Below are 144,179 nucleotides of genomic sequence, written 5' to 3'. Positions count from 1 at the left end.
TTCGCCAAATTAAGAAATCAACAAATAAGAAAACAGCTCTAATCACCGTCTAAGCATATGTTTACTCATGGTTGAGCTCTGGTGTTATCTAGGGGGTAACAGTGTAGATGCCACTGTCGTATTTAAAAAAAACTAAAAAAAACAATGGCGCTACAACGTCTGGGCCTCAGATGTCTGTATCTGTTTCATGATCATTTGTAAATTGAATAGGCAAGTAGGTGATCAGCCTTCTGTGCCTGGCACACACCGTTGATCTTTAGTGTCTGAGGCAAGTCCGTTTCCTCGCGATGTTTTCCTTCACCGTTCGTTAAATGCGCACATAGAAAGAAAATCCATTAGTGAACAGCCGGGGATCGAACCTACGACCTCAGGGATGAGCGTCCCACGCTGAAGCCACTAGGCCAACACTGCTCTACTGTCGTATTTACAAGCCAAAAAAACCCTTTAGTCAGACCTCTCGTAAAAACCAACTGATTCTACCTACATCCCAGACAAAAAATACATCAATCACGGCCATTGACCTCCTCAATAAAAATACATATATTATAAATTACCGGAAAATTTCTAGAATGACACAAATAACTTGAGGTTTACCAAACTGTTAAAGGAATTATTACTTTGACTTTGAACAACTTCCTTATACCAGAAGTTACCTGAGAATTACACGCTTACCGTGATGGCTTCCCGCAATCTTAACAAGCATTTAACACGTTCGTTATAAATGCAAATGAAGTAGCAATAGCTAATGTAGAACTTCTAATTAGGTTCATTTATCGAGATACGTTCCGCGCCAGTTAATTCAATCAGAATCGTTTGCATGCCCAAAATAGTCACAGTTCTGAATAAACAGCTACAGTGATGCGTGGGGACACTATACATTTCTTCTTTAGTGTTGTGTGTTGATGAGCACAGATTGAAGAGTAACGTATCTTTTATACTTGAGGAACATGGACTAAAAGAATACTACATGCCTTGAATATTAAAATGTTTTAATATATATAATATGTAGTCATATTTCTTATATATTGCATGTGTGAAATATATATGACAGGCAGCGGCGACATTGGTTCTGACGATAATAATATTTTTAGTTGAAATTTGGCCATACATAAGCTGTAAATAAATAAATGGAGGTTGCCCAGCCCTGCCTGAACCGTTTTGTATGAATAATAGTAATATAGTGATTGCAATTACGTTAACATAACATAGATAGAAACTAAAAATCTCTCAGCTGTTAAATATTTATGTAAAAAAATATTTTAAATATTAAAATAGTTCAAATTCTTCCTTTTCTCAAGCCTAATATAATGTACGCGATATCCTCTATATTGCTATATTGGCCTTTAATTCAATACAATTGTATCGGACGTATAAATCTAAGATGTCCCCCAAGCAATTATTCCTCCTAGTACATCTGATCCGACACGAATAGGGCAATTCAACAGAAAATCGTCCATAACGATCACAAGAGTGCTCTTAAATTTTGTCACGATGTTAAAAGCCGAAATTTTGTTGCGAATAAAACATTTTATTGGTAGGATTTATAGGTGGCGAGCGGCGCGACGCTGTGCGACCGTAAATTCACCATTTGCATATGAGCTAGAATATGTGACTCAAAATTAAGCTTGAAACTTGTATTCCGAGTTAATACCGATTCGCTTACGGTGAATGGATTTTACTTCGGATGAATGCTTTATGCATTCGGCGCAGATTGCTTGAAATAGCTTATGAATTTTTCGGATTGCCTGAAGTATGAAATATCGAGCAGACTAAAAACAAACATGTTATTATTTGATTTGATTTAAGGAATAAATAATCCGTTCAGATCTTTCGGCGGAATTATTAAAAATTACATCGGAATCATAACTTTTCTGTTTGTTAATTGAAAATCCACAATATTGGTCTTGAAATTTATCGAGTTCCTAAAAATTCCGTGAGCACCTGCAACGCACAACATGCTCACAAACGTATTGTCAATATTCGAGAATATGATAAATACTTCACGTCACCTAAGTCGTAACATCTCGTTATTTGCTATCATAAAGCGAGTACTAAAAAACTAATTAACAATTAATGAAATACTACAATTTTTGAATTTGATTGTACCAAGTAATTGATTTTGATAGTAATAGATTCACTAAACGTCAGATTAAGGACCTCTTTTGAAATAATTTTATTTGACAAATACCTGCTTCTTAACTCTCACGTACAGGCCCTGGGTAACTCCCGGCCGTATATTATCCGCAGCTTACTACGTGTGATATTAGAGCGATATTATATAAAGGCCGTGTGAAACGTCACGTTTCAAACGTGCCAGCGTATATGTTACACAATGTACCATAGATACCATACCATACCACAAGAGAATACTACAATATACCATTCGCTTCGTCGTATATTTGGTACATTTTCGCTATATTTAAATGTACCCAAAATTTAAATACAAAAATATAGTTCAAAAAAATCTGTGGATTATTAATAAAAAGTTTAATAAATACTATAAATTTAATAATTTTAAAACCCGTAACAGTTATACACATTTTATAGAAGTAGACCTAGAAGCTAGGCCATCTATTTATGAAATCCAAATCAATCTTACTGCACTTTTTTTAACTAAAGCACTATTTCATCTCTTTCTGTTAAATTGTGTTCACGCAGTTATAGAGAGTGAATAGAACCGTGCAAATATACTATTTTAGTTTTTAAGAAAATGATGGTAACCTCTATATAAATGTGCATTTTATGCCGTAGAGAGTAGTCGTTAAATGGAGAGAAGAAAAACGTATAGATAATTCATGACTCCTACTTATAAGTCATGGTCAACGAGAGTGTACCTACATGTGCTGCTTGCTCATCCTAATTTGTAAGTAAAAGATTGAATTTCTTAGAAAGTTCGTATGCATGATGCCGACGGTCGAGTTTATTGCGGGCTAGGATAATAAAGCGACAAAAGAACGTACGAAGCTGCGCAGTTTTTACTAATTGTAGCAACTTTAAAAGTACTTTATCACTCAATTGTTTTCGTTATAGAGAGTGGGTGTAATGCTATGTAGAGTGTACAATTGTATGGAAGACAAGCTAAACCAACCACAGCCAATGGATTTCGACGCTTTAGGGAGATCGGCATTCAATCGACGGACGTTACATGGAGTTTATACTGTATTTATATATTTATATTTAATTATATGTACTAAAACAAATTGTTTCAAATATAATACAATTAATATATATATATCGAATACACAAAGAACGTCTAAGTGATGTAGGAGTTCGCACAAGGTTTTTTACCAACGTATACAATTAAATAATCATATTTTGATACATTTGTTGTTTTTGTATTTATTTTAGTTTATATTATTAGTTACCTATAAGTTTATGTCATTAGTTACCTTTATTAATACCTTAATAAAGAATATATTATAAAGACTTCATTAATTACACTTACATATTTATATGCTCTTTGTTATTCCTTTATTACTGTTTTCTTTAATAAGCGTTGCCTGGAAGAGCTCACTTCGATATAGCCATTCTTTGCACAATGTTACTTAGGTTTATTGTTAGATACATTATTATTTAATTTTTGTGCGAAGTGGTGTAAATAAATATATATTCAGAATACGTGGTATGACACGACTTGTATGAAAAGGCTTAACGTAGAAAAATGATGCGCTAAGCGAGATACATGGTGTCCATGAATAATTTAGAACTCGTCTTTGCGATCCAGCCGTTTGCAGGAACTGAGCGTCTTTACCTTGCATTTATTTGAGCCTATAGAATTTTCCTCGCTGTTCTGAAAGGTTTTATACGATAAATCGACCTATCAACGTACTATAAGGAAGAACCTTACATAAACATTGCATTCCTAACGTTACTTTCCCAAATATTTATTAGCTAATTAAGTAAAGGTCAGCAGCCAAAAAAAACAAAATATATTTGAATTACTTTAATTAAACTGTTACAATATTTGAACTAAATTGAATATGACAATCAAATCAGCCCGATGTGAGATGCACGATAAATAATCTTATTACTATTACAGACTTATTACTAATTGAGGATTTGACCGGCCCCATATGAGGTATCCCATTAAAAACCTATCAATGTTGATGTTGCCCACTTCCTTTTATAATGGTGTTGCGTCAGTGGACATTGCTTATGTTGCGCATAGGGAGTGCAATGGATATGTAACAAGGTATATGGTAAATAAAGCTGAATGTTTAGTTGAGAGAAAACAAAAATTTTGAATTGTAACGTTTTTACGTTTGCACTATAAAAAATTTAACAATAACTTTATTTTTTAGTCAATTAGTAAGTTTTTAGAAATACAAACTATTTACGAGAGTATTTGCGAATCGTAAGAGACAGTGAATAAATTAAAAACTATTATATATATATATACATGTATTTATTATTATGTTTTCATTATTATTAACTACAAAATACTTCAAACATTTAAAGGCTAGCGGTAAAACCATTTGAAAACTATATTTTTATAAAAAATACGTAAAGTTTAGTTTATTACGATAGATTGTTGAATTTTCAACCGTCTGTACCTTAATAAAAAAGCGTGCGAGTCGTAGCTTCGATTCCCGTCTATACACCAATGCGTGTTCCGTGTACTCGGTCGTACGGTAAAGAAAAATTTTGTGAGGACTAGCATGTCAAAAATCGGCATATGTCAGATCTCATAGACAAATAGGATATTAAAAATTATTAAATAAACAGATGTAAATGGAGCCGTTGGATTATTTACTATTGTAACTTAATAAAGAATATATTAAGTGGCACAGACATCGCTACAGACTACACACTATTTATTCCGAACGTTGCGGTAGAAAACTTAAAATAAAACTTGAAAACATAAATAAGTTAAAACTGTGTACAAATTCTTATCGCGAGTGCAGATATTACAACACGTACGGAATTCATGGCGCTGGATAATCCTACAGTATGTAAGGCACTTGATCAATTGAAATGCTATACTTTTTACTTCATTTGAAATACGCAAAATAAAATTAATGGGTTGTTCACTTAAACTTTGAAATTTATAAGTAATATACGTTTATGTATTCTACCACTATGCCTCAAGCGTTAAAAATGTTATAAGTATTAATTTCGAGTTTAGTTTTTGCTTCAATACTATTAAATTTGTATGGAAAATCAAAACGATATCGAATTTACTTAATCATTAATACTGTTTAAGTAAAATATAAATTATTGCACACTTTCGATAACGCTTTTAATACTTCAAATTAGAACGATGATAAACAATTATACTTAAGCCGCTGAAAGCATGAAAAATGGTTTATGTCGTCCCAAATAATACTTATAATCCAGGAGTTTAATTCCAGGCGAATTAACAATTATTACGGATTAAAATCGACATCATAATAGCTATGACATGAACGCAGTTGTGTATCTGCTCTATGCTTATGACATAGACATATTACTTCATAATTTATTTAGTCCATAAATTATGGAGTAAAATCATCATCTTAGAATGTGTAAGCATGTCAATATTTTAATTAATTTCAAATGAAGGAAAAAACATGTTTATCTACCAACTCTCTGGACGGAACTCATGTCTGAATATCGTGGTCAGATATGGCACGAATAATTTACCTCCACTAATTTCAGTCATGCCTTTCTTGTACAAACGTGTATAATTTTGAGGACGACGATGAGTATTGGATCAATCTCGTTGGCAAACGTCTACATGATCTTTTGCCTTCGATGTTGCCAACGATGAGCCTAGTTTTCGTCCACGCGTTGTGTGACCAGAGTACAAAATAAAATTATCTACCAACTAAGTAATTCTTAATTAGGATAGATTGTAGAGATAAGAGAACAAAATTGTATTGCATTGCTACCTATAGGCCCTGAGAATACACATATTTTCGCTTATAGTAGTGAATCCACCTTAGCATATTTTTACTTTTATATAAGTTAAAGTAAACTCGTCTTTTGTTAAGTTAGTGGAATTATAACGCACGGAGGACGCCACGAATTTGTGAAGTAATAAGTTTTACTGTAATATGTGGAAGTTAGGACGTGTTTGGAATATTCTCAGTTACTTTGTTAGATAATTATTCTCTTAGGACCATTCTCAGGCTAATGATCAAAGGGGATTGAATATATTAAGGGTTAAAATTTTAGACAGCGCTTTTATTTTCTACTACCACAAAGCGTCACCTTGAGCTAAGTTAGCTTACCTATATATATTAAACTATAAAACACTTAAATAACAAGCTCTTACAAGCTATTTAATCACTCCACAGACTTCTTATTAGAAATAACGGTTACTTTAGCCATTAAGTAAAGATATATTTAAATATATTTCCCATGGTTACATTCGGACACACAAAGTCACAAGTGCATTATATTTTATATTACCTTAATATTAACATTCCTTTTCAGATTCCACGTCAATATTTAACAACTGCTGACACAGCTCACGTTCATCGTTCCAAATTTCAATCGCTGAAGATGCGATACACCAACATCTTTCAAGAGTGATATAAATACGTATTATTTGAAAATTGATCAACGGTTGACAAGTATGTATGTGTGAATAGGTGTAATATATTATTTTATAAAAATGAATCATATTGCTCTGCTTAGTAATTTCTCTTCTCCCCTCAAAGTGGCGACACCTTCAAGTCCTTTATTTTCATGGTAAACCTGCCCAGGGCTTTGAGATAACTCCACCACCTAGAATCTTTGATCCTATCCGTAGGGCTTCGCCTGATACCTGGGTACATCTGTAGAGGTTTGGGATCCGTAGGGTTAGGTTAGATTAGATCTCATCCTCTCTTGTATTTAGTCATCTAGTACAGGTAATACATATACTACAGATACTATACAGTTACTCCTGCCATTTATTACAAACAGATTTGAACACAAAATTTCACAGTTCACTGGCTGGCAAGCTGTGCAATGCAATATTTTTTATTTTTTATTTTAGTCTCGCGTTTGCCTGCATGTTATTTTTTTATTTTATTGTTAACCATTATAAATAAACTTATGCTACATGCACCAAAAACAGCAGACCTTAACTACCAACTGCTTGAAGAACTAAAGAAAGAGGAAAATATACAATACAAAAATTATAATATATTGTTTCGAGCTAGGGGATCGGATAGAAAATGCCGTAGATCTCTTCCAGGGTTTATTTTTAATAAATCAGTGAGGAAATTATAAACTCTAATTACTCACAAAAATGCACTAATTACAGTCACAAATTACTTTAATTACGCACACTTCACACAGTACTATATGAGTTGTCTTCACTTTATCTCTTCGGTATTTATCTCTTAGAATCGCATTCCAAACTAAACTAACTGGTCGCGTCGGCTCGCTTATATGTATATCCCTGGGAATAATCTTGAACAATATTCGAGAACACTCTAGGCGGAATGCTACACAATTCCAGAACATCCGTACTTTTTGTCTCTAACGCACATTGCTCCGTCCTTGTCGTCCGGCGTTCTAGAGGGCTCAGTCTAGCTTCGAGAAGGTTTCGATCTGCCCTCTTACTCGCGTATCATTCCGTCCTAGAATATTCCTTTATCAAAGGGGTAACACTAGGCCTGAAAATGGGTCTGTTAAAAACTGCAAAAATCGACTACACATGTTCTGAAACTGCCTGAAAAATGTTTCAGTCTCCTGAAAACCAGGGTAACATTATGCAATTGAAAATTTTCTAATATGTGATTGGCCCAATCCTAAAACGGTCAGAAATCATATATCAGCCTGCTGAAAAGTTCTCTAGTAGTAGAAAAAAAGAAACATTGCCGTCGACCCGTCTTCATAACAATATTATACGGGCCACAATAGAAAGCATGTCTTGAACATACCCATTTGCTGTCGTCCTAAAATCGACTCAGAGAAGCAGTTTCATTCCTTAGCAGTGTAGACAAGAACGAAACGGGATTTGAAAGGTGACAGAAGGTCTACCAACTAAGGAACCCCGCCGTGTGTTGGAGTGTCTGGTGGTTTCTTTAATGGTGGAATTAGGTGGTGGAGCTGACGCTATAGTATATCGTCAGTCTCACGGCTACCACGACTGTTGTAGCATATTTTAAACTGTGCAACATAAAGTTACGTATAATAATTCGTATTATCATGCTGGAATCTTTAAAAACGACTATGCCTTCAGACCTTATGAAAGAAAATATATAATGACTATTTTAGTGAGACATTGTAATTTATATAAAATTTATGTATTATAATGACGTTTTTATTTTTATTTATTATTAGCCTTATGTTAGAAATACAAAATATTTTTTTCTTAATCTACTATTACCGATGCTGTGTGCTTACAGGAAAAGGCCTTCCCCATTGTCCCAATTTTTCGTTGTGGTAAACCAATCTCGACCAGGTCTTAGTTTCTCCAGCCATTTCCATGATATCATCAGCCCATCTTTTAAATTGCCTACCTCTGTTGCTTATACGGCCTCTTGGTTGCCATAGTGTTACAATTTTGTTTTTGCTCCTCTTATCTAAAGGGCAGCCCATTTGTTTTATATGTAATAATTAATTATCTGATGATGTAATACATAATTCATAGACAAATTGGCACGTCATTATGTGTTTTAGAATATACGGTGAAATTCAAATTATTCCATGTGTACTCCTACACTTTAAATATTCTTGCAAATCAATTACTATTATAATCTCCAAAGTGACAAAAGCGCATCTATGAAAAAGAAATACTGGCGTAAACATCAAGCAGTTAAGGAGTTGATTTTTCCTAATAACCTGGTACATGTGTTAGTTTCCTCTACAAATGTAGCGGAAACGTAGGCGGACAGAGGAAATACAAAGCCGTGGCCGGCAGCTAGTCTTTTGTTAAGCATTTATTTTCACAGTTATAAAATGGCAGTTTCGACGAGTAATAAAAGCGATTACACGCGTGTTTAACATTTATTGTTGTTTGAGTGCCAAGTGTACTAATGATGGCTATTCAACTTTCTCATCACTATACGTATAAATTTATAGAGTTTGGCTTCAGTGTCAGATTTTTTAACAAATATAAAACTTTAATATACTTACTATACATTATAAAATATATTAATTCACATGCACATATGTACAGGAAACTAATACACACTCACTCATGCACTCATACGTGTTAAGTTAAAGAGTTGGAAAAATAAAATAATTAAAATAGATGTAATTAAATTATATAAAAATATATTTTAAGGAATTTATGGTTAAGGTTGTTATGGAAGAGCTGGGAACCCTGACACAGGTATTTTTTTACTTAAAAAGGTTTCCAAATCTTACACATTATTATGAATTGTTGTCTAATAAATAATCACATTTTTATTTTTATTAATTATCATTTATAAAGCCACCGCCGATAAGCATCTTCCTTTATCTATACAATTATCAACACGCAACGTGGTTACTGTCTTGTTGCAGTGCCGATGCCAATGGAAAGATATAGAATATAGTCCGATGTATTACGAGATAAACAAAATATTTTATGTTGTTTATTTAACAGGTTGTGTAACCTAGTCTATCAATTTGCAAGTGATGTTATGAACATATAAAAAAATATTTCAAAAGCTTTGTGAGTTTAATTAGTCTGCGGTTTTTGTAACTAATAGATTTAATAATATAGAAAATTACACAGAAACGACAAAATATTATCGATTTAATTAAGAAAGGAAACAAAACATATTTATTTTATTTGTTGTTGACGTTGGTAATAAATTTGGTTCTTTAGTTGTACTTGCTAATTAAAATAGATTTTTCTCGTGGTAACCTTATAAAATTAAACACGACAGTACCAGGAGAGCTTAAATGCAGACAGGTAATCACATATTCAGAATTGCATGCATTAATCTACACCGGAATCCATTAAAGATAAGAGTTATGAACCTACGGGATATTGCTGCTCAGGGATGACACCAACTATACCGATTTAGCCTCGTTAATAGCAATGTTAAACTCAAATCTCCCTATATTTAATTCCTTCCTCCTTCTTCCTTTTATAAGATTTTTGTTTAAAAATTCAGTCTTGCTTTATTTCTAAGCGAAAATGTAACTTTCAATTCTATAACTATTAAATTCTTTATTAGTATAAGTTATCTGCTTTGCAGGCGCAATAAATAAAAACAATTTTTATTAAATTAATTATGTCAAATCGAGTCGAGGTCAAAATGAGCGTTTTACAGAGCCACAGAAGCTGTAATAAAATTCCAAGTTTTTACCATAGATAATTAGAATTAATGAAATGCATCATAGAGTACATTCATAGAATATTGTGTACATTTGTATATTGATGTAGTAATGCTTCAATAAGCAAAGTGACTTAGTGCAAATGACGTCACAACCAAGATTGGATATAACCATTACGCTGTGACTAATTGTACGCTAGATATTACTAATTAGCCAGACTTCAGGTGCACTCACGCCTATGTATGAGTTAGTAATAGCTCTTGTTATGTAATTAATATATATTGAGAAGCTCTTCTTCTTAATCTACTTCAAATTTTCCCGAGTTTCCCAAGTAATATATTTTCTTTATTTGTTTGAAGGTAGTTTTTGAATACAATGCTATGACTAACGCTTGGCGTTTTAATAGCTACTAATAAAAAAAATTTAAATCACGCTTTTTAAAGCAACATTTTATTTGTAATACTTAACATAGTAATAATTAAAAAGGTTGAATTTATTTGAATGTTTTATGTGTGGCAAGTAACATCAATAAGATCAAAGTCTTAGTTATAGTGATAAAATAATGTGTACATTTTCTATGTTATGTTGAAAATATATATTGCTTGTTTTTATTTAATTAATATTTTACCTATAAATATTCAGTAGCTTTATATAACGAATTGTGTATTGTTTACCCTACGTGAGAATATTTTAGAAACCCATCATTTTCCATAGGACGTCAACATTAAGTAGTAAAGATTACCTCTTATAGTGATTCAAATAAACGTGGTATAAAATGTTATACCAAGAATAAGCCTAGTATAACGTCGGTGTAACTATTCATACTAGCGTTATTCCAGCCACCACCCTAGTTGAAGTCTGACATAACCTAAACTATGACGGATTTTTAATGAAAGCCATTTAAACAATGTTTTGTGAGGTAACAAGTTCATGGTAGATTACATGGAGACTGGCTATGCTTACACTCCTTTTTTATTTACACCAGTACTACATCAGACCACTCATAAAGACGAAGCATACAATTATGCCCACATTAGAACATTATGCCCGCAATAGTAGAGAGATGTTTTGGCGTATGGAACAACTGATCAGGGGATTCAGAACATCAACAGAACCAAGATGTATATAGTATCATTGGCTGTCTTGAACAATATAACCATTGAATTGAAAAAGGAACCTATTTCTGATGTTGATGATAAGACCCTGCCTCCACCAACAACAGCACCCTAATCTCAAAACACAGCTTGTTCTCTTGCTGCGTGGAGCAGCAGTGAGGGCCATATCTATTGAACAAAACTTTTAAGTTTGATAGGTTTTTAACAATTGAGTTATTTTAAGAAGTAAAACATTTCTTAATATGTTGTTCTTTTTATTTTTAAAACATTTTTATTACATTATTCTATTAATTTTTAAGTGATTACTAAAGCCTTCACTAGTCTTTAATTTTAAATATTATATTATAATAGTGTTCTTTTTGAAGGTGCTCATTTTCCAGAGTTTGAAAACTATGCATGTCTGCATATAAGGCATCCCGGAAACTAAAACTATCTTTGCTTGCTTTCTGTAACAAATAAGAGAACATTAATTTAGGCTCTTTCCATGCACAACTAAAAAACAATTATATGTTTTGATTAAGCAATGTAGTTTTTGAAATACAGGTACTTGTACACTTCTCTGTTATTTCGCTCCAAGCCTTCATTTTATCCTTTTTTGTGTTCGTACTTAAAACTTTTCAATTATGGACCGATAGGGTCGTAATATATTTCTAAAAAGCTGCTGTAATCGAACACAAGAAACAAATTAAAATTCAACAAAAGCAACTTTCATGTTTCAGTTTTACTCGACTTTCAAAATTCCTCATACCTTCTATCTTAAAATCGTTTAAAACTGGTTATTATAATCAAAATAAACAACCTCAGATCAAAATCATAGCGACTGGATTTCTGTTTTTTCTTAAGTTTACCAAGGACGTTGCCGTCTTGTGCCTATGACATAACGTGGGAATAGTTACACCAACATTGTAACGAGTTTCTAAGTAAGAAATTATGATCTCCTTATTCTTATTTACCTTGTTCTTAGTATTTCTGACTCTCTATTCTCCATCTGCAAGCGATCACTGTCACCTAAAGAATTCAAATCAAACATTAATAATTATAATGAGTAAATAAACAAATGAGGCTATTACAGTGAATACAATTTTTGTATTAAATTTTGTTGTTAGAACCTTGTTCATTAGAACTATTTGGCAATTCCTTCTCAAACTTTGTGGCACGATACAAAACTGTTACCGTAAAGTAAAGTTTATCATAATTCCCGACCTAATTAGTATTAATTTTAAGTTCATCAACTTCATTAAAACTCAAGCGGGTGAATTAATTAAAAAGTACCTAATTTCAAACTTTAAACGAGGAATCTCAAATGTCTATAATTGACACATAATTAGAATAGAACCTTCGCCCAAGTGCATAATTAACACTACGCAATAGAATATATTATTTTTATTTTACTTACTCTATACTTTGTAAGGTAGTGGGCATGGCCCAGGTACGGCTCGTTGTTTTATGTTTTGCATAAGTTTTGTTCGAATTCTAAGCCGATGAAGAACATGTTACAAATTTTCTGGATTCAGCCTATACGATGATTGCAACGATAACACCACATCTCAATTGCTTCTAAGCGCCGGCGAATATCCTCTTTTATTGTCCAAGCTTCACTGCCGTACAGAACAGTTGGCCATATGTAAACCTTGATTAATACTTGCTAATCAAGCTAATCTATTCGCTTTACCTATAGTTTTTAAGTACATATTTGCACATGGTGAAGTCGGGATATAGTGTTTAACAAGATGATAAAAGTCACATTTAGCACGGAGAGTGTTCAAAGGAGTTGTTAGGATTAATACGTGCAGCTGAATTCGAAATTTCAACCGTCGAGTTTTTGCCGCGCGCGATGCGCAGCTGCCCACTGAAGTATTTTGTTAAATTATATAGAAGGAAGCATTTACTAAATATAATAGAAACAAATAGTACAAAACTTCATTGATCTTTTAAATTGTCAAAGGCATAACGGGAACGGCAAAGTTTGTCGGAATCTGGTTCCGGTAGGAATCTGTGCTCAATTAAGATAACTCCGCTTTTGAATAGAATGATTATCCAATAAACTTGTCGATCGGCTTTCTAGTTTTTGTTAAGAAAACTCAATAGCGTAGCTGAAATTGTACAAGTCAAGGATTTAATTCCTTTTTATTTAATGTTATAGGCGGACATTCATATTTTATAAAAAGTAAGCTTTGTTTGCATTTAGAAAGCAGGTCAAAAACTCAATTTAAAAAGCGTCTTTTTTATCATGAATAAAGCAAATGTATCTAAATAAGTTCAATTTTCATTGGATTTCTAATTCATTAATTTTAGTTTAATTTTAAGCTAAGCAAATCAAATGTATGTTTTGTTATGTTATATAGTCAAAAACCGTTTACGACGACATCGTTTAGAACAACATACCGGTTATATTGACCAAAACCAAAGATCCCGGCTGAATTCTATGTATTAGGTACTTAACAGCAACGTCATCAACATCTGTTACAACTAACGGTTTTTACGATATGATTTTAGTCCCTTCTAACAACATTTATAACAGTTTTGACAGTATATCTATACTAATACAATATTTATATTTTCTGAAAGCTGCATCTTCACTGTCTGACATATTACATTTAAAATAAGGATCTTAATAAAAATGCAATAATATATCTACCCAAGGTGTAAAAAATTATCCATAAAAAGTCTGTAATCGCGTGTGCTGTGGAAACTATTGATGATAGAACAAAAAAAATTGTACAGTGTTGTACAGAGATATTAATATCCACAAAAAGAATGTTTTACCCATGGCCTATCCCGGGTCGGACCTCCAGAACGTCAATTTATTCGTCAACATCTATAACGTTCTATAAATAAATCTTTTCTGTAATATGTATTATAGAAGAAAGTTCTGCATTTTAAATTTTTGTTTTTATTTTTATCAAATTTCTGGACTGATTAAAAAAATATTTAATTTCCTACTAAATCATGAATTTTTCAATACCTGTGCAACTGTAATGATGTTACGAATTTAAAAATGTATTAAATATATATTCGTTGTAAAGTAACATATGTATATTGACAAGATTATGAGTGTAAGTGTGTATCTAATAATTTGAAAAGATGTTATTAAAAACTAAGAAAACTATGTCAAATAAAAATATGTATATCTGTAATCCGGCTGAGTGGACTTTCCACAAACACAAGATTGGTATCTACGCGAGTGGAACGCCAGAGCATTGTTGGTTGTTAATATTTTCAATGTAGTCATAATCATAACTATATTTAAATATGATTAGATTTATAATTTCAACGCGATGAAGCTGACATTTACGCTTTCTAAATGTTGTAAAATTAACATAGACATCTAGAAATGTAAGAGAATGCAAAATATACTTCCGTTTCCTGCCAAATTCGGGGTTCTATAGATATTCAAAAATAAAAAGTAAAATAATTATGGTATGGTAGTTTGGCACAAGAACAGCGTGTGTATGACATGTTTACGTTTATAAATTGCCTTATTACTGCGACGCCGCCATCCCGCGGTGCGATGATTTATATCTAATGATAATAGCTTTATTTACGCGTCTAATTTTAGTAAATATTAACTCAGTTACATTAAACATTGTACTACACACATGAAGTAAATATTACGATTTAATAAAATATTAAAACCTTAAAAATTATTGGTTTCTTTAAAAAGCTTTAGAAAGCAGTTTGAATCATCGAGATTTTTGTAATGGCCGACTGCAAAGTAACGCGTTTTTCTGCTAACCCAATAAATATTGTAAACAATTTTTTTATTCGACCATTGTTGTATAACATCCCATTAGCAACCAATAAACACCTAATATTTCACACAAAGGCTACAAAAAACAAAAACCCGCACAATTGAGGCCTCGGGGGTAAAAAATAAAGAACGAATTAAGTACACACAAGAACTTTCAATGGAAGAAAACATCGATGTCATTATTTGAAAAGGTACAATAATGATTCGAGTAAATTTATACTCTTATCGATCATATAGAATGTTTCCTTTAATGATTTCTATCAAATTCCAAAGAATGGCTGCTTGAATGGAGCAAGTACAATTTTGCGTTTATGTAGTTGTGGTATATACAGTGTAAACTTCACCGTAACCACGCACGCCGAAAAGCACGCGAAACGTCATGAAAAAAATTAAATTCAAAATTATGTAAATAATTATAAGTTTATAATAATAATACATAGCTTCAATCCATTTAAAAAGTGTTTTCTTAATGTGTAAAAGCTATGTTAACAAAAGACAATACTACAGTGTAAACTTTGTATAACGACACTTAAGGGACTGTGCATTTTATCGTCCCTTCGCATCAGGACCGGAGTCCATCAAGGTCCGGTCCTCACACCCCTTATTTTCACGCTGTTTACCTGCGACATCGCTAGGCCTTTCAATGTGGAGCCAGCTCTCTATGCCGTTGACACAGCTCTCTATATCACACACAAATACGGGAGGTGTCGTGGACAGACTCCAGACCGTCAAAGCGCCGCAAGAAAGACTTTTTTGTCCTGTCTCTTCTCCATTTCCTCCTAAATAAAAGGAGTCACATTTCCCTTAGACACATGGTGAAATTGTACAAGGCCTGCATACGACTGTGCATGACATACGCTAGCGTAATCTTTGCGCATTTTGTCCTTGCCCATATCCACCGGCTATAGGTGCTCCAGTCGCGATTCATGACTGGTGTGCCCTTCTGTATACTACGGTATCGTTGTACCTATGCATAGCCCGGTACACAAACATTTTACTAATACCAAGCGTAAACAAAGAGTTTTAAAATTGTATTTGGCTTCATACCTACTTTGTGTAATGCAATCACAGCGATTCGGTTCTCTTTATCACCACACTCCATTATAATATCGTAAAATATTGTACAATGTATTGGCGCCAAAATGAGATACCCCAATGAGCAATGATATAAAAATGACAGATTCTAAATTCAAGTTAACTTAAACATAAGTACGTAAAATTCTATTGATGCAAAGCCATTGTACATCCACGTCTTGTGGTAAGAACTAGGTCTTATAAAATTCGGATAATAAAGAAATTATTTTAAATGTTATTTAAAAATAACGGTGTAACACCCCAAAGGAGCGTCCTTGTTTCACAATAAATAATATTTATGTTTCACTTTCTATGCCGTAATTATTTAGTAAAGAAACAAATCTGTAAATTAAAGTATTAGTATCCATTATATTAAAAAAATACGTAACAAAATAATAATAACGCTTGACTTAATTATTGACAATACTTCAACTTCAATGCTTTAAAGTTTAATCAACATGTCCACTTATTTTAAATCTGAAATACTATTCAGAAAAGATCGTAGAAACTACAACTGACCAAGATACAATCAGAAGGATAACCGAAGCCAAATGGCTATATATTTGCCTTATAAAAGTCAGAATACATAGCAATTCTATATTTAAAACTATAAAATCGATTTAAATTAATAAAACCGATGATGATAAAGATGATCAAGAGTCAATAAACCACATTTTGCATGTGGCTTCCCACTAAACCAGGGCACTGTGTCATCGAGGATAAACTTTGAACAATTTACTACCGTAAAATAATCGCATTAGCTCCCTCTGGATTAAAAGCTTTGCGGAACGATGCAGATTGATTGGATACTTTGAATGTAATCGCTCCACTCAATTTACGATCGCATTCGTGCGTTACTCTAGCCCGGAATTACCTAAATATTTGAATGTTCGATTATTTTGATTGTAAGCCAGACAAATCCCATGTTGCAAACTTAATATCTTACACATGTATAATCAGGCATTAAATCGGTAACATAACGCCCTGTTTCTGAAAATGGGCGTTGTGTGGAGTTGAACAAGAATAATCTTTGTATGCATGAAAATATTTTTAATTGCTCCAGATCTTTGAAGTGTATGTTCACGTACTTTTCAAAGACGTACGTATATGTACGTTTATTATGTGATTATTTTATGTTTAAAATTAGTCAAATACTTATTTTATTCATTTACTTAACAGATATTCATACATTTACGAGATCGTTAACAAATTATAGATTCTGAGTACGGTCGTTTATTGCATATTTAATTTGAAGAAGACACATCAAACTTGATCATCAATAATGCTATTATACCACAGTGCTGTGAACTAAATGTAGCTGGAAATACTAATATTGAACAATTGCTTCGACGCACTTACAAAATACTGACAATATTCGAGAAAAAGCTAGTGACCATCAAAACATGATATAAATAGATTTAATTTTAAATACATAAATAAATAACCTATTTTATAGATAACATTCAATAAAAACAAGCCAAATAAAAAAACGTGTGTGTACTAATGTACACAGATAAAATCTTTTCAAAATTTTTATTCTACGTTACTATAAAAAAAACTAACAATAGCAAAAACTAAATGTTGACTATAGCTAACTTCAGGGTGTTTTGTAACGCGCGCATTGTAAAAACGTGACATATACGTAAGCAAATGAACGTACTCATTCGTCTTTTCCTGTCATATTGGGTCGCTATTTTGCAAAGAGATGGATGAATACTACTGACAAGTTAAATGGATACCCATGAGATCGATGAGACCGAATAGTTTTTATGAAAGTATCTCTAATCGTAGAACGCGGCTACGAAATTTTGCCTAAAAGGCAGCTCGTATATACTTAATGGTTAAAGTACCACTAAATGAAACACTCTGTGTATAATTTTAAGACTGCCGATCTGATATGAATCATACTATCCAAATTGTATGTTGCATAAAAATGGCCAGATATCAATTTGAACTGCACAACTGTTCTACAAACTGTGTTTTGTTTGGTTTATTTGTAATTAGTGGTGTCTACGAAACGTACGTACCTGACATTTGGTGACGGCGAACAGTGGAAACTATTCGAATTGTATAAATGATAAATAAGAGCTATCTCGAGTGCTACTAAAAGTTTAGTTTACTTTATTACAATAAAGAAAAGATTTGAGACAAGTTTCTTCAATATTTCACTTTGTCTGTAATTCGAGAGTCCATCAATGTAGGCTTCGTTGATGGCCACGTAAACAAACAATTCAGATCATAACTGAGACTCTTTTATACCATGACGTGACAATAACATCAAAAATCTTATAGAGATTATCAAGTAGATATCTTTCAAACGGCTACATACATTTATTGGACAATTGGCTAATTAAAGGCAAACTGTACATAACTTTTTAATACATGTTTATTTAGTTATTCTCTAATAATAACAATAATGTTGTTAATTCTTACTTTAAAGAATTCATAGAATCCTGTAAGTCTCAAAGTATTCAAGAATGTCAAATTGCAACTAAGAGCAAAACCAAATACTAATACGCGACAAAAGCCCCGCTCGATCGAGATTGTTGACATTTGGAACTTAAATTCGACACTCAAAACACTTTTGCCCAAAAATAGTTGTAGGAATTTGGTATTCCAAAAATGCCAATTGACATCTCATGTCAATTAAAATCAGCAGTGAAGTCGAATTTTTACGAGAAATCCAAAGTTGCTCTTTCCTAAATTAAAACCAGAGACAAGACGAGAAAATAGCTAGAAAAGTTTCCTTAAAATTATCAAAAATGTCCATGCTTAAGTTTCATAGTTTATGTAAAATATTCGTTTTTTTATAAGAAGGGAAACTTAAATTATATATGTAAACATTTAAAAATTCCTGGTTGTTTTACTTTTGAAGAAGAATATCACATTTGTATCAATGACAAGACCCCCCAGAGGCCTTTATCCAGATAAAGAAAGACATGAGTGCAGTCAATTTCTACTATTCTTCAATTTATAATAAATAATGTATGTAAATATTATCTTTCATAACTAAATAAATGCATTTGTTACAAATTAAAAGTAGATGTTATTGATCTCTATGTGAGATGGATGGGGTTTGAATTAGTTTTTTAGATACTTTATTTGTGCTACTCTTATAGGTACTATAATAGTGTGTAGAAAGTTTATTTGTATCATAAAGTTAAATGTGAAAGTTATTATATTGTTCTTTTATTAACCTATAAATAACAAGACTAATATTTTTATAATTTCTCCTCAGCTGTATGTTACGCGGTTACTTCATAAATTGATATTATGACAGGTAAGTTATTTTAACATAAATCAGTATATTATCATCCTTTAAAATCGTATTCATCGGTGTCGCAGTAATAAGCACTTCGTTACTTATTAAGTTAGAAAGTCTTTAAATAAATAATTGATTAAAGTTAGTCATTAGGTACATAAACATAGTACATCATTTCATATAAAAATTCTTATTAGTCCAACTGCATTCAAAATAGATTCGCTATCTTCTTGACAATGATTGGTCATTCTCTTCCTCGTTCTTGACGACTACCGCTAATGGCTGTAATGGTTATCTGTTTAAATTGTAAATAGTAAGATGTGGTAGATCGCATCTGTATTAGAACAATAATATTGCGTAACACTTTAATTATTATAAGTTAAGGAAAATAATATACAACATAGAAACTTAAACGACGTAAATTATGACCTATTTAATTAGTTTGATATACTTAACTTAAGTGTAGTGCAGTATCATAATGTAACTTTAAAAAACAACAATATGTGATACTTTTGTATTTCTAATTAATATATCTTAAAAACAAACATGTTTTGTAATATAACTAGCGGATCCGTCAGACTTCTTGTACACATGTCTTACATAGAAAAAAAAGTGACAACGTAAATTATTCTCCACTTAAACACACAAAAAATTCAAATCGACCCAGCCGCGTAAGAGGAGTTCAGTGACATACACACGAACAGTAAAATTATATCTATAAAGATAAATAAGCCGAATATTATTTTCAGTTTTATGGTAACATGGCTTAAATTCGTATACAATATTCGATTCAGTACCAGGGATAATAAAAAAATCTTGAGGAAACTATTATTTAGACCTGAAAATCGCATCCAGATCTTTACAAACAATGACTAATTAATAAAACAAATCTATGGCTAAGACCATAAACGGTATGTTTAGTGATAAACTGGAGTCAATAGCAATAACCTTTTAAATATTGTTTACTGATACATTTAGAAAATAACTTATGACAATGCCATTTTCAACATTTTAAATCAATGTTGTTCACTTGAAATGGTATGAATTTGAGCAATTGTAAGCTAATATCTAGTATAGATGGTAGGTATTCCTTGTTTCGCGCTGAAACATAATTAATATTTTTAAGTTGTCTGTTCCCCCACACACATTTCTCAAACACTACACTCAAACTTTTAACAGGAAGGTATAAACGAAGCATGAAACCTAAGATGTACTATGTATATAAAGAAACTTATTACTTACCTTCTAGTAGCCCCTTTGCCACATAGGTTGTACGGTTAATTACATCTTCACAAAATTCATTATAGGTTCTATAATTATAGGCCAATAGGCAAGGTTTGCTTTTCTTTAGGTGTATTTAAACTACATTAAACAAGTGGTTTTATCTATTTTGAATGTACACTAGGTCCCCCATATCACGTTTGATGTACTTTCCCCATCAATCTAATTTTTATTAAATAAAATAGTATATTTTTTTAGTAATAATACTTTTTATAAATAAATGGGTTAGTGATGAGATTAGTTAATGGTGACACCATATGATATTAATAGTCAGCAAATAAACTTCAATCAGCTACAAACGAAACTTACCAAGGCGGAAAATGAAATTGTTTAGCCATGGGATTCCAAAAATGAGGTGAGTGACGAAGGGAGCGAGTGAAGTAAGAATCTGAACTGTTGAGCGATACCGATCGGACGTTTTTGAATACAATTTCGTTGGAAGTCTCTCTATGTTTAATGTCGCAACCGTAGAATGGCGCTTAACAAAACCAAAAATTATATATTCAATAGCAATTACTATTACAGAGTACCAGTTAAAGTAATTAATGTAAACAATAAACCAAAGTAAGCCAACAATCAAGAAACTTTGATGGGTCCTCTTTATTTCGATGTTTACAAACTTTAGTTCAAATATTACTGAACTGTATATTAAGGAACAGATACTCGTAGGAAGTTGTTATTAAGTTGGCCGCTCCCATGGCAATTGTTCCAACGGGCAAGGACTAGTTTATTGTTTCGAATTATAGTTTCACGTTTAGAAGAGGATGACCTTAATAAAGGAATGAGATTAAAGCAAGCAGATACTTTCAGCCTCCTTATTGGGAAGTCATAGGTAATAAAGAGCTTTGCCTGGGAGGCTCAAAGTGCGACTTAAACCGAGATCGTACTTTCAAACCACGTCTGAGCCACGTATTGAACGTTAAGGTAATACAGAAAGGAATTAACGGTGTGTGTCAGGCACAGAAGGCAGATTACCTAATTAGCAAAAAAACAAATGCAAGGTGCGGCCATGACGTCGTTAACATAATATGATTGAACAACATAATAAGATTGGACAGCATAATAAATAGTATAGTTATATATTATAGTATATTAAAGAAAATATATTCTTTATGTTAAATGCACGTTATTGTTTGGCACAGCGATGCGTCTTGTAAGTACCTATACTAGAACACTTATCAACACAAACCTGAATAAACTTATTAAATATAAACTTTGCCCAACATTCAAGTTACCTGCTTATATTTTGTATAGAATGTAGACTTTGGCGATTGACTTGCTTTAATAACAGTATCGAATACTAGCAAATTCCGTATCTCAATTAGTTCACAAAAGCTGGTTTTAGTTTGCTCTTACTCCTTTAATTAGCGTTTCGCAAGCTTTCCATTTAATTGCAGGGAACAAATATGAACGCGACTTGTGTCGGAATTGCGTTTGTGAATGTTTTTTGAGGTTTTATTTGCGTGTCCTGAAATGAATTTCCGGGTCGTGATTAAGAATGATACTGAGAATTATTTATTTTATATTTCTTAGAGTATCTTGTGGCTAAAAATAGTAATGAGTTATATATTGGTTTAGTTATATTGGTTTTCGCTTGACGGACCTCTTTGATTGTTCTCAGAAGTAACTGCGTCTGTACCCAAGTTTGCGGTAATATTTAATAGTAAGTACTTATCAAAATATTTAATGAAAGTACCTTGTAATATTGTATTTGGAAAAGGATTTGTAGAAGTTCAACTTATAGAATTCCTAGATGGGAAGAAAACTATTTGTTGATCACAAAAAAATTCGTACGCGGTAAAAAATGCATCGTTTCATGTTAGTGTCATCATAGACCTTATATTTACTATTTTATATATAAATATAAAATATAGCATCATCATAAAATTTAGCATCTATTTTTGTTAAACAGCCGGAGATTCACGGTTCATAAAAACTAAAATAGATGAACAAAAGTTTGTTCATAACGAATAATAATTTATTCAAATAGAAATTGTAGTTTCCATTCTGATCCAAGTATGAAATATGAATGCTTTAACAATTCTGCATTTCTCTGGCACCCAGGGGAGTTGGAAACTGGAAAATGAACCCATTATTATTGCGTTTAATTAAATATCATCTTATTATGATTTTAAGGAATTTTCATATCGCTGTTTGTAGGGAATTTCCTTTGAAGATTTTCGTCAAATAATTGGATATATATAAGATATAATACTATTCTTATTTTTTTACATCAATAGAGAGACATATCGATAATAATTTTTGACGTTTGACCTACTAACTATTAATAAGTTTTTTCGTCCCTTTTGAGCAGTGTTGACCTAGTGGCTTAAGCATGCGACTCTTGTCACTGAGGTGATGATGGTCTGATCCCTGGCTGTGCACCAATGGGCTTTCTTTCTATGTGCGCATTTAATATTTGCTCAAACGGTGAAGGAAAAACATCTTAAGGAAACTTGCCTATTAGATTAACAAATGATCATGAAACGGATACCTAAATCTGAGGCAAAGACTTAAAAACATTGTTCACAAGCGCCATTGATTTATTTATGTTTTTCTTTCTCTTAAACTTTTTCCATAACTAAGCTCTACTATAGATGAAACCATGCTTCTTATCTGCGCTGAGATATTTGGAAGTATACTATCTAAATACTGATTTTAACTGAGTTTTAAAAGATTGATACAGAAAGAAATAGGTTCTGTGCTGTTAATTGTAAAACACATTTCCAAGCATTCGCGCAAGTAAGTATGAGTATAGTTGATAAGGTAAACAGTGAATTTTTTTATTTAATTAAAGAAATTTATATTGTTTGTTATTACATAACATAACAGTTTAACTTAAATAAAATGTCGAATTATTTCATTAGAAGCCTTCGCCTATATATATAAATTGTAAGTTGAAAACTTCTTAGTCTAAAATATACCAATGTAGAATACTAGAATCAATCACTTTGATGCCCTCATAAATTTATTTCATTTTGTGATCGAATACGACATATATCTTTACGTAAGTTTAGAAGAGAGAGAGAAAAAGAGAGTTTAGAAGTTTAGTAAAATATTAAACCGCGATTTGAGTAGAATAATATTCAGCAGTTACTCAATTATAAAGATTAAAATTATATTTAGTTTTGAGGTAAATTAGAAAGATTGCTAAGTATTACAAATACCAAATGTATGCACTTGTTCGGTGAGCTATTAAACATATCGTAATGATTCCGTGGATCCCCATTGACGTGGCACATTCTTGGTCGATAAGAACGTTGCTGTCATGCATATTAGTATTAGCCAGTAATTCAAAATTAACCAATAAAAGGGGAATAATTTGAAGTTATGCAGGTTAACTTAATATTTTATGGACAAGACATTTCTCTCAATACAAATATATACTAGTATCTAGAAAATACAGATATAGGCCTAAATAAATGTGACACAAACTTAGGAACAAGTGATATGATAGGTTTTGTTACCTTTTGTATAATATCTTTTAGTATACCTAGCAATCAGAACCGTTCGATGATTAAAACTTTGCCATTGTAATTACTAGTGCAAGGAATAAAAATAAATACATTTTAGTTCGATTATTATTAAATGTTGGTAGATTTCGTGAGGAGTAACTTCATCCTCGTCCGCTCTTTCTAGGCTAGATAATTTTCAGATCAAGCAGGTTTATAGTCTACTATGTAATATTTTGCGTAATTATTTCAGCCAGAATTGTATATGTTATTTTACCTAGTATGTAGATGGATGAATAGTCTATGAATCACATAAATCAAGTAACGGTGCCACGAAATATAATGCTGGATTAGTTATCGACTGACTTTTAGTTGATTAGCGGGTATCATATAACGAAAAACCTTAAGGTAGTTTAGTTTAACCTATAATTAAAAACGTTAAGTCGTAAAACGAGATTACCTTAAGTGATTGAAACAGAAGCTTCTACACGCTGCCATGGAGTGATCACGCTCGATGCGCAGATGCATGTTCATACACGTTTCAGAACTCTTCGGCTGCGCGCAGATTGCGGTGGTCAATTGCCTGAAGGGCAGAAGGAAAGCTCCCTGGAGTGAAATTACGTAGTAAAGAAATACGACCTTCTCCGGTGAAGGCGGTTTTTATCCTAGTCTGAATTGTTTTGCCGCGAGGGCGGATTTTAGTTTGTAATCCGGATACGTTAAAACAGGTCGGGGCCTCCTACGGTCCTCTTTAAGTTTAGTAGATGACGTTTTCGATGGTTTAGCGAATTAGCCTTGTCGAAGTAGCCTATGGACAAAAACTTCATTTTGAGTTCCAGGCCATGGTAGAGATCACGTGCCACGTAAACAGCTCACTGTATAGTAACCGAAGATTACGCTAGCGTAGGTCATGCATCTCACCTTGTGTACAAATATCTTAAGTAAGAAGAGTCTTCTTTGATCTATAGTAAACTTGCAATTTATTAAAACTAATGAAGTTTTTCTAACTAATTCTTTTTGAACTAATGACGAACAAGAAGAAGTTACTAACTTCTAAAAGGTCCTTAAAAAATTCACGTTGAATTAAGCAATGTGTGTATGAAGTTCTGCTATCGAACTTAATTTTATAAAGCTATTTTTTCTGTTAGCTTTGTACTTACCACATTTAACCAGATTTGCGCTTGTCTGCGTAAATTATCAAGCGTGGACATTTACGGTATTATTTTTTAACATTAATTAGTTACAAAATAAACGTAAAGACTTACGATTTAGTGAGGATTTTCTTTCCAAGGATTTAAGCTATTATACTCCCAAGAAACTTTGCATAAAATATTTGTTTAATTAAGTTTATTCATCACAATACAAAAACATTTCTATTTATAATAATACTGTTGATAAAAGATTTGTAGAAACGCTAGAATGTCTCAAAATGTACAATATTCACCAAATTACCGCTCTTGTACAATTTCAAGTTAATTAAAACGTCTGTTAAAATTATATACGATACCTTGGTCTGGAGATTAGGCTGCGGGCACACGCGCAAATTGTGATAAAGCTTGAATTCCTTTTTGAACACACGTTACTGTGTCCTTGCCTTCATAATAATCCATTTCTTCTACATATAGAATTTAGTTGGTAGTCAAGTGTCCTTTTTAGCGGACTTAAAAAAATACCAACTTATTATTTTTTTTATATAAAACTGTACAGACGTTCATAGCCACAATCCTATGTCTAATCCGGATGTTAAGTGAGATGTGGCCTATTGGAAACGACGAACCAATCGCACTGCACGATTTGGTGGGAGATTCGACACCTGGGGATCTCGACAACGAAGGGGTCAAACTCCAGATTGCTTTTAGATATATTTTCAATTTATAAATTGAGACATAAACTTTAACCAGTTACAAACTGTTAGTTAATTGGCTCACGTTTAACTCTATAAAATGTTTTATTCATTGTTTATATGTTGATTTACTAGTTAGGAGTGAGGCATTTATCAGTAACGATTTTGAAAGTGTTGATTAACCGCTGATTTCATACAATGCGTGATACTTATATTAACCGTATTCTAATGTATTAAGGAAAATATCAGCTACCGAGATACACTTTAATTGAGTAAAATAACATAATACATTATGCACACTGCCTAACGATTTTGTTAATACCCTCGTTATTGTGCCAAACTCATACACATAGAACGTCGGTTTTAATATCACACTATGATATTTATAACCGTTAGTTTTACCACTAAGTGCCAAAAAACATAATGAATATTCGAGGCAGTGCCAACAATGAAACTATAGTATAATTAAGTGAAGAATTTTTCTCCTCCTCGTAATACTATTAATTCATTCAGAGCTATTAAAACCGTAATCACTCTTATATTTCTTTCAAATAAATAAACGATACGAAAGATTTTATACTAATTCAGGCATGAATAAGACCGTTAATACATACTAATTGACGGCGACTCTTAAGCATTTCTTTGAATTTCATGTGTCATTAAACACAAAGTCAAATTCTTTCGCAGGTCACGTGCACATGTTAATAAATACTAATAAGTATTTCAATCGGTAAAATAATTGCATGTCACAGATTAGCGTACTATAGTATAAATCACTAAAGTGAATAATATGTTATGCTTCATTAGAAGGCAACGGCCTACGACACACCGTACTGACCTCGTTACCCGATGGTAATAGAACACTTCGGAACCGAGCGTAGGTTCGATTGAGTTACTTGGAATCTGGAAGTCTTAGTCTTAAATTGGAAAATCGGAAGAAATGTCGCGATAGTGAAAAACACTAGAAGAGAACGTACTGCAGCTAAAATAGTAATAAAAAAAATTGATTTGTCCGATGAGTGCGTCCGATGTCCGATGAGTGCGTCCTAATTTACATATTTCTGAATTATGAGTGATGCAACAGATAACGACTAATTCACAGACAAAATCATTTTTAAAGAATAATCTATGGTAAAAGTTGTTATCAAAAGTAATAAGGAAAGTAATATCTTATAAACTCGCAGCAAAATGTAACACACCACGGTAATAATCTGCTTGGCAAGTAATATAACAGATATTACCAACTGTTAATCCAGTTGATACCGGTTATTACGTGACCTGCGCCGGTTCCCGTCGGTTCAAACTGGTATTAACTGTACACTACGGTAAATCTTGTTGACAGGGGATTTTTACAGCTTTTCCTTAGTCAATTGTTACTAACGGGTCTCATTTTCACCTTTATAACACCTTTCCTAATTTGCTAATAGTATAATATAAATAAAAAAGGCACCGTTTCCATTACATCTTAAAAAATATCTCTTCTATTCAAAATTTTAAATTGTTCATTTTATACCATAAATTAACTAAAATCATATAAATATATTGTATATCCTTTTAAGTAAATACATTACTTGTACCAGGGAACTAATTCCTCCGTAACCGTATATTTGTTACCGATTATAGTCTGTCTTTTAATTTAGTATAATAACGCTAATAATTTTGCAATTTACCATTATTAGCACAAATAAAATGCACTGATACACTCTGCTTCAAAAACTATAAAAAAAACATTAAAAATGAGTGCAAAATCGTATTAAAAACAATCTGATTACTTAAAATATAATTAATTTCCGTCCGCATATCGTAACTAGAAATAAAACATGTTCATCAAATAATAATATTTCATTTATTGATTTTATTTGATCAAAATTTATCCTGGGAGCAGCATGTTAAAGAAGTTAGCCGAAATTTGTACGGTGCCTCCAGTATCCTTCGACGTCTTACTAATTTTCTTCCCTTTAGTACCTCCTTAGTCCTAGTCTCCTGCCTTTACTGGACTACGCCGATTCTTACTCCTCCGATCTTAACGAGGAATTGCTAAATAGACTGGTCGTCTCCAAAATTTCTGTATCAGATTTATATTCGGTCTAAGAAAGTATGATCATATCTCTGCGTTCCGTAAGCGGCTAGGCTGGTTGCCAATTCGTCAGCGACGTGATGCTCATGTTCTTCATCTCCTATATTCCATCCTGTTCAACCCTGAATCTCCTTCCTATCTCAAAAATGATTTAAATTTTTGGGAGCCCATAACTATAGCTTACGCTCTCCCGAAAACTATACCCTTGAAATCCCATCTCATAACTCCTCCTTTCTTGGCGATTCCTTTAAGGTCTCCGCAGTTAGGCTATGGAATTCACTTCCCGTCCCTATTCGCTTAGCTCCTTCTTTATCTTCCTTTAAATTTCTTATGTACAAAAATTACCTGTCTACATCGTATCACTAACTTTCTTACTAACTACTAACTGACGTGAGACTTATCTTGAATTATCGTGATTTATGTGTCTTTTTGCTTTCTATCTTTAATGTATCTTTAATATTTTATTCCTGTATAGTTTTTTGTTTTAATAACTGTGTATTACATGTATTTTTGCACTACTTGCCTATCTTATTTAATACATTTCTTTTTTCTTTACTCACAGTGGTTGCCTGGAAGAGATCGCTTGTAAGCGATAAGGCCGCCACTTGCCCTCCTTTTGATTTAATTATGTTAATTTTTATTTTTATTTTGTAGTGTAACGAAGTGTAAATAAATAAAAAATAAAAAAAATCATATCATCATGACAGAGACTTCTCTGTACATAGAACTCTATTTTCATATTGGACACGCTCTCAAAGGTAGGTATCAAATTATCAAATGACACTCTCGTAAAGGCTGAAGAGACTCTTGCTTTGTTGTCCATGCTCCCTATAGGTATCAACATAATATTAAAAAACAAGGTAAGAAATTAATTATAACATTTGAACTAATTTCAAGAAAAGCTACGCGTACAATATTCAATCGAAACTGCGTTATTCGATTAATACCGATAAACCAAATTAAATAATTTCGCACAGAAAGTTTTTCCAATGGAAGTGTCCTTGGGCGGCGATACCACTTAACATCAGGTGAGCCTCCAGCGCGTCTGCCTCCTGTTTTATAAAAAAAATTGCGGTTGGCTGTATGGTTTGTTATCTGAGATACCTTTTACGACCGGCCGGGTACGACTACACTCGAGTAACAAAAGGTATAAGCCTCGCACTTCTATGGCATTTTCGTACTCTTTCACCGCATCTTCAAGGAGTATCTTTAGTTCATGCGAATAAATGAAAGTCGCAGGGCGCCAGATCAGGACTGTATGGCAGATGACTCATTATCTCAAGACCTGCCATAGTCAAATATTGAACAGTCCGTTTTGCGGAGTGCGCTGAATCATTGTCGTGGTGAAGGAGGATCCTGCTTCGAGGACGCTGCTGTCAATTTTTTTCCAAGACAACAGGCAAACTGCAATTGACATACCAGTCTGCAGTAACTGTCCTTCCATCATTTAGCACAACTGTCACGAAATGACCTATCCGACTTTTTCCTTTCTTTACCTTAGTTGGCCTATCCTCGTAAGGAAATACCCACTGAGTTGATTGTTTTTTGGTTTCGGGTTCTTAGCAATATATCCAGCTTTCATCGCCTGTGACGATGTCAAATACAGCATCTGAGTCACCACCGTTGAACTTATCTAACATTTGGCGACACCAGTCCATGTGAAGGTGTTTCTGGTCGTCGGTTAAAGTATGGGGAATTCATCTGTTGCAAAGCTTCCTGACGCCTAAATGTTCGTGTAATATTGTTTGAACTTGACTCATAGCAATGCCTAGGCTTACCCGTATCTGTTGATAGGTCACTCTCTTATCTTCCTCTATGATGCGTCGCAGAGCACTGTTGTTATCTTCAGTAATCCCTGTTAAAGGATGTCCCTCATATGGATCATCATTGAGATTGCTTCGTCCACCCTTAAACTCGTTAAAAGTTTTCATTAGCAATGTTTCTAACTGGCCAGTTCTAAACATTTTCAGTGGGAATTTAACATTTTATTGGGAATTATATTGATTGCACATGCACATTTAATCAAGCGGTACTGTAATCACATTAGGCGCATACTCTGGAAGGCTTTTTTAATCCTTATTTCAGATGAAGCTTTAGTATCGCTTCGTTTAATCCTAACTAATAATCCCACAAACAGGCAACTTTGTGTAGATAAAAATTCAAAACATGTAAGCACTACGTTCATAACGCGTGATGGATCGAGGCACACGAATGGAAAAGTTTTAAAACTGCTTTTACAAAACTAGTTCACGAACAATCTATCACTGCTTCGAACTCGAATACGTGTTATTCAAAATGTTATTCTGACACTTTACATACATTCAATGAAATTTTGGTTCGTTGTTGAAATCGCTAGAAAAAATACCAAAGAAGTTTTATGTTTATTATCTTTTTATTATACATATATATAAATATAAAGCAAAATAAATTTCACTGTTTCACTTGAAATTAATGATTAAGTGCAGTTAATTACGAAAAACTTATTTATCCTTTTACCCAAAGTCATACATTAATCTAAAATTCTTACGAAACACACGTTTATATAATAAAAGCTTTGGTTTCCATTTATATATGACGTAATAATTATGATACAGCTTAGTATTATATTTAGTGATTAGGGCGGAACTCCATATATTTAGTTAATTGCGTTCCAAAAGTTACAAAACATGGATGTGACAATATTATTAAGTGCGCAAAAAATAGCTAAGAGTATAGTTTATCTAAAATTATTAAGCCTGATAGAAAATAATTAAAAGCCAGTGGGTCTACAACCTGTAGATCTGGGCCTCATATTTCTGTACCTGTTTTGTGAGCATTTTTTTCTAATAGGCAAGTAAGTAAGACACACGCCGTCGACTTATTGGGTCATGACGGTTTCCTCACGACGATTTCCTTCATTATCCGAGCGAGTCTTGAATGCGCACATAGACCAAAAGTCCAGCCGGGGTTCGAACTCAGGGATGAGAGTCGCTGAAGCCACTAAGCCAACACTACTCTCAATATCAAAGAAAACGCAGTCAGCTTGTGCAAGAAACTACAGGACATCTTTTAGAAACCGTAAATAATACAGAACACGCGCTTCTTTCAAGAGGACAACAACAATTAGACTTCAATTTAAAAAGTTGGTTGGAGAATGTTTTATAATGTATCATATCCATAGCTTTCGCAATGAATGTGTTCTGTAAGAATAATTAGCAGGTGTCTGAAGTTGGGGCGGATGGATAAATAGCGGAGATCAAGAGTGCAAGACGCTCGCGAGCAATGTATGAAACAAACGACTATATAAGGTGCAAAATTTTAGAATGTTATTTCACGTTTGTCTGAAACTATGCTGATCGTTAGCAAAGCAGTATTCGAAGAGTTAGTTTATTATTAGTCATTAAATGTCAATAATCATCTAATGATTATTTCTTTCCAAAGAAATACGGGCTATGAAGTATGTAATTTCGTGTAATAAATATAATATACAATGTTTTGACTAGGATGGAAAATTATACCTAATTTATTGAGTAAATAACGTAAGACTTCAAAAAATTTAAATCGTTAAATAAGGATAGAGTTACAAAACCAAACTATTTCTTATAAATAGTTAAAAAAAACTAAATAATTGGAGCCTTTATTTATGTAAGCAGATAGATTAAAGAATTGAATTACTGTAATTGGGTAATAATTATGAGTATACGGTATGGTATAGTATATAAGTTTTAAATCACCACTAAATTTATGTTTCTACCACACTGGTGTAAACTTATTTTGTTTTTTCTAATTATGTATTCAATAAATAAATAAAGAGTAAACCTATCAACATAGTTTCAACTAATCCCGTTCTAAGTTAAATAGATATCTTCAATAAATTAATTCATTTAACTTACAAAAGAATTACGAAACCTTAAACAGTGTCTAAGTCTTCAATAAACGAAAATTTATTACTATTATTTATATGTCTATATGAACGTCAAAGTAGTTAATAAACTCGTAAATAAAGTTCGAATAAAAGCGGCTAATAAAAAATATATTAGGTAAAGATGCCTCAGCCATGCCCCCGCTACGAAATTGAAATTCATCAGTCAATGTCACCCGCCTCGACATCAGATAGATACCTCCCTCTGATAAGGTTTACAGCTCAAACTATCTGCTACTAGGGCTGACAACATTACAAAGGTTCAATCTATGAATAGTTATTTTATTTGCAAAGAAATTGTCGAACGTTTGTATGAGTTTTTACTTGTTTGTATACACATGTGTGTATTTAGCGCAGTATTTAAATGAAGTATATTTTTACTTCATGTATAGTTAATTATTAAAAAAGCTTATGCAAATATGAAAACTGTATATATGGTTGTATAACTAACGCCTATTTCTAAAAGATGTAGAAATTAAAAAAACTACTAAATCTGTTTAAAGAGCGTTCTGTACCTTTATCGTTTTCTTAACTATCATAATATTTATTCCATTCACTCTCGTCGATTATGGGTGCTTTCTCAATATAAAATATGACTCAGATGTTTAGAAGGAAATCTACCAAACCGTTCTCATAATCCAGACTCACCTTGTTACGTACCACTACATCCTCCTGTATTCCACATATTCTGATAGTAACATCTCCTTTTGAAGTTTAGCGATCATCATGGCAATTTCATTTTAGAGGCCATGCCTATCCACAATCACTTGGTGCATTGACCAAACCATAGAAGAAGTTTAATTAACGTGCGTCTGCTGTCAGGTCTCTTTCCTGCCTGTCACTTTGACCTTAAATGTTTAGTTGAAGAAGCCTGTATTCCACATACGAGTAGTTAGCATTACGTTAAGATAAAATCTGAAATTATGATTATGTTCTATTGATTGATTGTGGAATACCAATCTCGTTATTATATGACACTAATATATAGTATTTACTATATTCTTAACCAAATTAGTAATTAATGATAATATAAATTATAAATTTAAAACTAAAACAAATTAAAACTCTTTGTTCCATATGGCAGTGTTCCTTTAATGCTGGCAGCATTTTCTCGGTGTATTGCGATATTAATTTGGGGAGCGAGGAAAGCACCAGCTCTGGGGTAACTGGTACTATCTACCAGGCACCATCTTAAATCTTTAATTACCTCCTGTGTACTTCAACCCCACGGCTCAAGGGTCTCTACTCCAAAGGGATCAAAATTGGAGGAAAGATTCTTATAATTTAGCCGTTTATTATTCCGCCTGCTTTGCGGCCGCGCCAGCTTTGGTACTTGTCCGACACTGGACTAACACATCTACAAGTAGCATTTCATACCATGTCCCTTCTTCCGAGAGATGAAAGACATCCCATGCGGCCGTTTGCCATCGTCATGTCTTGTAATTGAAGTGTGAGGTGGAATCATTCATAAAAAAAATATCTATTTAACAAATATTATATAATGAATAAAGAAAACAACTTGTGTTAGGCAGCCCTGTCCAGAACCTGACATTTATTGCGACGACATTTTAATTGCAAATACAACTCTGTTTATCTAAATGGACTGCGCTGAAATATGAATATGGAAAATAAATTTATAGTGGCAATATTTGCAGACGTGTTAGATAACGCCGAGTTGACACTAAAAATATGTTCGCAAATTAATTCAGGGAAAATTTAACTCACATTGTTTTTTTGCTATTTTACGAAATTTTGCACTGTTCAAACAATTTGTCCATTGTATTTTTTGGAAAATTTATAATTTCCCTTGTTGGAAATGTTCAAGACCTGTATACTTATTAAGTGCAAGTAAATCAACGTTTTTAAGCTATAAAAAATTGATTTAAATACATTTTTAATAACTGGTTTAGTTTGGGTTCGGATTGGATAATTTAATGAAGTTGCACTACCTTTGCGCGAACGAGATATGCGAAACCAACACGTCTACATTGCGCTTTAAAGGAACCTGTATTCCTGTTTTATCTTTGAAGGTAATTAACAATAAGCAGCTCATTAGTTCAACAAAATTAAACCCAAGTGTCACTCCGAAGTTAATTATTTAAACTCAACCTCTCAAAATTTATTCTTAATAATAAACAAGAAAATATTCTTCGTAATTTATTAAATACTGTTTTATCTCACAGATAATTGTTTATTACAACCAGAAAGTGTCAGACTTTTACGTGAAAAGGGTAAAAAACCCGGACACCTAAGGCTGTTTATTTAAGGCAGTAGATTGTTATTTGTTTTTAGGAATATCTTATTTTTGTTTATTCTTTTCATATATTGCTTAAGGAATATAAATTAGCTTAAAGTATAGAAATTATCAAATCTGAAAATCTTATGTTTTGATTTAATGTAATTTTATTAAAATACAATATAAATTACCCTTAATAGTTTATAAATTAATAATAGTAAAAATGCACTAATCATTTCCAAGCCATATGTTTAATTTATAGTCTATTGTACGGAAATTTTGCTCTTTTAATATTATAGAAGTTTTGTTTTAAAGATATAAAAACTTTATATTTTAATTGTTGCCTAACGTTTATCCCTGTAGGCCCGTAATGGAGTACAGAGTAGACACATTTTTGTAAGTGTTACATTTATGTCTTAATAGTATCTGTAATCTGTGTCTCACTCACATTTTTGTTTGTTTCGCCTACGTTATGCCGGTCATGACGGTGTAGGTCTCACCATCGCGATCACATAGAAATTAATATCTATGAATGTTGTCTTGCTTGGCACAGATTTAGCTGCTCAAATATATTCATTTAAACAATTATCATCGTTGTAAATAATGTATATATGTTTATAAATTCTTTCACGGTGTTTGTAATTATCAGATTGTCAGATTTTTTGGTCTGAGGTCCACTAACTATTTTTCGGTATACTAACTATTTTCGTACCTCTTAGTACAAGAAATAATGTTCAAAAAATAAAAACAAAATAATCACTACAAGATCGGCATTAAAAACACACTTTTAATTTTCACCCTTCCAACAACACTCATTTTTAATAGCGATGTTAGTAATGTTATAATCTTTATTCGCCGGGTCAACCAGTAAAATATTTTATAGGTTTTTATCGTAAACTAAATCGTCCGTTAAATTAAATCATTCACCCTGTAAAATACGAAATGACATTTGACTACTTTTTCTACTTAAATTTTTACTTTTAACTTCGCCATTCGCTGTAATTATATTTAAACCTGCTCTCAGAAGAATAATAACGTTTCATCTAACTTTCACCTAAACTTGTTATATTTTGTCGGACAAAATGAGATTTAAACTTTAAATATTAAAAAGTTGCTGGTTTATAAATGAAATTCATCACTAGTCTTAACGTTGAAAATTATGATTTATTTATAATGTAGTGAATATAGTATTTGGGTAAAAAGTAATCACATTTAATTATAAGCAGTGACCGTAAAATTTTTACAAATCACAGTTAGGAAAATGCCACGCCTAAAGTATTTTGAATAATACAGACGTCGACCCTTAGTTAAAGTGTAATAATTATTCTCTTTGAGTCCTTGTTGTGAATTCAGTCGTGAACTCACACTTTAAATGAGAATCAGTTATGAATGGGTTAAGTTTTAAAGTCATTTAAGGTTTGCTAATGTACTACTGTTAACCATTGCCCAAGAGTTCGTTCGGAATTGAATTATTATGATGACGCAACAAGTTTTGAGAAATTATTTTTGGGAATAACGATTGTATTTGTGAGCTGTACACACTATACTGTCTTTTTATATAGTAAATGGGCAGGAGGCTCACCTGATGATACCGCCCATGGACACTCTTAATGTCAGAGGACTCGCAACGCCTTTGAATTGATACGCTCTTTTCTGGAAGGCCATCGAATTCGTTCGGAAATACTTCAGCGGACAACTAGTGTACATAGTGGTGGTGCGCGACAGAAACTGCTTTAAAAAACGCTCCATTGTGGAACAACGGACGTCATATTATGGAAAAACATTTATTTAGTAACTATTTTGAAATCAATAATTAATTAAACTTTAAAAGTTATGAATACTAGGTATTCATAACTTTTAAAGTTCTCGAGCTGTGTCTTCTAATATAACTATCTAATTGATCTGACTGCGGAAATAAATACCTTAAATTATGTGATTGACATACTTTTGAGGATAAACAAGCCTCTTTTTTACCTTTTTTTATAAACACAAGGAGAGAGATAATTCACTGTAACAAAATCATTCAGAAAACTTAGTTGAAATAATAATGAGAATTATAAGTACTCAGCTAATCAAGCCAAGTATTAAACATATAATTATTACGAGTATAATACTTTTATCCCAGGGAATGAATACGATAACCTTAATACTGTACCTTCAAATGTAATTTTTGTGCATTGGAATATACTAGAATATTTTTAGAACGCAATAAATCCCAACATTCTGCCGTCATAATTAACAAAAGTTAGTAGGTTAAGTACATGGTATTAATTTAGCTGAGTTAACAGTAAAAGGCTTTTACCGAATTTATTGTAGCTCATCTAGTGGCTGAAACATGAGAAACCTCTTATGATAATAAGTAGGGATTATTCTTAACGTGCTCATGCCCAGATCTTATAGTGGTCCGTAATTATTTTAAGGCTTTTGTCAAACAATTCTGAATGGTTTGGGATTCGTTGTCATAATCTAATTTATAATACTAAAAACAGTGCACCTTTTAAGGTCTCGTCCTCAGTTTTCGGTATGTTTGTGTCATTTGTTTTTTGTAAATAGGCAAGTATGTCTTTAGACGGGTTTCTCAAAACGTTTCGACGTACGAGCGAGTGCTAAATACGCACAATAACTTCTCACAGCCGGTTTGAATCTACGACCTCAGGGCTGACAGTCACACGCTGAACACTAAGCCACCACAACTCTGTCAAATATTTGTTAGAAAACAGAGGTATAGTAAAATAATGCTGCCTATAGTGGTCACATAACCAGGAAGAAAATGATCATCATACAAATATTCATTAACGATAAAATCGCGATATATTTATAAACTACTAGAATAAAAGCTGTATCCTGCTTTTTCACACGGGTGAATTTGGTGGATGGGTGAGTTTGGCATAATCTATACTAAAATGATAAAGAGATAGACTAAAATTATAGAGGGTATAATTCGAGAGATCACTTACTGATAAGGGCTACTTACTTCTCTTGATCCATTATTTGTGACTGTCATTTTACCCGAAAAAATAAAGTTATTTATAAAGAAAAAACGAAAACGTTTCTTAAGAACGCTACCTAGATGAAAGATATATGATTGAGTTCTTGAAAAACTAATTTTATCGCTGTATTCATCAATATATATCCTTATATAAAATATAGAATCCTTATTCTAGAGGAAGTTTTATGTATAAAAGTTTTCAAGGTCAGTGGCTGCCCGTGCAAACCCGGGTTGGGTTTATATAAATAGACTATCGAGAACAAATAGAATTATTAAATTCAAAACCATCGTTCCTATAACATTTAGAGAAACATTTTTATCAATTCTGCGTTGCATTGGTCGTGTAATGTTATATCAAAGGGTTAGCCAGAGACCACAAATCTCCACTTGCTACACAGACCTGTATCTCTTTCGCTTCATGCAATTTCATGATATTCACCATGCATGCGTCTCTAGTACGTCCTGGTTTTGGTCCAGATATGTCAAGACCTACCCCAACTAACTTCACCAGCCGCGGTTTACTTGTTAGGCGCTTCTCATTCATCTGTTCTAAACCCAAACCACCTAAACGTTCCCTTTCGTATCCTTGTCACTAAGTCTACTTGTAACCTACGCTGTACATTTACATCCAAAAAAATTACTTACTATCTAAAACAAAAGAAAGGTGCGGACTTAACTACTTGGTTGAAATAAGCATTAGTATTTTTTCATCACAAAAACGTTTAAATTATTACGGTTAAGAGAATGGTTTAATATGAAAAATTCTTTCGTTGCTCAGGTTATTTAGATAGTCTGACAATCAAATTATAAACAGCAAAAAGCTCTTTTCCCCAGACTTGAGCTTTTTGTGACAAATTTTGCTTTGCCCTTTTGATAAATTAACTAAGCCTTCGTTAAACGTAGAACGTTGGACGCTAAACAAATAAAATATTTTTGTAATAAAGCGAGCGAGTTCAAAAATATTGTTTAGGTTTTTGTAGTTAACTGTACTAATTAAGTTATTTACTTAATACTAATTAAGTTGTTTGAGTTACTAATAGCTCGGAAAATATGGTAAACTGAAGCTAGCAAGAAATCAATAATCGTCAATTTGTCTCAGTATGCATAATGTTCATATTTTTTTAAGCCAGCCGTTAGGTAGTAAATAATAACTCTGAATATTGCGAGTTTACCTAGCCGTTCAAGGGAATGATGTTATGTTAAAACCAAAAAAACGTTTTATTATACATATAACTTCATTAAATTAAAAATATTTTTCCTTTTTTTGTAGATATATCTGAATATCTCTAAATAATTAAAAAAAACTTTTCAAATATTACGAGATATATACTGGCTATTTTGTTTTCATAAACCTAATTTGTTATAAAATGTTTTGAAAAAACAACTTATCAAGAATCGTTAGTCTTAGGTGATATTTCTCAATCTCGAAGCAATAATTCCACCAAACTTAGGTTATTAATTTAATGGGCATTCTCCTGTTTACACGCCTAAGTAAACCCAAAGAATCATGAAGTTAAAAACTCAATAAACCGCTCCTTGAGGAAATCAAATCATTTGCTTTGAGGATTTTTTTATTATGGGTTGGTAAACAGTAATTCTCAACCACCGTTGCTTTGACACTTTTATTACATATTTTTATTTCAATGAATGTTAATTGTATATATTCATTTCACAATAAAAAACACTTGCAAAAAAATATTAAGGGGTTAAAATGGAAACGAAAAACATGCTATTGTTATTGGGTCTGTGTTTGAACAAGAGACGCTGCTGACTAATAACGATCATGTATATCTTTCTAAGTTTCCATATGTATACAATTACAAAAATTCACAGACGGAGAACGTGCACTTAGAACCTAGAACAATATATTTAAGAAATAAAATTTACCATTGCAAAAACCCTAACAAATTATTTGTTACAATTACATTTATAAAAAAAAAACATTTGAATATTAATTACCTGATTTCTCTCAAAGGACGTTATCTAAATTTTAACAGCTGTGCACACAAGATGGCGGCTATTATTTCTCACGGGATAAACGAACATGATAATCTGAAACAGCCACATTTTACAACCCGATTCGCACGACACATCGCAAAATTAATTTAATAATACCCGCTTAGTATTAATGCTGGTTTAACATGGCTTAAATCAAAAGCTGCAGCGGTAAGATTACACTTTCATTTACGAATAAGCTGCATACTTTTAAGAATGGTTCTAATTTAAATGTAAAATAAATAAATAAAAATGTGTTTATTCTGTTTAAGTACATATGCATTACAATGTGTAAGAATTGGGAATGAATAAAGTGTGTTACTATATACTAGGTCTCAAAAGAAGCTCTAACTTCCTGCGTAGGGTGTGTCCATAAGCCAGTCCTTTAGTCGTATTTTTAGATTGTAGACGGTGAGCGGGTAGATGTTAAGCAGCCTATTTAATTTGTTATAGATATAGACTGCTTGCATATTGCGTCTGGCGATGTCAGTCATTACGATCTGACCGACGACGAATGTAAACTATTATTTCAAATGTACATCACTACATAAACTTCAAATTGAAGAGTATACTTCTACTTTTTAATAATATTTTACAAAAAAACATCTCGAAATAACTTCTAAATTTAAATTTATTTATCTTGATTTGACTCATGTTTAGACATTTACAAATCACGATGCATTGCAAGTTTGCACAAGCTCTCTGCACCAGCTGTCATACACCTCATTGCAAAGCGCAAATTGCTAATATTCGAATATTGAAAATATTATTTTAAAGCTTATAACACAAACCGCGTCTCTACAACGCGGCTTTTGCCAGCTAGATTACCCATTGTGTAGCAAAGCGCAGTTTTTCGGGCAGATTTTAATAAGTGCGGTCTCTACCGGGATTTAATTTTTGCTGTCACTGACACCAACTTGCTGAAAAGGCATAATCTTTGCCAGTTAAATAACATATATATAGTAAATGGTATGGTTTATATTTGTATTGATGTTAACATTTAATAAATATTTTATTAATTACGAAATTTATTTATCTAGATTGCAATAAAAGAAACTTTGAGTATATTTATATGATTCGTTGTTCAAAGTATAATTACATTCGCACTTACTTAGGAAAATAGAAACAAAACACTTCAGAACATTCTAATACAGAGATGGGGGAAATACTAACATGAAAATAATATTATTTTCAGTATTTAGTTTATATGCATCATGATAAATCATCATTAAGTTACACATATGATTACTATTATAAATATATTAATATAATATATTCATGTCTATTATAATTTATATCCTTCTCACTTAATATAAATGCGTCAATACCATTTGATACTCAGGTGTCTCCTTAGAGACTAGTAAGTAGGTTCAATAACACATTACTACACCTTATAGCTACATACGGTTGACGTAATAAAAATATTCTCATTTCTAGAAGTTCGGTATTCCACACGGTATTGGATGATATTTTACGACTTCTCATCTGGCCACGTATTGAAGAAATTACTGGTGAAAAATAGCTATCTTATTCGCTTCTTAAAATATTATTTACGTGCGTCTATATTGAAGGCACCTTATATTAAATGCAAATTTTTATGGGTCATATGTCTATTTATGTGTTTTATTATTTATTTTATACGATGTTTAAAGCCAGGCAGTCGAATAGAAAATCTATTATCACACTATTCTGCTATTCATAAAGTAACAATCACTACAAATCCTCGTTCAGTCATACCTAGAGACAGCGTAACTAATAAGAAGACGACTAATTGCTCGTCAGCTAATTCACACAGCATAAAAAACTGACAATATTCAATTTCAAGACTTACGCTATTAATGCATAAACTATTCTAAGAGTGAAGTATGTGAGGGTAAGTTATTATTGGAAGGGCAGATAAAAAAAACACATAATATTTAAACCCCACTAAAATATTTGGAGGAATATTGGAGCTTGATAATGCGACACAGCTTGCACACTTACGTAGCATTAACAAGCTACGTGATATTTCTACTATGACCGTGCCACGAGAAGTTTGCTACGTTGTTTAAGCTAGTTAAAAACATCACACATACGAATATCGTTTTTTTTAGGTTTATAGAAAAATTATTAGGATTTTTTGATTTAAGGAGAGGATTTTTTTTATAGTTTCATGGAATGCGATCAATGGAAGTTGGCTCACGTGAGCATTGCGGGCTTTATTCAATAATTCTACTTTTAATTAGTAGAGAAATAGTTCTTACTACAAACTTATTGTTATTATTGTAAACCCCTAATAGTACGATAATACAGTCATTATTCTTAATCCTTATATAATAAAACCATACATTCTTTAAATATTAGGTCCTTACATATGAAATTGGCGTTTTGTATGGGAGGAACAAAACGTCGAATATATTTAAATATAATATATTTAATTAATCAAAGTATGAACCAATGTTTTCTATGCACTTTTGCCATCTCATAGGTAGTTCATTGATCCCTTTACTAAAAAAACCAGTCGGACGGGAATCAATAAAATCTGTGAAGGCGATTTCGACTGCCCCATCGGAGTTAAATTTTTGCAAGAAATTGTCCAAATTTCGAAGAAAATGGTAATCTGTTGGAGCAAGGTCCGGGGAGTACGGAGGATGTCTTAGACATTCCAATTGAAGCTCTTCTAATTTGGTAGCCGTCTGTTGTGCAGTGTGTGGTCTAGCGTTGTCGTGAAGTAGCAGTGGCGTGGAACGATTGACCAGCCTAGGTTGCTTAGCCGCTAGCTTTTCCATCATGGTTTGCAATTGCTGACAATAGATATCAGCCGTAATAGTCTGGCCAGATTTGAGAAAACTGCAATGAACAATACAGGCACTAGTCCACCAAACTCTTGCAAGTAACTTTTTTGGGGTTAATTTTCACTTGGAGCAGGATTTGGCTGACAGGTAATGATTCGATTTAAAATACCTTCATTATTGTGCCAGTTTAGTAATGTAACGCAGCAGTAGCCGAGCGTTTGCCGGGTTGCTTCAGTCAATTCGTGAGGTACCACCTTTCAAGCTTTTTAATCTTCCCAATTTGCTTCAAGTGAATTAAAACAGTTTTATCACTAACACCGCAGCCTGCAGCTAACTCGGACTTGGTTTGCGATGGATCCGCTTCCACAATAATAGCCTTCAATTACTTCATTATCAACTTGGGTCTCAGGCCGTCCACGGGGCTTGTTCTGCAGGTCGAAATTTCCAGAACGAAAACGTTGGAACCAAACTGAACCGAACTGTGTTTTCATGACCGCTATACACATCATTCACCCTTCGAGTCGTTTCCGCAGCACTAGTGCCATGGCCGAACTCGTACTCGTAAATAATGCGATACTTTAAGTTTTCCATTTTGTAAAATGAGTGACGCAAACAGAAAAAAACAAATGAATGACGGTCATCGAAGCACAAATACATGAGTAAATAGCTGTTTTTCCTATTTTCCTAACCAAAGAGGAGGTATTTGAGGTCAAAGTGGCCAGTACGACAAAACGCCAATTTCATATGTAAGGACCTAATATTAAACAGCATGTTCCAAGGCATAACAAAACGAACTTGAGATAACGAAACCGTAAGTTTTCTTTATAACAAATATTTAATATTAAGGACGAACTTTCTTAATATTCCAGAACTTCTAATTCTATCAGGCACGTATCCGGATTCCGGTACGCGGGATCAGACGGGATATATCGAATCCCGTTCTGATTGAGTCTTTGGATACGTGATCGACATAATCTTAACAAATACTTTTGCTATTCTAGTATGCTTTTGTATGCAACAGCTACTCCTTTGACGCCTTTTCAATTATGGGTTAATGAATACAAGGCTTAGTTGTTCGAGCTCTATAAAGCATGTGTTTATTTTATATTACATGTACCCTGCGTCTGCACTTGCTTTGATTCGCACGCAGCGGCATGTTACGTAGACTTTCTTGATTCCTTGCTTAATGAAGATTATCGTAATCTTCATTAAGCAAGGAGGAGGATTAAAGTAATTAAATGTATGCAATAACGATATAATATCCATACTCATATTTTGGTGAGATTTGAATTGAAAACGCTGTACGATACGAAACGATACGAAACATGAGCCATTACCTGGTGAAATGCTAGAATAAATCTAGGAATAAAATACGAACAAAATGACACAAATTGTAAAATTTATTGCTTCCGTTAAGAAGTCTTCTAGCGGTTGAAATATTTTCTAGGCATCTGGTGTCTAACATATATATATCTTAGATACTTCTATTTCCTTTTTCTTTTGCTTCATGTTGTTAAACTATAGTTTAGTGTTTGAGTGGTTTGGGATGGTACTTTTGTGGATAGCAGCGCAGGCGGAAAATAATAAACGGCCCAATTATAAGAGTCTTTCTTCCAACTTCGATTGTGTTTGTTTGTTTATGGGGTTCAAAGTAGTAAAGTAAGTTGGCACCTGGTAGATAGTTCCGGTGACCGGTGGCTTTCCTCGCTCAACGAATGAGTATGCTGACAGCGTTAAAGGTACACTACCACGGCGACGAGAATTTTTATCTCATTCATTTGTTTCAATTTTCTTTTTATTATTTACAAATTATTAGTATTATTGCCATTGTACATAAAGAAAATTGTATTATTTTTATAGAACTGGGGGGGAAACGAGCAGGAGGCTCATCTGATGTTGCTTGATACCGTGGTATAAATGGACATGGACACACTCAATGCCACAGGGAAGGAAAGTAAAATGAAATACTGTATATTACATTGTTATGATTCCTCTTTTAGATTTTTAGATTAAGAAAAAATATGTATATATATATATATATATATATAATTTATAATAATCGGTTTCTTTACAACTTTCATTTTACCAAGATATTTAAGAGGAATTGAGGAAAAAATGAAGGAATTTCCCTGTTTAGTCTACAATTACATCATCATAAAGGTCAAGTTTCTAATCATCCATTTATAAGCTACTTTATATATCGGAGACGTCCTAAATAACAATTGGTATGTATATTCAAATTCGCCATTTAATTCTCATTATTCAATTATTCAAAGAATGAAACAAAAACACCTCAAACATTAACTGCACTTATTGGATCCAACCTTTGACATGGCTTTTAGTGATTTTACCGTTAATTAATGTAATGTACTCGGAACACTCGTTTATCAAATTAATTAACTTGACACAAAATACCGCTTGCAAATGTCAATTACGAAATCTACGTGTCAGCTGTTTGTTAACTAAGGTTTTAATTATGTAATGTAACCATCTGGCACGTAGTGAATAGTTTTCTGTTTCAGTACATGCATGTACTCACGATTTCGTCTGCATTGTGAAGCAAAATGTTCTAAACCAATGTTTACTACAACTTCCTAACTTTTTATTTTTGATATTTGATCTATTGAATGTTTTAATAATTTTATTGAATCAAAAACCTTACAAAAATTGCAAGTTTTCCTTCCATAAACTGGGCGTTAATGTTTAAGAATTACGTTAACAACAGCAAGACCTTTTATGAAAAAAGATCTAGTTTAAAAAAAATATTAAATCGTAAAATTTTATACCTTCCTTGTCAACATATGTTATACATACTGCCGAAAATTTAATGTAGTTTTCGTGTTGTCGCTCCATGTTACCTAAAAGCTTTAGACAATATATTTTCCTTTTTATTTAGTACGAGCAAAATGTTCGTGAAACACGACGGCAACGAAATACAAGTTCATAACTTTTTGCTACCTTTTTAATATTTTATACGGAGGGCAATTATTCCCTTTAATTAAACATAACGTTTGGAAGGAAAGTTTCATGAGTTTTACCAAGAAATTCCACCTACCTGTTTAATGTAACAGTGAAACCCTAATAAGTCGATCTTTTTTATTAAAAGATGATTATTATATTTTGTTTTTTTCAATGAAAATCAGGTTATTCCACCTTTTTCTCTGTTGACGTCCATTATAGTACTTAGGCTAAATTCGTCCTGTGTTCCGAGATAAAGCACTATCAGATGATATGATGACTCAATTGAATCTGATTCTGGTATATTTAAGTTAAATAATTGGGGAAAAAATAGTCATACAAAAAAAAAAATATGTTGGCACAAGTCAGAGAATTTCCTTGTGCTAAAAATATGTCTATTTTCTATGGCGTCAGCAGCATCCGAAGTATAGAGGAAGCAAATGAAAGACGTCTTGAATAAACAATTTTTATTTTAAACCTTAAACTCATTTACAAGGGTGTCGTCGAGCCCTACATTAAAAGGCCCCGTTGAACTACAAAGTATGAGGTATTTAATTTAAATTGATAATAGCAAGTCCTTGGATTACTATCTATTTGGTGTTAATTTTAAAACGCCTTTGAGGAGCCCAAATACACTCGAGACTCAAACTCGCGATCACATAATGCTAATTTCAAAAAAGCCATTTTAAAATTCAACTTGTAATATAGCTTTAAAGAATTATAATACTTTGATTTTAATGACAGTATATATTTTTTTATAATTCAAAACTAATAAGCGCGATGGTTTTGATCTCGAGTGAAGTCTCACTCAAATCTACTACCTACTTCCTGTAACGACTACCTTCTCTTCTAGTTCCTCTTGGTATCGCATATACAAGATTTTATTACTAACAAATTCTCGAATATCTTATTTCACGCTTTAACAGCTGTAAATGCTGTAGCATCTGCTTCAAGGAGATTCACGTAACTCCATCATATTACCATGCGGGTAACATATAAAGCTGGTCATTCATTATTAATTTTCTGGTTTTATACTACTCCTACTCGGGTAAATAATCATTTTCTAAACAAAATAAAACTTTTATTAATGGGTTAAACAGCGCTGCTGTTCGCGTGTTGCGCTTCTGTCAACTCAGTATCTCAAAGCACACGTACTTCCCTTATTGAATGAACTGTTCACCTTTGAGTTACTGCGCCGGTTAGTGAGCGCAAAAAAAACATTGAGTTACTCACCTCTATTATTGCTTTTGAATAACTCAACGTAATAATGGAATTCTCAGTTCATTTTCAATAATAACTGTCAAATTGCACTTCTCTTTATATTAGGTCCTTACATATCAATTTGGTCGTACTGGCCACTTTGACCTCAAATACCTCCTCTTTGGTTAGGAATTTGAAACTCAAATTTGTACAGCTATTTACTCATGTATTTGTGCTTCGATGACCGTCAGACCGTTGTTTTTTCTTCTGTTTTTTCTGTTTGAAAGGTGGGTACCTCACGAATTGACTGAAGCAAACCGGCAAACGCGCGTCGACTGCTGCGTTACATTACTGAACCGGCACAATAATGAAGGCATTTTAAACCGAATCATTACCTGTGATGAAAAATGGATTCTTTACGATAATCGGAAACGGTCAAATCTGGCCAGACTATTACGGCTGATGTCTATTGTCAGCAATTGCAAACCATGATGGAAAAGCTAGCGGCTAAACAACCTATGCTGGTCAATCGCTTCACGACAACGCTAGACCACACACTGTACAACAGACGGCTACCAAATTAGAAGAGCTTCAATTGGAATGTCTAAGACATCCTCCGTGCTCCCCGGACCTTGCTCCAACAGATTACCAGTTTTTTCGAAATTTGGACAACTTTGCATGGGAAAAAATTTAACTCTGATGGGGCAGTCCAAATTGCCTTCACAGATTTTATTGATTCCCGTCCGACTGGTTTTTTCAGTAAAGGGATCAATGAACTATCTATGAGATGGCAAAAGTGCATAGAAAACAATGGTTCATACTTTGATTAATTAAATATATTATATTTAAAAATATTCGACTTTTTGTTCCTTCCACACAAAACGCCAATTTCATATGTAAGGACCTAATATATTAATTTTCTTTTAATAAACAGGGTACTGCTTATAATTGACCATGTGATGAGTAGTAGTTGTCATACGCAGACCAAAAAATCAAATAAAAAAAACAAACAAAATAAACTGAATAATAATTTTACTAAGGACACTCACAATATAATACATAAATTATACCCGTTTCGTTTCACCACAACTTATAAACATATTCAATACCATTTTCTATATTCAAGAAATAAAGCCTATTTCCAAATCGTAACGTAACTTATAAAACCACCGCGAAAACTCTCCCGTTTGTAAAAATGTTGTTTTACTTAACAGATTAAACGTTTACATTTCCACTTACGCTTGTCTCCGATTCTTACAATTTCGGTACATATTCGCCTTCGCGTCATATTTAGGCCAAAGGTTGCCCTGCCTTAAATCCGACAAAATAGTGTTAAAATTCACAAATGTGCACGAAATAGATAAAGGATGAAAGGTATCTCATGAGACCAAAATTTATTATATTTATTTATATTCTTGAATAAATATACATAATAAATTCGACATCTTTCCCAATCATCGTACAAACTAATACACAAATAATACTCACTAAATCTATGACTATAGTATCCTATGTGAGACTCGGGTCTTGCAAATAAAATAACTTAAGATTACAAATTCTCTAAAATAATCACTTTTGTTTTTGCATTTTGAATGCTTACATTTTATAGTCAGTTTCATTGATTGTATGTATGATGTAACGTTATATTAGTGTAAATAATTTAGTTTCATGAATCCACCCCCAAACCTTAAAAAAACGTAAAATAAAAAGGAAAATTATACCTAAACATAAATTTCTTAATATATTGATACCAAGCAAATGCTCTAAGAATACATACATATCAAGCATGCAAAATAACATATACTTGCAACAACTCGCAATTTAACCCTTAACATAAGTTGACATTTTCAAACACTTGTGAACTTTTTCATTCTACTAAAAACTCCTACAAAATGCACCTTACACCGATAATTAACTTCAAACTGCTACAAACTACCTCTATGGGCTTTTAATAGGAAACAGTCTTTGGTGTTTATCTGTGGTATTACTTAATTAGTAAAGTGTCAATCTTGAGCACAAAAAAATCTTATCTAGCGACCCCTTACTTCGACTACCTTATGGGCAGATTTAGAAACCACCTACCTAAAGGAAGGATCCTTGACCAGGCTAACCACTGATTTGTCCAAAGGCCCCAATAGCTAAGGCAGAGATGTTGTATTTATGTTTTCTAGATCACTAGTATTGACGGATTCTTTTTTTAATTATTATTTTTTGTTTGCCACAATCATGTCATGTCATGTCTGCCTTTATCAGTTTGTATATAATATCGGACAATCTAAAAACCCCAAAGTAAAATCATTCAATGTATCGTGAAACTTCCTAAATCGAATTTTCCTTGGCTTGTCTAGACAATATTCCTTTTCATGTCTACAACGCCATAAAATCGCAACCTCTTCAGTATCTATTAGATAATATTGACGATCATTAAAAAAATACGCTTAAAAATGCTTTTTCTACATAGCTTCAAAGAACGTACAAGGGGTTTCCATTTTGGCTTTAGTAAATGATGGTAAAACATTTTAGTGGTTTCGTGAACTGTTAACTTCATAATCAAATGGCCCTTTTGAGTCTAAAATTTCTTAGTGCTCAAGTCTCACCGCCTATATATTTATTGCTCTCAAAATACATACTTATGTACGAATACATAGAACCTCTATAAATTGCAACAATATAACATGATTTAGAATAAAATATATTTTACACTTATTCTATTATGAACAGGCGATCAATGCAAATCACTGATATATTTAGTCAGGAAAAATCTCACTTATTTTATGATTAGAAAATTGTAAATTTGTAATCACTACAATCTAACAAGTAAAATGGGTACTGAAGTTCAAAATTAATATTTTTTTATACATTACAGCACACTGTTTACAGTTTAAAAAATCGTGTCTATAGTTTACTTTCATAAACATAATATGCATGTCAATTCCCTTAGGAAACTCATACAAGGATAAAACAGTTTGTTTTGTTAGTATTATAGTATGTCGATGAGAACGCAGTTAATATGTTTTCCGTACTTGTCTGTACCATATTTTATACGTAATACGTACACTTCCAACTATGCAACATGAAACTATATAATTAAAAATCCAGTTTTAAACGCACTGTTTTTTACAATATTAATCGAGTCAGAGATTGCAAGATCATATTCACACAAAGCAAGAACTTGGCAGATACTTTAAATTGCTGCGGCTTTATACGTTGACTACGATAGTGCTTGTTACCATGGCAACTATTTCTTATATGGGACAAACATCACGCGCTAACACAGTACTCACAGTATCTTTAGCCAACGTTAATTATTTATAAGGAATCAGCTGTGTGTCAAATTTGTGGGTCATTTAAGCAGCTATTTCATTATATTAACTTCTTACGAGTCGTAGCTTTTACTTCGAAAAATACAACCTGCCATATGCTTTACATACAGAAACAACGACGACTCAACAATTGGAACTCATATTTAGATATAGAAAAATGAATTTGTATTTGAGTGTAGTTGCATCCACGAACTGTTCACAATTTCTCCTCCAATGTCAATCAACCAATACAGATAAACATTAGGTCAATCTAAAAATATTATCTACACCTAGCTCTAGCATTGTCTATGTCTACGGGAATCTAAGGCCATTTGAATTATATTTAGAATATGTTTATGGAGTATATGGGAAGACTGAATTAATCAAGTCTAATTTCTTATTCTATATTTGAAATGTCACTCTTTTATTTAGTTTGTGGTATTATATCAGTTTAATATTGTAAAAATTTGATACAGAATTAGATATTATGATTGAAGATATAATAAATTTAGAAAATATTATACAAGTTATGATATTTAAAACAAATATTAAGATATACTTCGATAATATATTTTTAGAGGAAGTTTTTTTTTGTCAAATCGTTCGAATCCTCTAAAAGTATATTTAAAATATGTGACGCGTAATAAGTAAAGAGATTTGATTAGTAAATTTTAAAACTATTGATATATTAAATATTTGAACCATAATAATCTTATAATAACAAACTTCTTACATCTATTTTAATTAGATTTCACATTTCGTTATAGCGTCAAAATGGCGACAATTATAATCATGTTTTCTTTGTAAAAATACTTTCTTTGTTGATGTAAAATGTTGATACACTTTGATGTAAAAAACCACTGAAAAAATATTTGGCTAAGTGAAATATTGAAACAGCAAATGCAGTTCCTAGATGACTTTTGAATCACGAGTCATGTACAAATGTTTTTTCAATTGTTTTCTACTCTCGTTATATTGCGTGCATACATAATTTCTTGACATAGAAAAACCCTAGATATAGGTCTTTGACAGTGCAAGATAAAATAAATTTGGTTCCAGAACGTCTTCTAAATCTAGTTTCAAGAACTATGATTTTTTCTTTCCGCTCAGAGTTTGACGAACCTCAAATGGAGATTATGTCTTGAACTATCTCTTGGAATAAAGCAAGAAATTTATATAGCGTATAACTCATGCTGAATATCATCTTGAATCATTCGATATCTTTGTTTTTCCAGATCAAACAAATTAGTTCAACCATTCGTATTAATGCTGTAAGCTAAGTACGCTTATAAATTCCTGACTCAAATAATTTTGGTAACATTTTTATTTTAAATTTAAGACTTCGAATTCTCAAACTTATGCCATAAGTTTTCCATTGGCTTTAACATCGCCATTGATATTTGCTTGCGTGTGTCGCTTACGTCGTTTTCTCGCATGTCGGTACACTGGTAAGACGAGAAGAACCAATCCCGAGAGGCCGATGAAAACACCTGCTAAATAAAAAGAGAGATCGTACGACCCTCTCATATCGAACACCCAGCCTGGAAATTGAAAAATATTTTTATACTTTTTTGCTTATGTTGAATAACTATGAAGAAATAAATAGTATGCTGACCGCAAAAGGATTTAGATTTGAAGTGTCAATGGCACGGAAGCTTTCAGACACTAGTTAGTTGTATTTAAAAGTGTATTTTGTTTACGGATTTAGGTCTATGTGCGCATTTTAATCGCTCGCTCGTACGGTGAAAGGATCGTGAATTAACCACGCCTTGGACGTACAAAGAAAAAGCCGACGGCGTATGTCAAGCACAAAAAGCGGATCAACTACTGATTGGAAATGTGAGGTCCAAAACCTAAAACGTTTTGGCACCACTAGTTTTTTTAACAGTACATCGCCGCAAATGCTTAAACTTAAACGCCCTTCAGATGTATGGAAATGGTCACGTGACGCTATGTCTGTTAAAAATACTCATGTTTCTGCTAGGTTGTTTAATATTAGCCAACAATGCACCTTACAGACGTCACACCCACAGTAAACATTTAATTAACTGTCTAGAGAATCAATTAACTCTCTGATTTAACTACTTTACTGTGACATAGACACCGCAGGCATATATAAATTCAGGGTGATTAAACAATAATATTTACGCGAGACAGGTTCTAATAAGAAAGTCTACGAAAACCGTTTCATTTTCATTTGCTGTGACGCGTCTACGAGATGGACATAGCGTACTTTCTGGTATACTTAACTAGATTGCAGTAATTTGAACGCTTCTTTAAGTCTATTAGTGACCAATTTAGGCATTACAAAATCTGTATTCTTGTATTTTAATTTCGTATTTTAAAATATTACACTACCAAATATTAAATACGTTGACTAATTTGAGTTTAAATAATAACTACACAATCAAATAAATATTTTTTGAAAACAAAATATATAAAATTATTATAAAAGGTTATTTTATTAATGTTGTAAAATGACTAGACACATATATACCAATGCGATATGTACAAAATTAACAATAAAACAATATTTACCGGCTAACGATGGGCCTACAAGATTTGCGACACCCTGTATTAACAGCAACAATCCATACGCATTAGTGAATTTCTCAAGAGTAATTTGCTCCACCAGTATAATACTGGTTAACGAATAGTTTGCTGCTATAAACGCTCCGAACGCTCCTGACGCCGCTGCCATTGATAAGTATGAGGTCAGTAGCGGCATTATGAGGGTCACAGCTCCACATAGGACCATACATGTAGCGTATACTATGCTTGGATTCACGCACTTCCAGTCGCCAACCCAGCCAAGCAAGATCTGAAATTGCATAAAATGTATGTTAATTCACTGCCTAATAGTTTGGAGCTATTTAATTATGTACTAGCGGACCCGACAGACTTCGTTCTGTCAAAAAGATTTGAAATGTGGCAGTTTTTTGTTCCTACAAATTTTATAGTCGGCGCAAAAATTTCGCATGAAGTTGATGGTTCTGCCGTCACCCTGATGATAGGGCGATGTGTGAGGTTCAGCTCGGGTTCACCAAAGTATCTTCGCTTCCACGAACTTTGGCCACTCTTCTGTGACCCACTAAAAAACCCCGACTGTGATGTCTGCTAGAGGGCTTCAAACTAAGAGGCGAACTTAGGGTTCAAACCTGATTGGAAAATAATCTAAAGGTATAGTGGGAACCTAAACGTGACAAATATTTAAAAATTGTGTGCCTTATTGATATATTTTTTATTATGTATTTAAATAATTTTGCACAGATAGGAATATTAAATTAATAATTCAAAAATTTAATCCTTTTTTAACGCGATTTGTTTGACAGATGTAATGACGTGAAAACGTGGCATGCCGAAACTAAAATAAAAGAAATAATATCGCGAAGCCAACCAAAATAAAAATTAGTACTAATGATCGCGACAAGATCCTCCTACGCGAACACGCACTGTTTTGATAGATATAATTGAATTTGATCTTTGTGCAGCAATGATAAAGTGCAAATAGACACTTTAACGTTAGGAACACACCTACATTTCTTAGACAACAGTGTGTGCATGTAATTTAATAAGAACTATATTAAATAGCAATAAAGCTCAAATTGACTTTACATTTTAGTTTTAGTTAGTTTGTATGGGAAAAAGAAAAGGGCTATTTTTAGGGTGTTCCTGGAAATTATTCGATTTTTTCTCGCTGTAAAAACCATCTTTAGACTTCAACGAACATTTATAAAAAGTATTGGTAAAATTGGTCCAGGCGTTGTTGAGTTATGCGGCTACCAACACATTTTGCGATTAATTTTTATATTATAGAACATTTCCGTGCTAGCGCCGTTGCATTAAGCCTTTCAAGTTACCGCAATGTATATCCTACCAAGTCCCATTGATGTGTTACAGGACAGAGAGGAAACTACTATTTGAGAAAACTTCATACGAATGTGCTATGTCCAGCTTCCATATATTCTAAAAATTACTATAAGGCAAACTGGTGGTGCTATTTGACAAGCTCTCAAAAAAACATTTCAGATTATTTGTTATTTTTAATTATAATTTCATGAACCGCCAAGTTCTACTCTTGGCAAAATGTCGTCGTCTACGACGTACCATGCTTGTATGCTAAACTAACGGCAACTTCTTCAAGTGTTAATGTTTTTAAATCACACAAATACACATATATTACACATTTATCTTAACAACGTCTTAAAAACTCATGTTATACTCATGTAAATCTTTACTTATCTTACTTTATCATTTGTATACACATTTTAATTATATAAAATAAACGTACTTGTTTCAAAAGCACTTTTCTTTGTTCGCTAAAGTAACTGTTTATTTAAAAACGCTGAAAAGGACTTTAAACATCGCATACAAAGCGGTGGAGTAATTTTTGCTGAAAATTAAAAGGTAAAAACCGTCTATTCGTACTCCGCTAATGAGTGTATTAATATTTATACAGACCGAGAGCGCTCTAACGAATGTCTATTTACATTTTTTTTTTCAGTTAAAATAAAATGTTAAATCGAGCAAGAAGATTGTGTATCCATAGTTATAAAATCTAAGTTAAACATTTTTTGTAGATGTCTTCAAAATTTTAGTTTTAACCACATTTGAATAGAAGATTTACCATTCCAATTTTCTAATAAACTAATTCTTACCTATTAAATAAAGGTTGATTTTTTAATAGATATTGAAGTGAATTTTCAATTTGAAATTAAACTTATTAAGTTAATCAAGCCGGAAATAATTTGTATTAATAATTTAATTTTCTAAACAAAAGATGGTGCTTTCATCTACATTCACACGAAGATTGAAATGGTCATACTGTCATATTAACATCATTCAACATATCATGAATCATTTAAACGTAGCATGGTGTTATGTAACAATCATTATCGCTCGTTTATCTCCGTACAAAATAGGTCAAGATAAGTACGAAGTGAATAAATTATTTTTATTTCTAATACATGCTTATCGCTTGTACTAGTATAACGATATTGATTCACAGGCACGTGTTTGAAGCACGAACAATGCGTAAAAGCAACGGTATTTAAGAGAACACAACATTCATGGTTCGAAGAAGATCGTGTAATACAAATTGTATGGGAAAACATTCGAGCAAGCAGACGTATATAAATTGATCTTCATAGTCAACATACAGTTATGATATTATAACTATTGCCTAGTCCATATGCCGGGGTTACTAATTACGGTAGTTAAGAAAACTCACGAAATATAAGGAGGTCCATGGTCAAATTTTGGACTAGCACAGCACATCCATGTTTGTTTTAATTATCATTTATATTAAAAATAATATTATTGATGTTGCTGTGCGGAAAATAATACACATATCTATACAAAGGAATGTAGTGTATGAATTTAACATTATAGTCCATCTAATGTATGTTTGTCTATCTATACCATAAATATATGGTTCCAAATAAAATTGATGGTTCAATATCATCTTGAGGATAATAATTACTCCCGGAAATCAAAAACGTATATTCTCAACTCTGAACCTTAACTAAGAGGGAGAGAGACTTGATAAGATAAGGAACCTTTTTTTTATAGAACAGGGGGCAAACGGGCAGGAGGCTCACCTGATGTTAAGTGATACCGCCGCCCATGGACACTCTCAATGCCAGAGGGTTCTCGAGTGCGTTGCCAGCCTTTTAACAATTGGAACGCTCTTTTCTTGAAGGACCCTAAGTCGAATTAGTCGGTAATACTTCAGTGGGCAGCTGGTAACACATAGCGGTGGTGCGCGACAAAATTTCCCTGAAAAACGCTCAGTCGTGGAACGGCGAACGTCGAGGTGATACGGGTGGAATTTTGTATTCTGCCTCGACGTCCGATTATGAAACTCCAGATATTAATCCGAAAAACTCCTCTGAACACTCTCCATGGTAAATGCGGTAGATGATGCAGAGTGACCCCCATGCATCTCTAGGCAACGCCAAAGGATCAAGCCGCTCGAAAAGGGATTGGTCAAGTGGAAGGAGCTGGTACAGGGAAGGCTCCGCCCAGAGGTGAGAACAGTATTCCATGTGAGGCCGTATTTGCGCTTTATAGAATTGCAAGCGGGACGATTCGAACCGGTCTTCGTAGAATACGGTCAAATGGTAGGAGCTGGTACTGTGGAGCCCCCGCCCATAGGTGAGAATAGTATTCCATGGGAGGCCGTATTTGCGCTTTATAGAATTGCAAGCGGTGGCCCGGAGTGCAGTACCGTCTCGCCTTGCTGAGCACACCAAGCTTTTTGAAGGCTAATTTAAATTACCTTTTAGCTGTTCTGTTTTATAAAGGAAAATAATAATAATGTTACTCGTGCAACTGACATCGTTATTTATCGAGAGCTTATCATTTGCGTTATCAGATAACAATTATTATATTAATTGATTGCGGCTTTATTACGCGATAAATATACTACAATAATTAGTACTTTAGTAATATAAAAAAATATTTGTTTGCTTCGCATGGATAAGGTGAAAACTTATAACATATTTTATGATAAAAGAAAACTTATATGCGTCGTAGATGATCAAAATTACGAATTTTGAATGTAATAATTGATGTTTAAAATCAAAATCTAATCCGCTTGAAAAAATACAAATTTCTTCAAAAGCCAATTATAAGTAATTTAATTACAAACACACGCTGAGAAGATATGTATATATATATAATAAAAGGATATAAGTTGGAAGGAAGCGAAAGTAATAGAATTAACTAACAATGTAAAAAAAATAATTTTTACACTATAATTATTATTTTTGTTATTTTTAAACATTTTTGTTAATTTTAAACATAATAATATCAACAATATTATTAAAAGCAATTGTAATAATATGATATAGACCACTCTTGCCAAAAATCTATTGTAACAAGAAACAAATTTGCGGTCCTAAACATTTTCTCATTGAAATACTCTGACGAGAGTCAGAGGTGAGAACCTCATCTCATCTTTAGATTTTGTTTGTATGTCGTTAATTTAATGTATAAATACAATAATAACTACTGCTAAAAATACAAACAAAACCTAAAGATGAGTTACGTAAGTGAGTTTTTAGCCTTTGGCAAGTTCAAATATTCTTTTGAACTTTCACAGTACACCAAATTACGTTTTTCATACAAGTTCGCGACTACAGCGTTACGGATATTAAAAGTACTACATCGTACTTGTGTTTCGTTCATAGTTGACGTCATCAGAGTTCTAAGGGAGTGCTAATACCGTGCTAATGACATGTTAACTAATTATTGGAATCGCTATTTGTTTTACGTAGTATTAGTGTTTGGTTCTACAGCGGGTAATAATATTTTTTTAAATGACTTCATCAATGAGAATTATCGAACTAATAATCATTTTAACAGCTGTCTTCTTATCTAATGGTTATGACAATACGCACTTTAGTTTCAATTAGTTATAATTTATTCACTACAAGGCAACGCTAAACAATGTATCATGCTATAAAAAGCATAATTTTATTACAATTATAACATCAATGTAACTTAAATAGTTTTTTATGATTAAATTAAAAATAGAGGATTTTTTTTTCAATTTAGGATTTATAATTTACGCTTCTTAAAATTTCAATAAGCATACACTTACTTCGCCAAACATATTGAGGATACCGATGATAGAGATCAGCATGGCGGACTGCGACGCGTTGAAACCCATGCTTTGCCCGTTATCTGCCATATACACGTACGGCACATCATACCACATGTAGAGAAGGAAATTGGAGATCGCAAACACAAGGAACGCCGGGTTTAGAAAGTGAGAGAAGTCCAGGACGTCCACAACGAGGTCCCAAAAGTCCCAGAGACCAGCGTACCACTGCAGCTGAAAAGTGAGGTTGATAGGTTGAGAAGAAAAGTTTTGAAAACTGGCAATAATAAAAAAATTAAGCATGTAAGCCAACGATGAAACACTAACATCAAACCTAGTAATGATTACGAAAAATAATTTCTCTTTAGAAACAAATACATGTAACATTAAATTTTCACTTTAACTTTTAACTGATCATAAATCAATTAAAATCATATGCCTGATATTTTTGACAGTTTTCAGCTAAACTCACCTTTTCTTTAGCAATGGTGGTCATAGAGTTTCTAAATATATTAGGACATGACGAAGCCCTTAACCTATACCGGTTAATGTTAAGCATAGCGCCTCTATACGTTAATGAGTGTCTGTGTATCCTCAAATCTTTCAAAAACGCTGGTGGTTTCTTTGTGGTACCAGAACCCTGCCTTTTTAACCATAACGATAAAGCTGCTTTATCATTTAAAGGCGCTTGTGATGCGCTTGTGGCAGTTACAGGAGTAGGAGACATTGGTCCCGGTGACGTACAACCAGGCGATAAAACCGCTTTAGGCGGATATTGTTCGTTAAGACGACCACTGTCACTAAAACTTCTAGACGGCAACATTACGCCTGGGTAATTCTGGGCTAAAATCGCATAAGCTCTTCCGCGGTTTGACATCATTTCAAATATTTCCAAAGAAACACCTTCATCGCCGGTCATAAAGGTGGGTAGATCAACCAGCGAACTAAATTGTGGTACAATCGTGGCTGTTACAGCTTCAATATCTGGATTATCTCCTATTTTGCTCGATCCTGCTGCGCTACTTTTACTGTCGGACAAGCTATCAGCAGATGATTCGTAGCGTTTATTACGTTTTCTTTCTCTTCGTCTTTTCCGTTCTTTTGCTCTCTCTTCGTTCATTGTTGCTGTCCACGGAAGATCTCGGAACAACAATCCGCATACCGCCATATTTAGGAAAAATCCGGCAAGTATGAGTGTTGTTCCCCGCCAACCATACTCATCGAGTAATATGTATGTTAATGGGGCAAATATAAAAGTACCAATCCCACTACCGCACACTGATATACCGGTAGCTAAAGATCGTTTCTTTTCAAAATAGTATGCAACTATCACTACTGCCGCTACGTAACATAAACTCAATCCAAAGCCGGCCATAATACCAAAGGTCAAAAATAATGTTTCCATATTGTCTACAAATGCTGAGATTACAAATCCTATTGCAGCGAGAATAGATCCAAAAATGGTCATGCGTCGACAACCATATCTATCCGTCAGAAAACTTGCAATGGGGCCGGATAATAACGGCATCGCCATGAAAATTCCGCCGATCCATGCGGTTTTTCCCTTGCCCTCGCCAAAGTATTCCAGAAAATATGGAAAGAAAACACCGAAACTGAACGTAATACCGTCAGCGATGAGATTAACCATGAATGAGGCAAACACGACGACCCATCCCCAGCCGCCATCCGGCGGACGCGCTTCAGTGATGGAGACGTCTTCATCATCCGAACTTGAGCTAGAAGATGAGCCGGTAAGAGACACTGGCGCGGGCGGCGACTGCGTATCGAATTTGACATGGAGCAATCGTCCATTTTTTCGCGGCACTTCACTGACACTGAGCGGGTCGCGGAGCAAGGGCTCGCCCTCGGGTATACAAGGCAACGCGCGCGGCGCGGGCCGCGGAGTCTCTGGGTCGTTTAAGGCCTCCGCGGGCGCAATGGCCGTGTCGATGGTTCCGCTGGATCCTCCTTGGATCGGCCTATGATTCTCGCGATCCGGCGACGGCGAGAGGCGCGCGCGGTCCATTCCGGCAACGCTCGGCGAAACAGCGCGCGCAACGTGTGCAGCGCGGGGTCAGCAGTCCGCCGGGCTTCCATGCGTATGTAACCGCAGCGCCGTCGAGACCTCATGCTGCAGAAAAAACAATCATGCGTAAATGTTTGTTTGAAGTATAATCTACCAAATTGATTGGTTCTATGCTTAAAGGTTTGAAACACAAGCTCTTAAGAGCTACCAGGATAGTCCAGGATAATAATTCACAAGTTATATTAAAAGTAGAATGCTATGCTGTATAAACTCACCTCACTAAAGTCTGACTAATGCTAACTAAACTCAAAACGTTAGATACCAGCATACGAACATAATTAATATTAAATAAAAAATATGTATTACATTTTCACGAATTCATTTATCAGAAAAATAAACATAATAAAATGCGTTAAACCAACATGAAAATTTACAATAAATGACAGGCAGAGCAAGATTAAAACATAAAACTTTACAATCTTAAAGTAAACAAATGGAGGCGGTAAATTATCTACGTAACTGAAATATCGTTAAAAAAATTTACCGTGAATAGTAGCTCGTGATTTATTGCTTAAAACGTGGTTTTATCCGAAACTCAACTTTGTGTACAATCTGAAACGACCTTCATACAAGGACGCGAAATATTAATGCTCTGTTTTACCAAGTATATATGTACATATATACATTATACAGCTCTCGTATGGTATTCTAGTAAAACAATACAATGATAAAAACAAGTCGGATTTTCTTTGCCGTCGTTATTCCTATGCTAATTTGTAAAAGACAGATGTCTGTGTCCCTAGAGGTCTGGCACGTAAATGTTACGGTCATTATCGTTTAATCCTTGTCAAAACTACAGTAGGGATGTATACGGTCTGTAGACAGCAGGTACACAGTCCGCCGGCTGACCCGATTTAAAATTATCACGCTCTACGAAAACACATCAATCATTTCCAGTTGATCTGCCTGTGTGGTCATCATGATGATGACATACGATCTTAAGTTCAGTCAGAACCCCATAAAACTACACTAGTTTCATTGAAGGAGTCATAATTAAATCAAAGTCATGTAACATCTTTACATTCAATCGAGCCTACTTTGTATGACAGACTTCGCTAAATGTTTATCAGATTTCAGTTAGACTAATAAAGGCGACAAGAATTGAATTCATAATGTACGTATTGTGAATATTTTGGCACAGTTTTATACACATTTTTATTTGTAACAATATTTTCGACTGCAATCACAACTATTTCTCGGTCAAGAGCAGCTGTTCTTTATAACTTGAATTGAACTAATTTCGTATCGTTTAAATGGGTTATGAGTTACTATAACAACTTATTGTTAGAAACAATGAAGGTAGAACAAAATAAAAGAACAAAGTCATATATAACATATTTTTAGCGACGCTACAGCTTATATGAAATAAGAAATCTCCAGAAACACCAAACATGTAAATTACATAATTTAACCTTCATGTCTGCCAAAATTATCGAGAATTCCGTAAAGGACTGGATATGAGACATGTGGCCTGACGTCTAACTGGCTCTTCTCCAAGCCTATGTTTACGTCAAATCCTATAAATAATTCCTAATGTTTGGCAACAAACATCTACCGACGCGGGAATAGATGAGCAAAGGTTGATAAACTTTTACAGCCTGGTTACTTTATCGATTCAAGGAATTGTATCTGATACTGCATCGCTACCCATGCCTAAAAAAGAGAATTCCACAAAAACCTTTTTTCGGGTTGAGTAGTCTTAATCTTGTTTCGCTACAACCTTTCTTCATTGCAATAGATTTTTTTATTCATAACCCCATATTATCGTAACATTCTTCTGATAGTGAACTCATAAATTATGATTGAATTTTAAAGTTGGTTCTTATACAAACGTCAAAACTTTTTCAAGTTAAGAGGCAACAAACACGTTAATATATTTAATGCACGTTAATCACATCCGATCACCAAAATCCAAAAAAGATGTTACATGTTCATTAGAAGTTTAGAATAAGACCTTTGATAATTGATAGCCGAACTGATACTCTTTCTGATAGTCTTGACTGATTTGCCGTAGAAGATATAAATAAGAAGAGACTATGAAGATCCATTTGAGAAAGTCGAAAAAAACCAGTGGCACTACAACCTTTTAATGTACTTAATAAATTAAATAGCGTTTATGAATGTATATTATCGTTGAGAGTTTTATATTATACGTGAACGTTTTAACTTGGTGGATAGAAAGATGAGTGTGACGAGTTATCTCAGTTAATGTATTTCCTGCAATTACACTTTTCAGGCATAAGCCATTATGGTCGCTTGGACGCTTTTTTGTAGCTTCGATGAGATAAATTAAAGTATAATGAATAAATAATCTAGCATAATAAAACCTAAAACTCTGCATTAATCATTGTCAATCATATCTGCCGTACTCCGAGTGTAGATTAGATGTATTTTATACAAAGTACTATCCGTATCACCTAGACACGTCCGTCGTTCCAGAACTGAGCTGTTCGCCGCGCTCCACCACTATGTGGAACCAGCTGCCCACTGAAGTATTTCCGAACCAATTCAACTTAGGGTCCTTCAATAATAAGAGCGAGAGGCAGCGCACTTGCGAGCCTTCTGGCAATGTGAATGTCCATGAGCGGCGGTATTACTTAACATCAGATGAGCCTCCTGCCCGTTTGTCTCCTATTACAAAAAAAAAATCGGTTTCAGAAACTAAATTTTAAGCTGAAGTTAGCGAGTGATTAAGCATAAAGCAATAAGAGACCTTTGTTCGCTTCCAACTGGATTTAGATTGAATTAACTAAATTAAGCGTAACGCTTAATGAACGACTGATTTTAGAGCCTGCCAGGCGTACAGTCAGTGTTTTAATTAATCAGAAATAATAACACAAAATCAGTATAGTGTACACTACCTATACAATTTTCATATTTGATAGTATATGGTATGTGAAATTAATTAATGACAAGGTTTTACCAAGGCTATATTGTGTCACATATATTTGTAAGTAATATAATTTAAAGAATCTTTGAGTCTAGCAAAGATATGTTATCTTGACACATCACGGACCTTCGTTTAAAGTTACGAAAGAAATCTCGATGATCAATTTGCGGATAGATTATATCAAAATAAAATATTATTAATGATAATTCACCTTCGAAACTGTGCTCCTTCCAAACAGACGTAGTTTCCTAAGTATTTCTACTTATCTTCAACTCAACAACTTCAATCAACAAATAAAATATATTACAATTGCTTTTACGGGCACATTCAGGAATGTTCAGGTCTTTAGAGTATCTCTCCCATCCATGACCTACTAGAAAACATGGCAGTAAACTCGTCTTTCCCAAGCCCTACTACCTACAAATTTTACACATCGTAACATAAAATTCTACCAATAGAATTGACGTTGGTCTACAACGTGGGAGGTAATGGCAGACCCTCTCAACCCTAGTCGCGTGTCATTGTTTAAACGAGTATTATCCATTTAACACGCCATTCATCCAATCATACGGTTAAACGAATCACTCAGATCACAAGACTAACAAGATAAAGCTTTATCTATAAGTTCAGGTGAAGCTGTATTTAATACTAGATGCTGCGCGCCACCTCGTCGAGTTAAATTTAGATATACATATATACAACGATATTTTTATATAAAAATAAATCCCTATTTCCCTTGGTCACGGCATCACGTGTGAACGGCTGGACCGATTTCGCTAATTATTTTTTTGTTGTATTGTTTGTTATTGTCAGGAGAAGGTTCTTAAAAAATAAGAATTGCGCGGAAAATTTATAAGTTTAAGAATATTAAACCACCACATTAAGTAATCCTGACTATAGCCGTTTTACAATTCAAACTTTTTTGATGTAACCTTATGGCGTTTGACATTGACAGAATGCGGCCAGAAAAACAAACAAAGAATGTTGAATATCATTCAATCAAAGCATTAGAATAATAAACACTTTGTTTCTGAAATATTTTTTTTTTGTTAATTATACCAATTCGAAATCAATGTTCATATTTAAGACAGGACAACGTCTGTCGGGTCCGTTAGTATGGTATATAATTTACTCGACTAATAAATAAAGCTAAATAAATTAGATACCTTTTCTTTTTAAAAAAAGCTACAGCGTGACTCACTCCAGGCACTTAGCTAACGGTCGTGCTATAACCCACTAAAACCACATTGGGTAGCTTTATCACGACCGCATCAAAGTGGGCCCCGGATTCGCAAATATAATTAGTAACCTATATTAGATATTTTCATGAATCTATGAATGAAGTAACATACTGAGTTTAATACGATATATACCTATATATATTAATATTAACGTGAAATTTCAATTACAATTTAGCCGAAACGGGTTATCTATATTAACTTTAGACTTCAAATTAAGAAACATGTCTATCGCAAAATACGCGCCTAATTTCCTATGTACAACTCAATTTTAATAACGTAACAACCTTTCATCTATTCCTTTGATCTATTTTTGTTTAAACCAAGATGATATAGTTTTATTATAATTTAAGGCCTAACACTGTCCCGTTAATACAAAACTACTAGCTCCGGATGACCCCTAGGGAAATCAATACCAGTACATTGCAAATTCTCTTAGTAACTGGCTTATTTCACACATGATGAAAAACGTTTTTTAATATCGTAATAATGACATAAATTACGATTTGTAAGCGTGAGAGAAATATATAAACGTATACCCGAGCCAAAACACTAATTGGTTTGTCGAAAATCAAGCCCAAAAGAAAAGTAATCCGCAGGCGATAGATAGTTTTAGAGTAAGTTATCCCAAAATGCTTTTTATCTCTAAATAAATTCAAATTTATTTAATACCGTTTAGTAACATCTCTCTATGTGAAATTAAGAGATTAGTTTCATAAGTTTCCCTACATATAGCCACCGAATCCATTTGCACCGAGAATTTAGCATCAAAGCAATTCCTTTACGAGCCACAAAGAAATGCGCTGAAAAATACTCCTGAATTTGCTCGGAAAATGTGTTCGAAGTGAAATTAAGCTGTACTAGAACAGGCATAAAGTTTACGATCCGGAAAAAGGCTTTCGGGTCGCTGGCTTAATGCCAGTTTCACTAGCTTTAGTGTTTTCATGAGACGCAACAGGGTTAGATTTACTGGGAAATCTTAGTATGACATTTATCTGACATAATCTTAAACTTGGGACTTTCGATAAGTATAACAATAATGTAATATTTTAACGTCAACCAATAATTTTTCATGTTTGAAACTTCATATCCCTGATGTACACAAAAAAGTATATGCTTAATGGTAGGTACTATTTATAAGTTGTTAAAGAATGTTAAGCTATTTTTAATTTATGAGTACTCTTAGTGGGTACTTTATAGGTATACATTAAAGAATAATTTTGTAAATTCATTACCTATTGAATATCTACACTTGAATGCTTCACTAAAAATCCTTGTACATGTACTGTATTACACTGGGTTCATATCCAAAACATTAGTACAAATGCTTCGTATAGTTATTTTAATGAAAGCACATTTATCACAGGTTTATTTTCTTTAGTTTTTAACTCAAACTTTCAACTTTATATCAAAAGTTTTACAACCTTTGAAATTAGGATTAATTTTCCAATTAATCAATTAAATCTTTTCTAAATTGCCTAAGTGACCGTTAATGTAACGACTCACGAGCACACGAGATCCAAGATGATAGAGGTCAGAATTACCACTAAGTACGATCTTCGTTTGTAGAAAATGATATTGGATTTGACATGAGGAAGTCAAAGTGAAACACCCATATTCTTCAATGTAACAACTGCAAATAGGCAGCTTATCTGTTTGTAAATTATCAAATTTGTAAACAATTACTGAGAATAATATCTCGTGGGTCACAGTACGATAATGTTATCATTATAATATAGGCGTACACGTCTGCTCTAATAGCTTTCTTGACCACGTTTTGGGCACGTTTTTACGAACCGGAGGTAAGATTTACATTTCATTATTTTTCGAGACTATTATTTAGTCGAGTACACATAAATACTGTTATGTATGTAAGACGCTGATATTTTTTAGTACTTTATAAAAGAAATAATACGCTCAATTTAAGGCAAATGACGTTCAAATTAGAAATTAACTTAGAGCAGTGTGTTAGTAATTTTTTAACAAAAACAGGAAATCAACTAAATTTGAATAAAATTGTTTAAGATGTTAGATTATAGACAAAATATTGACGGAGAAAATATTGTTTTTACTAGCAAAGCAGTCATTAATTAAAAATACAGACATACGTACTTAATAACTTCAATAGAAATAAAATATTATACAGGATATTTGCTTATATAATAGCCCTCAGTATCTTTATTGTCTATGAATTAATTCTAGAAAGAGAAAGGATAAAATTCATAAATGTTATATCTTTCGACACATTTAGAAAACACTTTCGAGAAGTATTCTCAAACTACTCAGAAACAAGTTGAAGCGATGTTTGCTCCACAAACGGATACCTGCCATTTGAACTAAGCTCGAACGAACCACACAATAACTGTTTAATCAACTCCAACTGTAAACTTCTACGAATTTGTATTAACATTTCAGTTACGAAATTGTAAACAACATTCACCTTTATTTGTATATCCATCTTGGCCGTCGTAGACAATCCTATTGCCAAAATCCGTTGAATAAATATCACCGCATTCTCACTTATTAATCACGATTTATACTATTAATACACTGAACACTTCACTATCTAATCGTTCACTGGTACAAAATACTGAAGAAACTAGAAGGGAATTTAGGAAGTATGGTGTGATACTGCGGAGTTACTACGGCCAAAAGACCACTGGCGACCACAAAAGGCGACCGGTGCTCAGCTCGACGTCTCATTATTTAATAGCCAGATAAAAGATTATCTATTGAGTCGTCCTCGGTCAATACAGCACTAAATTACTTATTATCGTATGAATGAAACGACAATTCAAATAGAAGCGCGAATTGAGGAGCCGGAATATCTACAAGAGTGTGTGATCATTTCTAGGAGACAATTTAGTATATAGCGAATACGTAAAATTTATGCTTTAAACTATTCTAAACAGATACTAAAGATCTTTCAAGTTTGTCTCGACTGTATGTTCATAGCTTTACTGGATTACAATCGTTTCAATTAGTTAAGTTTAATTACATAAAATTACGTTTCGCGTGTTGAAAATAGGTTTATTAAAGGGTTTTTTCGCTTGACCATTTTGAAAAAGTAGATGTAGAAAAACCGATCACTTTTATAGAATTAGACATTCTGTCTGTCATAGCAGACAATGATAGAATATTCTAGAATAAATTCCTAGTTGATTCATGTATAAACTTTAAACCGACACATTATTCTATAGATAATGTCGTCAAGAGAGATAAGTCTTTATATAAGTAGGATTACGTGTACACAGTACGGTTTGTGATTTATTTTATTTGTATTAAATTAGAACAATGACAATTGATTTTTGATTTAAAAACATTACATACTACGTATTACAAACTATAAATTATGAAGGTATATGTTTGACGTTACTCTCTTTTCTGATTATTTAGTAAGTATATTCTTAGCCTTAAGAGATTATTATTTCGTCTTGAATCGAATTTTGGACTTCCGAATACGATTGTTTCTGGGAAATATGAATGCAATAAGCTCTATATTATTGACAAACCAAAATAAAAAATATTATTAGTATTATAGTCACTACCAAGTAAAGTCAAATAAACGAATTCGTCAACCAATCAATGAAATAAATAATGATGATTCTATTGTTAAAGTCTGAAGTATTTTTAATAATCGATTATTCACATTCCTATCGATCTATAAACAACTGCCAACTGACAAAGATATCGTGTCAAGAGCTATGATTAGTGAGTAATTATGTTCTGTGCAATGAGCACTGAACTATATTATGTCAATTGAATGTTGTAGTCTGTGCATTTTATAATTTCGAATTGTTATAATCAAATTGTTTTGCACCCGGGCTTGTGTTTCATATTTTCAGTTTTGTTTATAATACAATAATAATAATAAATAAAAGTTTTGTTACTTGTGAGCATATTCACTATTTCTGAATACAAAACTTGTATAGAAGATCACTACACTTTTTTACGGCCTAAGAGTGCACGTTATATTATATAAACAGTACAAACAGGTCCTAATTAAAATATTTTAAATTAACTTAACATTAACAAAAACCGACGGTTAAAAAGCAAAGTTTTAATTTGAACTCAATATTAAAACCACAACCTATTTTAAGTTTTTTTGCACCCGCCAGACCTCACATGTGTGCATAGGTATCACAGGGTCAAAGGCTATTGTACGATACCTTTTGTCTTTACGGTCTACTGCTTTTTGTCTGCTAAAATGTGGGTACAATATCCACTTGTTCGTCTGACGCGAAAAAGAAGTGTTCGTTTGATGTTGATATGTGTATTGCACTATACATATTAAAGCGTTAATGTTTGACTCCGATTGTCTCTACGACATAGGAATATATATATTTCTGGTGATTTGCACGGGACTAGTAGTGAGCATGGAATCTTTTGAACTAAACAACAGAGATATAAATGAGAGATTAAATTAATAAAAATCCATACAATTATACATATAAAAATAAATTGCTGTTGGTGTGCGTTGCTAATGGCTGGAGTGATTTGGCAAATTATGATCTTGAAATTTGTATTTGTATTTATTAAGTAGATTTAAAAGATGTGCAACATAAATAATTAGTAAAGAAAAATACTGAAACTGTTCTTAGCTAGGAAATATTTGATGTCTATTGTTTAATAAAAAAAATGTTACTTGGTAGTCATATATTTCGTAGCCGTAGTATGAATTCCGATCTATTTGGTCTGTTTTAAAAATTCTGTATTAAGTTGACACAAATATATGTAGATACGAAGTTAAAACTACGCTTTCCTGTTTCAAAGCTTACTAAGTGGCGCGCGTTGTTTACCTATATAATCAAAAATCTGATAAAGATCTTCGTATATAATGAATGAGTATGTAACAGCGATATTATTATCAACGGTAATTTTATAATATAAAATATATTGATTCTGTACATGAGACAACTGAAACTGCTCGAAAAAGAGCCGAAGACGAGAACAATGCGGTTGCCTTAACGTATTAAGAAATATTAAATAACTCTCACACGTATACTTCCCTACTTACAAAAAGTTTTGTTCAATTTAAATCAAGCTACATAATAATATTTACTAATTAGTCAGGAGACATTCCATAAAAAATGCTTAAATAACCATGTACTTTTTATTCTACCCCATATTCTGATTTTTATTGCTGTATATCTAAATATTACACGTAGCAAGAACAATACATTTTCGCTGTATACGCTCTTTATTAACGCTTTATTACAAACACGTGTGTCAATATGTAGACGTCATTCATAACAATTAAAGTAAAAAACTCTATATATATAATTTTTATTCATAAAACGATACTATTTACATTTATTCCGACATTTGACTTTATAAGTGCTGAAGAGCGGCTCTCATCTAGCCCAGACCTCAACCCTTTAGACTTTAAATTATAATCAATTTTAGAGGACATGACCTGCTTTAAACGACACGGCAACATTAAGTATCTTAAAAAATCTTTGGAGTGGCGAAATTTCCCTTGGAAACAGTCCGTAAATCCATATATTCGTGGCCAAACAGATAAATGCTAAAGGTGGCCATTTCTCTTTAATAAATATGTAGCTATAAATTTTAATAATATTACATTACTTCATAAAAAACAAAGCATTTTTATTTGAAACAGAACCTTTGGCTGGACTAGATAGTTTGGATCTATACCTATCTTCTTTTATTTCTAAGATACGGAAAAAGATAGCTAAACTTACATCCTGGTCTAACTTTAGGCTGTGTTAATTAAATTAATAAGTCTCAGTGTATACTGCGGCTAAAGAAAACCGGGATCATATAATATTCACAGAAGGAAATTCGAGACGCTGCAATGCGGACTTTTTTAACTGCATTTGATTGCAACAGATAATCTCTGTCTGCAATGCTTAACCATGATATTAAATCTGAAAAAGCATTTAAATTGTAAAACTATCTAATAAATTGAGACATAATACATATAATATACATGAATAGAAACATAAATAAAAAGAGAGGATCGTCATTGTAATGTAGTAAGATATATCGTCAATGTCATATCAAAAACAAATACATATACTGAAAGGCAAAGTTATGTGGGAACCGCAAGCTTGCCGCAAATGCAAAGCGAACGCGTCATTAAACAATCATTATTGTTTCATCACACAAAAAAATTATTTTAAAGATGCCAGTCAAAGTCGCAATAATTTTTATAGTACAAAACTTTACGATTTGGAACTTTTTACCATTCTGTGGTACTCGTGTCTTTATATGATAAACTCAAACATTTGAATTTACCTTAACATTTTTAGAGATAATATCGAGGTGCAAGCTATGGCAAGTATGTATATTAGTATCACGTATGCGAGAACGAAGCTTCACAAGGGTGATAGACCATTCCTTTGGCTAGATCTGGGTCGCTTTATATAACAAGTGTCAAGGAGTTTTCAAGGACATTGCGACAAACTTCGCGTTTGTTGGCTTTGTATATTCCATACAGTACTCAGTTGCAAACGTAAACTTTGATCAAACCACTCGCTTTGACCTACGTCAATTGGTGGTTTTAAAACTTTTGCTGCAGCTTTTTCGATCCGCTTCGATTTTAGCCTCCATAAGTGGTAATTAGCGTATTCCCTACTAACGGGTTCGAAATTCAAAATAATAGTTGTAATTGCTATGAATCGTTTTTGTATGGAATACGTTAAACTGTTAAAATAAGAAGCAAACGAATACATCAATTATTTTATCAGTTCAACTTTTTAAGTATACGATCGTATCTTTCTTAATGGACTAAGATCTCACTGCTGGAATCTCCAGCTATCTGTTATTTTGATGAAATTAATTCTAAATGAAAGGTAGAAAGAAAATTATGTAATGATTTTTATTTAAATAGTGGTCAACAACAACAACTAAAATATTTGTTTTAAACTACAATAGACAATTACAGTTTTTTATATTATTTCTCAGTTTTTATTTTATTTTAGTTTTATATTTTTATATCTTCTTTACGATATACCATGGTTGCCAATTAAAAATGGCTGCTATCCGAGGTTGACAAGCTTTGATTCTCGATCCAGGTAGGTACCTAATAAGTGTGAGCGCAAGAGAAAAGATGCACAGATTGCGCACAAAGTATAATGTAATGTAGTTCTAGTATTTATTAATTAGTATGAATCAAGCATAAATTTTCGATTGTTAATTGAAAAAAATCTCGCGGGAAAAATGAAAAAATAAGCCTAGCGCGTAGCCATGGGACAGGTAACCTCAGGTGCTTTACTCGTCTTCATAGAACCGTATATGTTATGTCTATAATATAAGTTTGATATCAATGCTAAATTGGCATGGGAATTACTATGACACGACTACGTGACTGGAGAGTTCGAGGCGTCCGCGTCGTTATGTAAGCATGCGACTGATGTACTAGCTAATATTATATGTGTTTTGACTTAAATGATATATGTTATAGAGCATTGGAAAGAATTAGCTAGGTATACATAACCTGTCAAAGGAAACATAGTATTTGTATAATACGACTACGAAAAAAAATGGGTTGACAACAATATAAAACATATAATTTCACAATATCCTCCCGTATTTTCATTACAATTGATTATTCTGAATTCTTCTAATTTATAGACATTGTGTAGCTATTGAATTTCAATAAGATCTGATTAATTAAATTCAAAAATCAACAATTAAAATGATTAATTATTAATATCATGTAATGACAGAGATAGAGATGGCCCGGACCTTTCGCTAAGAACTTAAGACAAATGGTAAAGTATGCGAGTCCTACATTGGCATTGGTATAGTCTACTTGACAGAAGGAGAGAACGAGCCGAAGGGGACTTTGGAAGAAATAGGAGTAGCCCATGTCTATATATGGGTACATTACCGCTATGATTATTAAAATTATTACAATGTAATCATTGAGACATGCTACAGAAAAGTCAATTCAGCACCACTGACGAATAAAATCTTTAATAGCACTTGAAATAAAACGTGTGGGATGACACTTAACCTTTAAAAAGTGCCCTCATAGAGATGCATTGTCATCGTAGAAACCTGAAAACGTACTAGACAAGTTATGTAACATCTCCAAGTGACGCAAAAGATTTAAAGAGATCTTTGAGACGAATATGAAAATGTTTTGTTGGTGACTTCGAACTTAGACTTTTATATAGTCTAAAATGTTTAATATTCCTTCTTGGCTTAAAAACGTTCATTTTTCACCGTACAAGCGAGTGTTAATACCCATACTGGGTAGGGATAAAACAGTTATTCAACAATTACTAACAACAATATATTTCTGTAGGTTTTTCATTTGCGACAAATTCATTATATTTACCATCAAATAGTTGACGACAAATGCCAAAGAATGTTACGTCAAATGTTTTCGTACAAATTAGTAAATATTGGTAATGATTAGCTATACACACTTTGTGTGTTCCTTGATATATGTGTGGCCTTGTATATAGAGAATAAAGAAATGCATGCGACAAATAATTTTTGTAGAATATTTTAATTTATGAAGAATGATACTAGATTAAAATGACTGGTTTTGATTCAATTCTTTACAGCGGCATGCCCGATGGTGGTTTTATGCATTAATATCTATTTACATACAAGACTTGGGTAACAAACCACTAACTGAAAGACAAGTTGCTAATACGTTCAACTTAGATATAATGTAGGAGCAAAGAATTTTAACCGCAGCGGAAATTTAATACCTACAGCACACTTCTTTGAACTCGATAAACAGAAGCCTTAACTAGTGTCTTCCTGTTGTTGAAAACACCATCTTCTATATGATATTTATTATCACTTATAGCTCAATCTAGGTTATAGCCTCTCTAAAAGTATATTTCGTATCTTAAGTAAACTTGTCTTGAGCACAGTCAAATATGTCCAACTTTAAAAAAGTATATTATAACAAAACAACAAACGCCAAAAGGCTTGACTAGATTTAAGTTTGATTTACATTATAGAACACGCGCCTTAATGTGCTTCTTGATAAATAAACTAATATTCTTAATTCAAAAGTAACCTAAAAGTAAAAAGTAACTGTATGCGTAATCTTTTACGAAGTTTATCATCAAAAACCTAAAAATCTCAAACATATTAAAATGGTTTTAACCCTAAAGTAGGTAATATAGCTAGATACTTTAAAAAGTCTAGCGTCTAAATTAACTGACCTAGTTTAGCGGAAAAGTTGGCTTAATACAGTTGTTTCCGAAGAAGGAAGCTTCATTCCACGCCTGCATTGTTTGTTATTTACTGTTATATCCGGATTTAAGAACTTAAAATTAAACTTTAAATAGACGAGGTATTCGAATTTCTGGAATTATACCTGGATAATGTCTGGATTAAGCTGTGGTTTTAGAACCCTTTTTAAACACGCCTTAACTGACAATTCATGGATTAAAATAACTGACCTCGTTTGGCGCAAGAGATGACTTAGGATAGTTATTTCCTACATGGATGTAGTAGGAAGCTTTGACGCTTGTATTGTCTTATCAACGACCGTATTCACGTACTAATTCAGTATAATAGGTTAAAAAACTATTGCACGAGGTTTTATTATACTTGTTCGAACGTTGAAGAAAAAATGATGATGAAAGATGTGCAGTTGTTTTGAAAAATCTGTTATCATGTATTAAAAATTGTTTTTGGGTTTATTTTACTCCATTAGAATCGAAAGATAAAATATATTTACTAAATACTTGAAAAACAAAACAACTTCACTTTAATGGTTTGGTCAAACAGCGGCCGACCAAGATGCCGAATGATTCAGACGTGGAAGTCTCGCTGCTCTTGTTTGCGTCAGCAAAAAGAACGGCGTAAATCGACATGAAATAAATAAAACGCGTCATGAAAATGGGCAATATCACAGACTCTGTCGGGAACTGGAATCCCATGAAGATAAGTTTTATACCTACTTACAAAGTCGCAGACTTGTTTTGAAGAATTACATAATGTTATACAGGAAAAAATAAGCAAACTCGTCACGAACTGGAGAAGGGCTATTAGTTCAAGAGAATGGCTGGAAATTTGTTTGAGGTAGGTTTATTTATTTTTATAATATTATTTGTTTATCAATTTAAAAACTGAACATCATCAAATGAATTAAACTACTTTTAAATTTAAATCAGCCTTCATATTCACAGACACTAAGTATCGGATGATGTTAAGTGTCCTTGTTTAAATCTCAATCTTAATTTAATCAACATACCACACTGGCCCCAATACGCACATCGTTGCACTAAGTTCCACGCTTCACACAATTTTACTGCTCGACTGAGTGATATCGTAATCATCGATTTGCGGACTTGATGAATACAACGTAGAGCTTTCAACACAACTCACAGTGGAGTTTGTAGCTGATATGACCGAAGAATTATTGTTGAGCAATTGTAATTCGGTATTCGAAAACAATTTGGCTAATTCCAATTTGACTATGGCTTGTTCTTGTGGAGGTAATTTTTTGAAAGTGTCAGCGTAACTTAGAAATAAATGATGATGATGACATCATGGTCTTTTTTCTCTTTTGCATTTAAAAATTGTAACACTCCCCCAAGATCATCTTCATTTTTTCTGGTGATGATCGTCTTTTATTGCGATATGAAAATCTTGATGTTGATGTCGTAGGTGTATTAGCTGGCGATTCTGGAGGCAAGGCCTGAGATAACGGCGGAACCTGTGATGACGAAGTTGATGGTAGTTGTTGTGGATGACATTGTGATGTCATATCTTGTGAATTGTAAGAATCTAGTGCAGGTGTTTGAGTATGTGAAGAAAGCTGTGTAGAATCTAATGAGACGTTTGAAAAAGACGCTCGTGGCACATTAAAACTGTCTAAGAAAGCAAGCTGTAATGCCCACGTATAACTGACATTTTATCTGCTAGAACCTGTTGATGTTCTAAGCTGTTTTTTTTTATATTTGGTGTAGCCATCTCTTACAGTCTTCCATTTACTCCTCGCGGCTTCACCTATGATAGCAAGAAAGTTTATTACAGTAAATAAGCATATTTATGTATAATACTTTTATCGCTGATTTAATTTATCGCATGTGTATACCATATGTTACGAATCTTATTTTATAATTTAAATCTTATTTTAAATGTTTTTTTTAGGTATTTAAACACCGGTGACTCCTATCAAACCATTGCTTTTTCTTTTCGCGTTGGACGCAGTACGGTGGGTGACATAGTAATGAATGTTTGCACAGTAATATGGAACGTACTACAACCGACGTATTTGCCAACACAAACAGAAGAGATATGGAAGCAGTCGGAAGTTGGTTACACAGAAATATGGAACTTTCCCAATTGTGTGGAAAGTATTGACGCAAAACATATTGCAATTTAGCCCTCCTAAAGGCTACCACTGACGATACGTCCATTTAGTAGAATTCCTTTTGGATGCACTCCAAATGGAAATTTATCGAGATACGGTACCATTCACAATACTTCCATTTGGATGCATGGCGTCACTTCGAACTTTGCAATCGTACGGAACGGAAATAAATAATACTATGGATAACAATACTTTACTGGTGGCAGAAATAAGACAAAAAAACCTATTTAAAAATTTCTTAAAGTGGTAATCTTTTTTTAACCGTATCTAGGTTGGCTTCTGGATCCTTTGTTTTAAACAATTCCAACAAAGCATTCATCGCTGCATTTCTCTTTTCTCTGTTGTGATAATCAGGATGTTTTACTTGCCATAAACATGGATATGATTTATATTTGTCTATTACTTCCAACACAAAGTCACGCGCGGACTAAGACATAATAAAAAAAAATTATAACGCTTGACAAATACACAGCACATGCACCACCATCGACATCAAAACATAAAGTGAAACAATAACCACAAAAAAATGGACGCCGTTTCGCCCATTCACGGACAATTCGGACTGCTTCCATATGGCGTGGCGCACGTTTCTGAAAATGACGGACGGCCGCGGATGACATCCATTTGGCCTGGACGCACGGATTTCAATCCGTTTGGAAATCCAGAGCTGCCTGACGTCCATCCAAATGGAATATTTTTTTACCATTCATGGGACGATTTTGGACGACGACTACTCCATTCGGATTAATGGACGTATCGACAGTGGTAGCCTTAACAGCGGTCAAATTATTTTTGCTATAAACATTTTTTCTCCATCGTTTTGCTTGCGATTGTGGATCCATTTTATAAATTCATCACATTCACATGTTGATATCGGAAACTATACACGATTGAGCGATAGCGGAATCTTCGAAAATTCTATATTTTATCGATCTAAATGGCAAATCACAGTTACCCCCAAAACCTCTTCCTGGAAATGAAGACACTACACCTCAAGTGTTAATCAGAGATGAAGGTTTTGCTTTAAAAGAATATTTACTGCGGCCTATTTCTAGAGCAGCGGTTATACACAACAACAGAAAGAAAAAAAATCAACTATCGACTTTGTCGGGTCAGACGAGTTGTTGAAAACAGTTTTAGTACTTTGGCACAAAAATATCGGATCTTTCATAGACCTATAGAGAGGTTATAGGATATTGATATATACCTATAGGACCTATAGGAGGTTGATACTGCTATATATATTGTCAAAGCAGCTTGATTTCTACATAACTACAGAATAATGAAGGGAGATTCTTTTTCTTTTGAGCCCAATTAAGCCTCGGAACCCTCGGAAACATCGGACATATCAAGAGCGTTCACTTAAAATAAGATTTTATAATTATTATATGATATTTTAATAATGATATAATAAATGACTGATGATGTACTGTTACTTACCACTTACATTGAGCTGCCGTCATATTGATTCCCAAATAGCTGATTTTAAGCTCGCATTTTTGTATTGGGGATGGCCCAAATCATACAAAAAAATGTGGCCTCGAACACTTTTGATGAGTTTTTCAACTCTCTCCATGTGACTCCTGTCTTTTGTAGACGAATACAAAGCTGGCTTCGAGTCGGGCGTGACGTTTCCCGTCCCGCTGTCTGTTTGACTACTAAAACGAATATCCATAGAACACAACGTGTAGCGTCACGCTCACACCACGTTCGTGCCCCGTCCCGCCGTGCTTTTTTTGTATTGGTGACGGTGACGCGACGCGACTGTTGGCATCTGTCATGTCCTATATTATTTAGTAAATTACAACTGCTCAGCTCGCGTCGCCGTCCCGCCCCGTCGGCTGTTCGACCAAACCATTAAAGTGAAGTACTTTTTTTTCTTCAAGTATTTAGTAAACATATTTTATCTTTCGATTATAATGGAGTAAAATAAACCCAAAAGCTATTTTTAATATATGATAACAGATTTTTTCAAAATAGCGTAATATTACGACTTTATAATGACTGCGTTTATTTTGGTTATTAGCGGAAATGTGGTCAGAATATATTTATTTATGTAACTCATTGTACACTAATAAACGTCAAAAAACGTAATTAAATTCTCGACTCGACACGACTCATTTTAGTCCACGATTATAACACTGGTGATTAATAAAATGTGAAATTGCTTAATGAATAGTTAACAGTAACAGAATAACAATATCAATCAACAATGCGACCTAAGACCATGAACTTTCTATATGTGACAATGCGCAGCCAATGACAATTATTTCTATCAATGTCACTAAGCTAGCTGATTAAAATCAGAAATAATTATTTAGAGCTTAATAATCTAGCGCGACAGTTTCATTTTATCACAAATAGCTGACCCAGATACCTGTGGGAGGTGTTCCTAACACGGCAGATGCTTTTATTTTTTAATTTCTGTGCACTCTTTGTACCTGCAGAAGTTTTGTTGAAGTAAATGAATTCCGTACTTGTACTGTACTGTAACAATAATGGAACGCAAAACATGGTAGGCTTTAATCACACTAATGTGAATACTTTGTACCACCGTATTAAAAGTATATTAACAGAAATCCTTATTTGCTTTATTTGTACCAACGGAGGTTATTAAATATCAGTAACGCAGAGATTTGTTGGACACAAAGATGCGACCAAAATTACCAATCTCATTTATATTAACGCGACAATATACATATTAAAAATCTTATATACATATTTTTAAAATTTAAATGTTATTTTGATTAAACAATATTCTCTTATCAGTTAAAGAACAGAAGTAAACATCATTTAATTTATCCGACGACCCATGGTGTGGAAAAATCCTATTCATACATTTAACATGCTATCTGATGCGTGAATTTTCATACTCCGCAGAAAATTCTATGAAGCAAATATTGTTTACGATTTTCCATTACTTTTTATCAAAATGAAACGATTTGAGAGTTAAAATAAAACAAATATATTGTATGGTCGTAATTGTTATTTAAAGTGTTCAATGAATGAATTGAGATATTGCACTTTTAGATAAATAGTTTCATCTAGATTCAGAAAAGTAACATTCATCACTCATAGCAATAAAGAACTCCAGTAATTGTATGTCACGTGTAACTCATCCCTGAAGGTATTCGAGAACAATCTGAAAATAAATTGACCTCAGTTTCCAATTGGTCCTAATTACAGCCATCAATAGACTAATGATCACTTGATTGGGGAATAGCTGTATCGAATATAAAGGGTTCTTGATTAACAATACTTTTCTAAAACGCTGTATTGTGTATACTAATCTAATAAACTGTAGAGCTTCCCTCTGTAACCTTGATGCCAAATCATATTAATCATATTATTATGATTATATGGATATATACTGTGACTAACGAATAACGTTATGAACAAAAACTAAAACTTTCGCATTTCATGTAAGTCGTCACAATTGTTTATATCTTTTTATTCGGATTGTCTGGAAGGGGACGTTCATTTCACTACGTATTTAAAACTTTACTGTGTCCTCCTAATCGTAATAAAGTGTAAATAAATAAATTTAATTTCTTTAGAACGACACGAGATTTTGATTAGCACAGCCCTTGTATGTAACAAGGGTAAATATCAACGTTTCAACGAATTATTTTTACGAGAAACGGATTCATTAGAGGTTTGGTGGGTTAAACAAAAATTGCCCGGCCTTTATCTATCTTCAGTCGATCACAATAGGATACGCGAACTCATATTTGCATGGCTGAGGTCTAGAGTGATAACGAAACATGGCACTAAATATATTTTAGTATAATATATAATATACGAAACAGGTCTGCCTGCAGTGCGCTTTTCGCATTGATTCCAGCCTATCCCGGAAATATCCCCTGACCTCCCGCGATGTTCCAGTTTTATGTCACATAAGGCGATTACCGAATTGCCAAACAACGAAACCTTAACTGAATTTCTATGAAAAATTCTATAACACCTTATGAAAATCTAAATTAAAAGTTTAATTGTATTGTTAAGATACAAATCTCAGGAACTATTGATTTAAATTGAAAACATATTACTAACACACAAAATCTGACTGTTTTGAATTGGTTGAAGGTTTTTCTCTTATATATTTTGATGCTATTATTTATACTGGTTGGAAGGTTGTTTCATGTTTAGAAGTGCATGAGGCTACTATTATACTTTACACTAAAAGTGTTTGTACAAAATATAAAATTTGGTTACAATTATATAATAATAAAGCAATTGATTACATCAACCATTTATATAGAATTTGTTTAGAGGCACAAAAATATAATGTATGACAACCATATAGGTATATGGTTATAGCTAACGCAGTTATAACCTATAAATTTGTTACAAAATTTTCCATTGTTACAGAAGTTGTAAAAACTCATATATATATTACAGTAGTTACATATTATGAATAGGTAGACTTAATTTGTCACTTATAAAAATATTCTTATGTAAGAGAACACATGAGAAAAAAAATAACATGTTTATAGTCTCGGTGTAGAAAATTCAGGTAAACTCATTAGTTTGCTTCGTAAGATTGTTATGGTAATATCATCAACTAGGAGAGGGTTTCCAAACATTTATTATTAAACCAAACATTAAACTTAGATTTTTACTTTATATATTTATCAAAATTACATAAACAAAGCATAGAATGGTCCTATAGTAATGAAAAAAATCATTATGATAAAAAAGCTTATCAAAAACTAAGAAACAGTTATATTGAATGTATTAAATAAGACAAAATGAGAATATATAGGTGCTATAAAGAGTAAAAGTAATTATTACCTCTCACCTAAATCTTTTCAAGGTAATATATTAACAAGTGATGAGTGACAGTATTATTTAAAGTCTAAAATATATATTAAAAACCACTTACCAAATTGTTTTACACCACTGGACGATGCTAGAAAACAGCTCGGACCATCGCAATACTAGTTAAAACGCGTAACACTTAATTAATCTTATAGAAAGCCTATCTCAAATAGAATAACAAAAGAATAATTATTCTTTACGTTCAGGCACTTGTTTCGATTAACGTAACTATTGCTTATTTATTTGTATCAAGGTATATATTCTTAATTTTATTACGTACGAGATATGTAAATATTAAAATGAGATCGCTTTTATTTCAAAAGACCAAATTTACGTTTACTTTCTAGTTTCTGTATCTATGTAAATAAATTGAAACACATTGGCAAGTGGTAACTAGTACAGGGAACATGGAGCAAAATGTTAAATGATGCAAACGATCTACGAATGATGAATGATTTATGATTGGTCATTGAAATGAACGCAAAACTGAGAACGATAGACACAAATGTCAAAAAATTACCACAGGTAAACAATTTTTAGAAACTAACGTGCTCTGTACTAATATTAATAACATCATTTATGTTTTTTTGTAAATCGAGACAAAATTATTTATTATTGGGTACAAACATTTAAATTATAGAAATATAATATATTTCACAAAAGTAATGAAACCAATAATTTTCAATTTGCACAAAATAGCTCAAGTTTTTTTTAAATTTATCTATTGTTAATTAATTCAGGTGTAGGCCCTCTTTATTTTTCTATAATGTTGAACTAGAACTTATATGAACAAAATTGTGACAAAGGCCCGAATACAGAACGTCAATAAAATTTTAATCTAGTTTCAAGAGCTGTCAACCATCATATAGAAAACAAAATGTAGAATTAAGTTTTAATAACATTCAACCGAAGATTATTACAACAATTAATTAGTAGATAAACCAAATTTAACTTCTCTATAAACTTTTGGCGTCGCTTGAACCTGTAACTAACGAATGCCAGCTACAAAGTAACAAATATCATCTATGATGTTTATCTTCTACTTCAATTTGACTATTGACATAAAACTTTTGAATTCTACAACGAATTCTTTTGCTTTAAAGTTTAAACATCTTTTTCTTTTAACAAAAAGTATATCTTTTTTACTCTGTTGTTAGAATAATTGAAATGGAAAACACTCCGTTATTTATGGTAGAGGAGCGAGTTAAAACATTTAAAAATTGGCCATTTAGTGACCAAAACCGGTGTAATATCCGTAACATGGCAGAGGCTGGATTCTACTCCGTTGCTACTGGAGTAGAAGATGCTGATGCTGCTAAATGTTTTCTATGTGGTAAGGAGTTGGATGGTTGGGAGTCGAGTGATGATCCGTGGGAAGAACACAAAAGTCATGCAGCGAGATGTGCATTTGTTCAACTCGGGAAAAAGGAAGACGATTTACTGGTACGTACGTACGAACAACGGCATATTGAATTTTAAAAAATGAACTCGTAACTCACTAAACTCCTTCGCTTGACATTATAATTTTTGTGCTGCTGTAAACATAATATTTTATAATAACTGCATAGTATTTTTTGCACTAGGGTTTCAGTCACTTAACCAAACACTTCCAGATTTTTGAATTATGAACAACACTCCGTCACAAACAAGCACATCGGGTTGTATTTAGTAACATTCTTAACATAATGATAAATGGTCAACAATAACAAAAGAATGGTTCAACTCGAAGGATTTGGATCTCTTTAACTTTTATTATTTCCAGTTAATAGTGAAGTTAATAATGAAACCTATCTCTCAATATTTATATTAAATCATATCAATGAAACTCTAGTTGACATCTATAATTTCTGTTTTTTTTAGCTTCCTGAGTATCTGTCAATAGTCAAACAATATATGATAAATGATATTAAGCGAATGGCAGATCTTGCCAAGGAAGACATTTCTGACAAAGAAGAAGAAGTCAGACGACGGTGTTCAGGACGAAAGTAACCACTTTATACTTAATCACTATCTAAAAATATAATAATATATATATGTAAATACCTCTTTAAGACTTAAGTTTCTGCTTTATGATTTATTTAAAAATTTCTAAATTCTATTTCTAAATCAACATTTAAATAATATTTTTGTGAATGATCATGATCATGAAATTTCATGTCACTGTGACTGAAAATAAAATATAAGCTTAGATCATAATTTAAATAGTTAATTTACTTAAGTAACATAATTATAACATGTAATAAATTTTTAAAATAATGTTTCTTAATGATTTTGTTGAATTTTTTTTTTTAATCTACCTATAAGCTGAACCCTTTTTTATAAATTTCCTGAAATTATACTCCAGAGGCATTGCAAAGTATTGTGGATCTTGTTTCATTGATCAAGGAAAGAATTGAACATATTACAGCCTGTCTAAATTTACAGATTTTTGGGTCTAAGTCATGCCAGTTCTCCAATTACACATTTAACGTAACCTTATTAGGTTTTCCACTACCAAATGTTTTATAGTAACCACTTTATTAATTTTTCACCAAGGACTTAAGTATCCTCTAGATATCTAATAAGACAGCATCTTAATAAAAGTTATTTTTGAGGAGAACTTGCAATAAGGTATAGACATTATATATGGTCAGCCAGTTGACCGAACAGCTAGGCAAATGACTTGGATCAATGGTTAGGTAAACGGCACCGTTTAGTGAAAAGGCTAGGCTGTTAATTGAATGGCTAATTAAGCTAATTGGCTGCGACATATATATATCACCATAAACAACATTGTTTATGTTTGATTTATTTCCATAGCAACACATTATTTTCAAACATTGTCAAGGCAGAAAACCAGCCTTAAAGAATTACTTATTACTTAAAATATATATTTTTACAATTTAGTAAAGAATTTTTAGTTATTTATATTAATTAAAATGGATGTGAAAAGCTTAGAACCATATTCAATTATAGGATTTGATGGTAAGATTTCATTAATGTCATAGCTACAAATGTGTATAGAAACAGAATGCAGAAATGCAAACCCTTTGATTTTTATTACTAGACGATCGTCCTATGTAAGACACATAAGCGTTTTTTTTTTTGTATTCTTAAACATCCAAATACTCGATGCGTGTAATAAATAGGTAAATCATTTCCACAGTATTAATAGAGCCTAAATAGTAACTTAAATCAATTTTGATGCGTTTTGTTACCAAAGTGTCGAATGTGTGACAAGAATGATTCCTAGAATTCAAAGTACTTAGGAGACGTTATACAGAGCGTAATCTTGCGTAAACAAATATTGCGTCTACCTTTTCTTCGCATATTCATTATTCAAAATATACAGGGTCAGCAATAAGGGGACTAAAAGTACATCCAGATGGTGACCATATAGTGTACCCCATGGGCAATAAAGTATGTATTCAAGATTGGAAAACCAAAACGATGTATTTTCTTAGCGGCCATACAAATAGCGTGTCGACTGTAGCTATATCGCCTAAGGGGACATATATCGGGTCTGGTCAAATCAACCACATCGGTTTCAAGGCATCTGCCAAAGTTTGGGATTTTAAAAAGAGGACCCTTCTTGGTACACACGAACTTCATAAGGTAAGCATTAGGAAAACTGGACATTGATTTCACATCAAATAGATGTTCCACATTGTTAATATACAATATAATATATTGTAAAAAAAAATGCAATACAAAAAATTTTGTTTGTTTTTTTATATCGCTTAACAAAATATTATTTTTCCATCCGCATTCGTTCGGTGTTAGCGTGATGTCCTAAGCCTCTTTTGATAAATCGACTATCATCAACTATGTACTTTTTAATGCCAAATAAACAAAATTCTTCAACATTTTTCATATAATGTTAGTAACCACAGATTTCCCTATGTTTAAAATATAAATTGTTGCTGTTATCTATTGATATATACCTAAAAAATCTAGGTGCGAGTCGAAGCGCTCACATTCTCTTCGGATGAGCGCTACATGATATCTTTGGGTGGGCGGGACGATGGCTGCGTGGTGTTATGGGACTGTGTCGCTGGAGCTGCTACGGGTACAGCGGCAGCTTCTAGACTAACCACGGGCGACGCTGTCACACTTACTGCACTGTCACAACGCATGAACTCGTTTGTTACTGGTGGTGATTGTAAGTAACGTGGTGATTCTAGGTATTAAAATCTAAGGGAACTAATGAATGTATTAATAAGTATTCGGCTGTTTTTTCACCTCTAAATGCTTATCATTAATTAAGTGCCTATCACTGGCATTGACACCTGCAAAGTTTGGAGGCTTAGGTACAAAAGCGTTGCCAGTTTTTAAATAGGTACCTAAATTTGTCTCGTAATAGCCCTTATGATTTTCGTTCGTAAATACCTAGACAGTCATAGTTCTATTTGGCGAACATATTAGTATTATATCCGAAGTATTACGTTACTTGGTGGGACTCTAATGGTAATAAGTAGATAAGCCTTTTTTTAAGATTGCCTATACTTGATTTTAGCGAACCTTCGAGTATGGAATATTCGTGCGGCGAGCAAGAACCTAGATGTTGTCGATGTAACGTTAGGAAAATTGCGTAGGAGTGTACGCTGCATTGCGATCAGCCACGATGACTCCTATGGGATAGCTGGAACAACGTAATAATGGAACTTCTAAAAATTAATAATAAGTTCCATTTACAATATTTTGATTAAATTTAAACAAAACTGAAACCATTGCTAGCAAAACTTCAGCCTCTTCATATATTTTAATATTAGTAAATAGTTTTGATTTACTGGCATGTATAATCGACAAATAAAGTACAAGAAAGCATGTTTATAGATCGGGTGATATGATAAAATTCTCTATAAACTATCCTCCGGATCCAATGGAAGATGTGTCGCATTGCAAGCCATCTTTACTCGGCTGTTTGGCAAAATGCGGTCCTTGGAAGAAAGGAAAACGACCTGAGTCCTTATGCTACAGTCAAGGTAATGTCATTCTCTCTGAAGTGCCTCTTATTATTTTTCTACTTTTAATTTTACCATCAATTTAAAACCAAGAATTTACACTTTACTAAAATAGCTTTTCTCTGCGAATTACTTGAATTGGCGTTACAGGAACTCACTCCTTGTGACTGACTCGGACTAGTTTCCTCGTGGAACAGTAATTATTTTGAAAATAATGGATAATATTTTTAAAAAAGCAACGTAGTTAATAAAAGACACGCAGAAATGTGTCCGCCTAAAGCTCTATTGACCCCTGCCACCCCTACGATATTTTGCAATGCGTATCACTTAATTTTATAAGTAACATATTTAATAAATAATAAAAACTTTATTCATGAAAAAGTAGGTGGTGACAAAATTTGTATATCGCTAGCTAGAACGACTGGTACATGTTTAAAACACTTTTAACAGGGTTGTGATAAGCGTGTTATTTTTTGGCACCTCAGACTCAGGCCAAGATATAATATGCGTAATTATATCTGGATATTTTGACTACGTCAGAATCCATAGATTGGGAAAGTTTATCATAAAGGGGGGCCCGTTCCTAAATACAAACAAGCGCTAACCAAACACAGTCCTTCGCTTTGGCTTTGGGAATACAAAACGTCTGTTCTTAGATGTGTCCGGATTTGTTAGTTCATGGAGATTGTAATATCAGATCGCTAAGATGTGTGTATAGCTTTCTTACTGAATAGGTAGATTTGTCTTTAAATTGATTTAAAGTGTGATCGCTAGGATCCAAAAAAATTGCCAATGTTTGCAAAGGATGGAGATCGATACATTTTACTATAGCTTTGTGGTCATCGACTGTTAAGATTAAACAATTGCTTTAGACAGTGTCATGACGACGCTTTGTTTGCAGGACTTATTGCACGGTATAAATTGTCAACGGTTCTCTGTAGTTTTTCGTTACTTTGCTCTGAACTCAATGATTATTAATTATTTATAACTAAAAGGATATTATACACTCATACTTTTTGTTTTGTAATTTATATTGTTTATGGGTTATTACACTCGTAGATATTCACTGCACAGCAGTTCCAAGCAATATGAATATAAATTTAATGGGTTACTTTATCTAGAAGGCAATACTAAAAACTTCGATTCACTTACTCTTAGAAACTAAATTATTACGCGGTTGACTAAATTACTTCTCTTTCCATTAAGGCGTGTTAGAATTGTGAAGAAAAGAGACAAACCCGTAACTACAAATTATTAATTCTATATAGTAACACTGATTAAGTTTTTATAACGCGTGCTACATGGTACAGACACATATCCGTAAGAGCTCACTGGTCTCAAAAATTATGTTTTAGGCATTGAGACAATAATGATTATGGACGATGGCTGCCTTATCGTGGGGTCTGGGGACGGAATGATAGACATATTAGATGAGATCAACTGGAAGGGAACTTTTCCCAAGGGAAAATTAGTAGACCCAAATAAACCTCACTATAAAGCCGTAAGTATCTATGTACGGGTAGTTATGATTATATATGAACCGCCGAATACGAAGACAAAAGATATTAATATTGAAAAATATATTTCGTAAACGTAAGCCATAGTAGGGAATCCCGCAACACCGCAACGGGCCTACGATCCTGCAAGATAGACCCGAAATAATTATTGTTTGACCTAAAGATTAAACCAATGTTGACATTCATTATCCAGCTGAGCTTTATCCACATTAAAATCTCAAAAAAGGAAACAACTAATGATTTATTTTTATTTAGTTAAAAAGCGTAAAATTAAACGGTAGTATAACATCGCTGGAGATAATGGAGACACCTCAGTTGCGAGGTGATAAGCGTCTCCTATTGGCTGGCACACGGACAAGCGAGATATACGCTATTAACATACACACATTTGAACCTACACTCGTTGTTACGTGCCCACGATGCGCCATCAATCACATCGCCTTTCCGAGGTAAGAGTAAAAAAAACGAAACGTATGAAAATATAACGTTACGTAACTAATGGTGATGAAATGGATCGATCGCAAATATGCCGTAATATATGGAATATTAAAGCAAATGAGTGTAGAACATTCTTAGAGAGTCTGTCTGAATAAAATATTTTGAATCTACAGGAACGTTTTCTTTCTTCTAAAATCGCATATTGTTTAAATTTTAAAACATGTTTATAGATAAGAAAAATCGATTTAGTGTTACATATATTTATTTTACCTAACTTATAGCAAGTTTTTAGATGTATTATCAAAATAATCATATTTTTCAGAGGTATGTCCGGAGTATTTGCGACGGCAGGTGCAGGTGACGTAAGAGTGTGGTGCGTGAAAACTGCGCAGGAGTTGCTAAGAATCGTTGTTCCTAACTTTATCTGCTCATCGGTTCTCTTCTCTGCTGATGGGAAATCTATTGTATCTGGTTTGTATATTGTACCGTTTTAAAAAATACGGTGCTTACGAGAGTCATTTCAAAGCTTAATATGTAAGTTATTTAAACTATCAAAATTATCAAGCTCAATATTGGGTAAAACAGTGCGCTATCATTATTCATTCCACATTATTAGTAACAAAAAGCTTCACTAGATGTCGCGAACAAACAGCCATTAGCATGCGCGCGCGCACGTTAGTTTTATAACGCGAATCTTAGATGTCGGTAGCCCAATATAGTGGTTAATAAAACGCGGTACTGAAGTATATTTGATGTCGTACTTATTTTCCGCGACAAAATATTTCGTTAAGACCTTACTTCATAGGATCATTTCTATAGTAAGCTCTTCACGCAACTTCTCACAATACGTGGGATATTTCCAGCCATGATGAGGAGACGTGGCGCGGTGCCCTGAGCGTGAGGCGGGCAGTGACGTAAGTCATTAGCCTTCGATGATCGTTCACTTTTCCGCTTGCGGAAAAGCGTGGGGTACTGTCGCTGTCTGAGTGGCTTTTTTAACTTTTATAAATAATGAAAACTTAGATCATCTCTCATTTAGGCCCCCTATAGTCTATATCAGATATGTACATAGTACGTGGTCGGTCCCAAGTTGAAATAATGATAAAAGCAAAAGTACTGATCAGTTTTTAATGAGTGGTATATCAATATATAGTACATACATTAATTAATTATTAAAAATGGCATATTATTCAAATAAATTCACCATTATTCGAAATGACCTCCCTTATTTTAAATACAGATTACAAGCCCTTAAGCGCCGCGGCTAGTCGTGTATCGCAGTACGCACCGTATTTATGTCGATTTCAGTGACTACTTTTGAAGATCAAACTCTCCAAATTTTTATGTGGTTTATCCACATACCTTCCTCTCTAAGACCTGCCACATTTTATATAGTCCAAAGCATTAAAGTCCGGACTGGAGGAAGGCCAATCCTCATATATAATTAAGTCGAACTGGTAGTAGATCAAAATTTACCATTAATGTAACTTCTTTTTTGACGTTCATAAGTGTACTTGTTTACCTATATTAATAAAGCTATTGAGAGTTTGATGTTTTGAGGCTCAAACCAGGCTTTAGTGGTCTTGACAGGCTAAGAGTGCTGTTGGAACACGAAGTGATGCTCCGCAAATATCGTGCTGGGCCGGGCTATGACAAGCCGATTCAAAACCGTCTCTTGTTACACTTTCGCACTGGTTTTGATCCCCTTTTCTTTAGAACTCCTAGCGTAACTCTATCATTATGTTTATTGTACTTCTCTTCAATATCGAATTTTTTTTCGTCCGTAAAGGAAATATCATGGTGCCGGTTTTTCGCGTACACCCGCGATCTCTTAAGCATTATTGCTTTTAGACGAGCATTAAGTAAGTGTAAGACTTCATTTAAAACCTTTCCTACTGACACCTATCAGCAAAGTCCGAAAACAGAAGTCGATGACTTCTGTTTTCGGACAGGGTTTCTTGCTATCGGCGCCTCGATAGCTATGATTACTGCTGGTCTTGCGGAGCGTGGTCGGCCAGTTCTTTTCTTGTCCTCAACACTGGAGACTTCATTGTAACTGTTAATAGTACGGTACATAAACCTAAGCGTTATATTCACATTTTTGAGCCTCCTGAAAAAGGTACTCGGCAAATGCCCACAAGTGCAACGTAATAAAAGCTATTCGGTTTTCTTTCAATGTCCACTCCATTGTGAAAAATTACGGATAGTGATTGTTTTTTTGTTTTAAAACAATAGTCAAACATTCAAAAATAGAATGCAATATTTTTTTTTTAAATCATGTTCGAAATTTAAAAATAATGTGCCAGTGACAGAACTTTAGGACCAACTACGTATATGTATTTAGTAATTTTGAACAAGTTTTGTACTTTTTTAACTTACGATTGTCTATTTGGCTTAATATACTTTCAGAACACCTATAGATATAACTTTTAAGTATATTGTTTTAATATTTACAAGGCTGGAACGACGGCAACATACGAGCGTTTACACCACTCACTGGCAGACTAATGTACTGCATTTTCAATACTCATAATAAAGGCACATCAGCCCTTGACATGACCACGGATTGTAGAACCCTCATATCAGGAGGCTGTGAAGGACAGGTAGTGTTTTGTACATATAATTTTTGAATTAAAGCACTATCTTTGTTCCTTGTTGATAAAGCCTTAGAGCTTTTGACGAATACTTTTTACATGATCTCCAATCTCAAAATCGTAGCTAAAATATAATTTTCGTGACTTATGAAATTCATAAAGTCAGTCGGAGATTGATTAGGCATTCGATTTCGTAGCAGTGTTGCATCGCTCTATATGTAAAATAACATTTCTATCATCAAAACCATCGAACGGCTGCCCGGTGGTCATAAGTATACAAAGAGTTTGAAAAACTAGGTCAGACTCAAATGTAACTACAGTTACAGGTTGTTTTATCAATAGGCTTGGATTCTTCTAGAATATATTTAACGCTTTATTAATATTTATATAAACTTTTACAAGCTGTTTGTATAACTGTTCATTTTAAGGTGCGTGTATGGGATATAAAGCCTGAGTGCCAGTCTTTGAAGAAAGTTCTAAAGGAACACAAGAGTCCCGTATCCGCTATACAAGTGTCTCCCAACAATATGGAAGCTGTTAGTGCAGGGACCGATGGCTCGTGCATTATATGGGATCTTGTGTAATATTTTCATAGTATATAAACCGCCTTATCTAGTCTTTGTTTATTCAAGTTTTGCGTAAGAATGCAACACGCTTAAAATGAATGTTTAACAAGGAAACGAGGTTTAATTTCTACTGAGCCATTGATTCCAGGATTTATTGAAAATTTAAGAGGTTTCCAGAATAGCAATACTCGCCGATTCAGAAGGGAAACTAAAATACTATAAGTGTATGGTTAAATTCTCGGTACACTATGGTTTCGTTTGCCATATTATGTAATTAACTTAAAATAGTAATTGGTTACGCTGTAGCCTTATATACCTCCTTATTTGAGCTAAAAGGGTACTCATAGGGTACCCCCTATGTACTTAGACTTTTAAATCGTGTTAAGCTTACTAGAAAATTTATAAACTTTTACGGTTGTACTGCTGAAAATTAAAACACGATTATACACGATTAATATAACAAACTTGAATTAGTTTTTTTTAAAGGCGTTACGTTGTTCAGCCTTCTACGCTTTTTGTACGTTTTCCTTAACAGTACTCGATGATTTTCGGCAAATATATTAAATACATAATTAAATCTATAAAAAAATTACATATCAATTTCATTTTAGCTCATTGTCACGTCGTCAAGTGATGTACGCAAATACGTTGTTTATGTGCGTATGTTTTGAGCCACTCGGGTGTCAGTTATTGACGGGTGGGACAGATCGACGCGTGGCCTACTGGGAGACTGGAAGTGGAAACTTAGCTAGGGAAGTGAGTGTATTTTAACAATAATATATAATGTAATAAAATAATTCCAATAACTATTCGAAATTTATTTTTATTACCACTGTTTTAATTATATTATAGTAAAACTCTATATACAAATATTTTAGATAATTATTATGTTTGACCGCTTAAGTATACCTTACATATAAATAATGAATTACTGAACTCACCTATGTCATTTACTATAGCGTTAACTGCTATCCTTGTTGTTTTCGATTGTGAATTATTATTATTCCTTTATATACATTGTTTGTCGTGCAGTGTGAGCCTAGTGGCTTCAGCGTGCGACTCTCATCCCTTAGGTCCTAGGTTCGATTCCCGGCTGTGCACCAATGGATTTTCTTTCTATGTGCGCATTTAACATTAGCTCGCACGGTGAAGGAAAACATCGTGAGGAAACCGGTTTGCCTTAGACGCAAAAAGTCGGTGTGTGTCAGGCACAGAAGGCTGATCACCTACTTGCCTATTCGATTAAAAAATGATCATGAAACAGATACAGAAATTTGAGGTCCAGACCTAAAAGGTTGTAGCGCCACTGATTTATTTATTTTACTTATGTATATTGTTTGTATTATTATGTATTGTTATATAATAAACATTACTAACTTCTATGAATAGTATATATACATTTTTAATACTTGCAGTTAGAAGCAAGCAAAGTAGGAGCTGTCAATGGATTACATATCACGCAAAACGGAGAATTATTTGTGACTGGTGGCAATGATCAAATGGTCAAGGTATTATAATATTAAAAATATGTTTTGTTTGTCTTCAATGAACAAAGTTAAAGGCCATAACTGTACCGTAAAATTCTTTGATTTATGCAAGTGCTACAAATTCGATGTTTTCCTGATTAGGACTGCTGTAAATAATTTAAAAAAAATCGTTTAGATAAGACTGGAATTCTATTGAAAGAGGAACATATTTTTAAATTATTTCATCACAAGTCAATTTATTAGTTTCAATATACTAACGGTTTACAGTTATTGATACCTAATGATATAACTCATATCGGCAATATAACTGCTATACTATATTTAGAATGATTACAGTTATGGAAATACCAAGAGGGTATCTACACACACACTGGGCTTGGACACGCTGGTGCGGTAACATGTTGCCGCTTTAGTCCCGATGCAAAAAATATTGTTAGTTGCTGTGCGGCTGGCAGCATTATCATATGGAAAATGCCAGAGGTAATAAATACATGGGCTGAGAGAAAAAATATACGTAGCTCGCTCAAGGTTATGTAAAGGTGTCTCTTACGGGGGTCCCTTGAGGGGTTAAGAAAGAACTAATAAAAATACACGTACTAGCGAGCACATAACAACCTCTTGCACGTTTGCCTATGGCTTTTTTTATAAAAAAAAGTTCAAAAGTATATGTATCGTTAAATACTGTATTTAACATAAATGTATTTAGGATAGAGCATAATAGAACTAGTAATACGCGAAAGTGCTCATGAAACGGTTAATTTGTGATTTCAATTAACTTGAATGAATATTGGTAAAGAAATTAAAATGTTAAAAATAACTTTTCTTTAACCAGATAGTATAACAAAATAGTTATTTTTTGCAGCAATACATACAAAAATACTCGAAACCTCCATCAGTGAGAAACAGTATATCCAAAGTACCAAAAGGGTTGCAAGAGGAACTCCGCTTGCCTCTCGAAGAAAAACCTACTCAGAAAGCTGCGGGAGACAGACAACCTAAAATACCTGCAAGACCTTCTAAAGTAAATTTTATGAATTTGACATTAGGCTTTACTATTTTTTAACTAAAGTGAAAGTATGTTACTGGAAACACTTTCACGAAAACGTAACCCTTTAACAATTGTCGTTTTTATTTTATACAAAATGCTGTATTGTTAGGTATTACTTAGAACACGACGTCTTTTGTTTAGGAAGAAAAGATTGGAGCAATGGATACGACGCGTAGTAGCGTACACTCGTGCTGTCCGTGCGATACGGCACGCTCAATTACTTCTAACACAAGTGCGAATAATGGAAAAAATACTAGCAACACTGTCAAGTGTTGTCGTCCACCAGGTAATGTTTAGCCTATTTTGAATTTTTATTCGTAATGTAGCCTATTATATGGTAGTAAAATTTCACATTAAACATTAATTACTATGTTGTAGATTTAATAGGTCATGGACTAAAATATTATAATGGCCTCCATTTGCAAAATATTAAATTGAATTTATTTATATTAATGGAAATGAATTGTGAAAAATCCTCAACTTAATATAATATTTTATTAAAGTCTTCAAAAAATATCATGTTTAACATTATTATATTTTTAGACAATTTACCAACTCGAACAACCAGTAAGGAATATGTCAGTGGGAGTGGTGATCGAAAATGAAAAGCTATAATTAAATAAATGAAGACTGCTATTGTACTAATTTTTTTATTATATTAAATACATTTTCAATTACATAAAAAAAATAATAATCTATAATATATATCTATGTATTCGTAAAAATTATAGTTCTTATTGTAATTTTTGTCCGTATCTTAAAAAAACAATATTTTTTTTTATTTCATTAGTGTTATTTCTGTAACCTATGGGGTAGGGTTTTTATTTCGTTTATATCACTGAGTTTTTAGGAGTGCTTCTATGGCTACAAATTACAAACCTAGGACTTTTGATTTCTATGCCATACTTACAAAACTATACTAAGGTATTATTGATACAAACAAAGTAAAAACATCCAAAACAAAATGTTTGATTCTGAACATTGGATAGTGCAAATAATAAACATAAGTCATGTTTTTGAAGTTCTTAGAGTATCTGAACCACTACAAGCACTAGATATTTTGCGAATATAATATTTTAACATTTCATATTTTATTTACTTGAGCTTCAACTCTACCATTATACTTTTATATTTGTTTAGTAACAAAAAGCTTCACTAGATGTCGCGAACAAACAGCCATTAGCATGCGCGCGCGCACGTTAGTTTTATAACGCGAATCTTAGATGTCGCTAGCCCAATATAGTGGTTTATAAAACGCGGTACTGAAGTATATTTGATGTCGTACTTATTTTCCGCGACAAAATATTTCGTTAAGACCTTACTTCATAGGATCATTTCTATAGTAAGCTCTTCACGCAACTTCTCACAATACGTGGGATATTTCCAGCCATGATGAGGAGACGTGGCGCGGTGCCCTGAGCGTGAGGCGGGCAGTGACGTAAGTCATTAGCCTTCGATGATCGTTCACTTTTCCGCTTGCGGATAAGCGTGGGGTACTGTCGCTGTCTGAGTGGCTTTTCTAACTTTTATAATATATTAGCGAACCTCGAAAGACATTGTTCTATTTTGAGTATGAATATTGATTACTAATTGGTAAAATTAACTAAATATGCTTGATGATAATCAACATTCTTTGTTTTTCTGGCGCGTAAATAAATAGTTTTGTTAGTATTCCGATATCCGACACGGGAACAGGCAACTGGCCATGTGAAAACATGGATTTTCAAGATCAATGCCACAAACAATTAGCAACTGTAAATATTTTATATGTATTTTATCAATATAATAACTCCGATCGAAGCATTAATTTTAAACGATATTCATATTTCTAAGATCCTCTTTGACGATATTTGTAGCACGCTTTCTGTCAATGTTATGTCAAACGCCATAAGCATACATGAAAAAAGTGTGAATTGTAAAAGCGCTATGCACAAAAAAATTGCTATCGTAACAAGTCATGATTACTTAATATGGTGGTTAAGTATTCTTAAAGTTCTGCGCAATTTTCTTATTCCTGACAATAACAAACACAACAAAAAAAGAATTAGCGAAATCGGTCCCGCCGTTCACGCGTGATGCCGTGACCAAGGGAAATAGGGATTCATTTTTATATATGTATATCTATAAGATATACATATATAAAATGATCTACAATAATGAAAAGAACTAATATAAATCATGTTAATATAATATAATCATGCAACTTTAAGTTGATTAATTAGCACACATTATTTGCTAAATAGTTTTGTTTAACGCTGACATTTTTACTATGACATAATTTTGTCGCTAAGCGTATTTACTGAAGATTGTCTTAGATTTATGTATTTATCGATTTCTAAGTAAATAAAAAAGTAAATCATAATAATTTTTATTATAACACCAATTTTTACAATAATACAATCGAATATTTTACTGTAATACCTGTATTGAAAAATTGATTACATACACATCTAGTTCCTACATTTAACTTACGAATAGATTATCATATGAACGTATATGTCAGAAAACCGCTATATATTGGTTTCATTCGTACATTAAATACAGGAAAGAGTGGTCAAGTAATTTAACAGTTATTTGATTACATTTATACACATTAATTCTAAGGATTTTGATTAGGGCTCGGATCTAACTTATTAAATGCAAATAAAATTACTGGCGACATCTACAAGACAATCGAACGATGTTATTTAAAATCTACTCGTCTCAAAAGGGATTCTTAAAATGACTGAGAATCTAAAATTGTAACATACACACAAATTTGCTCAGCTGACATAACTTTCTAGACTATAATAATAGGAATATCATACCAGGGCCCTTACTCTGTAACTTCCAATAGCGGTACCTACCGCGATTTTTCTTTGAATGGAATCTCGCTGTTGGCCTTAAGGGCCTTTATAGCGCAGCTCAGGCTATTTTGGCGAGCGTAGCTCGGCCAGAATGGCGTTTTATCCCGAGGCTAGCGCAAGGGCGTCTCCTGTGAGACTCGAACCTCCGCTTGGGCCGTCGCGGGGTGGTCAATCGCCTGAAGGGCAGGACGGAAGCTCACGGGAGTGAGCGAAGTGCGAAGTAAAGGTCCTCGCCTCACCCGTGAAGGCGGTTTTTTACCCTAATCTGTGATTCTACCGCGATTCGGAACTCAACGAATCTTTGTTCCTCAAGATTGCGACTAACAACAAGGTGAGAATGGGTATCGCTGTAAAGTTACAGAGTACGGGCGCTGATTGCACAATTGTTGACGGTCCTGTATAAAATAGAAGAAATAGAACTGTCTCTATTTAAAAATGTAAGAAAATCAAGTCAAATAATTCAATAATAGCGTACATAACTAACTTCTAAAGCTTATCTTACGGCTAACCTTTGATATAGAAACACAAAATTTTTAATAAAGTTGCACCAAAAACAAACTATCTTTACATTTCAAGTCAATTTTTTTTTAAATCTATAATAGTAATATTTTCGTTTACAAATCTATATTGTTAATATCTGTAGCAGATCCAAACATCGAATTAAAATCAAGAATTTTATCAAGAGATACACCTTAATGTTTTTTTTGATACGTTAGATGAACACAAATGCGGAAAATATCTTAACTGTCAGGAGATGCGTCCGTGGCCTATTAAAATTTATCAAAAACCTTTTATACAAGTACCGCTTAACAATCGGTGTTCTGAAAATTGAAAAATTATAATTGTATTGGTCACAAATTGCATATTAAATTAATTTTATTTGCGGTAAAGGTTGTCAATTAACGTGTTATATTCGTTTTGAAATCAAAGGCCTTCGGATCTGTCAAATTAAAAAGTCAGCTAACCTATAGTCTATTAGGAAATTGTTACGACTACTCATCACATACACATAAATATTAAATATCACAAACTAATGTCAGTTCAGTCAAGTTTTAACTACACAAAGCGATTGTACAACGCAAAAATTATTTTATGAACACATTCTCTAATGAAATATGAAGCTGAAAACCACATAATTTTGTATAAGCCAATCTCTTGCTTTTTTATGGTGTTATTTTTCGAAAAAGGCATAGATATTAATTTAAAAACCCACCGTGTCATACATTTATTATATAGATTTTAAGTTGCGTGGCCGCATGTATTTGATTTTTTTTAGTAGATTTTCCTCTTTTTCTTCAGGAACGAAGATTTTTTTCAATAGAGCCCAATCCTAACTTTTGTTTTTACTATTAAATTTTTATACTAAAATTATTTATCTAAATGAAACATTTTGTTTTTACGTAATTCAATTGTTCGAGGTTTGGCGGGTATAATAGTACGCTATTATAATGCAAACGATGAACAGCGAGGTAGATTAAGCATAGTTTGTTCTAAATCCATTCAAATGTTATACATATATAGCTAGCGAAAGCACGTCAAAATGGTATATGTAATTAACTTATCAAAGTTTTAAATTTCCGTATTATCTATAAACATTTAAGGACATAAATTGCATTTTTTTTTAATTTTTCTGAAATAACCTGTGTTATTTTAGTCAACAATGTACTAGTAATATGAAAACTGTCAATATTTATACTTGAGTTTTTATCTTAATTATTTCACGATTTTATAAAACTAACACATTTATGTAATCGTATGTAGTATAAACTTTTTTAAAATAATCTGTGTTGTATGTAATTTGCAACACAACGCTGACTTTGACAGATGTAAGTGTCAAGTCTTTGCGCGTATCGGTAGTACTAGATGAGTGATGTGAAGACTAAATATTTGTCATCAAATGAGATTTTAATCAAGTCGTCTATGTTATCGTATAATTGGTATACAACTGGTTGTGTATTTAAAAAATCAGAAGGATAGAGCTTGCACGACGTCTATGGTTAGAATAAAGTACACTAGTATCCTACCACATATGTATTATATACTAAGATGAAGCTATATACCGCCTTAGTACACAGGAATGAAATTGGCAGTACTCCAGGTTTTAGTGGCTATTGTTCGCTCTTTAAGTTCTGACATATCATAGGTACTTATTACGAATCTGTCAAATTCTTAAGTTGTAATTCTTTTAAAATCACCTCCAAATTGCGATCAGTCAAACGTGGTGTCACCTGTGTTTAGATTTCATAATCCTTTTGCCAGGTTTTAATCAGAAATTTAAATTTATGACTGGCAACATCATCACTAGTCAATAAAGCGAATAAGAAGCGAAAATAGATGAGAAACGTTCAGTCCATAGAGTAAGCTTATAAACTAACAAATTCGTTAGAAACAAACAGGTTACGGATATTGAGCAATTGAAAAGCGGAAACTTTTCACATTTTTTTTTTCTAGAGAATGGATAAATGTTTGGGACTACAGCATTTTTAGAGCTATTTAAAAATTTTGTTAAACGCTCAGAATTAATTTCTTATGCTATTGTATTCTACACCGTAATATCACGATAATAGAGTTCAGTTTTCAACACAAATCAGCGTTGACAAAACTTTAACCATACACATATACAAGCTTTGTTTCATCTGTGGTTTTTCATTGTAAAAATGGTAATTTCTCATGTATTGTTTATATTAATAGATCTGTCAGTGTACCGTTGGTATGAAAATATCACCTTGTATTTCTATCGAGCTATTGTAGAAAAAAAATTCTAAGCGTAAATTTAAAGATGGATTACAATATTTCTTAAACTCCCTTGAATATATTACACATTAAAAATATGCAGACACTGTAGAATATTAACTTATTACTAATAAATTCAAAATTAAAAATGTGATTGGAAATTAACAAATTATTAAATGGCAAAACTTTGTTCTTTGATGTCGACTGAAAGACATGATGGTCATAAATTAAAAAAGAGGTTTACAGCTGACACATTCCAAATTCAAAATCATGATAATAAATAATTGATTGAAATTTGCGCATTACACATTATATATATGGTACAATTTAGGAGACGTCACACTCATATTCCAGAACGGTCTTGTGGTAGAAGAGCAGGTATCTGTGAAGGAATAATAAATGCTTAATCTGTGATATTGAGGCAGACGTAATATTAATAGTTACAAGAAATAAGTTCATGATAAACACGCAATTGACATTGGTATGACTCCAAGCTGGTTAGTCATTAGAAGCGCAAGCTATTTTTTAGTTTTTCCTACTAAAATACATACAATTCGACCCACCACGAAAACTTAATAAGCTACATTCCCATACTAATATCGAAACAATTTGGTAAGGCTTTGTTTGGTATAAGCGCTACAATTTTTATAAGGAAAGGGACCGTTCAAGTATTACGTAAGCAGATTTACTGCCCCGTATAGTAAAAATAAAAAAGCAAATAAATTACTGTTTACGTAATCACCAAATAAGAAAATCAAAGACCCGCCTCCCCTCTTGTACGTAATATTCGAACGGACCACAATAATAATGAATAACACATATTTACGAAACAGTATTAGTGAAACAGATGCAGTTTTCCCCGTGCAAAGTTCCCAAGGAAAATTGCAAAAACATGATCCATAAAATATTTTAGTTGTTGTGTCATCATAACCCGGGTTTCAATAGTCAAAATACTAATTGTAAAAGCTACTGGTTGTGTATGTCTCGACACTAATTATATAGAGAAAATATTGTGTGTTTGTTTAATTTTGACAGCTAATTCTATTAATATAAATCATTTTGCCAATTGCATATTTAGACATAGACAGATTCGATTTTTTTTTTGTAATGTTTCAGTAACTAATGAACGAGATTCGGGATATTTCGTTATTGTGTCATAACTCTGGGGCATGGGACCTACACATATTTGCGGTCGTATCATAAAATTGCAAGTAGGATATCATCCTTCTCCCAACTGATAGCAGCAACCGAAGCAATAATATGACTTGCTGATAATCAAACCAAGAATTTTATGATAATAATGTTTATTTACATGAGAAACTTAATACATATATACGAACGAGATACACGTCGCTATCAGCCGTCTCTTTAATGCCCTTTAGAACTGGTTAAACGCGCTAATATTACGAATTTTAGGCGGTAATTGGTTAGATAATTGCGCAGCCTAATACTTAATAGACTTCTTCAAATAAATTGTACGCGGCTTCGGCAAAATAAGCAAACTCGCTCGCAAGTATTGCGTTTAGTGGTGGTTTTTTTAATGATAAGCTATTATGGAAGTTTTTTTTTTAAAGTTAAGATACAGGTGCTATGAACATATCGTTGCTTATTTGTCATAACTTTGGTTTCTTGGTAGATTTTATTAGTCTGTGTTAAATAATTGTATCTAAATAGTTCTTTTATTAATTTATTTTGTAGTGTTTGTCAGTTAGAAATTTTGTTCTTGCATTGCCAATATTTCAATAAGATATATGAAATGTGGCGTGACTAAACAATTATAGATTAAATGACGCACAGATTGCGGAATGCATTTTAATATTGACTAAAATCTGCCTATAAGTTATTTTAGTTAATTATCTGTGATATATGAAAATACTCCATTAAACCTGGCAATATCGAACAGACCTGACAGTTTATATATAACTCAGAGAAAACAAACAGCCATATAACAGGTAGATAAAAGAAATCTGTAATCAATCATTTTATATGGAAACCCCATTGCCACCATGGTAATATATACGTAGTCTGTGCATAAAGAGAACCGTAATTGGATTGAAATCACAGCAGTGCTAGCAACCTCGTTATATTAATAACATTGCTACGTCTAACTATAATAGATCGACAGTAATCTTAATACGAACAAAATTAAAGTATATAATTTTTGTGGAAAAATAAAATGACACAAAAGAAATATATTAGTTTGAATAATTTCCGCACACGTTTTCTTTCCGCACAGACTACTAACTACGGTACGTCATAAGTCTAAAGAGGTTTTAATCTTACCCCTCACTATCCAGCACTTCCCTCAGCGAGGCCCGTGTGATCATGTGATCGTCACATTTGTACCAGCTGCCTTTCATCTGGCGGACGTACGCGGTGTAGTGCCCCGCGTCCAACGAACCGAGATGGTTCACCACGGCGAACAATGAGTATCTGAAATTGTCGTAATCAAATATTATTTATTGACAGTTACATTAACTACGTCGCAAGAGTAATAAATAATAGTACATTATTTAGGTAACAAACTTTATTTTTTTCATACGTTTCAACGGTACAACAAATAATTAGTTTTTATATAAAAATGCTTGGAATGTCGATCCTATACTAATATAAAAATATAATTTATTGATATAGGTTATTTAATGTACAATTAAATTATAAAAATATTTTCTAAATTTGCATTTACTCCAATTCTGAAATCAAGAGTGTCGAAAAGTCGAGAACTGGCAATATTTTTTTTATCGTAAACACATTTTAATTTTATATATAAACTAGATACTATATTATAAACGCAACCTTGGAATACGCTTTTACACTTCGTCGCAACGTGACACGTATTTTACACTTTAAAAGTTTAAAAATGAATACATACCTATTATCTTCAAAAATCCCTTCGGGTGCATTGTTATTATCGGCCGCATCGACAGCCCTGCGGTGAGACGACATAAATGGCGTCATGTCTAACTCAGCGGGGAACGAAACGAAAGCCGATATTTTTCTATCTATTTGCGAGGAATGCTCAAATCGTTTCAGATGGAAACTGGCGACGATTGGCAGTGTTTCTAGGGTCAATTGTTTCGTGGATTCGCGGTAAGCCCGACAATTCGAGCATTTGATTTTGGCAGCGGAGCCTAAGTGTTCGGCGCGAGTGAAGCGTTCCAGACAGGCTTGGAGGGAGCTAAAAGTTAGAAAATAGCTTAAAGATACTTTATTTAAATCTAAATAAAATTATTATCTTTACACTGCTGGTATAGTATCACTTTTGCGAAGTTAGAATTGCACAATTGCTAAACATTGTTCAATTTCGATGACATATTTATTGTAATAACGACAATAGAATTTTACGATTTACTTTCGCATCCTAAAGATAAACAATATCGGTTCGAAAGAGTGAACTGACGATACAATGATTTGTCAGAGCCCTATGAAGCTAAAACTAGATTTGTAATATATTAAATTGGCCCTACTGTACAAGTACGAACAGTTTTCAAAGTAAAAATTATATCATACATTTCCACATTTACTAGACCGTGTATGTTTTTTATAGACGGCCTGTTTTAGTATTTATGACTTGATACACCTCCTGACGTTTCGCGTTCTTTTCAACCTTAAGAGACACACTACGATCGAAATTTTAATATGTGACTAATCATTTAAGGGGGATATTTGACGTGTTTGTGTTTGTGTTTCTGTTGCATTATAGGTCCTTAACAGATGGACCGATCATGATACCAATTCGTGTCAAAAAGCTATCGTGATCGAGATGGTTCTTAATTAAAAACGATACGTTTTAGAATTTCGAAGTCACGTCGGGAGTTTGTTAAAAATATGAGGAATATTGAACGCTGCTGAATATGTCAAACTTAATACAGAAAAAAATGTCTTGAAATTAGATTTAAGTTTTGATTGACATTCTAGAATGCGGTGATTAAATTATAAGATTGTTTTCCGAAAAGAACTAATGCATACTAACCCAGGACCGGCAACATCCAGGCTGATATCCCAGAATGGATCTATAGTGGTAGAAACTCCAGAACAAGAAGTGCACACAACGTCACTCTGCAATCCTCCGGTGAATATCTGATCAATGATGCAATTGCAGCGGCCATTCTCTTTCTTCTCCCCATTATCCTCGACTCCATTCATGCAGTGTCTTAAATTACATTTATCCAATCAATCATATGCATTAGAATAATCCATACTATATAATCATCTATCTACTATATAGACATCTTTCATATATTATTCTGATTATTGGCTTAAAAATTCGGGATATGTATAAATTATGTAATTAATGTATGAACTATAAACTCTAGTATAATATACGTACCTATGAAGCACGTCAAGTGTGGCTATGAAGAACTCGTGTGCATCCTGTTGCTCGTAGCCGGCAAGATGGCGTGCGTGAGTCCATATCAAGTGAAGAAGACGGTGTAACGTCAAGGGTGTTTTTGCGCCCGAGTAAAATTCCTAATGATCAAAATAATCAAACAATTACAACACCAGAACCTTTACCTTAACCTTTTAAAAAAGAACTCATTTAAGAAAGCGTAAATAAACAGTACAAACTGTTAATTACGCTTATAAGGAAGCTTATTTTTTAACAAAATATTTGTACTATTTACGAATTAAACTGTCTATAAAAAATAAATTTTATAATTAAGATTAAAAGAATTAAATAATAGATCAATTTTAATTTCTGGATAACGTTGCAAAGTGAAAACTCTGTTAGAAGCAATCTTACACATTGTAAATGCATACCTACTTATAACGAATAAATAAAAATACGTGGTGAGATGTATTCCCGGGGAAATTTATTAATTATCTAAAAATTCAATATTTTTATACAAATAGTTTGTTAAGTAATTATTTAAACAATATTAATGTATAATAATTAGTAAATTCCGAAACTGAAACATTTTTTGTTTCCACGGGAATAGAACTCCTAACGTATTGAATCTAAATCCGATCATCACATTAAAAACATAATAATAATTATTAATGTATAAATCAACAATACAAATAAATTTAAAATCACATCAAACTGAAATACGATTGCAACAGGTAGCGTCCTACGTTATTGAATTGCCGGTTGAGCGCTGACAAATCAATATTTCGCGAGTTATTTATAGCGTACCTGAAACAGCTTTGAAACCTCGCACACGAGGCACTTTCCCGAACTTTGCGCTTTGCATTTATGCTTCTCGCCCAGGAAATAATCCCTCAGCAATGGCGTGTGAATTAATGTCTGAAATGTTTTTGTGTTCTGAAATACGACTGTCCGCGGCATAGCCTTTGTTACACAGCCTTTTTTTAAAATACATATATGAATAGTAATTCATCTGAATTCACTCAGAACTTTTTTAGTCAAAATAAATTGCGTTCAAAAACGACTATCGTATTTTTCATATAATATCCTAGCAAAAATTTATCAAAACGAACTATATCTACTAGTTAATATTATTGCACAAACAGACAAATTTTCTATTCTCCTCGCTACTGATATATAACATTTTATATTGAAAATCGCTCATATAAATAAATCGTTACACTTCATTATGAGTGGGGTTAAAATAATCTATAATGATGTCCTAAAAAACTAAAGCGGTAGCAACAAGATGCGCCACAGGAGCCGTTAAACGAACACAATAATATGTCAAGGACCCAAGTCCGGAGACCCGTTATGGTTCTTCCATTGCGAGTATCCGGATCCCCTTATGACGTAACTCAGAATTCATTTTACTGTAGAAAATAAGACTCTTGTTTTGGAGTCCAAAAGTCACTTCAGGTCAATGCACCAGTATGTAAGTTAACTCAATATACAAATATTGTGCATGAGTAAGCACTACAAAATAGCTTGGTAACATCATCATAATCTTATCACTATTGATGTTTACTAATTAAAGGTAGGTAGGTCGTTCTTTTTTGTTAGGTTATACCTTTACTTTAAAGAAACTCTGGCACTATTGAACAAGTCTAAGTATATATAAATAATTTACTAATAAGTCAAATCCATTGGATGCTGGCACAAGATTCATAGTACCTAGTCTATTCCATCTAAGTAAACTTACTTGGACAATGCAATTCATGAAGCATGTGGATCCCAGATTTTGTAATCCTCGTAGACCAATGGTTGTATGTGGGCCTATCATACGTCTCTTACGTAATCGTCGAAGCGCCATAGCTTCATTATTGTTAGGGATCCAAGGAGTAAATGGGACACACATTCCCAACGACCTAAACATATTGAAATACTAAAATAAGGCTGGCCACACAAAAGGTATGGGCAATAAAATGCTTTAAACAATATTAATTCTACATATATAATCACATCTGCTTATATAACAATTTTACAATTTATAATAAATATTATTAGTTAAATGTTTTTTATGTTTAACTTATTTAATTAGTGCACACACTGCAGTTTTTCTTTTCAATAAAGTATAGACACATTTGTAACAAAGACTATAATTTTTCAAGCTTTACCAAATGAAAATTATATCAAACAATTACATTTTATAGACTGAAATGACTATTTACTCACTTAGCTTCCTTCAATCTATGTGACATTGCAATTTCAGTTAGTTCTCGATCATAAATGTAGTCTTGACACTGGGCACAATAAACATTTCCATAGCTCAAATCAACATAAAGAAAATGCTTTTTAGTTTTGGAATGCTCTTGAATATGTCCACCATAACATGCAAAATATATGCAATGTAAACATGAATGCATTCTTGGTCCAGGTTGACCACAAGCAAAACAGAGACATGAAGTAGCCTAAAATAACAAAAGACCATTATATTATAACTATTCTTGTTTTCATTATTCTTGTATAGGAAGTGCCTATACACAATATTATTTCTAATGAAAAAAATCATTGAACATGTTGGGTAAATACAATGCCAACAATTATCTATGTGTGTTGGAGTATGATGACAGTTGTGAATTTTCGTAAAATATTAAGTAAATGCTTAAAGAATGGAATCTATACACTAATGCCATAATAAAGCAATTTATTTCCAAAATGGACAAAGGATTAGGTGTACTATATACAAAGAAACACATAAAACCTTTCGCAAGGCGACGTAAAAATTACCTAAACAGCTGAAGGTTACGGATCAGCTGATTACGCATCATCTTTTCATACCTACAAATTGAATGTCTACGAGGCTAGGGGTATGAAGTGAAGTTAAAAAAAATCAGTCTAAAAGTGATAGGCAAACCTATTATTACCTTGTATCTTCTAGCTTCAAAGGATGTGCACGACACAAAAAATGCATGGATAATTTTATACGGATTGGTGCCTTTAGCGGCCTTAAAGTTGTTTAAGTGAATGCAACCTGTATCATTCATTTTGATTTGCTTGCGAAAAAGCCGATCAAGACAAACTGCGTCTTTTACCGATCTAAAACACAAACAATTTTAAATATATATATGGTGCGCCCTATATGCATGTAATTTTTAATATATTTCGAATAAAAGAAATTGTAGCAGTACTTTTCACTGGTCAAATGCTATTCGAAAACTTGATGTTAAACCATTATCATCCTTTATACTCTATTTTATCAAAACAAACGCAATTAACAAAAAAGACGACCGACCCGCACCATTCAACTCACCAATCACCAGTCGGCACTCGGCAGTCGGCACAAGTGTTGCCAACAAGCCTAATATTCAATTTGCTAATGTAATGTAAAAAAATTGCCAAAATTGTACTACTAAACAAATATTAAAAAAAACTGGTAAACTGTAATTATTGTAGGTAATTTAAATGTGTTTCTCCACTATTACATGATTCTGTTGTTTATGATATTAATGCATCTACCAGGAATTATGCGGCATTGATAAATATAGGCGTCAAACTTACGCTTAAAACTTTCATGGAAATCATGAAATGGATGGCAGTGTCGATGGAATTTTGTACGCTTCGATAAAATAAAATTACGTCAGTCGTTAAAGATTAATACATTATGGTAATGATGTTTGTTGAGTGCTATAAGTTTTAGTTAAGAAGGGCTAATGGAGGGACTATATAATAAATTTGCATTGAATTGTTAAAAAAATATTCCAAAATCATAATTTTAATATTTGCGAGTGACTCTGAACTCTCATTTATGGTACTAAATGCTGGTGACTCGTCATCTCCAGGTTGTCTCTCCTATGACAGTAACATCGATAACGTGTAATTGATACTTCGCTCAAGAACAGATATATAGGGTTCGAAGATTTAAGGCTATAAATATATAGAATCCTTAGGGTAAGGTCGAGTCGAGGCTTAGTGGGAACTGTTTCCTGTCCTCTTATATAATGATACAACGAGCGTGCATGATTAGACAACTTGGTCGAAAGTATTAAGCCTAGATCAATCATTGTCAAAATGAGAAGCTTTAAAAACGCGAATGTCAAAGTAGTAAATAAATATGGCCGCCATTTAATCTTAACGATGTAAACTTTTGTTTATGTTTTTAATAAATTTTAAGAAATGATAAGTGAATTTGAGAATTTGTCTCTTGGAGGAAACAATGCTGCAAGCAGTCATGCAGATCCATTCACACATACTGGTAAATATGCCTTAAATTTCGTGTACGCTGTGGTTGTTGACCTCAATGAATATCTACTTGTATTTGGCTGGTTACCGTTCAATCTTCGATCTCACTTCCCGTATTTATTGTTTTTCAGAGTTAACACCCGAACAACAAAAGACTTTAATTGATATACGACGGCGGAAGACGGAATTATTGCTAGAGATACAGGTTAGTGTTAATCCTTGTTGCACATTACATTACATTAGTAAAACTGTCAGCAAACCTCAGTGCCAGTTCAGTCAAGTTCTATATAGAATTAGTAAACCACTACTTATATCATGATTTAACAACTTGTGTGTAGTAATATTATAGAAGAGTAAATTCTAAATAGTACATCTATAAAAAGTTACATGCAATTAAATATAAACAATAATGCTCAATAGGATACTGTTAAGCATTGACTTGGAAAACTATTGAGTGGAAGAAACTAAGATTAATTTATGTATTTAGTCTTCTGTAAAGTAACAAATAATATTTAAGTACTTGTATTTAATGGATTTCTAAAACCAGTTTATTCAATGATATTTGTTATTCATGATCCCTTTGATCATAAAAATAACCAAAAATTAAACAAGTTTTATATTAGTAAAAGGCTACAAAATTGTGCAAAGACTTATAAGTAGGAGGTGGTTATCTAAATTGAGTTGGTAATGCCTTGTTATTCAGAAGTACATAACTCGCAATTTATAAATGTTTACCACTTCCGACTTTGTTGCTTAATTTTAAATGTTGTTGACAAACCCATTATAAAATAGCAGTAAAAGCTAATTATTTACTTAATTGACGTTATTGTAATGTGTGTATAAGTTGATATAAACTAAAATTTTTATGTGATGAAAGTTAAATAGGTAATATGGAAAACAAACACACTTTTTGGTTGTGGGTTCTCTTTTCCTGCAATTGGACAACAACTGTTCATTTTGCTAGATGTCACTCCAATTTAAAAACTTAATTCAGGCAAATTTAAATTTTAGATTTTCATATAGTGCAAACTTAATCATAGGAACATAAAAAAGAATCAATGGCGCTACAACCTGTTTAGGTCTGGGCCTCAGATTTCTGTATCTGTTTCATGATCATTTGTAAATTGAATAGACAAGTAGGAGATGAGCCTTCTGTGGCTGATGCACGCCGTCGACTTTTTGGGTCTAAGGCAAATCGGTTTCCTCACGATGTTTTCCTTCACTATTCAAGTGAATGTTATATGCGCACATAGAAAGAAAATCCATTGGTGCACAGCCAGGGATTAAATCTACGATTCCGAATCTCAGGGATGAGCGTCGCACGCTGACGCCACTAGGCCAACACTAATTGGGCAAGTCTTAACTTTAATAAAAAAATAATGAAAAAAAAACATAATTGCAGGTCCTACAACCCTTTTTTGGCCTCAGATGTCTGTATTTGTTTTTGTTGATCATCTTCTTTATGGACTCTTGTATGACATGTAACGCTTCTATGCCTGACATACGATGTAAATTCTTGCCTCTTAGCGTGATATTCAGAGATGAAACTTAGTGCTTTGAGGCTTGTAGTTCAATAATGTATTGGATTTTCATATGAGAGTGATAAGTCTAGATTATCACACTTCAAAAAGAACCAGTTACCTCATGATGATTTCCTTCACTGTGAGTGCTGCACTGTCAGTTGTGTGCCTTGTCTAGTGGCTCATATTGGCTTAATGGCCAACAAATTTATGTGAATAAACTTAATACATGTTCTTGTTAATTTATTATTTTGCGTTTTTTATTTGTTACGGTATAATTGATATACTCACTTTTTAGTGTTCTTGAAATTATAAATTTATTATTAACTTTTGCTAATACCATTGCATTTCTTAAATAGTAACAGCAAAATTGCGTGTGAAAAATATACGTATATATAAAATTTTAAAGACACGGGCTTAAATGTACTTTTATTTAACAAAAAGCCAGACCTTTTCATTGAAAAAGCTGCAATATTATCACAATGTGAGGCATCAATGCAAGCTTTTACTACGGTTGAGGGGCGGCGAGAGAGGCATGACAGTGCGTACACCAGTAACTGGCGGGCCGCGTTGTGAGCGTGACGTGTTGTGGCGTCAGTGACAAAACTGAGCTCCACTGTAAAGCTATATTAAAAACGCATTAATTGAAAAGTTTTAATGTTGTGATATTTTAAAAGGTTATATTTCGTGACGACTATCGCACTCTAGCGTAATAACCAATTAGTAAGTTTGCCAGTGATAAGGCGAGATAAGTGGAAATTGCTATGACTACGTCGGTCCTCGTTGATTTTGTTTATTAGCTTGCGTCTTATGCCTTAGATGTTAATTAATAATTAAATAATGCATAGTTTAAAATTAACTTTACATCTTTCCAAGTGTTTATTCATTAGGTATTATGCTCACTAATATTGCTTAATTTATTATCATGTGAAGAAATATTAAATGTACGTAATTAGACATGCTATATTTTCATATTACGCTCGGTAGTATTCTTACAGTTATTTACTACCCACAAATTTATAAAAGGGTTGATGTTTAAGTTATGTCATATAAACCTTTATTAAAGTTTTTAGGATTTTTTAAACTGTTATTTAATCAAGGGTGATCATACTAATTAAGCAGGTTAGTTCTTGTATTAGTTAATTATAGAACTCGATTTTGGCTGTCGATCAAATGTTTTATCAATTCATGTCGTATTTCGTGTTATTTAGATTTTCAATTCCTTTGTTGTTGAACTTAATCTTTATTGTTATTAAAATAATTTACATGTAATGTTTAATATTTAATTAGGTTCATTACTTGTTTGTTGAACATGATTCATCAACATGTGTACACGCCGTCCATTACTGCTTTAACAAAATCTTAAATGCGATACTAACAGTATTGTTGTACTTTTCTGTTATGTAATGTTAAATTAATAATAATTCACTAATTTACCTATACCAACAATTGGAAATATAAAAATCTATGTTTTTATCAAACATTCTTGCTAGTTGGCACAAATAAACGAATATTAAAACATTTTTAACATGTGCAATTGGTTTTTGATGGAACTGAGCAATTGATTTAAGTTAAAATGTTGATAGACTAGAAATTAAGTTGAGCAAACTAAGCAAAACGTGCAAACTAAAATTTTACCACTGAAGTAGAATCCCCTTGAACATTGAATATTTGTATAATCGTACATTACGTCTCGACCTTACCCTTGTAAAAAAATGCCGGTTTTCCCATATAACAAATGGGACAATCGTGTTGATTCATTTCTCTTATCATATTTCCTCTGGTCACTTCCGGCCCTGTATTTCACGCTTTTGATAGTAACTCCCACACTTCAATTGCAATAAGTAATGAATAATAAAATAATATTTTATGTACTTAGATTTACTAAATGTTTGCAAAACTTTTAATTCGTTGTAATTTATAGTTTCAGAAATTTGCTTTTATGAATATACTATACAACCGGTGATAACGGTTGGTTGCGTTTACTCATACGTGTTGTAAGATAATTATTATCTATAGGTGTGCGTATAGTTGTTGTCAGTTGTCACATTGCCAAACTGTAGTGGCGCTCGCGCCTGTCTTCAGTCTATAACGTTCCTTAGCGGGAAGTGTATGGCGCACGATGTGTTTACATGTTCGCCTTCTGTGCGAGGCGCTCTGGTGGCCGGTGCTGTTGAGATGTGCCCGTCCTACGCACACCTATGATGACGACTATGATCAGGTGCGTTTAATACGGTAAAGATGCCGCTTTATGCACAGCAGAGTATTGGCTTCGTCTATATTTGGCAGTAAGACGTAGGCTAATGACACTCATATCAACAATCTGTAGTCATGCAAATTCCACTTGTTTTGCTTTAAAAATTCCTTTATTTCTTATCGGGCTTGTAGATTTTGGTCCAGCTTCAATTACCTTATCCGTAAAAGTAGGCTGAGACTCGTGTTTTCGAAGTGTAATGCGTTTGGTGTGTTAGCGCTTGTGAAGTTATGTTTATCAAGGCCGGGCCCGTGGCCGCCGAAGATGAGCGCCGTGGCTCGGTTTCAAATTGGTTTTCTTCATTGAGGCGAGGAGGTCGGCGTAAGCGTGAAGAGAATGGAGTACCATCAAATTATGGGTCTTTGGGACGACGAAAGGATGGTACTCAGTCGCGCGGCAAAACGAGATCTGCGTGGGATTTAACAACGGTCACAAGAATGGTCTGTATTTTAATAATATTTCGATTATTAAAGGCGAAAGTTAAGCTTCAATAGCGATTGAACTTAGCTGGAAAATGAAATTTTGGCTGTAATCCAAATTTGTTGAATCGATCCTGGTTTCGATTCGGGCAGAACGATGACTGGACAGTATTCAATGGTATCGCGGTCCTCGCTTTTCATAATACTATTGTTACTTAGTCGAATGAAGAGATCACTGCATTATGTCCCTTCATCCCACGACCTATTACAATATTAATGCGGGTGGATTTATTTATTCAATGGCTTATTTAATCTATTAATCGAGGGTGCTTTCATTGGTAAATTTAGGCAGAAATGATTTTACTTACAAATTGTAATTTATGACTCATACGTTTTTCTGTCAATTACATTGTCTAATGATTTGTTTATTGTATTAAAGATAACAATATTATTCAACTAATGATCTCCTTTATCATATCAATATTTATTGTTACTAAAATGTAAATTATAAATGTCTCCTTTTTATATTTTTTTGTAACTCTAATATTCTTTAAAAAAAACATGGTTCATACCAGAGAAACTAATTTGTAATGTAAGGTAAAAAGATCAATCTAAATTAAAGAGACATAATTTTACTATCGGCTAGCTGTTAAATTTTGTACTTGGGACAAACGTGTATCTAAATGGTAGTAAAAGACCACGTGCTCCGGTTGCACGTGGTGCTCATAATACATAGAAGCAATTTTCTAATAACATTCATGTTCTAATAATATAAAACGTATTTTGAATGACGTCTGGAACTGACTAAAAGTGTGTCGGACCCAAATTCGCTTTAGGTTTGGTGCCAATTACAAAGGTTTACAGTTTGACATACCTTGACCGTAATTACTTCCGTTCAACTGTTTTAGAAATGATTCTTTTTTTTAATTTATTTTTTATTATTTCGTTCTCCATGTGTTGCTAGAACAAAGATGTGATTAGACATACCTTGTATCACATGTATGTAAATTAAATGGACGCCGATATTTAGTATTAAAATAAGTTTGAGCCCATGAAACGGAGTCGTTATATTTTCTCTGTCCATTTTTTCTTACGGTACGCTGCACAATGGTTATCCCATATTTTTTGTTCCTACTGACTATCTTACCATGTCCGACGTTTGATGCACTTTATTGTTACAACGTTGAACGCCCTTTCACTTACGGACTTCACAACTGTCCAGCCTTCGTGAATTGCTTTATATATAACATGTTGATAGTATGCATGCATGTTCTAATGACGCAATTAATTCGCTTGGGGCAAGAATTAAATAATTTACTCTCTACTATCCTTTCTTCTAAGAACTTTCAAGTGCGAACATTTTCGGTTTCGACGGCAGGTAATCCTAACCGTAAAATTTATCCCTACTGTTATTGTAAGTCCCTGATTTTATTATTCACCGACCAACTCGGCTACATAGCGTTCTTCTCACTTATTTAAATTATTATTCTCAAAACGTGTCGTGTAAGTAAATGTAGAATTGTGCTATTCTTAGCAACAGTTTTAAATTCGCTACGAACGTCTTTTTGTCAATAAGAACATTCGTGACTTAGTTGTTAGAGTCGAGGTGCATGTTAGTATTCATATTAACGAACACACCATCTAGTTCGTTATACGTTACCATCTGAATATCGTTTGCTATTTAGACATTTTTTAAATTTAATTTTACTTTGAAATCACATGACACAGTTTTCTTATTAAATGGGCTTTTATTTTTGGAATTTGTGGACACGTTCTGATAATTACGTCTTAGTGTTAAATTAAAATAAATGGCTTAGAAGCATAATTAACAGTGCTTTGATTTTAGTTAAATAATGGTGAATCGGTAAATAAAGCCTTAAAATACCACACTAATATAGTTGAGATTAACAACAGCATTTCTAAAAGTCTAATTGAGAATAATCATTGTGTACCATTTCTCACTTGCATTTTCCACATACTTTTTATTTAATAGCTGCAATCACCCAGACTCCGCTGACCTTGTATCAGTATCCGCATTGCGTTTGGCAAAGGAAAGATTCTCTGTAATGTATTAGTTTTTTTAATTAGTCTATAACGATTGTCCTTGCAAACCATTTAGTATGTGTAGTGAAGTGTGTCAGTTGTAAGACATAATTATCACAAGAATGCAAATTAGACTTATTCGATGGCTCTAATAACGTGTAATTTTTGTATTTATAGAGTATAGCGGCCACTAGATTCTACATTCGTAATGATTTTCAGAAACTTTGCCCATAGTAAAAACGCTCCTCCATAAGCAAACACTTTGACAGACGGTCTACTTTAAATAAAAAGTCAAAAATTGCGATGCAATTCAAAATCTCTATTTTCTTTCAATTCGGCTAGGAGCCAAAAAATTTTGCAGTACGATGTTTGTCAGTTTTCTAACAAATTCAAACGTAGCATTTATTTCCTTATTGATTAAATGAGTTGTTTTCAATTGTAAATTTTGTTTCTTGAATAAATCTAGACGTAATTGTAAGCTTTTTTTGTTGGCATTGTTGTGCGTCGTTCCAGGAATAGTTTTTGTCAAAGGGAGTTGACCTTGCCAGGGGAACGGAGGGAAGGTGAGTAAGAACTAAGCACGATCGACGACTTGCTCGACAGGTTTAACATGCATTGCGTTATAATAACCGCCTTTTACAGTTAGATATCGCGACAATTATTTGCAAATTTTATTGTTCTGCAAGAACGGTGCAAAATAGAATGTTATTTCGAAACGAACCTCAAATACGGATAAGGGATTTGTTTATAGTGTTAACTTTATTGCAAAATGATTTTTATTTTGTACTTTCCATACATGAAGTTTTAGATGTTACATATTATAATCATTATAATAGTATCGTAGGCTTGGTACCTGAACACGACCTCGACTGACAAGATTAATAAGCTGATCTAGAAAAATTCGATGGTCTAGGGGTACTACGACCGAGGTTGCTGACAAACTTAAGTATCTGAAATAGTCGTTGTAGTTGCCTTTACGTTGGCATTTCTAAAAGCGCATCTTGCGGCATTTTTATCGCTTACATTGAAAAATCTGTGACCCGTAAGTATGTTATTGAAATAAGTGATGTTTTATAAAGTAGCCCTTCGTTTGTTTTCACAAGCATGTGTCGGGAAACGTCGCTTCGTTTATTTTCCTTCAAAGTAACTCCTGCTTAATGTTACCCGCATGTCCTTTGTCGTTATAAACTAAGTTCAAGTTATTTTTAGACAAAGTAAACACGGTCTCGAAGTCAACAGTTTATAAGAGATTGCTGGTTACGCTACATTTTGGGTCTGTTTTAAACACTTGAACTCTACTTGACTTTTTACAACTTGTTTACAACGCTAAACTCGTGAAATATATGCAGACTAAAAGAATTAAAGCAGTGTTGGCCTTGTGGCTTTAGCGTGCGGCTCTCATCCCTGAGGTCGTAGGTTCGATCCCCGGCTGTGCTCCAATGGATTTTCTTTCTATGTACGCATTTAACATTCGAACGTTGAAGGAAAACATCGTGAAGAAACCGGCTTAGACCTATAAAGTCGATGGCGTGCGTCAGGCACAGAAGGCTGATCACCAACTTGCCTATTTGATGAACACGAAACAGATACAAAAATCTGAGACCCAGACCAGCAGAAAAGAATGTAAGATAAATATTTATATAAACGTTTTAGTTTCAAAAATATGTGTTTCGAATTTCGGTTTTTCCAATTTTTGTGAAGTAGTTAGCGAAAACATTTAGTGTTTTTTTACAAGACATATTTTTAAATTGAGATGAAAAACAAATAATTGTATAATATGCGTTTTTCTACGTTCAACAATTCTACGCCTAGACGTTCTAAGACTAAAAGACAATAGAAATTATTTGTTTGACTATAATTGAGCAATAATTAGATGTAATAGTGATGTTCTTCCGCGTTTTACGGCATTGAACTTTATCACACAATGTTGTAATTATTTTAGGCGCCGCGCTTCAATGTACTTACATCAGCTCTAATACTCATATAAAAATGCGGTCATTACAGCCGCTTTATCACCCTTATTAAACAATATGACCTCAACTATCAACGACACTCTTTTCATATATAATATTCTTTGAATTTAGAATGTTCAAATGCCACGGTCACGGCCAATAGAGTGGCGTCTATATGATCCCACTTGAAAAATTCCGTGATGATAAACAGGGGTATCTACTCTTGAGGTTTATCATTGCTTTTAACTCATTCAAAACCTACGTATAGCGTTTACTTCATATTATTAATTATAGGTTAAAACAGCTGTATTAAAAATATATTTAATAAATCCATTTCATACAATTCACCTGGCGTACCGGAGTTTAATGACTAATAGAAATAGTACATGCAGCTTACACCTGCCCTAATTGGCCTCATTTATTTAATAGTTGGGTTAAAACTATGTTATCTAGTGAGGTTCGTTTATTTTATCAAAAATATAATATATATTTAAGTCTGCGTCATTTATGTACAACTTTCGGTATGATAAGAAATGATGGTCCGGTCACTTTTGTAATTCATTGATGTGCATTTATAGCTGTTAATTAACATCCTTATACCTAGCGCAACGTGGATAATAGATAACAAGGAATGTAATTAGTTTTGCTTGCAACATAGAAACCTGATTACTATCTCAATTCATTGAAATTCAAATATTTAAGAAATGTCGATGAGTCATTCTGGGTTAATTTGACAGACGCAGGCGACCTCGGTGCCATTATCGGACACGCATTATGCATAGGTATTTTCATATTGCACATTCCTCTTGTGTCTGGCACCTAATATTCATACGTAAAGAAAACCTTTACCTTTAATAATATAAGAGAATAACAATGTAAACGCGTAGTGGCAAAGGTATGTTAATAAAATTTAATTTAGATAAACTATGGTCGAATTACGTCTATGTGCGGAAAATGAGTCCACTTTACCTTACTATGGTCGAATGAACCTTAAATATTATTTTAAAATAATTCACGTTGCAAATAAAATATTGCCATATCGAATTCCATTTTGCTTGAATGTCATTGACGTTGTTTGAAATTGTGCGGGCGTTGGCCGAAGTCTTTGCATGTGTTTATCGCCCCACTGCTTCTATACGAGCCGTCTCATTAGCTCCCTCCGCGAATACTTTTGTTTTTATTCTGTCTGTTTAGCCCTTGCAAATGGGATTGTAAGCACAAAACAATTGTTATCAATGGAGGTTGAATGTGTTTATCCAATTTCCAAAGATTATTTTGAAAGTTAGCGGTAAATTACATTTTTATTGCCATGCAATTCTTTACATTCCACTTTGTAACGATCTTAATCGCTATTCCGTGAGTAGTACAATCGTATTTAATTCTAGTAATATATTTCGGGTATTCTGAAGCAAAAATCAATTTTAGTTAAATATACATGTTAACTTTACAATTCTTCCCTATTGGCTTCTGGCCAGTTAGACAAGCATTGTTCATTTACACCTAGACTTCAAATGCGTATGAGAGCTTGCTTAGTGGCCGTGTACCGGAAACATGAACGTATTGTTTGTTCTCTCTTTTTAAGCCAACCTCTTAAGTGTCATTGTAATGTGCATTTCTTTATTTCCCTTGCACTCATACTACGAACCACCTATTTGCATGGTCCATTGTACTGACAACAATTTGCATATCTATTGACTTTTATTAGTGTTATTTGCCCTTCAGATAATAACCTGGTGACTAAATTTGTATGCATGCTTCTCCTACATCGTATAAAAGCATTACTTAATACAATATTTATGAAGCCTATGTTAACTTCATCATCAACTTTTTTTGCAAAAATATCTATGCTTTGGAAAAAATTTAGTGGAATTTGTAACTAATAACAACACAGACATGCATTTTGAAATAAATTATTTTATCATATCTACACTTAGTTCCTTTGTCGTGTTGCATGCCGTGCTTGTTATAAGTTTTAAATTTCATTTGAACTCTGAGCAGAGGAATTCATATGTAGTTTACGCGAAACATACTCTATAATTCCTAGAAATAATGACACACTATTTTACGACGTTTTCAGCACTTAATAGTCGATGACTAATATTTTGTTTTGTCTATGCTAAACTAACTCCTTTATCATAATATGGTCTCTCATGTGCTTACTGATATTATGGTCGATATAAAGATAGAGACGTGATAAGGATAACGTTCTATAGTATTTTATACATAACTGTTAACTTAGTCTATACATAAAATTATACCATCTACAAAATGAATACTTTCACGTGAAGCACACGCGACGTCCAATATATTAAAGTTTTTCACAAAGCCAAACAACGATGAATCATATTTTAACTCACAGGAAATGCGAACCGTTACAAAAGAAACAAAAGAGATTTAATGTGAATTTAATCCGGTTGCATTTGCTGTTTTTTTAATTTTAATTAATCTATTTTAGTGCTATATGATGTAACTAACTAACTAACTAACTAACTATCATGTTTTATGAATTAAATAGAGATCCTGAAACACGGCAATGAACATAAAATTGTACATATATAAATATGTTTTGTTCTAATAATAACTTGCTAAGGGTGATAGATTTCAATTATCATAGATATTAATTACTCTGCTACTGTAGTTAAACGGACTAGGACTCGGGCTCCAAGTTGACCAGTGTTACCAGAGTATATTATGGGAATCGTGCGGGATTTGAACGATGCAATATGCATATCATGCCTATTTATTATGCGCTACAATATAACATTTGAAAATATCTAATATTGAAGGAAGTAAACAGTATTACAACATTTGCAAGTTGTTTTTCTTGGACTTTGAAGGTTAAATCTTACCTGTCATGCGATGATGTCGTCTACGTACATTCCTCGCGAATTGCGTAATCATTTTGTCGTCAATACTTTTTGTTTGCAAGAAATATGGAAACTAACTTAAATTTAAATAATTTTTAAATGAACTTTGTTGCAGTGACAAATTTCTTAAAATGATTGTAGGAAATATAAAATTAGAAATAAATCGTGTCTAATATGACAATAGCTGTTAAGAACGTTCCTCATACACCTTTCACTATGAAACTTGCGTGAATGCAATTGTTCTTGGCCCAGTTTGAGATATGTAATAAATGATGAATTCACATCCGAAATATGCAATTGTATCAGTATCTATCTTACTACACCTTAAACAATAGGTTTAGAAAACTTCAATAAATGGTATAGGAATCATTCAATTGAGGTTACTGTAACTTTTAAAAAGTTCATAGTTCAAAATGGTGACTCGTTATTATTAGTGTTGGCAAAGACGGCCGAGCAAACACAAATATCACTAGGCCATTTGAAAGAACTCTTCCAATTTTTTATCTATACTAATACTGTGTAATAGTATAGTATAGATATATACTATATATATACCCAGTAACCAGTCGTGGATTTTTAAATCCGAGTTTGTATAAGTTCAAGAGTTACTAACAATTCTGCATTTGTATGAAGGTCATTTTTACTTATATGCAGAAACACTATAAATAAATTTTGGAAGATTGCCAAAATAAATTATTTGTTTTAATATTAATGACCGTCCTCCCTGTGTCTGTGCGGAAAATTTGAAGAACCATTAAAAACGTATTTTCTCTTTGATGTCAATGAGAAACAGTTTTAAGCAAAGATTGAAATAATGTTCATCAATTGTTTAAACACTTTAATTCAATAATTTATATAATTATTAAATCATAATGTGCCAACGTGTGAAAAATGTATGATTTCACATCATGTTTTGACTTGATATCTCATTTGGTAATGTTATACTGGGCTCATTTCTACTAACACATTTTAAAGCAATTTTTTATCTATATCTACATGGGGTCGAAACTAAAAACGGTCCGCCGAAAAGTAGGTAGCTAATGTTATTTATGGATTGGCTTACATCGGCCATTAGGCGACGTCGCTAACCGCCCTTTAATAACAGCGCTATTATATTTAGTTTGAAATAGACGTAGTAGTTTAAATTATTATTTCTTTGGTCAAAATTATTTATATGCGCTGTTTTATTCGGGTTTGTGATTTTGACAGCTAGTATTTTTTCAATGTTTTTATTTATTTTTCGGTACCGATTTTGCTGTAGCAACTTCGGAAAAATATATCGATATTTGTTTCGTAGCAAGTAGCAAAATGCTTACTTAAGGACAATTTTGTAAGTACAACACACTTAGCATTGAAAATTTAAGCACAAACTAACGAAATTCAATTCATATATGTACCACACATTTGATTAGCCAACGAAATGAAGAATCTTAATAATTTCTTGCTGACAAAATTAACCTAAAAGATATAAAGTTAACTCGAATTATTTGACAAAAGTACCGAAAAGACTGACTTTGTACCAATAAGCACAGCGTATGAACGAAACAGGCGAAGCGCATGCCAAAACCATTGATTGGCTATTACAAATACAAGACCGAAGCTGTGGAAACAATTTATTTATATAATTTTAAAACATTAATCTCACAAATGCAAAAATGAATATTACTACAGTTAATATTTTAATAATTCAAATAATGCCTTTTTTAATCCTTTTCAAAGAGCCGTTGTTAAAACAGGAAAATACGTGGACGATACCTATACAAAACATCCGCCTTACGTTTCTGAATGCAAAACAACGTACCTAGTTCTCTACGCATTGTTGATATACGTGATACCACCTTTGTTTAATGTCGTTGTTTTTTTGTAACGTTATCACTTCTATCTATAGCCATCACATATCTTAGATTAACAGCGAAGTTTAATGTAAAGTTATTAACATAATTAAGAATTTATACCTTATGTAATATATATATTTAAAAACTCAGTTTATTTTTTAAATCTCTTATTGAACGTGAACATTCAGTACAGTTACACGTTTATTTTGTCTGATTTAATTTTAATGTTTATTTGTGAGTTATAGTTATAGTGTTGTCTATAGAACCTGCCAAATACTTCCTGTAACGGACCAAATATACAGAAGTCCATCATCGTCAGGCACCATCAGGCATGTCAGGCAGTTTAAAGATCCGTAAATTAAAAACCAAAACACATTTTGACGTGTTTGAGAAACTACTTAGGGAAAGTGAATTAATTGGTGAAAGTCTTCAAAGGATTCGCGAACACGATCGTTTTACAACTCGGTCTTATTGGAATCCTTAAAGTTACGTCTGTACGATATTTACGTTTTATTGTTTTCTTAAAACCCGTTAGGGAGCTGATATAATCTAGATACTGAGTTACTCTCCTGATTTTATTTATTAAATCCTGATTTTAATATTTTCATAGTAAATAGTAGAATTGGCCTAGTGCGACTCTCATCCCTAGTTCGAACCCTGTACCAATCAATGGACTTTATGTCCATGTGCGCATTTAATATGCGCTTGTACGGTAAAGGAAACATCGTAAGGAAACCGAGCATGACTTAGACCATTAAAAAATCGACGGCGTGTGTCCTGCACAGTAACTTGATATACCTACTTGCCTATTCGAAAAAACTTGTGATCACAAAACACCCAGACCTAAAAAAAATAACGCAATTTTTTTTTTAGAGAGATAAGGAACTAGCACTATGCTAGCTTCTTTGAAGTTTCATCTTATCTAAAGAAATAATCTATCTTAAGTCGGGTCAAGTGCTTAGAGAACTTACATAAAAGATAATATTGCTGTTATAATTTTATGAAATCGACTATGAAACACTTGAAGTTCATACTTTGAACCAGTATGTAGTAGTTTTTACGTTACAATATTTTTAACATATAGTCCCATTTTTAAGAGGATTTCTGCTATTTATCTGCATAACCAGATATCATAAAATTAATGACTTGTTTAAAAATTGAATCAATGTATAGACCTAAAACTTTTTACCGCGTCCACAGTGTCTAATAACGCAGGGGTCGCGACCTACAGATTGGAATAACTATCTTTAGATTGTTAACTTTAACAAGGCATTGTAAACTGATAGTAACTAAATAATACAGAATTGCATACAACCATTTGCAGTTTGATTGTATGATTGGTCGTGTTCACTTTAATATAGATTTATGGTCGGTGTAAGCGTCATGGAAGTTTGCGATCAGGTGACGGATCTTAGTACACAATGCTACGATGTTAAAGAGATATATTTTTAACTTAGTTCAAAGATCCCTAAGGAATATTTACAATTCGTCGTGTAATTTTTATGGTATGTTCAAGCATAGCTCATGGACTGCTCTGGCTGTCGAGGTGTGAAATGCTTCGTATTGGCAGCGAATTGATAATATACTCCCAATAAACCTTGTTATTAAATACTTTTGTGTGCATTCTACCATAACGAAAAGGTGCTTCATATATTTAAAAAGAAAGATGTATGTAATTAAAAAATGACAAAAACAAAAATCATTTATTCATATAGGTAACACAATGTACACTTATGAACGTCAATAAAAAAATATATACATTAAATGCTTCTAATTTTACATTTACTGCCAGTTCTCAAATCAATAACTGGCAATAAACTCTTCGGCACTCTTTTCTTGTAATTATACAATAGTCCAGTGAAACCATTATTATGAACGATTACGATATTGCCCTGTGATTTGTTGTAATAATGGAGTCAAATTGAAACTCTCAATTGTTCAATTGAACTTATGAGGCCCTGTAAGGACGGGTTTATCGATTTCAATATCATCACACAGTTCATAATGTCACGTGTATTCTTATAAAGGACGCCGGAAGTTTTTGTAAACCTGTGTTTGTTTGTTTACAATTACATTTTAGTTTATAATTCGGCATTCATGTATCGTAGAAGCAAGCCTTATCTTTTTAATATGGTGTAAGTTTTAAAGAGTTATGAAGTCGCGGATCAATAATAAATAAATAAACATTTATTAGGGTCACGTCATGACAACAGAAAATATAGTTTTATACCTTTTTTATGTTTGTTTAAGAGACCATAAAATAATATTGTAATAGTTTAACAAAATGTACACCGTAATCTAAATGATAGCTATCAAATTATATTTGAAACGAATTGGTGAAAGTGTGACCAATAATTATTATTCAATACAGAAACGGACAGAAACAATCGCGTATTTTGTTATGGCAATAATAGTTATTGTACAATATTTGACTTATTCACTTTCATTTATTATAAAGAATGTATTTTTATTGATATTACCTTTAATAAAATAGCAACTAAATATTAAGATACATTTCCAATATAATCCGGCAAATTTAATATTTACGCCACGTATAAGACACCCGTCTTATTAGAACCATAGATTTTCCTTAATCCTTAACTAAAAGGAACCCCGTAGTCAATTACATTTAAGAACCGCAAATCTCTATCAAGGGTTCATACTGATAACGATGCCTTTGGCCCTCGATTTGATACGATGACGCCATTAAAGTTCCTCTTTTAAGAGGGATTGTTTGTAATCGCTGCACTCCAGTTAACGGGCACGATTCACGCCTATGGCTCTATAAATATTCCGCTATTTACTCGTTAATGTAAACATCTTAGTATTTTATTAATGTCTAAATATACATTTGCTTAAAATAAAAGTGACTCAACTTGATTGGGCAGTGATTCAGACATGATTGTTTCATATGTCTAGACACGGTATTGTAATGATTATTGTTTACTACGAGGAAAAGCATTTGAGTAGTATTCAAAGATGTTTTTTTATTAACATTTGGTTACACGAGATATAGGTTAATACGGCAAGTAAATAAAGGTATTGGTGCATTCGCTGTTGGCTTTTAATGAAAATTACAGCGGAATTTATGTTAAGATATGTTTAAAAACTAGAATAAAATTCAAATTACGACAAATAATAATAAATTAAAACAAGCCTAGCGTGATGAATATAGGTTCTACTCTCTCTTTTCTGGTTTATATACAAAATTTTAAAACAAATTATTATATAAATTAAATTATTTTCACAATTTTTACTATACATTGTGACTTATTTCATATATAATATATCGAATTTAACGCATGCGTTCACTTTAATCGGTGAAAGGTTCTATTTTAACCACGCTTTAAGCTTTGACGTAGATATTAAAGCTTTGAGATACAACATTTTTTATTGCATAGTTTTAAAATGGAATATAAGTAAATTCAGTTATAATTTTTTATTTCATTTAACTTAATCTGCTATAACTAATTCAATTTTATTCTAAACTTACTGGATACACGGTTACCCGTAGGCGTTGAGTTCGATTCCCAACAAAACATCATGACCTTCGAATCGGGTGGCACAGAAGGTTGATCACAAACTATGTCTATAAAAATATATTATACAGGCGTATTACTTTATATTTTTCATGTATCGTTTTTTTGTTCCTGTTTAGTTTTGTCTTAATAACTATGTGTAATATGTATTTTTGCACTTGCCTACCTTATCTAATTTAATACATTTTTTCTCACAGTGGTTGTCTGGAAGAGATCGCTCGAAAGCGATTAGGCTACCGTTCTTTTTCATTTAATTATGTTAATTTTTTTATATTGCAACGAAGTGTTAATAATAAATACTCAGTAAGACTGCTTGCGAAAGTAACCTTAAGCCGAAGTTACATCTGTCATATGTTTTTCCTTCAACCTTTCTATTTTCAGTACATATAGAGAATGATATCAAGTTTAAAGAGAAAATGAATACTAGAAAAAACCGGTCTAGACAGTCTTAATAAACCTCTTGTAGGCTCTTAGCTCTCATATCGTGTTAAGTAGGGTATCGTTGTTAAATAAATGGAGGATATATAGTGTCGTTCACAAAATCGCTCTATTATTATTTTTATTCCTCACAAGAAATAAAACACTTGTCTTGTCTAAAAGACCAATTTAAATCTATCTTAAAACATTGTGTTTAAAAATAAAAATATTTACATTGTCATTTGTCATTTAAAGAAAATGCCTTTCTATAAAATATAGTATTGTTATTTCATCGTCTAGACACGGAAGACCAGTAGCGTATCCCTCAGGGGAATAGGTTGCCGACCGCAAATTATGTTGAGCGCCGTCAGACCGTATCGCGGAGAGATTCAAGACACTGAGCCCTGCGCCTTTAAATAAAGCATACATGCCTTAGAGAGTATAACGCTAACGAGGAATTTATCTACTTAAAAAATCTTGCGTGGGGTTGTATTCGCTTGAAGATATTTCTTTATTCTTACTTCTATTAACGGTACAGCGTTAATTCATTTTATTTGAACTAGTTATACAATATTAAGTATTCATTCCTTTAGGAAAATTAATAACAGTGTGCTTTGCGTTATGAAAATATCAAATACATTTTTAATAGTATATATTTATAGGAGATCTTAAGACTATGTCTTTCCGTATGCGAAGTGGTTGAGCTCGTATAACTGTAGATTCGGTAACAGAACTTCAGTATGTGCTTATGGTATAGAACTTAGTCTAGAGTTGAGAACAGTTTCGTCATTGTCTTGCTGGGATAATTGAATACTTTGTTTGTACATGCAAGTACATGCATCCATAGTATTGTTTATTCTATCCTAAATTTGTAACAATAAATAAATTATAGCTTTATGTTTTTATTATATGAAGTTCTTGTGGTTAATAAATGACACAGTTTATGAGGAACCGCCTGTTAATTTAGATTTAAACGTCCACGATTATCTTTGTCAATAGATAAGATTCATATAACGATCGAAGGATTTTTAGACATTGTAAGCATGTGTTAAAGTATTTAACGTAAAGGTAGAGGCTTTCAGCAAACGTTATTCTAAGGGGTGATATTTTGAATTCAAGCAGCATACGATAAATGACACTGGTGTACGTAATCATTTTCATCTGGGCTTACTTTTGTTCAGCCTACTGAATATGATATTTTCTTTGTAGCTTTAACCATTGTATGCACTGAGGTTCAGTTGAAAAACTCGTCCTATATTTTTATTACAATAATAAATCGTACCTCTGTTCTAGATGTGCTTAACAAACTTTTTTGTCTTTTTATATGAAAAATTTTAGTCGTAAAAGATTCATTATACTAGTAAATGTACTTATATATTGCTGTAGTGTGACACTTTACTATATGGGCCCACGATGTTAGGAAAGCATTAGCTAAGCACTTTATCTTCTCCAAGGAAGAGTTTCACCGATGGTGAAAATCTATACAAATTTTCATTCTCTATATTTCCCCTGGTCCCTATATATTTTTTTATATTACGTCGCACGTAGTTATTTATTGAAGTCCGTTTCTTTCTTTCTAGCAACTCAAAGATGAACTGGGAGAAGTGGTGGCCGAGCTGGAGGCCCTTGACGGGCAGGAGGAGTGCAAGCAGAACAGTAAAGCCAAACAGATGAGCATAGGCAGAAAGAAATTTAATATGGACCCAAAGAAAGGTGAATATAACTGTGATTTAAAACTACACTAGTAGCAGAGTCCTCGCATTCTTAGACAACGTCTTGAAAAGTTTTATAAACATCTAATATAACAAAGAAGTATTTATGTATTACTTTTAAATTCTATGAATCTGATATAAAAACATACTTTAAAGACCTAAACTATCTCGTGAACATAACATTATTAGGTGAACTAACACATCGTCAGCCTTTTCCATCTGAAGGTTAAATGATTGATCGCGATAACTTTTAATGATGGTATAAGTTTCAAAAATTTAATATCGAACACACTTACCGCCTGACAGTAGATATAACGTGAAACGTAACAGTGGTATATTCAGTTCACTTGTATAAACAAGGACTATTACATAAAATTATGAATATTAAATATCAAAATTTAAATTCCATTTACATACGTGATACAATTGTACGCAATATTACGTAATATGTTAAATTATTCGACCGCACGTTTTAGAAACTGATAACTAGGTACGAGTTTCAGGTTAGGTTTCCTTAATTAAGTTGGCAATGGCCACGTTTGCTTTTTTTATAAGAAAGTGTGGGTAATGTTTAGTGCTAAATATGTTAACACATTGTATGTTTTATTATTTATTATTGACAGCTAAACACTAGTCTTCAAAAATATTAAATACAAAATAAAGAGTAAATATTCGATTGTTTGTTTGTATTATAGAGGCTTTGAAACTACTAGACCGATGTGAAATTCTTTCACCATTAGAATCCTACATTATCTTTGACATGCCATAATATTTTTTTAAAGATAGCGTGTGAAAACTTCGATAATATAACACAAGGTATGAAATTAATACCATATGTCTGACTATTGTATATTTAATAAAATAAATATCCGACCATGCGAAGCCTAAGCTCGTTGTATTTTTGACTTCAATCGTGTGTTCATATTTCTCATGGGAAGAATATGTATGCGGTATTAGGGAACAGACTATGTCAAATTAATAGTCACTTAAAGATAATCCAATCGCGTAAAAAACTTTTACATCATTTCGAATATTGTAGCGTAGTCTAGTTTTTATATAAAGTATAACCTACCTGCGATGCTCGACGACAGAAGCAGATACGCTTTTTATAATGATTCGGTAATGTAGTTTTCATTATAAGCGATATATAAAAATAATTCATGCTTTTTTTCTAGTTTGCTGGTTTAGGTGTTTATTGGATTGTAGAGTTGTTAGGTACTTAATTTACTTCCTTATTATTTGTCTAACATGTTCTTAATTCGAACCAGTAATTTCTGAGATCAGCTTTAAAATAGTCGGTAAGGAGGGCATACATTACATAATATTCATTTTTTTTCTATGTTTGTATGGGAATTTTCATGATGATATTTAATAATTGTGTGTCAGCAATTGAGACAGGTGCTTATTTTCTCACGGTTTGTCTTGCGAAACTGCATTGTTGACACAGACCGCGTGTTATTCATTTTACACTCATCTATATGAACAATGATTTATGAGAATAGTTTCTAAATCACTCGACGTCAAAGGAAAACGGAAAATGACAATATATTGCCTTGTTTTTTTTTAATAGATACAGTAATAATTAGTTTATATAACCTGTTTTGGAGTTCCGCAATGTGCAAAATATATATTTCCCTTATTTGATTTGGACTTCTGACGTAATTTCGTCTACCTGACGACGACAGACAGGTTATTTATTCCTTGATTAAAATTTTCTGTTATTCATAAGATAACTGAATAACCAAAAATCTTCGGGCTTATGAGAAGCACACTGAATCTCTTACTGGGGCTTAATAAAATAAGTTTGTGCTTTTAAACAGTTTCTCTACCTTCTCAGGTCCTGGGTTTCGGTTCTTTAAACTAGGAATTCCTTCGTTGTTTAACGTGTTTGCTATCGGTTATGGTTGACATATGTTTATATACTTAAAAGACAAACTCACAGAAGCTGTAAAATTTCGTTTTATCGTAATACAGACAATCAACATCAAATGCGTCATCATAATTTGTCTCGGTACAGAGTAAAAACGTCAACTATTTACAGCTCATTTGTTTTACTGGTATTCCTAATAGTCCGATAAATTGTTTTAATGGTCTGTGTACAGAAATTACTACGCAATTGTAGCGCAATACTAACTCTCATCATGGTCACATTTGTCATAGTCAATATTGCAAGGCTAATAAAATCAGTGCTTAGAGAGACTACAGCTGCAATTTATGCGAAATCATCAGTCGCTACTCGTTAGCAAATGCTATCTTTACTTGCAGCTTTTTTAAGACAATTTATTATCCTGCTATTTTCAATTATTCATAGTCCAACATTATATGGTAGCATAAAAAGTTAATAGCAATCTCCTCAGTGTATGTAGCACTATTTGAGCGCACAGCTACTTACAAATAACTTTTTCTGTATACAGTGGATGGTTAACTTGGTAAATATTTAAACAAGTTCGGCATAGATCTAGGCACCAAATTGGGCGTTAAGTCCCCTTACTGAATACTATAAATTGTAATATTTATTCTACGCTTTGGACTACGTGGATATGTATCATATATATAATATATAGGTATAGAATACCTATATATTCTATTTTATACTGACACCTGACTGATACTTCATAACGTAGTGTCTTACTCCTTACTAATTCATAGGAGTGTAATGCTGTAATTTATTTATATATAATAATAAAAAATCGCTTAAGAATTCACGATTAAAATAACGTTTTTCAAGCGCACACAAAAACCGGGAATGATCCTATAAGAAAGAATTTTATTCAGTACTTTTAGCTTTGGATTTCTCGGAATGTGAAAGCCTACTCGGGGTGTGGGTGTGACGTCAGAGGGTAGGAAGTAAGGAATGACGATAGTGGCGACAACGGACTAAAAGTTATTGATATAGTTTTCCGATATGCTATGTAATATATGTCCCATGTAGGGTAGCTATGTATATATAATAATGTCGTCACAAAACTGTAACCATCAAAAAGTTTTATATAAATTTTGCAATAAATCGTTTCTAAACTTTGAGCCAATTTATATTTTATTTCACAGGCAGCAATTCGTTTCGTTAAAACCAATTTGACAGCAATACGTATCTTATAAATGAAGAACTTTTTATACTGATAGATCTTGTTATAACGATACCTTTGACTATCTCGTTTTTCAATTACGCCAAAAAGCCTACCCGTAGACGGCGTGATTGAGCTTTGACGATGTTTCGTGCCTTGTGAACGGTCTGCATTACGCAAATGTTTTTTTAAAGTCGAATAGCTGGAGTAGGAGTTTGGTTTTAATCTCCTAATGTAAGTCGGGCTAACATAACGAATTATGGTAGACTAAGAATAGATACAAAAAATATTTATCTAAATACTTGTTATCTATCTGTTTTGGTTACTGTAGATAACAAAAAGAATATTTATTTTGCTTTACATTTCATACAGCGTCATATATAGAAACCTCAAAGTAGAACCAAACAGAGCTCATTTTGTACTCGGCTTCAGTCAAGCAATTTCGTACTCGAGCTGTTCATGCCGGCATGTTAATGAAACTGTAATGAAACTTACAGGTATAGAGTATTTGTACGAGAACGGATTACTACAAAGGACACCAGAGGACGTGGCGCAATTTCTACATAAAGGCGAAGGCCTCAGTAAAACCGCAATAGGCGATTACCTAGGCGAGCGATCCGACTTCAATGAGGCAGTACTGAGAGCATTCGTCGAGCTACACGACTTTACAGACTTGATACTAGTTCAAGCGTTAAGGTACATTATCTAGTATCATTATTGGCCGATCGTATAGATGTTTTGTTTGAGTTTTTACCTGATTGTGTTGGCTTTTTATAAGCATTTTTTGATTCTACTTTATTATTTTCTAGCTATGTTTAGTGACTCGGTTTTTCATGCGCGTTTGCTACCTAATCATGTTTCGGCATGAAGGCACAGAACGATGATCAGTATTACCTGCAAGGTTAATTAATTTGTAAAATTAAGTAAACTTACATTTGATACAATTTCATAAATTAAGTAAACTTACATTTGATACAATTTCATAAATTAAGTTGAAAAATCGCGAGTGTTAGCATTTTAGAGAACGTAACGAAGTTCTAGAAATATCAACAGTATCTCTTAAATTTCAGGCAATTCCTTTGGAGTTTTCGTCTTCCTGGCGAAGCGCAGAAGATTGATCGTATGATGGAGAGTTTTGCACAGCGGTATTGTCAGCTCAACCCCGATATATTCACGAACGCGGATACATGTTATGTACTCAGCTTTGCGATTATTATGTTGAATACTTCCCTACATAACCCGAGCGTGAAAGACAAGCCTTCGCCGGAACAATTTGTTGCCATGAATCGAGGGATCAATAATGGGGGTGATTTACCCCAGGAGTTGCTCTTGGTGAGTAAAATCATGATTTACAATGTCCAAAGACAGCACCCGAAAACTGTGGGTGCCTTTTGTTCTCCCAAAACACTACTACATCTATATATGTATGATTATGTACTATATGAATTAATTATCATGACTTGACGTAAAACAATAATTCATACTTTTTATAGAGAACTTTTACAAGCTATGTGTCCCAAAACATAGGTAAAAGTAAATTATGTCCCGTGTAAACACCCTTGCATGTTAATAGTACATGACAAATGTAGGCGACTTTATTCTAACTCGTTTATAATATTAGCCTACTTTTGTGGTAACAGAATTACAAACATTTTTCACAGATTAAACGGAAAAATCAATGTTTGTAGGTACATTGTTTATTGAAATTTTTAGGACTACAAATTTATACATTGTGTCGGTGATGCCTTAAATGTGGAAATATAAAATGTTTAGTTCAGAATTTAAGAAATAAGAAATTCAAACAAATTTTGTTAATATAAAATCATTTCAACTTATCAGCCCTTTAATACTAAACGTAGCTTCTAAAACATCTGTGGCTTTTACGTAAGGACTGAAAGTACGATGTCCGGGGATCACTTAACATCAGATGATCTTCCTGCCCGTTTCCCCCTTCAATGAAAAAATCGAAGATGATGTTTGATTCACTACATTGTATTTAATCTCTGCTATGTAAGGATTTACACCCTTGACTCAGACGTCAGACTTGGTGCTAAATGGGAGTTTGACAAAAAGTCATACTTAGGATGCGGTGCTCGGCTCTTCTCAGACACACACCAGACCCACCATTAGGAATATTATTTTACTCTTTCTGTCTTTATGGATTTGTATTAAGACGTAATGTTAAGTGATACCGCCGCCCATAGACACTCAAGGTCAGAGGGCTCGCGGTTGCGTTGCCGACAAAATTAAACTCCGGTATTAGCATGCATTTTTTGCGTAATCATTTATATTTTCGAAATCATTCGGTATTGCTCAGAGTTTATACAGTAAATGTTAAGGCAACCGACGAAACCTGCACATGACATTTTGCAAGTAAAACGGTTTTTCTCACTTTGTAAGGACAAAATAAGGATAAAGATTAATACTGTAATTTTACCTTGTACGTGTGTGTTTCGAATCATTGAAACTCAGTCACACGTATTTGGCGTTTTTAAGATGTATAAAAGGGGTAAACCGCCATACATTGTTTATGAAAAAGATTTGCTAGGTTGTCATGGTTATTTTTAATAATGTACAGTTTCAAGATAAAGATATAGGACTTTTTTTGTTTCTTCGTTTTTTTTGACAAAGACTGTATGTAATGTATGTGTACCAATTTTCAAATCGATTAAATTTTTACAGCTTACATAAATGTTACGATATTTTTAAAAACTTCCTTGAATTGCCTTGAATATTTAAATTAAACACATTACTCGCCATCCTTTATTTACGTGAAAGAATTGTAAAATTGCTTTAGTTTAAAAACAATAATATTAAAATATACACACCAGTCAGTCTCTTGGCGTTGACCGTGGATGGCGGTAGGCAATCACATAAAAAGTACTACAAAAATAAAGGAGCTAAGAGAAAAAGATCTAATATAGTTTAGTTGTTTAAAAAATTACGAGCCAGACCTAATTAATCTTGAAATATTGCATGACGCCTCTATTTTATTACGGAAATATGTTATGCAAATTGTTTACGGTAAAACTTAATATATTTTTTCCTCGTATTTAATTGGTTATCAACTTCTGTTTAATCAATTAGGTAACTAGGACTTATTGTGTGCAATGATGTTGATAATTTTATTATACCTACAATTTACATTTTTACCGCCCCGTTCGTACATTATAAATGTGATAAATTACGTCATAAATAGAAAAATAATAGAGAAGGTTACTTGCTGAGTATATGTAACATTATATTCGTATGATTGAAAGGTCCGTAATTCGATTTGGTGAAGTAACATCAAGGCCCAGGTCTATGAAAGATAATTCAAATAACCAAACTGTTACGACCGACCAAAAACGAGCATGCGTCAGGCAAATGATCAATAAAAAACAGATGCAGAAATGTGTCTCCCGGATGTCCCGTTAAAGAGCTACTTGATAAATACATATCCATATTTATAAAAGGATACTTTAGCTATGACATGCAAAATAAATTTGTTACTTAATGTATAAACTAACTTAATCTCTCACTGACGTAAACGGCACATTATAAAGTAAATAAATGATATTTGATGTCAATATAATGGCCTCTTATCGCCACTTTGAGCAATGCCAGATAATAGTTGCATTTGACGGACCGGTTGAGTAAGTCGTATTTATCAATTTCAAATTGTATTAAATATATATCGAGGAATTTGTTGTGTTTTATGCGCTTGGTTACAACCATTTATTACATAATACTTTGGCCGAACATTACTTATCATTGTCGACGTGAGCATCTTTTTTTTTTACACTTACTTTTATTTTTTTAAAAGCAAACGGACGGTTCGTGTGCTTCACATCCTAAATGTTCCTTGATTGAACGAAGCCCAAGAGTGTACATACATGTCAAAAGTCAGCATCATTTGATAGCATGTTGTTTTAATTTAGGAATCACCTCCGTTAATTAATCGTTTTCTAAATAATTTTAAATCGTCTTGGAGTCATTGATTGGTGACGTAATTAAGAGAAACAACTATTATTTAAAACGTGTCATTTATTTTCAGTCTTTATACGAGTCGATAAAGACGGAGCCATTCAAGATCCCAGAGGACGACGGCAATGATCTTATGCATACCTTCTTCAACCCGGACAAGGAGGGGTGGCTTTGGAAACAAGGTGGCAGGTGAGACAAATTAAATTATCACATTACCTAATACCTAATGCATTTTGAAGTTGATTGTGCATTTCATGAAAGCGGTATGAATGAGAATTTTCTATAGAAATAATATATTATATTTATATATATTCGGAGTCGACCCTGCATACTGAATATAAATTTTGCTATGTATTTCACCTTACGAATTGTCAAAATAGACAAATAATAATATCGAGATATATATTTAGAATTATAAACTATGTTCCGAACATAGTAATAAAAAGTATTAATTCCAATTGACATATACATTGATAACAAATACATAGAATTATGAATTTAATGCAAAATATAGAAAATTAAAAAAAACACTAAATTTTCTAGTAACGTAAACATTGTATATTAGTACAAAGATAAGTGAGATTAAGATAGCGTTTAGGCTCTGTATTATCTACCGTTTATTATCTACTGTATTACATTATTCTGTTATGTTAGCGACTAGAAACTTCTGTAAATTTTCTCCTTATATTTTCCTCTCTTCACGTAACTCTGAATCACATTTAGTACTAAGTTAATAAAATTTCACTATATGTCCGACTCCATCAGAATTTATTAGACTTTGGCGGCGTATAGTCTCGATTCTGATCATAAATATTATCGTAGAACTCTTGCAGTGATATTTAAATTCACGTAAACTTGTAAAAATAAATTAGTATAATCATTGGTAGCAATTCTTTTGTTGTACTGTAATAGTTGTAAATTTTTTTTTTAATAATTTCAGGTATAAATCATGGAAGAGACGCTGGTTCATTCTAAACGACAACTGCTTATATTACTTCGAGTACACGACGGATAAGGAGCCTAGGGGAATCATACCATTAGAAAATATATCTGTGAGTTAACCTTCGTTATTAATACGTTTTATAAGGTAAAAGGTCGTGTATTTATTAAATTTATTTATAAAATGTACAGGTTTTTAGGTTCTTTACAACAATAAAACAATATTTAGTTTTATATTTAGTTCTTTACAATAATAAAGTTTTACAGGTTCCTGTAAAACTGGCGAGATTGTAATACTAAAATTGATTATCACTATATAAATAAAATTCTAGTGTGACAATGTTCGTTCCCATACTCCTCCGAAATGGCTCGACCGAATCTTAAGAAAAATTTTATGCATATTTAGTAATTCTGAGAATCGGCTACTATCTATATTTCAACCCCCTAAGTGATAAGTAATTTTATTTGTATACAACATATAAAAATACATATAACCCTTAATTGTCTTAGACCTCTTTAACATCAACCCCTATTTTTTATTATAGTATTATTTTTATTGAACTAAAAAATGTTTCCTATAAGTTATATGGCAAAACGACGTTTTCGGGGTCAGCTAGCGATATCTAAAATTGTATTTTCTTGCACATATGTATGCGCTTATTAAATGGTTTTTTGAAGTCACGTAAAAATTCGTATGCATTTTATCAAAATTGTCCTTTAGGCTATTTGTCTATAAAACGTAACATCGGAAGCTTCCTTGTTACATCGGGAATTTAACCCAAGAAATACTTTACGTACGTTTTTGCTTTAGTTATTCTCAGATAAGAGCTCAGTTTTAATTACTCAACACGCAGAGAACGTAATTTGGCGCATTTGGTGAACATATTGTTGAATTATCTCATGCATCGTTTATGTTAGTTTAATGTCCACTATTTTATTACATTATTTTTAAAGCGCATTTGATATAAACTGATATATAAGTATTTGGAACAAAAAATTTGGATGACACGGTATTGAAGATTTCGACACTAACACTTTATAGACGGAAAATTGTTAAATTAAAGTTATTAAGTGTGAATGGTTTTTAAAAACAGAGGACTAATACGATAAATTATAAAAAAAAGGTTTAAGACAAATAAAAATCACAAGACCATGTAAACTATAAAAGATTTCAAGATAATATTGACTATCCTCTGTTTTTAAAAACCATTCATACTTAATAACTTTAATTTAACAATTTTCCGTTTCATTTCACTAAACCTTCCTGTAACCGGTATAATTAACTGAGATAAGTTACATGCATACATTGCAAATCACCTTAGTAATCTAATGTTGATACCAAATTAGTTCCCGACAATTTGTGCGCAAACTTTCTATGCTATGCTTTCCAACGAATCTATAAAGTATCATTATCGGTTACACGCCATTGTTTTGTGTCAATACAATATATATATAATGACTTTCGTTCAGTACAAACATCAATGTGTAAAATTAATTTATATGTCATATAAGTGTACCCAACATTATATAATATACACGTCTTAAATAGAACACAGATTTTTATAAATACGTATATATCAAATAAAATATTACACTAAGAATTTTTCGAACTTAATATCTGCTAAATTCAATTATCGGATGTCGAGGCAGAATACGAAATCCTTTCCACCTCGACACCTGGCGTTCCACAAACCAGCTCTTTTTAAGGTACTATGTAACACTTGTTTGTGGACTCTGCTGACGTTGGAGGTATTTCTGTATATACACGCAAGCCGCCGGTTCCCCCTATTCCAAAAAGTTGATGATTTACGACGAATAATGTCTTATCTTTCATGACATAATAATCTTCGTATGTATTAGGTCCGTCCAGCGAGTGATCGTCAACGGCCGCATTGTTTGGAGTTGTATGCAAGTGGCGGCGCGGACCTAATTAAGGCGTGCAAGACTGATTCTGAGGGAAAGGTCGTAGAGGGAAAACACACAGTATATAGGTTGGTTTCCTTATATATATCGTTATAATTTTAGTGAGGTTTATAGTTTTTGATTAAATAGAATGGTGTAATAGATTGGATTTCCAGTATATCTTACACTGCTCTTCAAAACAAACCATGTTTACACATGACTTAATATAAATTTACAACAAAAAAAAAACAATGCAGTTTATAAACCTTGATCTTCGTCCAGATGTCTGTTTTCTTCATATTTTACAGTCAAGTAAGTCTGTGATCTGCCTTGTGGTCTTGTATTACTTATTGTTGTCTTTGTCACAATGCTTTCGTTCAGCAAGTATTATTATAATTATTCTATGATTCGTGTTAAAGATTTTACTGTCAGTTTCTCTCGCCCGTTCTACGCCCATAATTGCTGGCAGTAAATATAAATTTAGAAGCATAAATTATTAAGAAAACACTTTTTAAACACATAACATAAAGTAACACGCCGCTGCAAGATGCATGTATATAAAAACTGGATTGCGACTGTGGCCTGTCTTACATAGGGCAAAGTAAACGCAATATGTCCAGCAGACTCAAAGAGCACATTGCGGACATAAGACATAGACGACACACAAAATCAGCAGTCTGTGAACACACACTAGATAGGCCTAATCATTACATACGCTTTGACCAACCGAAAGTACTTAAAGAAAAGGAAAAATATTCTGCCCAAGATTGGTACGCGAATCCATTGAAATAAAAAAACACCCCAATTTGAAAAGAGAAGACGTCCTAAAATTATCAAACACCTGGGATCCAATAACATCCAAATTAAAACCCCAAGACAAACAATCCGCGAAAATAGAGGATTTGTGATTTGATTGATTGTGATTTAGTCGATACCAACTCCGGGGAAATAAATACAGATAACACAACTGTCTCTACAGCTGTGATACTTTTGACATTCAACACCTTTTGTCTTCAGTCACCGTGACCACGCACGCTGTAAAGCACGCGAAACGTCGGAAAAATCTAAATTTAAAATTATGTAAATAATTATAAGTTTATAATAATAATACATAGCTTTTATCCGTTTAAAAAGTGTTTTCCTAATGTGTAAAAGCTATGTTAACAAAAGACAATACTATGCAGCATAAATGATATCTTGATATAATAAATTTACTTTCAGAATGTCTGCCTCAACGGTGGAGGAAAGAGACGAATGGATCGAATGTTTACGTCGATCAATTAGCCACAACCCGTTCTACGATATGTTGGCGCAGCGGAAGAAGAAAGCGCAACACAGTGTGCACTCGGCACATTAGCAACGAATGTGTATGTAAAGGACTCCAAATATATCTGGTTTATTTAATTGTACCAAACTAGAAATCATCTGAGAGTGAAATTTTGTTTAAATGTTATTAGATTATAAGAGCAAAGCGAGTTCGCTAATAAGAGAAGAGCGTTCGAAGTTTCGTTTGAACATTTTCTTCGGACATACAAAATAAGACCTTATGTTTAGCTCAAAATGTCACAATTATCTGAAACAATGTCTTTGGTTTGCGAGCAAATAGTGCGATTTGTGTATAGAGGGCGTTAAATTAAATATTGGTATTAGATGTTTTATGAAGTGAATATAGATTGTGCCATCAATATTAAAAAAAAACAGTCAAAACTTAAGTCCAAGTTGAAAAAAAATATCCGCAATCCGCCGAACCTACTTGTATTTGTAAAACCTAAGTAAGAAAATTAAAATTTTGTAGTACTAACAAGTATGAATAAATAGCCTAAGCGGTTTCTTCTCCGTTAATAAATAATAAAAACAGACAAGGGAGCGTTCAAGTATTACGTCACGCAATTTTTGAAAGTTCTTGACCCCCCCACATGAAAGGCGCTGTAACGTTTCATTCATTCATACATTCAAATGTGGTGTACTGGAATAGAGGAACTGGAGTACTGGAAAGTGGAAAATAATACTAACAATAACGTGTAATTCAATCCCCGCTTCGTAACGTTTTAAAAGAGAAGATACCCCCCCCCCCCTATTCGTTACGTAATACTTGAACGCTCCCCAACACATTTGCGATATTTTATCCCGAGAGAAATAAAAAGTATTTTAACTTCATTATGTAAACCATGAACTGTTCTAAAGGCAAAGGGTAACAGAAGATCGTTATGAAGATTTTATAGATGGCACTATCTATACAGGCCTAAGTATTACGCAAGTGCGTCTGAATATTGTATGTGAATATAGATGTTATTTTATTTTTAAGCTATTGTAGCGATGTTTGGTGTACCAGTCAAACGTCCGTCTAATACGTGCGAAATATTGAAACGCGATGTAGAGAAAACAAAATTCTGTCACAATAATGTAACAGGAAATATTCAGTGAAAAATAAATCTTGGACCTATGAAGGGACTTAATCAATATCACGAGGTCGTAGGTTTTGATTCCAGCGGAACAATAATTATTAAATGAACAATGAAATAATGTATTATAAATTTCATTTGAATGACTACTCTGTCTTACGTACGGGTTATATAATCTACCAGTCTAAGCATTTACGAATGGTTTATGTAACCCGTTCGTACATATAAAAGGACATCATTAGATAATTTTACGTAATAATTAAAATCGTAGTCGTCCAAATTTGATATGTTCTATAAATGGCATCAGGCCACAAGGTCTGAATGTTATGAAACGTGTTTCTGTGGAAACAGGTCTGAAGAAATCTTGGGTTCGAATGAGAAATTCGATATTTTACTCGAATGAAATTATTTTTTTTTAAAGAAACAACCTTTTTTGAAAATAAATGTTTTTATGTGGAATTTGAATTAGATTGCATTCGTTACTTGAGTTTGGAAAATATTTGACTCATGTTTTACAAGTTCGTTTCCTATATAGTGAGCATAAACATATTTTCTTTTTAAAAATCAAAATTTCTTTTGAATATAATTATAGACTGTTTAAAGTACGTCCACAGTGTCCGTACTCTGTAACTCATAGCGATCACGTGGTCAATGTTGAGTTTTTGTATCGCGTGGTTCTCATCAGCGTTACGGAAATAGTAAATAATATACAGAAATTACATACAACCGTCATCGCTATTCGAAGTTGCATAGTACTGGCGCAGGTGGTGTTAAAGTCTCGCTCTTACTGTCTTAGTGAAGAATAGAATATTTATCTTGGCTAATGTATTAAAGCAATAGATTACGTACTGTCTGCAGATAAGACTATACCAAAACTTATCGTAGTTGGCGCAGTAGCACCTTATTTAGGTGATAATTTTTCCTGCCTTGAAATATGGATTGGTTTTATTGGGACTTTCATATATTTTTTTATCAAAGACCGTACTATTTAATATTGTTTTCGATAATGCTATGGCCAATTTAAATGCTATATTCTCTAAGACAGTAAATTAAATCTAAATATAAGAAAGACTGAAGGAACTTAAAAAAAACTGGAAAGCACACAAATTACACGATATACTTTCTTTGTATGGCCTAATTTATTTTAGGAACACGGAAAGTTTTCCGTTCAAACATTTTTCGTACACTTTCTTATCTTTCTAATAAGTTGATCATAATTTCTTGAATTGCATTTTTATCTATCTTCAACATCTTTTAACAAAGGAAATTAAGTGTTCTTTCCAGTTTTATAAATACTAAGCGAAATAGCGTGATAAATCATTCAAATATTGGATAAAACTCTTTATAATGAAAGGATTATGGGTCCTTATTGTCCAGAAAAGCATCGCTTGGTCTGCCAGTTAATTCAGTGTATCATTAATTCTACGTTACCATGACAATAAATTTCCGAGAAACTGCCAAAACGGCCTAATTAGGGTTCAACTTAAATCCTAGATCTAAACACAGTTTAGGAGCCGAGCACAGAAACTTAGGTAAAATTCTATTAATAAAATACCTATCGTTCTTCGGTTTTTTTTATCAGTGTTGCGTCTATGGCTAATTAATATTCTTTAAAGACAAGGATTTTTGAAAATAGTTTATAAGTATTAATAGTCATGTTACAATTTCATAGGTTTTTGGACTCAGGTCGACGTTTTAACGATTCATAGTTTCAACTTTTATCACATAGTTAGTTTCTCTATTGTAGGACTAACAGGGTATGAAATTTAGGTTAGAACATATAATCAAACACATTTTTAAGATCACGTCAATATCGTCTTGTGAAAGTCTCTTATGATTATATATTATTTAATACAAGTTATATAAAAATATTTTATGATATAAAGAAATCCCATACAACAATGGTCATGGCAATTTCTTTTGTAATCTTATTAATAATAGCCAATTTATTTTAAATCCGATACATTGCATTATTATTCAAAACAATTTAATATATTAACTTATTATATATATATGAGTAATTTCACATATTTATATCTAAAAGCATACGCAAATGATTTAACAAGACTGTTCACGAAAGTTTTCCAAATATACTCAACAGTACATCTGGTAATTTGGTTTTGGTTACGAAATAGTTTTGTTTGGATGGAAAAGAGTATAGCCAACTTGTGGTGTTATTAAACAATACTTTATATACTTTGGATATACAACGTGAAATTGGGTTGTCAAAAAGGCGATACTATGCCCTTCCAAGTATTCTATTCCGTGACTATAAAAGATTAAAGATCATAACAAAACCTTTATAGATAAATATTACAATTGCCTACACGGGTATTACGTATTTGTATATATAGAGAACACGTCAATAAAATATGTATATTATTTGTGCGTTTATGTCGATAATTATGTAACTGCGCATATACTCAAGGCGATGCATTCTAGAAGTTACTAATCCATAAACCAATATAAATGTAAATAATATATGGACTCTACACAAACCAATGATGGACATATATCATTATTGTATATTGCGATTTTAATTTATTAATGCAGCCATCAGTTAAAATTCCCGGCAAATAAGTTCTTAAAGTGTTTTCATACGCGCTGTCACATCGTACCGATTTAAGTGCCGGGGCATACATGTATATCTCTTGAAATTAGTCACCAAGGGGTATTTTGAATTTTTCAACATTCCAATATTTATTGCTTTTAAATTTGGGGAGTATGTAGAGTCCTTTAGCGTGTTTTAAAGTATTTAGGAAATGGTGCCTATTGATCTGTTTTAGATGTAATTATCGTTAATGCTATGTAAATGGCCGCAATTAATTTATCTCTATTGCATATGACAATGGATACATGCATAATAAAGTGTTGTAAATAATTTTGTAAGAAAAGAAATACATTATTATCTTTATTTGTTGTGTTTTATTATCATACATTCCGCTGGCTCTGCGAACTAAAAAGTGTCATGGGCACCGATACTAGAAACTTCCAGCGCTCCCTGTCCTGTACCACCTCCCACCAATTCCTGGCTTTCAGCGGCAGCAGGTGCTTCTCCACTCGATCCAGCTCTACGTAGGCCGGTTCAACTCCTGACTTACTGCCCGATCTTGACCCATACGCTCAAGGCCAATTGTATATTGTTTTATTATCACAAGCTTCTAATATATTCTATAGAATTCACAAACTACAGCTTGTCTTTGAAGGGACCTTCTTGTCCTGTCTTTGTCTACACCTGAAGGGACGGTTGTATAGTATGGCTACAAAAGGTACAACACCGAATAAATTATATTGAAGATAACAAATAATGTTGAATAAAAATTTTATAGACACCTTAAAATTTGCTGTAAATATATATAATTCAAAAAGTTGTTTACATAAATGAGTAGTAATTAATAATTCTAGTTACAAATACTCTTTGGCTAATGATAAACATTACGTTCCTTAATACCCCCAAAGACAATATACTAATATAGTCCACTACTTTTGCCAAAGAATAAATTTATCTTCAATAATTCTAATTTTGTTTTAACTATATTTTTAAGCCGAATTCCACTGTTTTCATTTTTCAGATTTCGACTGTCTCTTTCCATTACATCTAAAACAAAACTTGTTAAAAAGAGATGAATGAATATACTTATAATTAAAAGACTTATTTGTCTTAAGGAATAAGGCTGAATGTTTTTAACTATTACCAAACTCTTTGTAAAATGTGACAAAACCCTTGCAACTATTCTGGGTTTATAGTACTTATGACCTTACACCATAAGTATGAAATTGGGTTTGGTCACATCTAAAATCCCGTATTTTCAATGCAATATAAGTATATAACACTAAATAATTATATAAACTAGGTAACTAGAATTTGTTCTCTATATCTTCTACCATATTTACCATGGAATGGAATGGAATTCAAAGGAGTTGTTTAATACCTGCAGCTGATTTTCAATTTCGCACTTCAAGGTAGAATACAAAATACCATCCGTATTACCTCGATGTCCGTCGTTCCTCAACTGAGCGTTTCTCAAGTCAATTTTTGCCGCGCACCACCACTATGTGGAACCAGCTGCCCACTGAAGTATTTCCAAATCAATCCGATTTAGGGTCCTTCAAGAAAAGAGCGTACCAATTCTTAAAAGACCGGCAACGCGCTTGCGAGTCTTCTGGCAATGCGAGTGTCCATTGAAGGCGGTATCACAACATTAGATAAGCCTCCTGCCCGTTTACCTCCTATTACAGAAAAATCACTATCGACCCTTAATCAGCACTTATTTGGTAAAATTATTAAAACACATACAAAACATTCTATTGAGGTAAGTGTCTTAAGTAGTTATATTTCAGCTCTGTTCGAGCGTGAAGTGCTTCCTTTTCCGTCGGTGAAACGTTGATTGCGTAAGTGTTGCTGAAATAATACACTGGAACACTTGTTCTTGATGATCGATTATGTTAATACACACGTAAGTAATACTTGAGCTAATTCTAGGATTTTTTTTAATGATTGAATTCCTATAAAACAATGTCACATAGCTTGTCTTGAGAGTAAGTCGTTATTGAGAAAGTAGGTACGATTTTGAGTCTGCATCATTGATATTTTTAGGAGTAGCAGTGTATCAGCCTTATATACTTACCAATCCGGAACCATTATTTGTACGAACTGGTACGTTAACCATTTTCTGCAGGCAGTATACATTATATATATTGTATAAGTAGCTAAATAAAACTTGTTCTTATAAAACAGTTAGTAATATAACGATTCATTTAATTTTTGCACAACATAAATCTATTTTTTAGAAAGAAACTCCACAATGCGGTTGGCTAATTATCTTCTAGTGTTACGGTTGACCTGTTTAATAACAGCTGTTATTGTTAAACGGTACTTGTGGTATATAATTATTACATTCTTAGAAAATTTGCAGGGTAGAAAGAACGTCAAGAAAGATGAAATAAATCTGAAGTTTATTTCATCTTTCTTAACGTTCTTTATGTTATTATGTTCTAAGAAGAGACACGGACTTATATATTATATTCTGATTGACACTCTCTCAGTGTTTTATAATATTTTAGTTAATTGCTTATAATCTGCTTAGAAGCCAGAAAATAAGATGACCAGAGTTATTGGAAGTGCTTTTTATAATAGAAGTATGCGCTTTCCCCCAATGAAAAAACTGGCTAGGCTACGTGCCGAGACTAATATCATAAACAGGCTTGTATGTTTGACAGAGTATCTTGGAAACTACTGATCGAAAGTACTTTACCAATTAATAGCTACAATATTAACTAACAAAGGCATGACGCGTATGAATATGATTAATATTTGTGATTTCCCATTTCCAGGCAAACGAAGTGCACGTAGTTAATAGTAATGAATCAAATAATAATGAATGTAATATTAAAGTATTTTATAAAATAAAACTTTTTCGATACCAATAGTCAGGAATTGTGTTGCGATATTGCGGGCTACGCGATTGTAAGGAAGTGGCTTGGCTTTGGTCTGGCGGCGCCGTCTTAAGTTCTCATCTCATTTTCACATTTGTATCTAACACATTTTCTTAAGAAATTGATTGTTTTCATTTTAACTTGTGATGTTTGAGAGCGTGCATAAAATAAGATCATTTTCTTCATTCATTCATTCATTCAGAAGCAGTTAAATTGCGTCCATTGGCGACAAGTTAACGAATGCTAATAGAATCTCACCTCGAAAGTCGTGACATGTTTAGCTAACTTATGTTGCTAATTCTAGAACATATAGGTACATGCAAATATGCATAAAGTATTGGCGCACACAATAGTATATTTTATATTCACGTTTTTTTTCCTAAAATACGAAATTACGTTAAACAATTTTAGATTGGGATATATTCTTCCAAATAATTTTGTTTTTCCTCATACATTGTCTCTTCACTGAGACATCATTTGATATAAACACCTAGCCTTACTTAAGGAAGTAATGTAAGTCTAACCTAATTTACTAACGATATTTAACATAAAGTATCCAATAACAGAACTTATAGTCTCTATTAAGGGGAAGATACTGTTTTCTTGTGTTCTATTTTGTCACTTATCACTGTTCAGCACTTAAGACTAATGTGCAGTAACAGTAATTCATTAATACAAATTGTATTGTCCAAATTATTTTAATTAATTCATCTTTTAATGCGAGACTATGATACAGTATAACGCAAATGAAAAAAAATATATATTTCCTAATTTTCTATTGTGACTTATTACAATAGATAACTTTTTAATATAAAAAATTCAACTAAAAACAATATTATCAAACAAGAAAACTTATGACTAATATATATAACTTATCTGTATAGGTAAAAATAACAAGTAAAGTCCGGTCTATGTTACAAGAAATAACATAATTGCTTATACTCACACAGTTAGGGGATAGCGTGATAAATAATGGTATAAATTGTTCATTCAATTTCCCATAACAGGTTACTAACAAAGAAAAGGTTGACGTCAAGGTCTCTAATTATAATATGAACTAAGATTTTACTTCTTACCTCTAGACAACTTTCTAGGATAAGTATGTCTTTCGACGTACCTACCTACTCTTGAGCTTCCGGATTTAATAAGAGCTACTACTACTTTTAAGTATTTCGAGTAATCTATTAATTTTATTCACATGTATGGATTTATTTATTTTTACGTTCTAAAACAATGTAATGTATGCCTAAAAAATACACGAAAATTTGATATCACACATACAAAAATTCAATCTTTTCAAATTCAATTCATTTCATTCAATTCACAAACAACCACAAAATATAAATAAACATCTCTCTAATACATTCTACATCATATCACAAAATTAGGCTTTTCAGTGCTAAAATATATTGCCTTTTTTCAATAATTGCTGAATTTATTCTTATTTCTTTACAAAGTATCAAACAAGTTGTTTTTATAATAGATACGTAATTGAAATATTGTAATTACTTCCATATCATTAGTACATTAGTAGGTCGTTTACATAACTTGAAGAGTTCAGGACTTCTTTTTGCTTGGTCAACGGACGCAGTGATTTTAATATGATTTATACCATCAATATCGAATCAACGCTTTTCATTTCGCTTATTTCAGACTTAATATGTTTCAGTTGGTAATCCTATTAGAAATTAATTATGATTGCGTAATTTTAATTTCCCTTTACTTAAGACTTCTTTACATACTTATTGGCCTATTTAAATATATGTTGCTTAATAATGGGACTTAGTTCCTCTTATTCAATATTTCTAGCTTATAGCGCTCTTAAATCA

The 144,179-nt window shown here is 32.9% G+C and overlaps 4 protein-coding genes, 1 long non-coding RNA gene, 2 other non-coding genes and 1 pseudogene across 12 annotated transcripts; 5 read left to right on the top strand and 3 right to left on the bottom strand.

The window, feature by feature from the left end:
• Nucleotides 1-50,039: 50,039 nt before the first annotated feature.
• LOC123708349 lies at nt 50,040-79,799 on the bottom strand. Of its 3 annotated transcripts, none has more exons than XM_045659025.1 (5): nt 79,424-79,799; nt 57,477-59,135; nt 57,005-57,238; nt 51,937-52,219; nt 50,040-50,939 (listed from the first exon to the last, which is right to left on the bottom strand). In XM_045659025.1, the coding sequence occupies exons 2-5, from the start codon at nt 59,028-59,030 to the stop codon at nt 50,755-50,757; spliced, it is 2,256 nt and encodes a 751-aa protein (XP_045514981.1). In that variant the 5' UTR covers nt 59,031-59,135; nt 79,424-79,799; the 3' UTR covers nt 50,040-50,754. The 3 variants fall into 3 exon arrangements, with proteins under 3 accessions (XP_045514981.1, XP_045514982.1, XP_045514983.1); XM_045659026.1 differs by lacking the exon at nt 79,424-79,799 and adding an exon at nt 65,659-65,951; XM_045659027.1 differs by lacking the exon at nt 79,424-79,799 and adding an exon at nt 65,543-65,620.
• LOC123708351 lies at nt 72,960-74,550 on the top strand (annotated as a pseudogene).
• Nucleotides 79,800-82,180: 2,381 nt separating the features above from the next.
• LOC123708980 (cilia- and flagella-associated protein 52) lies at nt 82,181-92,593 on the top strand. The gene is made up of 16 exons (XM_045660041.1): nt 82,181-82,323; nt 82,691-82,953; nt 83,296-83,500; nt 83,855-83,990; nt 84,175-84,323; nt 85,658-85,803; nt 86,075-86,268; nt 86,580-86,728; nt 88,715-88,860; nt 89,280-89,431; nt 90,029-90,173; nt 90,833-90,925; nt 91,241-91,384; nt 91,767-91,925; nt 92,094-92,238; nt 92,496-92,593. The coding sequence occupies exons 1-16, from the start codon at nt 82,278-82,280 to the stop codon at nt 92,555-92,557; spliced, it is 2,334 nt and encodes a 777-aa protein (XP_045515997.1). The 5' UTR covers nt 82,181-82,277; the 3' UTR covers nt 92,558-92,593.
• Nucleotides 87,046-87,248, top strand: LOC123709158. The gene has a single exon (XR_006753702.1). It is a non-coding gene; the product is annotated as a small nucleolar RNA U3 (small nucleolar RNA).
• Nucleotides 92,594-93,264: 671 nt separating the features above from the next.
• On the top strand, nt 93,265-93,467 carry LOC123709146. Its single transcript, XR_006753691.1, has one exon. It is a non-coding gene; the product is annotated as a small nucleolar RNA U3 (small nucleolar RNA).
• A 1,482-nt stretch (nt 93,468-94,949) lies between these two features.
• On the bottom strand, nt 94,950-105,155 carry LOC123708567 (ubiquitin carboxyl-terminal hydrolase nonstop). Its single transcript, XM_045659341.1, has 10 exons — nt 105,032-105,155; nt 104,768-104,939; nt 104,076-104,311; nt 103,603-103,768; nt 102,669-102,779; nt 101,862-102,001; nt 101,505-101,684; nt 100,404-100,709; nt 99,815-99,964; nt 94,950-97,913 (listed from the first exon to the last, which is right to left on the bottom strand). Exons 2-10 carry the CDS (start codon nt 104,885-104,887, stop codon nt 97,859-97,861), a joined length of 1,464 nt encoding a protein of 487 aa, XP_045515297.1. The 5' UTR covers nt 104,888-104,939; nt 105,032-105,155; the 3' UTR covers nt 94,950-97,858.
• An 810-nt stretch (nt 105,156-105,965) lies between these two features.
• Nucleotides 105,966-139,828, top strand: LOC123709099 (cytohesin-1). Of its 4 annotated transcripts, none has more exons than XM_045660228.1 (9): nt 105,966-106,095; nt 106,214-106,287; nt 124,509-124,641; nt 128,203-128,401; nt 128,776-129,037; nt 131,742-131,860; nt 132,612-132,723; nt 134,471-134,601; nt 135,734-139,828. In XM_045660228.1, the coding sequence occupies exons 1-9, from the start codon at nt 106,017-106,019 to the stop codon at nt 135,867-135,869; spliced, it is 1,245 nt and encodes a 414-aa protein (XP_045516184.1). In that variant the 5' UTR covers nt 105,966-106,016; the 3' UTR covers nt 135,870-139,828. The 4 variants fall into 4 exon arrangements, with proteins under 4 accessions (XP_045516184.1, XP_045516183.1, XP_045516182.1 ...); XM_045660227.1 differs by lacking the exons at nt 105,966-106,095; nt 106,214-106,287 and adding exons at nt 108,174-108,279; nt 109,991-110,296; XM_045660226.1 differs by lacking the exons at nt 105,966-106,095; nt 106,214-106,287 and adding exons at nt 108,174-108,325; nt 109,991-110,296.
• Nucleotides 139,047-140,983, bottom strand: LOC123709100. Its single transcript, XR_006753679.1, has 2 exons — nt 140,847-140,983; nt 139,047-140,174 (listed from the first exon to the last, which is right to left on the bottom strand). It is a non-coding gene; the product is annotated as an uncharacterized LOC123709100 (long non-coding RNA).
• Between the last annotated feature and the right edge of the window lie 3,196 nt (nt 140,984-144,179).

This window comes from Pieris brassicae, chromosome 4 (genome assembly GCF_905147105.1).
Source record: "Pieris brassicae chromosome 4, ilPieBrab1.1, whole genome shotgun sequence".
Taxonomy (NCBI): Eukaryota; Metazoa; Arthropoda; class Insecta; order Lepidoptera; family Pieridae; genus Pieris; species Pieris brassicae.
The sequence above is the reverse complement of the archived record's forward strand: the minus strand, read 5'-3'. Positions and strand labels throughout refer to the sequence as shown.

Excerpts from the sequence above, each read along its gene's own strand:
- LOC123708349 (XM_045659025.1), bottom strand. The coding sequence starts at position 59,030 with ATGGACCGCGCGCGCCTCTCGCCGTCGCCGGATCGCGAGAATCATAGG. Across the intron at positions 57,239-57,476 it reads CCACCATTGCTAAAGAAAAG|CTGCAGTGGTACGCTGGTCT; the intron begins GTGAGTTTAGCT and ends CTCACTTTTCAG. Across the intron at positions 50,940-51,936 it reads TGTAGGCCCATCGTTAGCCG|GCTGGGTGTTCGATATGAGA; the intron begins GTAAATATTGTT and ends TTCAATTTCCAG.
- LOC123708980 (XM_045660041.1), top strand. The coding sequence starts at position 82,278 with ATGGATGTGAAAAGCTTAGAACCATATTCAATTATAGGATTTGATG. Across the intron at positions 88,861-89,279 it reads CAGGAGGCTGTGAAGGACAG|GTGCGTGTATGGGATATAAA; the intron begins GTAGTGTTTTGT and ends GTTCATTTTAAG. Across the intron at positions 91,385-91,766 it reads TCATATGGAAAATGCCAGAG|CAATACATACAAAAATACTC; the intron begins GTAATAAATACA and ends TATTTTTTGCAG.
- LOC123708567 (XM_045659341.1), bottom strand. The coding sequence starts at position 104,887 with ATGAATGATACAGGTTGCATTCACTTAAACAACTTTAAGGCCGCTAAA. Across the intron at positions 103,769-104,075 it reads CATAGATTGAAGGAAGCTAA|GTCGTTGGGAATGTGTGTCC; the intron begins GTGAGTAAATAG and ends CAATATGTTTAG. Across the intron at positions 100,710-101,504 it reads CTGGATGTTGCCGGTCCTGG|CTCCCTCCAAGCCTGTCTGG; the intron begins GTTAGTATGCAT and ends TCTAACTTTTAG.
- LOC123709099 (XM_045660227.1), top strand. The coding sequence starts at position 110,087 with ATGTTTATCAAGGCCGGGCCCGTGGCCGCCGAAGATGAGCGCCGTGGC. Across the intron at positions 128,402-128,775 it reads ATACTAGTTCAAGCGTTAAG|GCAATTCCTTTGGAGTTTTC; the intron begins GTACATTATCTA and ends CTTAAATTTCAG. Across the intron at positions 132,724-134,470 it reads TACCATTAGAAAATATATCT|GTCCGTCCAGCGAGTGATCG; the intron begins GTGAGTTAACCT and ends CGTATGTATTAG.